The sequence below is a fragment of the Elephas maximus genome, chromosome 23, assembly GCF_024166365.1.
Source record: "Elephas maximus indicus isolate mEleMax1 chromosome 23, mEleMax1 primary haplotype, whole genome shotgun sequence".
In the NCBI taxonomy this organism is placed as follows: domain Eukaryota; kingdom Metazoa; phylum Chordata; class Mammalia; order Proboscidea; family Elephantidae; genus Elephas; species Elephas maximus.
In genome coordinates, this window is record NC_064841.1 from 17,849,340 (window position 1) to 17,968,441 (window position 119,102).

The following is a 119,102-nucleotide window of genomic DNA, read 5'->3' on the forward strand; positions in this document are numbered from 1 at the left end:
AATTGTTATGTTTTTAAACTCTGTTTTAAGCCAGAACAGTCCCTTTTCTTAAGATACTGATGGGTTGAAGAGCCCAGGCCAGTTGTCCTAAAGATTTGTTTGCTTCCCCCTGTTGCTGTTCAGCTTATCCCTATGTCCCCATGTCAACAAATTAGGTATAAACATTTGGCTAGATTCAAGTTAAACATTTTTTTTGGCGAGAATACAATATAGGAGCCCTGGTAGTGCAGTAGTTACAGCACTTGGCTGCTAACTGAAAGGTTAGAGGTTCAAACTCACCCATCTCAGGAGAAAGATGTGGCGGTCTGCTTCTGTAAAGATTTACAGCCTTGGAAACTTTTGGGGCAATTCTGCTCTGTCCTATAGTGTCCTTGTGAGTCAGAATCAACTCGATGGCTACAGGATTTGTTTTTTGGTTTGTGTATTTAATATTATAGCACATCAGGACACATGTCATAGTTGGTTGTCTTAGCCATTAGTGATGCTAATGGCTTCAGTGACCAATAAGTTAAGGTGGGAATGGCCAGATTCCTCCATTGTGTTTGTTTGTTTGTTTGAGGGAGAACGAAAGGCAACTTTATTGGTTGGCCAAGTAAGCAGAGAGTTGGGACTAAGCGCCTTCCAAGGCTGCTTGCAGGCAGCTTGTTAAGGCTGGTTCATTTTTTAATTTTTTAAAACTATTTCTTTTATTCATTCATTCATTCATTTACTGTGCTTTAGGTGAAAGTTTACAAATCAAGTCAGTCTCTCATACAAAAACTTATACACACCTTGCTGTGTACTCCTAGCTGCTCCCCTCCTAATGAGACAGCGCATTCCTCCTCTCCACCCTGTATTCCCTGTGTCCATTCAACCAGCTCCTCCTGCCCCCTTCTCCCTTCTCATCTCACCACCAGACAGGAGTTGCCCACATGGTTTCAAGTGTCCACCTGAGCCAAGAAGCTCACTCCTCACCAGTATCGTTGTCTATCTTATAGTCCGATCTCTGTTTTTAGAGTTGGCTTCGGGAATGCTTTCAGTCTTGGGCTAACAAAGGGTATGGGGACCATGACCGTCAGGGTCTGTTCAGTCCTTCTAGTCTCAGTCAGACCATTAAGTCTGGTCTTTATATGAGAATTTGAGGTCTGCACCCCACTGCTCTCCTGCTCCTTCAGGGGTTCTCTGTTGTGTTCCCTGTCAGGGCAGTCATCGGCTGTAGCTGGGCACCATCTAGTTCTTCCATTCTCAGGCTGGTGGAGTCTCCGGTTTATGTGGCCCTTTCTGTCTCTTGGGCTCATCTTTATCATATACCTTTGGTGTTTTTCATTCTCCTTTGCTCCAAGTAGGTTGAGACCAATTGATGCATCTTAGATGGCCACTTGCTAACGTTTAAGACCCCAGACACCTCTCACCAAAGTGGGATGCAGAACGTTTTCTTAATACATTTTGTCATGCCAATTGACCTAGACGTCCTCTAAAACCATGGTCCCGAGAACCCCTTCACTGCTACTCTGGCCTTCAAAGCATTTGGTTGTATCCAGGAAACTTCTTTGCTTTTGGTTTAGTCCAGGTTTACTGCCTATCCCTGTGTTGTGTGTTGTCTTCCCCTTCACCTACTATCTAGTTAGTGAATATCCCCCTCTCTCCCTCCCCACCTCGTAACTGTCAACGAATATTTTATTCTGTGTTTAAACTTTATCTAGAGTTCTTTTAAGAATGGTCTCATATAATATTTGTCCTTTTGCAACTGACTAATTTCACTCAGCGTAATGCCTTCCAGATTCCTCCAGGTTATGAAATGTTTCACGGAGTCATCATTGTTCTTAATCATTGTGTAGTATTCCATTGTATGAATATATCATAATTTATTTGTCCATTCATCTGTTGATGGGCACCTTGGTTGCTTCCATCTTTTTGCTATTGTAAACAGTGCTGCAATGAACATGAGTGTGCATGTATCTGTTCATGTGAAGGCTCTAATTTCTTTAGGGTATATTCCAAGGAGTTTATGGTAGTTCTATTTCTAGCTTTTTAAGGAAGCACCAAATTGATTTCCAAAGTGGTTGTACCATTTTACATTCCCACCAGCACTGTATAAGTGTTCCAGTCTCTCCACAACCTCTCCAACATGTATTATTTTGTGTTTTTTGGATTAATGCCAGCCTTGTTGGGGTGAGATGGAATCTCATTGTAGTTTTGATTTGCATTTCTCTAATGGCTAATGATTATGAGCATTTCCTCATGTATCTGTTAGCTACCCGAATGCCTTCTTTAGTGAAGTGCCTGTTCATATCCTTTGCCCATTTTTTAAGTGAGTTATTTGTCTTTTTGTTATTGAGTTTTTGCAGTATCATGTAGAATTTAGAGATCAAATGCTCATCGGAAATGTCATAGCTAAAAACTTTTTCCTAGTCTGTAGGTAATCTGTTTACTCTTTTGGTGAAGTCTTTGGATGAGCACAGGTGTTTGACTTTTAGGAGCTCCCAATTATCTTTCTCTTCTGGTGTTTGTACATTATTAGTAATGTTTTGTGTACTGTTCATGCCATGTATTAGGAAAGGATGGTTTATATAGGCAAGATCAGTTACAAAATACAAGACGGCATGCGTGCAGGTGCAGAACATTCCAGAATGAGTAAACATTTTCTAGGGTCTAGATTCAATTCCCCCGGCAGGAAGAAGTTAGATATTTTTGTTCAACTCTCTACCCAGGGGTGGAGAATTTACCACGCATGAGGCAGTTAAAGAGCTAAAGGTTATCTGGAGTGCCAAGATGGAGGGCAGGACTCGTTTCAGCTGGTTCCAGCTAGCCAGTGGCTATTTCTTTTCAAAGAAGTTCTGGGGAGAAATGGGCTGGGTGAAGGGCTGTCCTATGGAGACAATGATTTTAAGAAAATGACTCTAACCCTGTCTTACTCCCTTCTTTTCTTTTGACACTAACAGTAGTTAGTGGCAAGACTGGGAAAACGGAGACAGGGTGATGACTCTTTGAACTGCTTCCTGATGAGAAGGAGCAGTGAGCTGGGATGGCACAGCTCTAAAAGTTTAGGCTTCTCCTTCTTGGAACTGTTGGATAGCTTCCAGCCTAAGATCATAAAGTGAGGGTGGTGGTGTGGTTTGATAACCTGGCTGTTGTGTCAGGGCCATATTGAGCTTGATAGAGCTTAGTCTTTCAGTAAGGAATTTGGCTAGAAGGTTTAGGAGGCAGAGTCCCAACATGCAGACAAGAAAGAGTACAGTTAGTTCTACTACAAGAAGAAAAGAAAATGAGACTAAAAAAGGTTTTTGAGCCATCTAAAGTTGGGAAACCATGATGTTAGCCAGTCAAATAGTCCTTTGGAGTCATCTGTAGCAATGTGTAGACAACTTATATAGTTAAGTTTTTAATCTCTTATGATCAGAATGAAACCTGAGTGGTATAATTTTGACTCCGTATGAATAACCAGTGGGATATCCACAGTAATTTTAACTAATTGGAAATTCTTGCCTGAATCAATAATTTGTTTGTTGTTGTGCACTGTCGAGTCAATTCTGACTCATAGCGACCCTATAGGACAGGGTAGAACTGCCCCATAGGACTCTCTAGGCTGTAATCTTTGTAGGAGCAGGTTGCCAGGTTTTTTTTCTCCAATGGAGTAGCTGGTGGTTTCAAACCACCAACCTTTTGCTTAGCAGCCAAGTGCTTAATCAATTGCACCACCAGGGCCCCTTATAAGTTCATTAATCCCTCCAGAAAAACTTGCCGTTGAGTCAATTCTGACCCATAGCAACCCTTTAGGAGAGAGTAGAATTGCCCTGTAGGATTTCCAAGGCTGTAATCTTTACGGAAGCTGACTGCCACATCTTTTTCCCACACAGTAAGTAGCCGGTGGATTCGAGGCCCCAACCTTTTAGATAGCAGCTGAGCACTTAACCACTGTGCCACCAGGACTCCTCCAACATTTCACTAGGGGTTGTTCAATGATTCTTCTGTAAAGTGGAACTTTCCTTTCTCTGCTGGGGCCATTTGGTTTCTCTGCAATAGAGTTGCTACCGGAAAAGGCAGGGTTAATGCTTTATTCTCTCCTTTCAGTTATTCGCTTTCAAAGTAAAGAGTTGGTTCAAATAGTGACAAACGAGTTTTTTTCTGGCTTTCTCTTTTTTTTGAGTATCATTACAGACTTCTGGATTCTCAGAGATTTGTTGCATTTCAATCAAACACAATAATTTTTCTTTTTTGATGTTCAAATTGTTTTGTCAAAAGAAACTGAGTCAATAGTAAAATTAATCTGTTAAACCAAATCTATTGCTATCAAGTCCATTCTGACTCATAGCAACTGTATAGGACAGAGTAGAACTGCTTCCTAGGGTTTCCAAGCTATAATCTTTACAGATAAAACATAGGGAAACATCTTTCCGGCATTCTCTGCTTTCAGCCAAGATCTATGACCTCCTCTGAATCTGGCTTAATTTTGGCAGTTCCCTGTCGATGTACTGCTTCAACCATTTTTAAATTACCTTTAGCAAAATTTTACTTGAGTGTGATATTAATGATTAAATAAACAAACACCACATCCGTTGTCATCAAGTCGATTCCAACTCTTAGTCACCCTATAAGACAGAGAATATAGGACATAGGGTTTCCAAGGAGCAGCTGGTGAATTCGAACTGCCGACCTTTTGGTTAGCAGCTGAGTTCTTAACCACTGCACCATCATGAGGGGCTAGTCCCTGGAGAAGGGCGTTGTCCTTGGTAAAGTAGGGGGTCATCAGAAAAGAGGCAGACCCTCAACTAGATGGATTGACACAGTGGCTGCAACAATGGCCTAAAGCATAACAACAATCATGAGGATGGCATAGGACTGGGCACTGTTCCGTTCTGTTGTACATAGGGTTGCTGTGTGCATAGGGAACTGACTTGACAGCACCTAACAACAATAACAACATCAAACCAAATTATTCAAACACAGATGAGTACAACTGGGATGAGTAGGAGGGAGGAACTCTTTCTAGCTGTTGAGGTCAGGGAGTTGAAGGTGAAATGTAGCCCTGAAAACTAGGTGACAGTTTATTGTATGAAGATACTCTAAGCAGAGGGCACTGGCAGGAGAGGGCAGACAGCTTTATAAAGGATTGATGTTGTGTGCTGAGCCTATTCCAACTGATAGCAACTCACAAGACAGAGTAGAACTGCCCCATCAGGTTTCCAAGGCTGTAATCTTTACAGAGGAGCCTTGGTAGCGCAGTGGTTAAGTGCTTGGCTGCAGACAGCCACATCTTTCTTCCGTAGAGTGGCTGATGGATTTGAACCACTAACATTTTGACTAGCAGCCGAGCCCTTAACCACCGCACCAACAGAGCTCTCCTTTATAAAGGATTACCCGTACCCATTGCCATAGTCGATTCCAACTGATAGCTACCCTATAGGACAGGGTAGAATTGCCCCATAGAGTTTCCATGGAGCAGCTGGGAGATTTGAACTACCGGCCTTTTGGTTAGCCGCTGAGCTCTCAACCACTGCGCCTCCAGGGCTCCATAAAGGATTACAGGGAAATAAACTTTGAATGGTGGGTTAGGGCAATGTTATGCAGGCCCTTGAATTCCTGGCTAAAAATTTAGATGTAATTTTATAAGTAACAGGGAACTTCTGTGGCACTTCTGGAGACCATGGTCTCGGAGGACATCTAGCTCAACTGGTGTAACACAGTCTATAAAGAAAATATTCTATATCAGACTGTGGTGAGTAGCAACTGGGATCTTAAAGGCTTGTGAGCAGCCATCTAAGGTACATTTACTGGATCCTGGCTGGAGCAAAAGAGAATGAAGAAGACCAAAGACACAAGGGAAAGATTAGTCCAAAGGACTAATGGTCCACAACTACCACAACCTCCACCAGGCTGAGCCCAGAACAAGTAGATGGTACCCGGCTACCACCACCGACTGCCCTGGCAAGGATCACAATAGAGGGTCCTGTATAGATCGGGAGAAAAACATAGAAAAAAATTCAAATTCACATGCACACATACACACACACACAGAAGATCAGCCTTGCTGGTCTGACAGAGATTGGAGAAACCCTGAAAATATGGCCCCACTGGACACCTTTTTTTTTTTTTTAAATAATTTTTATTGTGCTTTAAGTGAAAGTTTACAAATCAAGTCAGTCTCTCACATATAAACTTATATACACCTTACTACATACTCCCACTTACTCTCCCCTTAATGAGTCAGCCTGCTCCCTCCTTCCAGTCTCTCCTTTTGTGACCATTTTGCCAGTTTCTAACCCCCTCTACCCTCCCATCTCCCCTCCAGGCAGGAGATGCCAACATAGTCTCAAGTGTCCACCTGATGCAAGTAGCTCACTCCTCATCAGCATCTCTCTCCAACCCATTGTCCAGTCCCTTCCATGTCTGATGAGTTGACTTCGGGAATGGTTCCTGTCCTGGGCCAACAGAAGGTCTGGGGACGATGACCACCGGGATTCTTCTAGTCTCAGTCCCAGACCATTAAGTCTGGTCTTTTTATGAGAATTGGGGGTCTGCGTCCCACTGTTCTCCTCTTCCCTCAGGGGTTCTTTGTAGTGTTCCCTGTCAAGGCAGTCATCGGTTGTGGCCAGGCACCATCTAGTTCTTCTGGTCTCAGGGTAATGTAGTCTCTAGTTCATGTAGCCCTTCCTGTCTCTTGGGCTTATTATTACCTTGTGACCTTGGTGTTCTTCATTCTCGTTTGATCCAGGTGGGTTGAGACCAACTGATGCATCTTAGATGGCCGCTTGTTAGCATTTAAGACCCAAGACGCCACACTTCAAAGTGGGATGCAGAATGTTTTCTTAATAGAGTTTATTTTGCCAATTGACTTACATGTCCCCAAACCCCCGCCCTTGCTCTGCTGACCTTCGAAGCATTCAGTTTATTCAGGAAACTTCTTTGCTTTTGGTCCAGTCCAGTTGTGCTGACCTCCCCCGTATTGAGTGTTGCCCTGGACACCCTTTTAACTCAGTACTGAAGTCACTCCTGAGGTTCACCCTTCAGCCAAAGATTAGGCCGGTCTATAGTGCCAACAATAACACACTTGAAGAATGTGCTTCATAGTTCAATCATGTATACAAGACTAATGAGCACACCAGCCCCAAAGCAAAGACTAGAAGGCAGGAAGGGACAGGAAAACTGGAGGAATGGAAACAGGGACCCTGAGGTGGAGAAGGGGAGAGTGTTGACACGTCACAAAACAATGTGTGTATTAACTGTTTAATGAAAGACTAAATTGCTCTGCAAACTAAAAAAAAAAAAAAAGTTGGGTGCAGAGCGGTGTGTGTGGTTCGTGTCCATTCCATTTGTGTTAGATATGCACCTGGAAGACTTTACACACTGAGAATACAGAAGCCACTGGTGGCTGTGCGTGCCCCTAAGTAGAGAAACTGGGGACCATATACCCTTTTGTACTTTCAGAATTTTTTTATTGTTGTAAAATGATGTAGAGCACGATACTTGCCAATTCAACATTTTTCAAGTGAACTATTCAGTGACGTTGCATAATCATCACCCTTAATTGTTGCCCAATTTTCCATCACTATAAACAAGCTCACTGCTTCCTGAACAATGGCTCTCTCTTCCCCTCTCCAACCCCCCAAAAAACCAAACCTATTGCTGTCTAGTTGATTCCTACTCATAGTGACCTTACACGGTTAGAACTTCCCCACAGGGTTTCCAAGGAGCAGCTAGTGGATTTGAACTGCCAAACTTTTGGTTAGCAGCTGTAACTCTTAACCACCTTGCCACCAAGGCTCCTGCCCCTGGTAACTGCTAATAAACTTTGGTCTCCATACATTTGCCTATTCTTATTATTTCATAAAAGTGAGATCATACAATATGTGTCCTTTTGTGATTGACTTATTTCACTCAAATAATTTTTCAAGGCTCATCCTTGTTGTAGCAGATAGTAGATTATGTTGAGAATGAACCGCTATTCACGGCAATTTTGTGACAAAATTAGCTAGAAGAGGAAGCATGATTTAATCCTGTTTTGGTTTTGTTTAGTTTTTAATTGCAAGAGAGTGTGAAGTTTTGAAAGAACATAGGGCCTGGGACTGGAAGACCAGTTTGATCCAGCCTCTACTGCCTTCTTGTCACTGTGTGACCTGGGAAAAGACACAATCACTCCAAGACTCAACTATTTCCTTTGTGAAATAAGGACAGGAACACTTTCCTTACAGGAGAGGAGTTTGGTAAGAATTTTCATGAAGATGTTGTAAAGCACCACATAAATGAAACCTTTAAAAAATTAATAAGTTAAAAATGTTTTATGTTTTGGAAATGCCTTGAACTCTTTTGATTCAGTTCGAATTTTTAAAATCCAGAATTGCCTGTGCCTTCCTGATGTGGAGCTGGTGAGGTGGGCCAGGTAGGCCCAGCAGGGCCCATTTACTACTCAGCAGTGTTCCTGGGTAGACTTGGTGAATGGAAACTCACAAAACTATAACAAAGGGTCAAATCCCCCTCTCCAAGACCAGGTGATGGAAAAGAGATTTGAAAAAATTGTGCACAAGATAAAGCTTTTTAACTGATAGGCTGGGTGTTGAGGTTCTTATCTATCCATGGGGAATGAATGGAAGAATCGCCTACTGCTTATCCAGCCTGACCCTTTCATCATCAGCTGTCCCCCAAGCATAGCAACATTTCAGAAGAGGGCCTGATGGGCTCTGTAGTTCCTGGCATAAGATGTAAAGAGTGATTTGTAGGGTGTTCCCCATGGACAGCAAACGAAGATGCAGAGCGCTTACTTCATTGTTACGGGAGTTTCTGTCTGGATGTCCTACAGTAGGTTAATGGAGCTAATGGCTTCTTGTGCGGTTGACTTTCTGGGCACTGCTTTAGCAATGGTAAGAAGAGAATGGAACATTGGAAGTATTGCCCAACATCGCTCCTCACTTTGCCATCCATGTCCAAGTCCATATTAGGCAATAGGAAAAAAGTCTCTGTGCAATTTCACTAACTGTAATCTGGAAAGCAGCCACATCCTCCTCCCAGGACTTCCTTCTTCACACACAAAGCTTTTTCCTTTTGAAAATAAGATCCCTCTCCCCCTCCCCCATTTAGAAAGGAATTGTATGCTCCTGTCTCAAGCTATAGTCTTAAGATGGAAAAAATTTCACACTGAAGCTCTTTATTCTGAATGGCAATATCAGTTTACGTGGGACTGGTGAATTTTGTCAATGAATCATGCTTTTGAGTAAGTTTGCTTTTTTGTTTATCTGAGGCAAGACCCGATGAAGACACACACAAAGGGAAGTAAATCCACAGAGAAAGAAGATATAAATGAAGGAAAAAAACAGTCTACTTTAGTAGAGTGCTGGGAAGTTATTTTATACTGCCATTTCTATATGCTAAATACTTTACAGGTATTTCAGTATTTAATACAACAACCTTATGAGAAAAATATGAGATAAGTATTATCCCTATTTTAAGATGAAGAAACTTCAGCATGGAGTGGTTAAATAAATTGCTTAAGGTCACGCACTGAAACTATTTCTCTGACGAAGGCATTACTTCCCCAAAATCCCTTTCAAAGTGGGTCTTTTCTCTCTCCCACACACCTTCGACCACTGAGCCTGGAGGTGAGGTCCAAACTAAGCCAGTTTCAGCTTATGGCAACCCCACATGTGTCAGAGTAGAAATGTGCTTCGTAGGATTTTCAGTGGCTGATTTTTGAGGAAGTAGATCACCAGGCCTCTCTACCGACATGCCTCTGGATGGACTCAAACCTCCAACATTTCAGGTAGCAGCTGAGAGCCTTAACCACCTAGCAATAAAAAACCAGTGCCGTCGAGTTGATACCGACTCAATAGGTGTCCTCATTTCTCTTCATTGCTGCTTCAAATTCATCATCCCTCTCGCCTCCAAAACTCTCAGCTTTGAAGCACATAACCCTAGACTCTATTTACAAATATTCCCCTTTGCTGAATCAACTGTAGACCCTGGGGTACTTCCCCTTATTCATTGAAGAACTTTGCTGTAAAATTGGTGTGGAGGCAGCATTGTCGGAACATCTCCAACTTTATAAGGGGGAAAGAGAATCAAGACCAACAGCCCAAAGCTGATTCCTACAAGGTGGAGGTCAGACATGCCTCCTCTCTCCACCGTCTTTACCAAGCCTGACACCAACTGTTCCTCACACGGCACTCTCTACTTCTCTGCTGAGTTGGATCATTCATTGCAATGGCCACACAGAACTCACAGACAATACTCACAATTATGGGGTTTATTACAGAAGCAACAGGTTGCAATTCAGGTTGAGGGATGCTCAGGATACAGTTCTTTCATCAGGACAGCCTCTTCTTGGCTGTACCCACACGCCTCTCTAGCCCTCGGCCTCTGCCCTGCTCGGGCAAGTGTTACAAAGCTCTTTTAGCACTGCCAGTTAGTATCCTCAGGCACTCACTCTGCCAGTGAGCCTCAGCCCGAAGGGGCTCAGCTCTAGCTCTTTGGGTTAGCAAACCTATCTCCAAGTGCCCAGAGGCACCCTACTCTGCCAGCAAGTTTCCTGCCCAAAGGCACTCAGCTTTCCTGCTCCTTTTCACTTGAATCCACTCCAGTCAAGGTTTTATCCTGTCTATTCCCTAGAAAAGGAATCCTGGTGGTACAACGGTCAAGGAGGCTTCCTAGGAAGGCAGGGAGCACCCTGTCACTGGGCATGTGCCAGCAGTGGCTGGAGGGCCATCTCCCAGAATGGAGCAGAGGGGAACTCCTGCACCATGAGTGGGTTCAAGGCATTACCTCTGACACCTCTTCCAAATGTAACTCCCAACAGCCCAAGAACCAGCACTTACAGATACTACAAAGTGGTTTAGGACCAGCCAAGGACATGACTCTTTAGGCTGATACCCATTCCATAAACCAGAAAATAGTGATAATGTCCAGCTTGATTTAGAAAATAATATTGGAATCATGGTTGTCGGTTTTCCACTTTTGCCTTTTTGAATATATGCTGAATAAAACTTTCTTTTTGCTTTACTAAACTTTGTGATTTTTTTCCTTACCATGAGCTTTAACCTTTTTAGGCCTGTTTCTTCAGCTATAAAATCAGGAAAAATGAAATTACTATCCCCCATGTGGATTATTGTGAGAATTAGGTAATACTTGTTTCCTAAATTGTAAAGTGCTTGAAATATAAATACCAAGCTATTGGCAATGGTTTGACTAAAGAAGTGAGAGTAGTGTGCATGCATTACTTTTGCAATTAAAAAAAGGTTTTAAAATATTATATTTATAGTATACAGATCTTGTAACTAATTAAGAATCTATAAATATATTTCTATGGCTATATGTATCGTTTCAGTCTTTCCCCCTCATGGGATCATATTTTTAAATATCATCTTGTAAAAGGTTTTTTTTTCCCCCTTCTTATTGTAGAGCAAACATCATTGCATACCATAGACATTGTTTGATAAGTTTCCTATAAGGATGTAGAGTGATTTCTTTAACTGCTGGCTTATTGTGGCTGACTGCATTATCTCCAGTTCTTCCGCATTATAAACAATACTGTGATGAATATTCTCATAACTCTTATTATTTCCTTAGGTTGACTTCCTAGCAGTGGAATTGCTGGGTCAAAGGGAGAACACCTTTCTCAAGTGTCTGATTCTTATTACCGAATTGCCCTCCAGAAAGATGGTACCAATTATCTTCTTGCCAGCAGTGTGTTGTTGAAAAGATGTAAGTTCAACACACGGAAACAACGGAGATCCAAGGAGTAAACCATTGCAGCTGATGGCTTCTCTGTCAGAGAGCCCAGGAAGAGAGACTCGGATTGGTTCAGGCCCCATAATCTCTTTCTGCTCAAGGCTTCCATGAACCACTTCATCCAAATACTATTGCAAGCCCTCCACATTTTAGCTCCCCAGTGAGAAGCCCATTGAGCAAAAACAAACTACTGTCAGATACACCCTGTCTTCTTTACTGAGGCAAAGTTCACTTAGCACCTTTGGGCATAAGCAGTAGAAGAGACACACCCGCCAGCTCACCCAAGCCCATTTTCTCTGGGCAGGTTGATGGAGTTGGCCATGGCCCAGCCGGCATGCCAGCCTGCATGTGGAAGGAGGCCCTTTGCTGCTGGCTCCATTGTCCTCCTCCCCATATTATCTGAAAACTGTGGTGGAGCAGGCCTGCATGGGAACAGAAGCCCAGACAATGGGGGGTGCTGCCAGCCTCTTCTCTTTACCCCTCTCCTTGTGCGGAAGTGGAACATCTCCCCACTTGAGGTTTTCAAGAGCCTGGGTGCTGACCTGCAAGCTCTACCAACAAACTCAGTACTTTCTCTCCTACTTCCCCATTTCCCCACAGACAGGAAGGAAATGGATAAGAATTCTTTCCATGCTTTTAAGTATTTGTTGTTGTTGTTGCTGTTGTTATCAGAAGTCACATCTGAAGCAGAAAGGAAGACAGGCCTCCAGTCTTTGACCTTCTATTTCTTCAATAGCTTTTGGTTCCTAGCTCATACTGTAATGTTTTGACATTTGCAACCTAAAGCAGACAAGGGGGTAGAGGTGGGATGGCTATCTGCATGTGTGTGTGTGTGTGTGTGTGTGTGTGTGTGTGTGTGTGTGTGGTGTCGTGGGGTGGGGGGGACAGGGAGAGTAGGGTTTCTGGACACTAGAGAAATAGAAAACATCTATGAATTAGTAGGAGCCCTGGTGGTACAGTGGTTAAGAGCTTAGCAGCTAACCAAAGGGTCAGCAGTTTGAATTCATCAGCCGCTCCTTGGAAACCCTACAGGGTAGTTCTACTCTGTTCTATAGTGTTGCTATGAGCAGAATTGACTTGACAGCAATGGGTTTGGTTTTGGTTTTATGGATTAATGAAAATGACCACTGGATTCAATGTATGAGGGCTCTTCAAAACACTTATTTTTTATTTTATGTCATAAAGTAGGCAATGGACTTGAATTGACATTTCACCAAAGAAGACAGTCAAATGGCCACCAAACACATGAAAAGATGTTCCTGTCATTAGCCATTAGAGAGATGTAAATCAAAACAATAGTGACTTACCATTTCGTTCCCACCAGGATGGCTAAGATTAAAAAAAAAAAAAGGAAATAACAAATGTTGGCAAGGATGTGGTAAAATTGGAACTCTTATCCAGTGCCGGCAGGAATGCAAAATGGTAGAGCCATTGTGGAAAACAGTGTGCCAGTTCCTCAAAAAACTAACAATAGAACTACTGTCCAAACCCACAAAACCCACTGCCTTCGAGGGTTTCCAGAACTACTGTAGGACCCAGCAATTCCACTCTTAGGAATACACCCAAAAGACTTGAAAGAGGAGACTAGTATACCAATTCAACAATTCAACAGATTCTACATGTACAATTCAGTGACGTTGATTACATTCTTAGAGTTGTCCAACCATTCTCACTTTCCTTTTCTGAATTGTTCCTCCCCCATTAACGTAAATTCACTGTCCCCTAAGGTTCCTGTCTAATCTTCCAAGTTTCTATTGTCAATTTGATCCCATATAGATAGAACTTAAAAGAGCATAATGCTCAAGGCAGATCTTTTTTACTAGTTAAGCTAAACTATTGTTTTGTTTTAAGAAGACTTCAGCACATATTTTTGGTTTAAGCTTTAAAGAGCTCCATAGGGTTTTCAACCTGCTTTAGGAAGCAGATTCACAGTCCTGTTTTCCAAGGTGCTCTGAGTGGGTTCAAACCCTCAACCTTTTGGCTAGTAGGCAAATATTTAACCTTTTGCCCCACCCAGAGACAACCAGGAGATCCTGTGACAGGGTAGAGAAAGGAGAGATAAACCCAACGAGTGAGTCACTAAGCTATTTAGGTACTTACCTATTTAACTATCACAAGACTCAGAGCTGTAGGAATTACCAAAGAGAAGAATCATTATAGTTTAAAAGGTGGGCAGAGGATAACCTATTAGACAGAAACTATACTTATTCATAACTACGATTATATGTATTTATAACAACGATTGTGAGGATGGCTCAGGACCAGGCAGTGTTTTGTTCCGTTGTGCATAGGGTTGCTATAAGTCAGAACCGACTCGACGGCACCTAACAACAACAACAACGTACTTATTCAACTTCTATGCTGAGCAAATTGTCCAAGAAGCTGGACTACATGAAGAAGAACGTGGCATCAGGATTGGTGGAAGACTCATTAACAACCTGCAATATGTGAATACCACAACCTTGCCTGCTGAAATCGAAGAGGACTTGAAGCACTCCCTGATGAAAATGAAAGACTACAGCCTTCAGTATGAATTACACCTCAACATAAAGAAAACAAAAACCTTCATAACTGGACCAATAAGCAACATCATGATAAATGGAGAAAGCATTAAAGTTGTCAAGGATTCCATCTTACTTGGATCCATGATCACTGCCCATGGAAGCAGCAATCAAGAAATCAAACGACGTATTGCATTGAGCGAATCTGCTACAAAAGAACTTTCAAGCGTTAAAACGCAAATATGTGTCCTTGAGGACTAAGATTCATCTGACTCAAGCCATGGTGTTTTTAATCGCCTCATACACATGTGAAAACTGGACAATAAATAAGGAAGATGGAAGAAATGATGCATTTGAATTATGATGTTGGCAAAGAATATTGAATATACCAAGGATTGCCAGAAGAATGAACTTGTCTTGGAACAAGTACAGCCAGAATGCTCCTTAGAAGGTAGGATGGCAAAACTTCATCTCCTGTACTTTGGACATGTTATCAGGAGGAAGGAGTCCCTGGAGATTGACATCATGCTTGGTCAGTGAAAAAGAGGAAAACCCTCAGTAAGATGGATTGGCTCAGTGGTTGCAACAATGCAGCCAAACATAGCAATGATTGTGAGGATGGAGCAGGACTGGGCAGAGTTTTTTTAAATTCTATTGTACATAGGATTGCTATGAGTTGGAACTGAACCTAACAAGAACAACAACATGAGTCAGAAGAGACTCCCGGGCACCTAATAACAATAGGTTAGATTCGGATACCCTGGGGTCAAAATTTATCCAAGCCTGAGAGATCTAAAAAAATAAGATATCTCTTTCCAGGGCTGTGTTGTTGTTATGGTATGCCATGGAGTCCATTGGACTCATAGGGACCCCATGTGACAGAATAGAGCTGCTCCATAGGGTTTTCTAGGCTGTAATCTTTAGGGAACCCGATTACCAGATCTTGCTCCCACGAAGCTGCTGGGTGGGTTAAAAGTACCAACCCTTTGATTAGCAGCCAAGCACTTATATGTTAATCAACCAGGGCTCCTTTCTAGGGCTTTAAAAAAAAAAAAAAAGGGAGGAATAAATGTCCTAACTTGTAAAGTGCCTGACATGTGTCGACAAAGGGTAGAAATTCTTCCTGTTTTACCCATGAATACACAGAGCCCTGGTGGGGTTTCATTTGTCCAATTTTTTAGCAAGGGGAACGCCTTAGTTATCTAGTGCTGCTATAACGGAGATACCACAAGTGGATGGCTGCAAGAAACAGGAGTTTATTCACTCGCTGTCTAGTAGGATAGACGTCCAAATTCAGGGTGTCAGCTCCAGGGGAAAGCTTTCTGTCTCTCTGTCGGCTATCGAGGAAGGTCCTTGTCATCAACCTTACCCTGAACTATGGCGCTTCTCTGTACAGGAAACCCAGGTCCAAAGGACTTGCTCTGCTCCCAGCACTGCTTTCTTGTATGAGCTTCCCCAGCTCTCTGCTTGCTTCCCTTTCCGTTTATCTCTTGTAAGATAAAAAGTGGTGCTGGCCACACTCCAGGGAAACTCCCTTTACATTGGATCACGGATGTGGCCTTAGTAAGGGTGTTACAATCCCACCCTAATCCTCTTTAACATAAAATTACAGTCACAAAATGGAGGACAACCACATGATACTGGGAATCATGGCCTAACCAAGTAGACACATATTTTGGGGGGACACAATTCAATCCATAACAGGGAGTGCTTCAGATTCAAACTTGGGTATTCCTATTTCTAAAGCCCCTGCCGTCCCAACCCCCAGCTGTGTTATAATAGAAGTCTACTGTGGGCTTTCAGAGGAGGGAGCAATTGCATGCACTGGGTGGGAGGGCAGTTCGCAGAGGATATAGCATTTGAGCTGACACTGGAGGAAGAGGAAAGCCATGCTAGGCACAAGAGTGAGGTTAGAGATGTGAAAATTCACAGCATCATTGAGAATGGAGGGTGAAGGATAGGATTAAGGCACTTAATTTTCTAAGCACCAGTTTCCATACCCATAGAATGAAAGTAATAACAAGTGCCTCATTTATTTCAAAGTGTTATTCCAAGGACCAAATGATGATGTATTTATGAAATTATACATAAAATTTTATTTATATATATATATATATATAAAAATTCTGACTCATAGCAACCCTATAGGACATATATATGTAAATGTAATTTATACATATATATGTAAATTTTTAAGCATTTCAGAAATATAAGATAAAATGTGTAAAACTTGGCACCTGTTGGTGGGGAAATGAAGTCACGACATTACCTTTTGATCTTGGACCACGCCCAAGCCTGAGGCACAAGAGAATAAAGGAAAATTCCTGCAAATGCTGACTTGGAAGATGCTTAGCACATCCAATCAATCCTATAGTGTATATTATTAGAAAAAAAAAATTATTAGGGGGCAGTAAAGGTTCAGATGCTGAATAGGTTTCAGCAGAGCTTCCAGACTAGGATGGACTAGGAAGAAAGGCCTGGAGATCTACTGCCAAAAATCGGCCAATGAAAAGCCTGAGGATCCCATCCTATCTGATCTGTTTGTGCGGGGGGTCACCATGAGTGGTAGTGGTGGGGGCCTTGGCAGCAGCTCTACTCTGTCCTGTAGGGTCACTGTGAGTCGGAATCAACTTGTTAGGCCAAATTCCAGTATTGAGAGTTTACTGTTAATAAGTATGAAGTTGTTAACACAAACTCTAGGATGTCCTGGATTTTTTGGCAGCAAATATAAATTTAAGGGGGCAGCGATGGGCTCACCTTCTGAGAAAACCACAGATCTAATTAGCCAATCATTCGCACCCTCCTGACACATCTTGTGATCCTCTGAAAATATTTATAGCTAACACTTCCTGCATGCTTATTATGTGCCAGGCTTTTTGTACACACTTCATATACTTTCTTCCTGTTCAATTAATAATTCGTGTTCATCGTCACAACGATCCGTGAGACGGGCTACTTTGCTCACCTCCATGTTACAGATGGGGATACTGAGAAGTCAAGGTCACAGAGCTGGTAAGAAGTGGGATTCGAACCCAGGCGAGCCTGATCCCGGAGTCCACACCCTTATGCATTTCACCCTACTGCCTTTTAACGTGCTTAATTTACCAATGACGGCCGCCATTTGCAAGAAGAGTCTCTGAACATTTACTTTAGCTTTTTTAAAACTAAGTTAGAATTTCTTCATTTTCTAACATCAAACTTCTGTCACAGGCTTTGAATTCAATGCCATGTATGGAATGTTTATGAGAGTTTACACAAAAAATATGTATTTTTTAGAAAATAGTTAACCACTTTATAATAGCATGGTCTTGATGGACACAGTGCATGGAGGAAGTGCTTTTGAATGCTTATTTCTTGCTCAAAGTTTCAAAAGTCTAAAAATGGCTGAACCACAAGCAAGAACTTTGAGAAATCATTAGAGAAATTCTAATGAAATAATGGAGGAGGGAGAAAATGAGCAGGAGCTGAAATAAAGTTCCATGATAATGGTGAAGACATAGAAAACCAAAATTAAACCCATTGCTGTCCAGTTGATTCTGACTCCTAGCGACCCTATAGGACAGAGTGGAACTGCTCTATGGGACTTCCAAGGCTGTAATCTTTATAAAAGCAGACTGCCACGTCTTTCTCCCGCCGAGTGGCTCGTGGGTTCAAACCACCAATCTTTCAGTTAACAGCCGAGCACTTAACCACTGTGCCACCAAGGCTCCTTCATTAACAGGCATAATTCCCTGAAATGCAGGATGCTTTAGACTTCGACTAGCATTGTGTATGCTGATAGAAATAATAATGTTTAATTAATAAGCATACAACCAGAATGCTCCTCAAAAGCAAGGATGGCGAGACTGCGTCTTACATACTTTGGACATGTTGTCAGAAGAGATCAGTCCCTGGAGAAGAACATCATGCTTGGTAAAGTAGAGGGTCAGCCGGAAAGAGGGAGACCCTCAATGAGATGGACTGACACAGTGGCTGCAACAATGGGCTCAAGCATAACAATGACTGTGAACATGGCGCAGGACCAGGCAGTGTTTCGTTCTGTTGTATGTAAGGCCGCTATGAGTCAGAACCAACCCGACAGCATGTAACAACAACAAAAGATCTGCCAGAACAACCCACGAGAACACAGAGATAAGGGAAGAAAAATGTAGGTGGCTTATCCAGGAAGGCTCTTCCCTGCTTTCTTAATGTCCCTTCTTAATTATCTTCTCAGCTTCAACCAGAAATGGATGACTTGACCACCTGTCCCATGGCAAGTGAGCCCTGTGGCTCCACTGCTGCCTTGGAGGAAGTCAAGGGTGTCTGGAACCCCAACCCGCCAACCTGAAAAGGCACAGAACACGTTGACTGCCACTTTCCTGCTACTGACGACTAACATGACCTCCAACTCAAGTGGATGATGTTGGAGGAGACTCTGGAGTCAGAGACAAGGGAGGGATTAACTGGAAGTGAGGTTTTTCCTTAAGCAGAAGAAAAAAAAAAAAAAGGTAATTTTGATAGAACTAAGGAAACAAGCTGAGAAAAAGCCAAAGAACAGTGGTTGAATGACTCATAAGGTGGGGTGCTCCTTCCTGGCAAGCAAAAAAAAAAAAAAAAAAAAATGTATGTATATGTAATTGTAAGATTGTAATCCGCTGGGGATTGTCTCGTTTTTTAATGACCATGTTCTCTTTCAGAATTCTAAGTGGAGGTTAGGCCTTGGAAGGGGAAAAGGTCAAAATGAAGGACTTTTATTGTAAGCCAGTCTACTGGCTCTGCCTTCGCTTCTTGTGAGGGCTGTGGACATGACCTTGTACAGTTCTGCTGCTAAATCATGTTTGATCTTGTCAGGCAATGCCGTTCATTATGTTTTGCTACCTTTGAGGATACAAGGAGGAAAGAGCTTTTCAAAATTTTTCTTGGTTTCCTTCAAAGAGCCCTGGGGGATATTTGCATGTTCCATTATTCCCGGGCTCAGTAACTTTTTCCTCATTGTTATTGTGAGCACTTTCATTGTTTTAACCAAATAATAGCTCAGGTGCAGCCAGGAGTCTTTTCTTCTGACAGGAAGACCCCAGGAAGAGCCATCAATTACCATTCACAATACACAGTTGGTAGGTGGCTGTCATTTCCAGTGCTGCCAAAGATTTACAAATTTGAACATCCAACTCTGACCAAATTCAGGGAAGGGAAATTGCAAACATTTTTCCTTGCAGACAGAAGAGGATTTGTTTCATTCAACAATAGTGGGTTTCTATCATTAATCAGAAAAGAAACTAAAAAAAAATCCCATGAAGTTAGATAAAGATCTTTCCATTAGGAAGGTAAGCGGAGTGGTGGGCACTGTGGTACAGGATAACAGGGATAAAATTCCATTCACACCCGTGCTTCTGGGAAAATGGGTGAGGATCAGCCTGGCTCGAAAGGAATTACAGATTAAATTTACTGTTCACAATTAAAAAAAGTGGGGAGTGGGTGCTGCTGATAACCTATGGCTAAATCTGGGTTTTGAAAATTGTTTGCCTGGGTTTGAATTTGGGCTCCATAAAGTACCCTTTGGGTGCTGCTATGGATAGGACTGTGTTCTCCAAAATATGTGTTACAAATCCTAACTTCTATGCCTATGGTTTATAATTCTATCTGGGAATGGCTTGTCTTTGTTATGTTAATGAGAAGGATTTGTGTAGCGTATATTTTGAGTCAATCTCTTTTGAGATATAAAAGAGATTAAAAGCAAGCTAACAAGCCGAGATGCGGGGAGATGCCAAGCCACATGAAGATCACCCAAGAGCAGAAGCTCAAAGAGACAAGGACCATCCTTCAGGGCCAATGGAGAAAGAAAACCTTTCCCTGAGCTAGCGCCCTCAATTTGGACTTCTATCTGTTTGTTAAAGTCGCCCACTTGTGGTATTTCTGTTACAGGGTACTAGATGACTAAGGCAGGTGCCTTCGGGCCAGTTAGTTACTTCATCTGTTTGTGTACCCCCCCAACCTTAACTTAAATGTGGGAGTCTCTGTGTGGTGAATGGTTAATGTACTTGGCTGCTAACTGAATGGTTGAAGGTTCAAGTTCGCCCAGAGGTGCCTCAGAAGAAAGGCCTGGTAATATACTTCAGAAAAATCAGCCACAGAAAACACTGTGGAGCACAGTTCTCTTACACACATGGGATCGCCATGAGTCTGAGTCCAACTAACAGCAATATGTTTGTTTTTACTTAAATGTAAAATAAGGATATACCCAATTTGAAGTGTGGCATCTGGGGTCTTAAATGCTAACAAGCGGCCATCTAAGATGCATCAACTGGTCAACCCACCTGGAGCAAAGGAGAATGAAGAACACCAAGGTCACATGACAACTAGGAGCCCAAGAGACAGAAAGGGCCACATGAACCAGAGACCTACATCGTCCTGAGACCAGAAGAACTAGTTAGTGCCCGGCCACAACCGATGACTGCCCTGACAGGGAGCACAACAGAGAACCCCTGAGGGAGCAGGGGATCAGTGGGATACAGACCCCAAATTCTCATAAAAAGACCAGACTTAATAGTCTGACTGAGACTGGAGGAATCCCGGCCATCATGGTCCCCAAACCTTCTGCTGGCACAGGACAGGAACCATCCCCGAAGACAACTCATCAGACATGAAAGGGACTGGTCAGCGGCGGGGAGAGAGACGCTGATGAAGAGTGAGCTACTTGTATCAGGTGGACACTTGAGACTGTGTTGGCATCTCCTGTCTGGAGGGGGGATGGGAGGATAGAGAGAGAGGGAAGCTGGCAAAATTGTCACGAAAGGAGAGACTGGAAGGGCTGACTCATTAGGGGGAGAGCAAGTGGGAGTACGGAGTAAGATGTATATAAACTTATATGTGACAGACTGACTTGATTTGTAAACGTTCACTTGAAGCTCAATAAAAGTTAATAGAAAAAAAAAAATAAGGATATAATAGTGCCAGCACCATGGGGTTATTGGGGGGAGATCAGATGATTAATTCACAGAGAGTATGGGGTAAGTGCTCAACAGATATTAGCTATTACTGTCATTAAAGCTATGATATCACAAGACCACATTTGCAGCACTAATTAGCCAGAAGTTCCAGAAAGTTTTAGTTAGCTGTGTGACTTTGAGGCTGAATTTTCTCATCTGTAAAATAAGAGTTCGATCAGATAAGGTCTCAACTAATCTTAAAAGTCTAGAATTCTACTCTTTGCATTTTCCTAAGGTAATATTGAGCCATGGCGGTAGTAAAACTGTCCTTGATTCTTGGCAGGGATAATTGGGCCAAGGGAGTAGCTGGTCAAAGCCCTACAGTCATGGCCTTCTGTTATCTTATCAGAAGATCAGAAGCCATGGCTCTTGGGATTGCCACAACCACGTCAATCTGGGAATATTTTCAAAAGCCTTAAAAGTATGTACCAAACCAAACCCACTGCTGTCAAATTGATTCTGACTCATAATGAGCCTATAGGACAGAGAAGAACTGCCCCCCTCCCTTCAGGATTTCCAAGCGGCTGGTGGATTCGAACTGCTGACCTTTTTGTTAGCAGCCTTAATGCTTAACCAGTGTGCCACCAGGGCCCCTTAAAAGTATGTACAGCCCCAAATCCCACTTCTAGGAGTTTATCCTAGGGCAATGATAAATAACAATTAAGGATTTGCAAGATGGCTACAAGGATGTTCATTACAAGATTACTTATAACAGGGAAAACTTGAAAAACTTTGATAATCAAAACAGAGGATTGGTTAAATAACTTACGGTGGAATGGAAGGCAGTTGTAAAAAAAAAAAAGATAGCAAGGAATTATTTTTTGACATAATAAGATGCTTGTGGAAACCCTGGTCGCATAGTGGTTAAGAGCTATGGCTGCTAACCAAAAGGTTGGCAGTTCAAATCTACCAGGTGTTCCTTAGAAACCCTGTGGGGCAGTTCTACTCTGTCCTGTAGGGTCACTATAAGTCAGAATTGACTCAATGGCAATGGGTTTTTGGTTTTGGCTTAAGATGTTCATACTATACTGTTAAATTAAAAAGCAAACAATATATACACTATAGCCCCAGAGTGTGTGTAGTGAAAAAATATGTTACGTGTAGGTATATGTAAATATACACAATCCACCAAAACTTAAACAATGCTTATCTCAGGACGGTGATTGGTGTTTTCTTTTTTATATTTAGGTTGGTTTTTTTTTTCCCCCTCTAGTAATTTTATAAAATGACCATGTTTTGCTTTTTTCTGAATTTTCTGTCCTGGAAAATTTTTAACATAAAAACAGAAAGAATCATGATACCCACAATGTAGCCATCACTGAATTTCAACAATTATTAACTCAGGATCAGTCTTGCTTCTAACTACTTTTCAAAAAATTTAGAAGACTAGCCCTGAGAGAAAAAGGAGCCCTGGTGGTGCAGTGGTTAAAGTGCTCGGCCACTAACCAAAAGGTCAGTGGTTCGAATCTACCAGTTGCTCCGTGAGAGAAAGATGTGGCAGTTGGCTTCCTTAAAGATTTACAGCCTTGGAAATCCTATGGCACAGTTCTGCTCTGTCCTGCAGTGTTGCTATGAGTCGGAATCAACTCGGTGGCAACAAATTTGGCTTTTGGTTTTTAACTCTAAGAGTGTCATTGCTCATTTCATTCCAATTCAAGGATGAATAATAAATTAGTTCAAGATTCATAGGGGCCCAGAGCATTGCATTTTTAATTATTTCAGGAGCAAATAAGAGCAATTCTGCACAGACCCAGGCTAGGTCTTCATCAGCCAAACATCCCAGTCAAGACTGTCTCTGGTCCACGTGACAGAAACCCACCTCTCTCAAGCAAAAGCTGGGAATGTTTGGTTCTCGTGATTCCGCTGAGGAGAGAGAGGCAGAGGTGGCTGATGGGTTGCCAAGGGTTCCTGGGGTCTTGGGCTACTCCCTCTCTCAGACCTCTGACCTGAGTCCCAGCCCAGGTACCTCCAGGCTCATAGCCTCATGACAGAAGAGAGAGGGAGCCACACTGTTCCCAGTCATAAATCCTGGGGAGGGCTTTCTCTGGCCCGCCTTGGGTCAAGTAACTTCCCTATGGCTGGGGAGCAGAGTCTTACCCTGAAGGGGACAGAGCCAGAACCACACTGAAATCTTTAGAGGTTCTAACAAAAGTAACAGTAGCCCCAATAGTTTACAAATAGATGGCACCCATGACATTATGTATGCGTACACTCATTTACGTCTCGAAACAACTCTAAGAGGTAGGTGCTTTTCTTAGCACCATCTCCTGTGGCGTGATGGATCACTTTTGTGTGGCCTTTCTTGCTGTGGTCTTGTAATCCCACCCCCAGATGATTGGGCAGGGCTCTGCAGATAGGGTAGTTATGGCCCCCCAAAGGGATTGGTCAGTTTTGCCATCCTGCTGGGCTTGAGGTGAACCATCCCAGAGATGGGAGTGAGAGGATGCCACCCACCAAGAAAGAAGAGCCAAGAGCCGAGTGCATCCTTTGGACCTGAGATCTCTGCACTAAGAAGCTCCTGGAAGCAGAAGACTGAGAGAAAGCGAGAGAGAGAGAGAGAGAGAGAGCACTGTAACACTGAAGACCGTGAGAAATGATGACAACGAAATGGCAGCAGGAGAGGCTGTCAGGAGATGGTGTAACGGGCTTCCCGGTGCACTGAGTGAGAAAGCTGAGTCTTTGGGCAGGAGTCTTGCTGGTAGAGTAGGGTGCCTCGAGGCACTTAGTGGAGCTAGGTTTGCTGACCCATGGAGTTAGAGCTGAGCACCTTTGAGCCAAGGCTTACTAGCAAAGTGCGGTGCCTCTGGTCACTTATCTTCAGAGCTAAAAGAGCTTTTCGAGCAGGTGGATTTGAACCTCCAACCTTTGGTTAGTATCTAAGTGCTTAACCATTGCGCCAGTAGGCCAGGGCCAGTGAGAAGGCCTTGTTGGGAAGAGGCTGTCCTGATGGAAGAACTGTATCCTAAGGGTTCCTCCACCTGAATTGTAACCTGCCGCTTCCCTAATAAACCCTATAATTGTGAGTATCGTCTGTGAGTTCCGTGTGGCTATTGCAATGAATTATTGAACCCAGCAGAGAAGTAGAGACTGCCGTGGGAGGGACACTTGGTATCAGAATTGGTAAAGATGGTGGAGAAAGGAGATATGTCTGACCCCCGCCTCATAGGATTCAGCCTTGGCCTGCTGACCTTGATTCTCCTCAACCCTTGTAAAGTTAGAGGAGGTTAGATGCTGATTCCACGCCATTTTTATATCACCCGATTTTAGAGATAGGAAAACTGAGGCCAAAAAGTCAAGCAACTTTCCCGTGGTCATGCAACTAGTAAGTGACAGAACCCAGATAGGCCCCCTGGCTCCAGGGTCTGTCCAATCAACCACTGTGGGATTCCATTGAGTAGGATTTTGAGCACCAAAAATATTGTGTCCTGCTGGCGCAATGGTTAAGCACTTAGATACTAACCAAAGGTTGGAGGTTCAAATCCACCAGCTGCTCAGCAGGAGAAAAGACTATAAAGATTTCAGCCTAGGAACCCTATGGGGCAGTTCTACTGTAATATTGGGTTGCTTTATGAGTTGGAATTGACTTGACGGCACACAACAAAAACAAGAGAACATTATGTTAAGTAGGAGTCACCGGGTGATGAAAATGGTTAACACACTCAGCTGCTAACCAAAAAGTTAGAGGTTTGGTGCCTTGGAAGAAAGACCTGGCAATCTACTTCCAAAAAATCAACTATTGGAAATCCTCTGGAGCACAGTTCTACTCTGACACACATGGAATCACTGTGAGTCAGAATTGACTTGATAGCAACTGGTACTTGTATTACATAGTTGTTGTTAGGTGCCCTTGAGTCGGTTCCAACTCATAGTGATCCCATGCACAGCAGAACAAAACAGTGCCCGGTCCTGCACCACCCTCACAATCATTGCTATGTCTGAGTCCATTGTTGCAGTCACTGTGTCAGTCTATCTCGTTGAGGGCCTTCCTCTTTTTCGCTGACCCTCTACTTTACTAAGCATGATGTCCTTCTCCAGGGCCATATCCCTCATGATAACATGTCCAAAGTATGTGAGACAAGTCTCACCATCCGTGCTTCTAAGGAGCATTCTGGCTGTACTTCTTCTAAGACAAATGTGTTCATTCTTTTGGCAGTCCATGGTATATTCAATATTCTTGGCCAACACAATTCAAAGGTGTCAATCCTTCTTTGGTTTTCCTTATTCATTGCCCAGCTTTCACATGCGTATGATGCGGTTGAAAATACCAGGGCTTGGATCAGGTGCACCTTAGTCTTCAAGGTGACTTCTTTGCTTTTTCACAGCAACCTTTGGGCTATCAGTTGGTTGTGCCACCCAGGGACATCACTTCTAATTATACCCCCATGAGAATGACTAATTAGAGGAAGAATGTGAGTGTGTAGAAACTTTTTTTATGGAAAAAATTTCAGAGAGAGTGTGTTTAATTGGTTCTTTTCTATTGTGGAAGAGGTAGGCTATTTAAATATTGTGTCCTGAGGGTGTGCCTTTACTTGGCCCCGTGGTGTACTGGAGCTGATTGGGCATGCCTCTTCCCAACTCCTCTTCCCTACTCCACGTTCAGAGTGACTTCACACTGGTAGCTTGAAATTGGCCAGGTAGGTGTACTTACATTACAAACATATTGGCAAGTCCTACCAGTCAGGGTTTGTTTTTTTCTGGAGAGCCATTTGTTAAGCATTTACCAGCACACCACTGACTGGTCCTTGAAATACCCTGGTTGGCCAGTTGTGACTGCCTAGGACCTGCCCCTAAACTTTAGTTCCTTTTACTGAGGGTGGGGAAGGCTGGAGGGTACAACCGATCAAGGAGTCACAAGCCATTGCCTATAAGAGACACTCACCAGACAGACAAGTCAAAAAATGCCAGGGAAAGCTGGATGTGAGGCTACCAGTATCTGAAAGATGGGAGACCGTGAACTCCAGAGGCAAGCACCAGGACTAGGACAACAGGGAAGGAACGCAGACAGAGGACAATGGGCCTGAGAGGTCTATAATCTCACCACAGAGTCTTTACATACTATTCTGAGAGCTTGAATCATCGCTCCACAGAGTGGGTTCGTTTAAAACGTAGCTGATGTTGGCAGGTGGTTTGATGAAAGTCACTTCACGTTCCTGCGATCTGCCTCCTTCTTCCATATGCACTGAATTAGTCCAGCTAAATTAAAGCAAATGTGATTCATTTATGGCAAAGACACAAAACACACAGAGATGGTTAAGAGTGTCCCCCGCACATATGATCTCACTTATATGAAATAAGCACAAATATAGAAACCAGAAATTATTAGTGATTACCAGAGGAGGGACGGAGGGGAAAAGGCAGAGTTTTTGCTTAGGGGGCAATGAGTTTATGTTAGTGGTTCTGGAATGATTGCACGACTTGAAAAATGTAATCAATGTCACTGCATTGTACATGTAGAAAATGTTGAATCAGTGTATGTTTTGTTATGTATATTTTTTACCACATTAAAAAAAAAAAAAATGTCCTCTGCAGGCTCCTGAAGAAGATGTCCTTCGAATGGGAGTTCTGTCCTTCAGGCGCAAACACCACCCAAGCACCTGCTGTAAATGAAAGCCACAGTCAGGAGCTGCTGGGCTGCAGAACATCACCGAGAAGACACCAGAACCCACACTGCCCCCTGCAGTCTGTTTTCCCTCCTGTCCTCTAAGTTCCCCCTTTCACAGCATTTGTGATTGGAGGATCAGATAATATGGTGTTTGGTAGACTGAATAATGGCCCCCAAAGATATCTACATCCTAATCCCCAGAACTTGTGAATGTCACCTTATATAGGAATTCTTTTTTTTTTTTTAATTTTTAACTTTTTTTTACCCTAATTCAACGTTTAGTGTGATTTTCATTTGAATTGCATATGGTGAGTTGTTGTTGTGTGTTGTGTGCCATCGAGTTGATTCCAACTCATAGTGACCCTATAGGACAGAGTAGAGCTGACCCACAGGGTTTCCTAGGCTGCAATGTTTATGGGAGCAGATCACCAGGTTTTTTCTCCCCTGGAGCAGCTGGTAGATTCGAACCTCCAACATTTGGGTTAGCAGGCAGCGTTTAACCATTGTGCCACCAGAGCACATAACTTTTGGTGTTCAGAATCTCACACAATGGAATCCCATAGCGGTTAATTGGACAGACCCTGGAGTCAGGCAGCCTAGGTTTAAATCCTGGTTCTGACACCGACTAGTTGTATGATCACCAACATTTTGGTTAGTAGCCAAGCACTTAACCACTGCATAATAAAAACCAAAAACCTATTGCCACCGAGTCGATTTTGACTCATAATGACCCCATAGGACAGAGGAGAACTGCCCATAGGGTTTCCAAGGAGCAGCTGGTGGGTTCGAACTGCTGACCTTCTGGTTAGCAGTCAAGCTCTTAGCCACTGTGCCACCAGGGCTCCCACTGCATAGTAAAATGAAGCTAATTAGCTGAGTTATCTATGGCTATGAAAGATATAAAGAGGGTGGGAGGAAGGTGAGCAGATAGAATACAGCATCTAAATTCCCAGAAAACCAGATTTCAATGAATAGTTCTAACCTTCTTCTTAAATTCCCTTTTCAAAATCAAATGGATGGATTTATTTCTCTTCCTTTCTTCATCCCTACACACAATGGGATAGGGCAATACTGAGTAATAAAATGACCAAAGCTGGTCCGTGGGAGAGCAAGACAGGAAACAGAGGGGCCATCAATTGCCCACCGGTGAGTGACTGTGACCTGAATTGATCAAACGTGGGAACCAGGACTAGCAATGTTGCTGAGGAAGGCGTGGAAAGCCCTAACGATACTGAAAAATCCACATGCCCGGACAGGGCTCTGTATCTTAGAATCTGCTGGGCTGTTTTATGAGCCTAGCCCTAAAATACAGCCAGGCAGAGGCTGAGGCTGGAGGGCACCCCACTCCCCCAGAAGTGGGCACAGACAAAGGTATTGGAATGTTTGGCTGAGCTGCTGTTGCACCATTGTCTGGTTCCTTACCGGTTATGACATGTGCCAGACCAGCCTTTGCCCCTTCATTCCCCTGGCATTTGCTAAAACAACACTTACCAAGCTCCAACCTGGATGTGTCTCTTAGCCTGGCTGTAACTTTCCACGTTGAGAAGAGGTTTACAAGTCCTAACTTCACAGCTTAATAAAAACAAGGATTCTGAAGAGTAAACCAGAGAGGAAAGGGAGGGGTAATTGGATTTTTGTTCCTGAATGCTCCCTGGGGCATTGTGCTGTTTAGTCCTGGGCATCAACTAAAAAGTGAAAAGAGAAACAGGAAAAATGGTTTTTAAAAATTTTTATTGTGCTTTAAGTGAAAGTTTATAAATCAAGTCAGTCTCTCATACAAAAATTTATATACACCTTGCTATATACTCCTAATTGCTCTCCCCCTAATGAGACCGCACAGTCCTTCTCTCCGCCCTGTATTCCCCATGTCCATTCAACCAGCTTCTGTCCCCCTCTGCCTTCTCATCTCCCCTCCAGACAGGAGCTGCCCACATAGTTTCATGTGTCTATTTGAGCCAAGAAGCTCACTCCTCACCAGTATCATTTTGTATCTTATAGTCTAGTCCAATCCCTGTCTGAAGAGTTGGCTTTGGGAATGGTTCCTGTCCTGGACTAACAGAAGGTCTGGGGACCATGACCTCCGGGGTCCTTCTAGTCAGACTGTTAAGCCTGGTCTTTTTACGAGAATTTGAGGTTTGCATCCCACTGCTCTCCTGCTCCTTCAGGAGTTCTCTGTTTTGTTTCCTCTCAAGGCAGTCATTGTTGTAGCCAGATACCGTCTAGAGAAACAGGAAAAATTCTTGATCCATGTTGGCTACTGTGGATATCCAGCCTAAGGGTGAAACGCAAACTAGCCATCAACCCCAATGGGGAAATACTCAAGGTGGGCATGATCTGTCTCAGGCTGTGTCCCATCATGCACAACAGGGCCTGGTACATGGTAAACCCTGAGTTAATATCTGTTGAATGAATGAATATAGATGATTTTTTTGAGGGTGCAAAGAAATATAATTTCAAAAGGATTTTTCTCAAGTAGGTACACCCAAGGAGCCTGGTCCACAGGGCCAGAATTAGGGTAAGGTGAATGAGACACAAAAATAAAATAAAATTAATGTGTTTAGTGCTTTTGTTCTACCTCTTAGTTCATTGTGTAGTTCTGAGGGTCTTAAAAGCTTGCAAATAGCCATCTGAGGCACAATAACTGGTCTGTATTTGCCTGGAGCAACAGAGGAAGAAGGAGAGTCAGGAACAGGAGGAGGATATGGAATGTGTGGCTAACTGCCTCCATGAACAGCTGTCTCCTTTACCAAGAGACTAGAAGAACTAGAGGTGCCTGGCTACCATTACTTAACATTTTGATCAAAGATTCCATAGAAGAATTCTGATCAAAAGGGGGAAAATGCAGAACAGAACTTTAAATTATCATAGGCTCTAGACTTTCTGGAGCCATGGAGGGTGGATGAACCCCTGAAACTATTATCCTGAAATAATCTTTAAACCTTAAATCAAAAATATCCCCTAAAGTCATCTTAAAACGGAACAATAGTTTAGCTTAACTAGTAATAAATTTCTGCCTTGAGCATTGAGCTTTTTAAAGAACTATCTGTATGGAATCAAACTGACAACATCAACTAGGGAGATTAGATAGGAACCTTAGGGGCAGTGAGTGTGTGTTAATGAGGAAGGAGAAACCCAGAGAAGGAGAGCGAGAATGATTGCACAACTCAAAAAGTAATCAATGTCACTGAATTGTACATGCAGAAACTGTTGAACTGGTGTCTGTTTTGCTGTGTATATTTTCAAAAACAACAACAAAATAAATAAAATTTAACGGGAAAAAAATTGCCTTGGAGTCGATTCAAACTCACAGCTACCTTGTAAGACAGAGTAGAACTGCTCCTTAGGGTTGCCAAGACTGTAATCTTTATGGAAGCAGACGGCCACATCTTTCTCCCACAGAGCAGCTGGTGGGTTCAAACTACTGACCTTTAGGTTAGCAGCTGTCTTGGTTATCTAGTGTTCTAACAGAAATACCACAAGTGGATGGCTTTAACAAAGAGAAATTTCATCTCTCACAGTCTAGGAGGCTAGAAGTCCGAATTGAAGGTGCGAGCTCCAGGGGAAGGGTTTCTAGAGCTGAGGTCCTTGTTATCAATCTTCCCCAGTTGAGGTGTTGCTGGGAACTCTGGGTTCTACTCTGCACAACTCCATCCAGGGCCAAAATGACAGAGACCAAGTAGGGAAGAACGAAAGGCAACTTTATTGGTTGACCAAGCAAGGAGACAGTCAGGGCTGAGGGCCATCCAAGACTGCCACTCTGAGGGGCTTCTGGAGAGGGGTTTTATGCGGTTAATGGCAGGAAGTGGGCGTACTTTTCTATTTCTTGGTCTGGGGCTCTATAAATTTTGATTTAAAGGGCCAGGTCAATTATTATTCTCTGTGTAGGGGCACTGGATGGGGAAGGTGGTTTAGTGCTGGTAGGACTTCTGGCTTTCTAATTAGGCCCATGCTGTTTTTTTTTTTTTTTTTTTTAAGAGTTTCCGTCTTCTTCCAGGTCAGGTGGAAGGTCACCTTAGGTATTAAGAAGGCATCAGGAGCTAGTTCTGGTTGGTTTCTTTTGTCACCTAGTCAAGGAAGTCTTTGCAAAGAAAACAACTTCAGGAAACACAGCAGAGACAGAGTAAGAACTATCTTGTGAGCCCCGTCTTACAGGGACCCGGGGTCCAAAGGATATGTTCTTCTCCTGCCTTTTGTTTCTTGGTGGTATGAGGTCCTGATGACTCTCTGTTTGCTTCTCTCAAAAGAGATCAAAAGACACAACCTAATCTTATAGATTGAGTCCTGCTGCATTAACATCATAGAGGTAAGATTTCTATCATATAGGAAAATCACATCAGATCACAAAATGGTGGACAACCACACAATACTGAGGATCATGGTCTAGTCAGGTAGACACATTTTTGGGGGACACAATTCAATCCATGACATTCCACTCTTTGGCCCCTCCAAATTCATATCCTCCCCACACATAAAACACATTCACTCCATCATATCACAGCAAAAGTTTTAAATTAACTCCAAGTCCAAAATCCAAAACTTCCTCTTCTATGAAATCTGGAATACCCATTATCTGCTTCCAAAGTACCATGGTGCAACAGGCAGGCAGAAGCTAGTCATTTCCATTACAAATGGAGAAATTCAAGGAAAAGAAGGGATAATAGGTACCAAGCAAGTCAGCTGAACACATTAGCTCTCAAGCCTTTTAAAATAATCCTTTGTTCTCTGAGACCATTTAGGCAATGGTCCCACCCTCCAGACTCTGGGTGTTGACCACATTCTTGGGATTCTGGGTGGAGGTCCCTGGGCCCTGGGCTTCAGCTCCGCCTTCCAGCCTCACTGGAATGGCAACTCTGCTCCCTTGAATTTGGGCAGGTCCCATTCTCCTAGTCCATCTGAGTGGCAACTCCACCCTTTGAGACTCCAGAGGTCATGGCCCTACCCTTTGAGACGGAGGTAGCTCTGCTTTCTGTGTTCCTTGACTCTTCATCTTCTGCTTCCTATTTCCTTGGCCTCTCATCGCCCCCGGCTGCCCTACTGGGGCAAGTGTCCCTTGGCTCTTTAGCTCCACCTATAAGTGCTCCGAGGCACCCAGCTCCGCCAGGAAGCCTCCTGCTAAAGGCTCTCAGCTCTCTCACTCTGTGGATCGGCTCCGGTGCCATCTCACACTGGTCTCCTGGTTCTGCCACTGCTTCTCACCATCTGTGCCCTCCAGTGTAATAGCTCTCCTCACTCCCTTCTGAGTCCTTACCAAAATTGTCTTTGATGTCCATAATTCCACCAACAGTCTCTTCAAGGCAATCTAAGGTTTTACTATTAGGCACTTTAAAACTCCTCCAGCCTCTATCCATTCAGTTTCAAAACAGCTTCCACATTTTATGTTATCTGTCAGAGCAGCACACCATTCTTGGTACCAAATTCTTAGTTATCTAGTGCTGCTATAACAGAAATACCAGAAGTGGGTGGCTTTAACACAGAGAAATTTATTCTCTCACAGTCTAGGAGGCTAGAAGTCTGAATTCAGGGTTCCAGCTCCAGGAGAAGGGTTTTTCTCTCTGTTGGCTCTGGGGGGAGGTCCTTGTCATCAATCTTCCCTGGTTAAGAAACTTCTTAGGGTGGGGACTCCTGGTCCACTGCTCTCCTGCACTACTCTCCTGCCTCTTGTTTCTTGGTGGTATGAGGTTCCTATGTCTCTCTGCTTGCTTCTCTCATTTATATCTCAAAAGAGATTGATTTAAGATATAACCTAATCTTGTAGATTGAGTCCTACTTCATTAACATCATAGAGGTAGGATTTACAACACATAGAAAAATCCCATCAGATCACAAAATGGTGGACAACCACACAATACTGGTAATCATGGCCTAGCAATGTTGACACACATTTTGGGGGACGCAATTCAACCCACGACAGCAGCCAAGTGCTTTTAACCATTATATCACCAAGGGTTCCTGCTAGTCCATATGTTGTTGTTGCTGTTAGTGCCTTTGAATTGGTTCTGATTCATAGTGCATTTTATCTGGCAACCCCAGAAGGGAAGAAGTTACCAAGAGGCTCTAAAATAGTGCCTACTTCCAGGTGTTCTTCTGAAATGCACATGTGCACCGGTGGCCCCAGAGGCTTAGCGCACTCTGCACTACTAGCAGGTGAACTTCTTGATGCCTTTCTTGGTTCTTTTGTTCTTGGTTCCTGCCTCTCCCTGCTTCCTTCTGCCCTACAGCTTCTCCCTCTGCAGACGCGGACTGTGGGCATGGCAGGAATGTTCACAACAGCTGGCAATGCAGATGGGAGAGGCAGGCCTAGGTGATTTGATTTAAAAATGTATGTAATAGCCAACTGGCCCCATGCACATCAACCAAAACCAGTTGTGTCAAGCTGATTCTGACCCATGGCTTCCCATGTGTTTCAGAGGGTTTTCAGTAGCTGATTTTTTGGAAGTGGATTGCCAGGCCTTTCTTCCAAGGTGCCTCTGGGTAGAACTGAACCTCAACATTTTGGTTAGCTGCTGAGTGCATTAACCATTTGCAGGACCCAGGGACTCCATCTCTATGAAAGTCCTGGGAAAATGCTAGCTGCAAACTCCCCCACCAACCCTCTGTTTAGGGGTTCTTCTCTCTGCAGGGTGTTTCATAAGAGAACAGAAGGAGAAGGTTCTCGCTGAGAATTTTTGCTTAGGGAATCAGAATTTCAAAAAATACACTTCAGGTTCCTTGATCACATGGTGACTTTCTGGGTTGTGAAAAATGAGGTAAAATCATTACTGTCATATGGAAATAAAAATGAACGCATAATGATTTTATTTAACCCATTAATGAGGACACTGGTAAAATGCTACAATCTGTTTAAAGAAGTCTAAAAAGCACAAATTTACACGGTGTCTTCTTCATCTAGTGCTGCTATATTAGAAATACCACAAGTGGATGGCTTTAACAAAGAGAAGTTTATTCTCTCACAGTCCACTAGGCTGAAAGTTCAAATTCAGGGCATCAGCTACAGGGGAAGGCTTTCTCTTTCTGTCGGCTCTGGAGGAAGGTCCTTGTCACCAGTCTTCCCTTCATCTGGGAGCATCTCAGTGCAGGAACCTCAGGTCCAAAGGACACGCTCTGCTTCCAGTGTTGCCTACTTGGTGGTATGAGGTCCCGATGTCTCTCTGCTGGCTTCTCTCTTTTATATCTCAAAAGAGATCGGCTTAAGACACTACCCAATCTTGTAGACCTCATCAATATGACTGCCGCTAATCCATCTTATTACATCATAGTGATAGGATTTACAACACACAGGGAAATCATATCAGAAGATAAAATGGTAGACAATCATACAAGGGAATCATGACCTAGGCACGTTGACAGATAATTTGGGGGACACTATTCAGAACAGGACATATGGAGTAAAGAAATATTGAAATAAAGGAGCAAAGGGGCACAAAATTGGCTGGGGAAGTGTGGGAGGGTGGTTATTTGCATGTCTATGGACAAGAATTATTTTGTATTCCCCTCAGTTGTCTATAATTTACAGGGGTGTAAAAAATTCCAGTAGACTCAGAATCATTTAATGAAGTCAGGTCAATAATAACACTTAATTGTGACTTGTTATTGCTGTTAGCTCCTGTTGAGTTAGTCCCCAACTGATGGCGAATCCAGGCACAACGGAAAGAAATACTGCCCAGTCTTGCTCCATTCCGGTGATTCGTTGTGGATTGGATGATTGCGAGCCATAGGGTTTTCAGTGGCTGATTTTTGGAAGTAGTTCACAAGGCCTTTCTACCTAGTCATAGTCTAGAAACTCCACTGAAACCTCTTCAACATCTTAGCAACACACAACCCTCCAATGACAGACAGGTGGGAGTTGCGCATGAGGTACGTTGGCAGGGAATCGAATCTAGGTCTCCCCCACGGCAGGAAAGAATTCTACCACTGAGCCACCAACGCTCCCATAATTTATGACTAGGGTCAGTAAACTATTGACTAAATCTGTGGGCCATATCCAGTCCCACTACCAGTTTCATAAGTTTTATTAGAACAGAGCAAATCTCATTTGTTTACACATTGTCTATGGCTGCTTGCATACTACACAGGCAAAATTTAGTTGATGCAACCCCTCCAATGTAAAAGAGTGAACATCCTTGTCTTGTTTCTGATCTTAGTGGGAAAGTATCCAGTCTTTCACCACTAATTACAATGTTAGTTGTGGGTTTTTTGAAGGTGCCGTTTATCAGGTTGAGGAATTTCCCTTTTATTTCTAATGTTGAGTGTTTTTATCATGAAATAGTGTTGGATTTTATCAAATGCTTTTTCTGCATTATTGAGATGATCATGTAACATTCTTTTTTTGTTTTTATTCTATTGATATAATGTATTACATTAATTAATTTTTGGATGTTGAACCACCTTACATTCCTGGAATAAATCCCACTTGGTCATGGTGTATAATTCTTTTTATATATTGCTGGATTTGGTTTACTAGTATTTTGTACAGGGTTTTTATGTCCATATGCATAATAGATATTGGTCTATAGTTTTCTTTTCTTTTGATGTCTTTTCCTTGTTTGGGTATCAAGGCAATACTGGCCTCATAAAATAAGTTGGTAAATGTTCCCTCTTCTATTTTTTGGAAGCATTTGTGAAGAATTGATATTAATTCTTCTTTAAATGTTTGGTAGAATTCACTGGTGAAACCACCTGGGTCTGGGCTTTTCTTTGTGGGTAGTTTTTTGATAACAATTCAGTCTCTTTATTGTTATAGGTCTATTCAGATTGTCTATTTCCTCTCGAGTCAGTTTTGGTAGTTTGTCTTTCTAAGAATTTGTCTATTTCAAATAAGTTATTAATTTGTTGGCCTACAATTATCCTTAGTATTCTTTTTTTTCTTTTATAATTCTTTTTATTTTGTAAGGTTGGTACTGGTGTCCCCTCTTACAAGACAGTATTTTCAAATGTCTAACATTATAAAGCTAAGCCCAGAAATCTCTACTATCAGAATGCTCTAGTTAATTTGATTTCTGTTAACTGTTAATTTGTTTTTCATTAAAATACACTTGGTAGAAATTTTGCTAAGATTTTTATCACACTTTACTTTTTACCTTAAGAGTAAGAATATGCTGAACACACCTGTATCCTGATTTGGTGACTCCGGCCTCTGCAGTGTCTCCAGGTTATCATTTAGAACATCAAGGAACATGCTGAGGATGGAAGATGAGCAGGAGTGTAAGCAATAGGTGCACTAACCCAGAACTCACCTCTGAGAGGGTTTCTTCTTACTCTTTCCAGATATAGTTAATGTCTTGTAGTTGAGGATTACTGTTAAGTGGATTCCAGTTAACCAAAGTTTTTTGGTCAACGTTTTTGAAACTCTTGGATCCCTTACTCAAGGGACAAAAAAAAATTTTTTTTTTTTAATAAATTGTGCTTTGGATGAAGGTTTACAGAGCATGTTTCTCATCAAACAATACACGTATTGTTTTGTGACATTGGTTGCCAACCTCATGATGTGTCAACACTCTCCCCTTCTCTACCTTGGTTTCCCCATTACCAGCTGTCCTGTCCCTTCCAGCCTTCTTGTCCTTGCCCCAGGTTGGTGTGCCCATTTAGTTTCATTTTGTTTTATGGGCCTGTCTAATCTTTGGCCAAATGGCGAACCTCAGGAGTGACTTCAGTACTGAGTTAAAGGGTGTCTGGGAGCCATACTCTCAGGGTTTCTCCAGTCTCTGTCAAACCAGTAAGTCTGGTCTTTTTTGTGAGTTAGAATTTTGCTCTACATTTTTCTTCAGCTCTGTCTGGGGCCCTCTATTGTGATCCTGTCAGAGCAGTCATTGATGAAAGCCGGGCGCCATCTAGTTGTGCGGGACTCAGCCTGGTTGAGGCTGTGGTAGTCGTGGCCTATTACTCCTTGAGATTAATCTTTCCCTTTTTTCTTCAGTTTTCTTCATTCTAAGGGACAAAACTTTAAAAAAAAATGACTTCAACCAGGCCTCTCACCATTGGGAAAAGAAAGATTTCCTTCTGTACACATACATCTTTTAAAAACTATATCACCCAGATTTACATTTGTGTTCAAAATATTTTTTGCAGTCTTAGAATTCTCACTTCAGTTGTGCTTTTGAGATGGGATAATTATATAGTATGGTACTGGCTGGCCAGTCACTTGACATGAAGGACATCATTTGGTCAATTCAATTTCTAAGCCCCACATTTCTCTTTTAGGCTTTGAAATATCCAAGAGATTTACCTTTCGAAATCTGTGTGAGGAACTAAGGTGTACAAGAACAAGACAATCTACAAGATCAATAAAGATTATTTTCAGTTTTATTTATACTGCAATTGCCAAAAACACATGCTTTTCAAATATTTGAAAAGCTACTGTCTAAGTTTATGAGAGCTTATATATAATAACGTATAAATACATATGGCAGTATCTCCCAAACTTTGCTGCATATTAGAATCAACTGAGGAGACTTTAAAAATCTAAATGCCCAGGCCATGTTCCATGTCAACTGAATCAGAATGTCTGGGGATGGGAACCAGGCATTAGTATTTTTTAAAGCTCCATAGGCGTCATGGATTGAATTGTGTCCCCAAAAAGTATATGTTAAAGCCCAAATCCCTGTACCTGTGAATTCCATCTGTTCAGAAATAGGGATTTTCTTTTATTATGTTAATGAGCTCCTCCCTGAGTAGGGCGGGTCCTAAACCTACTCCCTTCTGAGTGGCATTTTATAAAAAGAGCAGAACAGACACAGAAACACACGGAAGGGGAACACAGATGCCATGTGAAGATATATTTATAAGCAGCCAAGGAACTGGGGCTATAGAGGCTGAAAGAGACTAGGATCTTCCCCTAGAGCTGAGAGAGAGAGAGAGCCTAGCCTTGTTGATGCTCTGAATTCAGACTTCTAGGCTCCAGAACAATGAGAAAATAAATTCTAGTTCTTTAAAGCCACCCACTTGTGGTATTTTTTGTTACAGCAGCACTAGATAACTAATACACTACATGATTCCAAAGTACAGCAACATCTGGGGACTACTAGCATCTGAAATTTCATGTGCAGGTAATTTGTAACTTAAAGGACTCAACCTGTAGAACACTTTAATTCACCCCAAGAATATTTACGTTTAAAATACCTCAACATTACAATAGTAAATGATTAAAAAAAGAAAAATTAGGTAAAGACCTGTCAGTGAAATTAAAAATTATTCTGTGATCTGAAACGCCAAAATATTGCAGTTCACTTCTTTTTAGGGTGAGAACATCAACAACATTTATTCACAGCTTCAAAATCCTTTTTATAAGTACAGAGCCAGAAAAATACTGAAAGATGAAAGGAAGAAAGGATATAAACAAAGAAAAACTAAAATGATTATTTACTAAGAATTGTAAATGCTCATTTTCTGAGTACACCACAAAGTTCCATTCTCTGTTCCTAGGACTTTACGTAACTCACAGGGACGCGATGGTGGAGGGCTCATGTTTTTAGCTTATCAAAATAAACCTGAGTGTTCCTTTTACCAGTCCTCAGTGAAAACTCAGGCTCTATCATTTATTTAAAATTAAAAAAAAAAAAAGGAAAGAAGGAAAAAAAGAAAACGGATCCTAGCGGCGAGCTCTCCTGCTCTTTGAACTGTTCTGTGATTGAAATACCTCTCCTGATGGATCTGTCTTCATTTATCAGATTTCTCAACTGTTTGGGACATTTGAGGATTATGTCAGCTGAGACTCCTGCCTCCTGTCTGGTAGACAGTACAATTTACAATAACAAACACACCCCAGACTTGGCTGAATTACCCTCTCCACAACTTGCAGGCCTGTTGGGGTCATTGAGTTCTTCAAATAGTCCCGTTTCTATAATCTCTTCCTGCCATGCTACAGGCACAGCACCTGTCGCAAATCTTTGGAAGAACTTCTTGTCTTTGTCATCAAATTCAACCCCCCGAACCTCAGAGAAATCTTCAATGTCAGCGATGTCTTTGGCATAAACTACTGATGGGTCTGGAACAAATGGAGGTTCAACAAGTCCGGCTTCTAGGCGAGGAAAGTTGATGGTTTTGAAGAAAGGGTGTTTCCTGGGATCATCAGACTTTTCTCTGTGAAGAAAGGAGATGGTCAGCCTGAGACACGGTTAATGAATCCAAATAGGACATGTTCTAAGGATATAAAGCGTTTAGCATGCTTTTCCTAGGTGTTTAGTTTCAACTTAAAAGACAATATAATAACACAAAGAATAATTTTGAAAAATAATAACCTAACATCATCCACAGTTCCACCATCTGCAGACTGTAGCATTTTCACTGTTTGCAGACCACCTTCACATGTAGATGTAACTTTTAAAGAGTCAAGCAGTTGACATGTCTTTTGTTCTTGGTGTTTCATGGCTGCTTTCAGAGATGAAGCCTTGCCAGGATAGTTCAATGGGACCAGAACCTGCTTGCCTCCAAATTCCAGTCATTACTTCTTGCTCTGCCCTTCAGGACCACATAGAACGAGTCAAGTCATGGCCACTGTTCACATTTTAAAAAACAGCACTTATCTGTTCTTACTCTTCATTGACATGATTTCTAGGAGCCCTCCTCCCCCTATGCCTCTTCCCACTGGCACAATCATCTTGGAGGTATTTCTTTAAAGACACACACACAAAAATTAGTAATTGTTTTAGTTGTCTAGTGCTGCTATAGCAGAAATACCATAAGTGGATAGCTTTAACAAACAGAAATTTATTCTTTCACAGTCTAGGAGGCTAAAAGTCCAAATTCAAGGTGCCAGCTCGAGGGGAGGCTTTCTCTCTCTGTTGGCTCCGGGGGACGGTCCTTGTCATCATTATTCCCCCAGTCTAGCAGGTTCTCAGCACAGGGACCCCGGATTCAAAGAATGCTCCCATCTCCTGGATCTTCTTTCTTGGTGGTATGAAGTCTCTCTCCTCTCTGCTTGATTCTTTCTTTTATATCTCAAGAGATTGAGTCAAGATACAACATAATCCTGTAGATTGAATCCTGCCTCATTGACATAACTGCCTCTAATCCTGCCTCATGAACACCATCCCATAACCCATAGAGGTTAGGATTTACAACACATAGGATAATCACATCAGATCACAAAATGGTAGACAACCACAACTGAGGATCATGGCCTAGCCAAGGTGATACATATTTTGAGGGGACACAATTCAATCCGTGACAGTAATATACAGCAGCATGAATGAGTATACATTTAGTGTTCAAGACTAGATATTATTATGAAGCCCTCTTTCCCTACTATAAATTATTCCAGTATCTGCCTTGGAATAAGGAGAAAAATATGTTCCAAACTCTAAAAGCTCTTATATTAGTTATCTACTGATGTAGAAAAATTTACCCCAAAACTTAGTGGCTTAAAACAATAAATAGTTATTATCTCACAGTTTCTGTGGGTTAGGAATTTGAGTGTGGTTTAACTGGTGTCTCTGGCTCAAGGTCTCCCATGAGGTTGCAGTCAAGCTGTTGGCCAGGGCTATAGTCTCATCTGAAGCTTAGACTAGGGTTGGAGGCATCTGCTTTGAAGCTCACTCACATTGTTATTGGCAGGCCTCCATCCCTTGCCATAGGACTGTCTTACAACGTGACAGCTGACTTTTCACAGGGCAAACGATCCAAGACTAAGAGACAGAGAGCAAGAGGGGGCCCAAGACAGAAGCCACAGTCTTTCTATAACCTAATCTTGGAAGTGACGTTTCCTCACTTCTGCCATATCTTGTTTGTTAAAAAAAAAAGCAGGTTGTAAATCTAATCCACACTTAAGGCAATGCGATTATACAACTGCATGAATGCCAGAAGGTGGGGATAATTTGGGACCATTTTAGGGGCTGCCTACCACACTTCTCTTGGTTGCTCTTAAGTCTAGGCTTTAAGGAAATAAAAAGGGGGTTGTTTTGTGGCATCGGATTGAAAAGGAATTTTTTCTTTTTCTTTTATACGAGTGGATTTTTGGTGAGCAAGAAATGTCTTCCTTTTGGAAGACGTCAGTTTCTATCATGAATCAACCTGAACAGAAATTAATCACGTGCATGGTGTTTCCTTTTATATCTTCCATTCCAGATCTCAAATAGTGTTCAGGAAAAGGACTGGGGCTTCATTCATATATTCACTTCAGAGACTCCCCCGCCATGTCAGATTATAACCACAGCAGACTCTGCCCTGTAGGATGGCTAGAGTGTAAACACTACAACGACACTGCTGACAACAAAAACAAGAATAGTCACCATTTATCCATTTAACCATCACAACAATCATATGAACTGTTTACCATTGTAAACTCCATTTTAAAGATTAAAAAAAAAAACCTGAAGTTTAAGTGCCTCCAATGCTTGTATTTTTAACCTTTTTACTTCCTTATGTATTCATAAATAGCTGTACACCTAAAGAACCCAGAGAAAATGAGTGAAATTTTCAAAGGAAAAAATGTGATCAAATTTTATTACAGGAAAGAGAAGCTAAACTAAGTTGGAAGCATCTGATATCCAGCCATTCCTCAGGTTGCTGTTCAGGCCTTGTCCCTTCAAGAAAGGTCCATCCTGGACTTCTTGGGCTTCTCCCACTGTAACCCCACTGAGCAGAAAAGACGGGCTTAGAGAGCTGCCTGATGAGGTGCTCAAAGTGTCTCTTTTCTTCCAAAATCCACCAAGTCTCCATCAACTGAAAGAAGAGAAAATGCAGGTGTGCCATTGATTGGAACCTACCGACTAGTCTGTGTGGTTTACACCTTGTAGAGTAAGAGCCTTGAGGGAGAGTTACTGAGATGAAGTGAAGCTTCTAAGATGGATTGTTTTTTAAATCAAGTTTTTTGAGGCATAATTCACACAGTATAATTCACCTTTTATAGATATCAGATGGATTTTAAAGGTGGTAGATCAAGGATAGAGCCAGAATTCCATCCAAGTAGATCAGAAATGGAACTCTGGTGGCACAGTAGTTAAGCTTTTCAGCTGCTAACTGGAAAGGTTGGCAGTTCAAAGGAACACAGTGGCTCCTCAGGAGAAAAGACCTGGTGATCGGCTTCCATAAAGATTATAACCAGGAAAACCCTATGGGGAAGTTCTACACTGTCATATGGGGTTGCTAGGAGTCGAAATCGACTCAACAGCATCTAGCAGCAACAATAACAGATCAGGAATGAACCTCAGGCTTATATGTTTCACAGAGAATGAGGACATTAGAAGGGGACCAGGTGCCATGTGGTGCTGCCTGCAGGCATGAACACATTCCTCCCGAGGTCAAGTTGTTCCAAACTGACGTCTAGTCAGCCCCCGACTTATGATGACTGCGTGTACAACAGAATGAAATGCTGTCCAGTCCTGTGCCATCCCTATGATTGGTTGGGGATGGCACTATTGGGTTCCATAATGTTTTCAATGGCTTGTTTTTGGAAGTAGATTGCCAGGCCTTTCTTCTTAGTTCATCTTAGTTTGGAAGCTCCATTGAAACCTGTTCAGCATCATAGCAACACGTAAGCCTCCACTGACGGACAGGTGGTGTGGCTGCACATGAGGTACATTGGCTGGGAATCGAACCTGGGTCTCCCACATAAAAGGCAAGAATTCTCCCACTGAACCACCACTGTTCCTATTCAGGGAGCCTATCAAAAGGGCTCCTTAAAACTCACTCTGAGCAGTTCTAACTTGGATAAATGGAGACCACCCATGGGCTTGGCAACCTCAGGAGAATTGACAGGCTAATCTTTACATCAGGATGAGCAGTTCTCAAGTAGTATCTCAAGCAAACCAGGCACAGACGACCTTGGCTTGTCCATCAGGGATGGCTGACTGCAGTCTTTTTTGAGTTGGTTACAAAAAAGAAGGGAACTACAAGACACTACCAGGTTCCTTTATGTTCCTCACATCCCCAAATAGTTGCGCCTCGAGGACAGGGCCCATGTCTTATGTCCGTTTTCAATACATGCCTGTGGTTGCTGATGGTAGCAAGGAAAGACCAGCCTTTCCAACCTGTATTCCTTACTCTTGCATCCTGGCTACTGCAAAACTGATCACTGGGATCTTTCGCACTAGTAAGTCTCACCACAGCTCTATGTTAGAAATAGCATGTCTTACACGTGGACCTTCCCTGTAAGCTTTGTGAGGGGCTCCTTTGGCCCATCATCATGCAGTGACCTTGGGACAAATAGGAGAAGCTATTGATGGAGGCAGCTTCTTCTATAATAACCCAACCAACAGCTACAGGAAGACCTCTGCTTTCTGGAGGGGGATACATTTCAGAGTATTAGCAGAGGCTCTGCTGTTACACTGGATTTTCTCCTATCAGCCAATGTTATGAATCAAATTGTGTCCCCTAAAAATATGTGCTATAATTCCTAACTCCTATACCTGTGGCTGGAGCCCTGGTGGAGCAGTGGTTAAAAGTGCCACTGCTAATCGAAAGGTCAGCATTTCAAATCCACCAGCTGCTCCTTGGAAACCCTGTGGGGCAGTTCTACTCTGTCCTATAGGGTTGCTATAAGTTGGAATCAACTTAACGGCAACGGGTTAGGGTTTTTTTTTTTTTTTTTTGGTTTTATCAGAACAAAACCTGCAAAAACCTTGAGAGGTTGTCACTTTTTAGTCTACTGGAAAACATCATAGTTGACCCTGTCTGGAACCCCTTTGGGCTGTTCAGGAAAGCTTTTGGCTTCTTTGCAAAACTAATTCACAGACTCATAAATGCAAAGAAGGAAACCCTTTCCAGTGATGTCTAAAGAAGAGAGGTTTTTAATTCACCACAAATGCTGATGAATGTGCCAGGGAGGGGCCGCTTGAGCCCTTGGCTGTGTCATGCACTCTCTAATCATTTACATAGGTTTTGGAGGACACACACTACATTTACCAAACATTATCTCTCTTGAATGAAGTTTTTTTAAAGATACAAAGAGTTGGAATGAAAACGTTGGAAGGTTTTCTCTTTCATTGAACAGCTGTTTTTTATATGCCTCTTCTCTGATGTTGTAAACAGTTTTATTCAAACCAGTCACAACAACAGATGCTTTATAAAAAGGTTTTACTTGATGACACTGCTTCAGGCAATGACCCACCACTTGAAGGCAGCATTTTTCGTGAAGAAGCTTGTCAATATTTCATTTTCTAAACCCAAAGTATGTTTATCAAGTATGGAACTAAAAGGTGAAGGGAAGGTTTGGGAACGAATGTTGGATCACGTGATGAGCATGACTAATGCCACTGAGCTGTTCATGTGAAGACTGTTGAAATGCCAACTGCTTTGTTACCATATATCTACCGTAATAACAACAGTAATAATAACTATTGAGAGAGGTTCAAAATCAAACATAGGTGAACTGAGGCATCTAAGTGGGTGGCGTTCCTTTCAGGGAAGTCATCTAAAGAGACAGTCCACTTCCCCCACTGACTCTGGCGCTGTTCATGTGCTCTCTGATAATCCTGTAACTTGAGAACCAGAACATAGAGACTGTCAGTGGTCACCACATCTTGTTCTCCTCTCTGGGCGCACAGAAGATGACACTAGCCAGCCCCCTCAGAGTTAGGCAGGATTCCAGACGAATTCTGGGCAACACACTGTGAGCAGAAGTGATGTGTGAAGTGTGTCTTTTCCCAACTGAGGCAGTAAAATGCCCCATACCAGTTGCCATCGAGTCGATTCTGACTCATGGCAACCCCAGGTGTGTCAGAGTAGAACTATGCTCTATAGGGTTTTCGATGGCTGGTTTTTAGGAAATAGATCACCAGGGCTTTCTTCCAGAGAACCTCTGGGTAGACTCGAACCGTCAACCTTTTGGTTAGCAGCTGAACACTTAACCATCTGCACCGCCCAGGGACTTCAAAATGCTCCATAGTTCTCTTTTCTTGACACAGCAACTAGAAGTCACAGTTCCAAGGGAGCTGTGAGATGGAAACCGCCTGGATCCCTGAGTCACTGCCTGGAAGGGAGCTACCTTGGAGAACTACTGACCCCATAACTGATTTTGTGTGAATGAGAAACATTTTTGTTTTCACTGGGACTTTGGGGTGTGATTGTTACCGTAACAGCCTATCCTAACCTTATCAACATAACAAGATTGGGATTCTACATAGGAATATCAGTTTTTGTATTTTCCTTCCACATAAATGTAGAAAGAGTTCCATCTAATTCCAAAATGCTCTGTTTGATTTTCTGTCATGCTTTGAGAGTTACTAAAAATGAATTTAAAAAAGCTTTTTTTGTTATTCCAAAATATCAAGTAAAAAAATTGAAAGCTTGACTCTCTTGAAACTACTCAAACGTTTTAAGCTAAGGCAACCTTTATCCTTGAGTCTCCACTGACAACTGCTTTAGAAGATTTAAGAGTTATTTGTTCCTCAAAAGGTTAAACATAGAGTTACCATATGATCCAGCAATTCCAATCCTAGGTATACACCCAAGAGAAATGAAAACATATGTCCACACAAAAACTTGTACACAAATGTTCATAGTAGGATTATTTGTAATCGTCAAAAAGTGGAAACAACCCAAATGTCCACTAACTGATAAATGGATAAAGAAAATGCAATACATCATACAATGGAATACTACTTGGCAAAAAAAGGGAATCAAAGCACTGATGCATGATGTCTTGATCTTGTTATTTCATTTTAATAATAAAACTTGGCTTTCCTCAAAATTAACTTCACCTGTATATAACACAGTTGGCAACATATCTGCTGACAGATAGATGATATTTTATGGAGAAGTTAGAAAGAGGCATAATTTTCTGGAGCTATGACTATCCGTTTTAATTTTATTTTTTTAGTAGATAATTTTTGTACATGGCTCAAAATTCAAAAGACAAAAAAGGGTATATAGTGACAGGCTCATTTGCATTCCTGACCCCAAGCCCCTATTTTCCTTCCTCAAAGGCAACCAACCCTATGAATTCCTCGTATACTCTCCTCAAAATATTCTATGCAAAACTGAATTATGACTATGAATTCATTACTATGAGTGACTATAACTATGAATTAGAACTATGCATCTAATAAGAATTCTATATTCTTGTCTTCCTCTTTACACACATGCTGTTTTACACCTCATTTTTTTCACATTAAAATATATCTTTTGAGATTGTTCCATAGCAAGTGCTCATAACATTTGACAGTATTGGAAATGCTTAACCACGTGATATGCAAACAATAATAGGAAAACGGCAATACTATGTAATTCCAAGGTTTGGCCACTAATCTAAAGCAGTCCCCAGATCATTGTGGATAATGCTGACATTAGCAATCATCTCTGCTATGTTGTAGCCTACCTGCTTCCTAAGCGTTGCTCTGGTTTCTTAGCCAAGAAGAGTCTGCAAATATCTTTTGCTTCCTCTGTGAAGTTATCATGCTCGAATATGACCTCCTCTTTCAGGGTTCTTTGCTTTAGATCCTCTTTGCTGACCTTTTCCTTGTAATCTTTGAATGGCGTTCGTCCAGCAATCATTTCATAAATACTGCACCCCATTGCAAACCAGTCCACAGGATAGGAATAACTCACTTCTTCCATTAGGATTTCAGGAGCCATATAACCATTGGTTCCAGCCTGTAATACCCCAAACAAAAACAAAACAAAACAAAAACACAAAAATGAGTATAGCACACATTGTTACCCAATATCCGTTCTGCTGTTCCTCCCTGTTGTCTTTGTCTTCTAGTGCTGCTGTGTCAGAAATACCACAGGTGAATGGCTTTAACAAACAGATATTTATTCTCTCACAGTTTAGGAGGCTAAAAGTCTGAATTCAGGGCACCAGCTCCAGGGAAATCCCTTCTCTGTCTATCAGCTCTGGGGGAAAGTCCTTGTCATCAATCTTCCCCTGGTTCTAGGAGTTTCTCGGCACAGGGACCCTGGGTCCAAAGGACAGGCTCAGGTCCTGGCTCTTCTTTCTTGGTGGTAAGAAGTCCCTCTTCTCTTTGCTTGCTTTTCTCTTCATATCTCAAAAGAGATTGACTCAAAATACAACTTAATCCTGTAGATTGTGTCCTGCCTCATTAACACAACTGCCTCTAATCCTACCTCATTAATATCATGTTTGTTGTTAGGTTTCGCTGCGATTCATAAGGTTTTCATTGCCTAATTCTTTTCAGAAGTAGACTGCCAGGTCCTTCTTCCTAGTCTGTCTTAGTCTGGAAGCTCAGCTGAAACCTGTCCGCCATGGGTGACCCTGCTGGTATCTGAATACCGGTGGCATAGCTTCCAGCATCACAGCAACATGCAAGCCCCCACAGTACAACAAGGTTAGGATTTATAACACACAGGATAATAACATCAGATCACAAAATAGAGGACAACCAGGCAATACTGGGAATCACGGCCTAGGCAAGTTGACACACATTTTGGGGGGACACAATTCAATTCATCACGCCTATTAAAATTACACCCTAATTTATTTAGGGTTGCAACCTATATTCTATTCTCTACTTCCCCGGAAGTCTCTGGTGCAGCCAGGGGAAACCACATGATCCGTTCTGGCCAATGAGACATAAAGGGGAGTTGGCTGGGGATGCAATTATAAAAGGGATAGATGTCTCTGGCCTTGAAATAGGAAAATCTTTAAGCCTCTTGACACCTCATCTTTAAGAAGAAAAGTTCAAATGGATGCTTCTAAGATGCCTTAAAGGTCTGCCTCTGTTTTCTATTCATAGGTAATAGAGAACTAAATGCACATGTTTTTAATACATTCATTGATTTAACAAATATTTAATGGATTCTTCCTACATATCTTGTAATTATAAAGTATATACTTACATTATAATATCTTTTCAAAAAACTATAATTACTTCTGGTAAAAGTACAATGTACAGCCTCTTTAGCAATTAAAAGTGCAAGCACATAAATAAATAAATAACTTCCTAAAATGATTTTAAAAAATCAGTTGCCGTTGAATTGATTCCAACTCATGGTAATCCATGTGTTGTATCAGAGTAACCACACCTTTTCGCAGGGTTTTAAAAAAATAATAATTAATTTTGTTGTTGTTGAGAATATACACAGCAAAATATACACCAATTCAACAGCTTCTACATGTACAATTCGGTGACATTGATTACATTCTTTGAGTTGTGCAACCATTCTCACCCTCTTTTTCTGACTTGTTCCTCCCCCATTAACATAAACTCACTGTCCCCTAAGGTTCCTATCCAATCTTTCGAGTTGCTCTTGTCAATTTGATCCCATAGAGATAGATCTTAAAAAAGCAAAATGCTCAAGGCACACATTCTTTACAGTTAAGCTAAACTATTGTTTGGTTTTAAGGAGACTTCAGGGAATATTTTTGGTTTTAGGTTATCTCAGGATTAACAATTGGAGACAGATCTGATTGCTGTAACTTGTTGTTAGTTTCCATCTACTGGATTCTAATTGCCGGTGGCCCCAGAAGCATATCGGGAAAGAGGGAGCGCAGAGGGGGCACTTGCCCCCGGGTGTAAATCCAAGCAGGCACCAGACGAGGCATGAAATGGCATTCCCAAGCACCACAAATATGAATACAGCTGACCGAGGCAGCTGAACAAGGGGGGGAGGCGTTTCTGCTGACATGTGACTGCTACTGTCTATTCTTGAAATTGGCGGGGCGGGGCACAACTTAGGGATTGACCCTGGGTACTCACTACATTTTTTTTTTACTCACTACGCTCGCTACTCCCCTGGGTGTCCGCACGTGTGCAGAACAGAACTTCCCTTAGGGTTTTCAAGGCCGTGACTTTTCAGGAGCAGATCATCAAGCCTGTCTTCCCAGGCACCTCTGGGTGGGTTCAAACCACCAAACTTGATGTTAGAGGTTGAGAACTTAACTATTTGTTCCACCTAAGAACTGTGCTGTGACTAAGTTCCAGTTACTGTAGACATTATCATCACTATTTTTCAAGTATAAAATCAGAGGGCCGTGAGTATTTAGAAATGTTGAAGGAACAAAGTATGTTTGGCTTCTTGTGTGGCTATTTGTCAATTGTTATGATAAAAAGTCTAATTTTTTCCCAAAAAACATTATCTCAGGGTAATAGTTTTAGGGGTTTCTGTAGGGTTTTCATGACTGTAACCTTTTGGAAGGAGATCCTCAGGCCCTTTTTCCAAGGTGCCTCTGGGTGGGTTTAAACAGCCAGGCTTTCAGTTAGTAGCCCAGCCCTTAATCGTTTGTGCCAAACAGAGACTTTGTAAAATGATAATAAGCTTTCATTAATTCATAAAAATGATAATATAAATATTGACTGGGCTATGGGAAACAGATGAACGGGCTCTGTAAATTAATCCAGACTTTTAAGACAGCGGTGTGGCATAAACCCAAACCCATAGAGCAATGAAAAGTAAGAGGTATCCAACTGGTTGTGTCTTTCAATCAGGCTATTTAACTCTGGAGTGTGTATGTCAAAGAAATAACTCGAAAGAAAGAAAGCAGAAATTATACCAAGACTTTTGTAGCCTCATTATTCATACTGGCCTCAAGCAAGAAACACCCAAATGCCAGTTGGTAAAGACAATCAACTAGAGCCTATTGTTAATACCCAGGAATTATATGCATATAATGGTCTTTACAAAGTAATTACAACTATGCACTTCAGTACATCAAAAAAGGTTGGAAAACATTATCTAGAAAGTGAAAAGATAACCTACAGAATGGGAGAAAATATTTGAAAACCATATATTTGAAAGAGTCCAGTATCTGGTTGGAGTCCTGTGGCGCAGTGGTTAAGAGCTCAGCTGCTAACCAAAATGTCATCAGTTCGAATCCACCAGCCACTCCCTGGAAAGCCATGGGGCAGTTCTACTCTGCCCCATAGGGTCGCTGTGAGTCAGAATTGTCTATGAGTCAGAATCAACTCGACGGCAACGGGTTTGGTTTCAGTTTTAGTATCTGAAATATAAACCCACCCCAGTGTCATCGAGTCGATTCCAACTCATAGCGACCCTATAGGACAGGGTATAACTGCCCCATAGAGTTTCCAAGGAGCGCCTGGCGGATTTGAACTACTGACCCTTTGGTTAGCAGCTGTAGCACTTAATCACTACACCACCTATATATATATTTAAAAAAACTCTTAAAAATCAACAACGAAAAGACAAACAACCCACTTCAAAAATGGGCAAAAGACTTGAACAGACGTTTCTCCAAAGGAGATATAAAAAGGACTAGAAAGCACATGAAAAGATGGTCTGCATCATTAGTCACTAAACTTGTTGTCGCTGAGTCTATTCTGACTCATGGTGACCCTGTGTGTTTCAGAGCAGAACTGTACGTACAGTTTTCAGTGTCTGTGACCTTTCAGAAGTAGATTGCCAGGACTTTTTTCTTCTGAGCACTGGTCATTAGGGAAATGCAAATAAAAACCACAATTAGATACCACTTTACAACCATTAGGATGGCTATAATTTAAAAAATAAAGAAAGAAAAATAACAAATATTGTTGAGGATGTAGAGAAATTGGATCCTCATACACTGTACAGGTTGTTTTGTGTTACGTTGCTGGTGGGAATGTAAAATGGTGCAGCCACTGTGGAAAACAGTTTGGCAGTCACTCGACAAGTTAAATACGGAAGTACCATATGACACAGCAGTCCTACTTACTCCTAGGTACATAGCCAAAAGAATTGAAAGACAAGTATTCAAATAAATACTTGTACATGAAAGTTCATAGCAACATTATTCTCTCTAGCCAACAGGTGGAAACAACTTAAATGCCAGTCGTCTGACGAACGGATAAACAAAATGTGGCATAGCCATACAATGGAATATTATTCAGCCGTAAGAAGGAATGAAGTACTTATACTTACTGCGATGTGGATGAACCTCAAAAATATTATGCTAAGTGAAAATGTCACCTTGAAGACTAAAGTGCATCTGACCCAAACCCTGGTGTTTTTAATTGCCTCATATGCATGCAAAAGCTGGATGGTAAATAAGGAAAACCGAAGAAGAATTGACATCTTTGAATCATGGTGTTGGTGAAGAACATTGAATATACCACGGACGGCCAAAAGAATGAACAGATCCATCTTGGAAGAAGTACAGCCAGAATGCTCCTTAGAAGCAAGGATGGGAGACTATCTCTCAAATACTTTCAACATGTTACCAGGAGGAATCAGTCCCTGGAGAAGGACATCATGCTTGGTAGAGGGTCAGTGAAAAAGAGGAAGACCCTCAATGAGATGGACTGACACAGTGACTGCAACAATGGGCTCAAGCATAACGATTGTGAGGATGGTGCAGGACCAGGCAGTGTTTCATTCTGTTGTACATAAGGTCGCGATGAGTCAGCGCCAACTCGATGGCACCTAACAAGTGAAAGAACAGACACAAAAGGCCACATATTGTGTGATTCCATTTGTATAAACTACCCACAATAGGTAAATCCATAGAGACAGAAAGCAGATTGTTGGTTGCTGGGCACTGCGAGAGGGGTGGGGGTAGGGTATAACTGCTTAATGGGTATGGGGGATCCCTCGGGAGTGATGAAATGTTTTGGACCTAGATAGAGGTGACGGTTGCACAATATTTTCAATGTACTTAATGCCACTGAACTGTACACTCTGAAATGGTTAATTTTCCACTATGTGAATTAAAAAAAAAAAGGTTAGAAAGTGTTTTGGCTGTTCATTAAGTGATTTTTTTGTTCTGTTTAATTGCTTTAGTATATTTTTTTATGTACACAGTGCCTGTTTCGTTCTTTTGTGCACAGGGTCACTGTGAGTCGGAACCGACTCAATGGCACCTAACAACAACAACAGCGTCTGTAATGTCTCATAAACATTAAATTCCATGGATAATTTCTACATGGATAACAACAGTGAAGAAACACAAGTGACCCAAGCACTAATGAGGAGTAATTGACCTGTACAAGAAAATTCTGGAAGTGACCGGAGTCTGACTGATGGGGCATGAGTCAGCACAGCACTGCTGTTTTCACAGAAGCTGGTATATAATTTGTGTGACCATATGTTCCGGTTTGCCCAGGACAGTCCTAGTTTACATCTGTTGTCCTGGCGTCTTGTCTAGTTTTGTATTTGCCCAAACAAAAGCGTCCTGTAGATTCCTTTGAGGTTCAGGATATAGGCTTACTCATCTTTTTTTTTTTTCCAATAATTTTTTATTTTGCTGTTGTTGTTAAGAATATACACAGCAAAAAATACACCAATCTAAGTTTCTACATGTACAATTCTGTGACATTGATTGCATTCTTCGAGTTGTGCAACCATTCTCACCCTCCATTTCTGAGTTGTTCCTCCCCCATGAATATAAACGCACTGCCCCCTGAGGTTCCTATCTAATCTTTTGAGTTGCTACTGTCAATTTAATCCCATACAGATAGAACTTAAAAAAGCGTAATGCTCAAGGGAGACATTCCTTACTAGTTAAGCCAAACTATTGTTTAGTTTTAAGAAGTCTTACTCATCTTATACCCAAACTCAGACACTGACCACAGGGCCTCAGACTAGGTGGACACCAGACCAAAGCTTTGCTAAATAAACAACCATAAAGATAGGGGCTAGATGTTTTCCATTCACTAGCCAGTAAACATTTGGAGGTGTCGTGACCTGCAGTGAGTTCTAGGGATAGGAAGACAGGGAAGGTCTGGTCTCTGCCCATGAGGATTTAGAGACTTGTGGAGACAGACAGGTCAAAGGTTAATCCAATACAGTAGGGTAAATGCCACAATGAGTGTGAAACAAGTGCAGGGAGGTCAGAGGGGTGTCTCTGTGTGTGTATGTCTGTGTGTGTTGAGGATACTTCACTGAAGGGCAATAAAAAAATAGCTGAGCTAAATCATGAGAGGAGAACCTGTCACACCACAAAGGGCTATCCAGGTAATGAGCAGGTGCAAGAAATGGAGTAAGGAAAATTGAAAAATGTAGGGCGTTCAGGGAACTTAAAGGAATTTGTCATCACTGGAATATAGGATCTGTGGGATGCAGTTGCAGGTAAGATGTGGATGAGATTAAGAAACTCTGTATGGCAAAGAGGCAAAATCCATTTTCAGTCCCTCTTTTCCCTTGCTTCCCTCTACTATAGAGGCCAGAAAGCTAAAATACTCCACCTGCCAGCCCCCTTCGCACCTGGAGGATCTATGTAATATAAGCTTTGTTTGAGAGGTTCGCAAGTATGGGATGTGAGAGTCAGGGGAAAAGGGAAGTGAGTTTACCTGGAAATACATAAAAGTAATAAAATGGAATAATGGTTGGACAGAGGAGTGGATAGATGGATACCTATGTGAGAGATGTATGTGCCTAGTAAAATGTTCATGGTATACAGCGCGATATTGTTCAGTGTGGTATGATGGGTTGATTTTATATGGCCTTTTTCACCATGGTCTTGTAACTCCCACCAAATGATTGGGTGGGACAATGCGAATAAGGTACTTGTGGCCCACCAACAGGATCGGACAGCCTGCTAATAGTACAAATAAGGTGCATGATGCCCTTGTGGGGGTGGAACCATGCAAATAAGGTGTATGAAACCCTACCAAGGGGATTGGTCAGTTTTGCCATCCCAATAAGCTTAAAAGAGAGCCAATCTCAGAGCAGATTGGGGCCTGACTAGCACCAAGAATAAGAGAAGCAAGCTGAGTGCATCCATTGGACCCAGGATCCCTGAACAGAGACCCTCCTAGACCCAAGAGACAGAGAGAGAGCTGAGATGGCAAGATGGGGAGAAGCACTGGCAGAGAAATTGTGGCAGCAGAGGCAGCAGAATCAGAAGACAGGCAGAAGTCATAGTGAGCTTCTCAGCCCACAGAGTGAGAAAGTTGAATGCCTTTGGGCAGGAGGCTTGCTGGCAGAGTGGGGTGCTTCTGGGCACTTGATGGAACTAGGCTTGCCAACTCAAGGACTAAGAGAGCTGAGTACCTTCAGGCAGCAGGCTTCCTGGCCGAGTGGGGTGCCTTACTGACAAAGCTAAAGAGCTTTGTAACACTTGCCCAAGTAGGCCAGAGGCCAGGCTGAGAGGCCAGGCTGAGGGGCCAAGGGGCCAGAGAAAGCCCTGCCTGAAGGCAAGGCTGAGAAGAGGCTGTCCTGACCAAAGGACTGTATCCTGAGTCCTTCCTGATCCTGAATTGTAAGCTGTTGCTTCCCTAATAAACCATATAACTGTAATTTGGTCTGTGAATTCTATGTGGCCATCGCAATAAATTATCAAGCCCAGCAGAGAAGTAGAGAGTGCTGTGGAAGGGATAGATGGTATCAGAACTGGCAAAAAGGTTGGAAGGTGGAGGCATGTCTGACCTCTGCCTCATATGTAAGCTTCGGGCTGATGCTGATGGTGATTCTCTTTCCCCCTCGTGAAGTTAGAGGAAGTCAGATGCCACCTTCACATTATTTTTACGTTCGGTAACATGAAAGAATGAAGTACTGATACACACTATAACATGGATGAACCTGGAAAACATTATGTTAAGTGAAACCAGCCACAAAAGACCAAATATTGTATGATTCTGTTCGTATGAAATTCCGAGAAGAGGCAAATCTATAGGGACAGAAAGTAGATTAGTGGTTGGTTAGGGTTTTGAAAGGGGGAATGCGAGTGATTGCTAAGGGATACAGGGTTTCTTTTGGGGTCATGAAATATTCTCAAATTAGGTTGTGGTGATGTTTGCACAACACTGAATATACTAAAATCTATGGTATACTTCAAATGGTACATTTTATGGTATTTAATCATTTCTCAATAGAGTTGTTAAAAATTAACGGTAAACTTTAGGTAGTGGGTATACAGATGCTTGCTGTGAAATTCTTTCAATTTTGCTGTAAGTTTGAAAATTTTTGTAGTAGGAAGTTAAGGAAAAAGTGGGGCAAGAGGGGATGTAATGCCAGCTGTTACCAGGCTGGCTGCTGGTTCCTGGGGCATAAAGGACATTTTTGTAATTGTCACTAGGAGGAACCACAGGAGAAAGAACGGGAGTCTATCTGCCCAATTCCCTCCTATCTCCTTTTTCCATTGGTCAAGGAGCTAATTTGTCTGTATGTCTAGATGTGTCATCTGGACCCATGGCAGCTGCCCAGGAAATCAGGTCCCACAGCCCACAGCATGGTGTGTCATCTGTTCTGAAAGTGGAGGGGGCAATCAGGCTAAATGGGGTGCCCACGAGACACCACTGAAGAGAGAGAAAGGAGTCAGTCAAGGGAACGTAGGAAGGTGCATATAAGGTTTGTGGCTTAATACATCAACATTATGAAATTTCTCAATATTGTACTTTGACATGGCCCTTTTTTCATCATGGGGCTAACTACTGGCTAGCCCCTCAATTCAGAAGCCAATGGCTGTCAGTCTTGGGAAATTTTCTTATGTTATTTATTTCAATCATTGTTTCCTTTCCATTTTTTTATCTTTGGGAATCCTGAACTTTTATCCTTTATGTTTCTTACCTTTTCTTCCTGTTTGTTTTTCTTTCTTTTTCCTGGGAGACTTCCTCTATTTTTTTTCTTCCAACTCTTGTACTTAAAAAAAAAGTTTATTTTGGAAAATTGCAAGCATATACAACAGAAGAATGACTGGAATATAAATCCAATGTACCCCCTACCCAGCTCCAACAATGATCGATACATGGCCGATCTTGTTTTATCAATAATTCCATCAACTCCCTGTAGCCCAGATATCCTAGACATCATATCGTTTGTATTTCATTATGTATTTCTAAATGATATGTCACTTAAAAAACAAACAAAGCAACCACAATGCCATTACCTCACTTCTTCTTTTCATGACAGAGCCCTAGTGGCGCAGGGGTTAAGAGCGCATCTGCTAACCAAAAAGTCAGCAGTTTGAATCCACCAGCTGCTCCTTGGAAACCCTATGGGGCAGTTTTACTCTGTTCTGCGAGGTCGCTCTGAGTCAGAACCAACTCAACAGCAACGGGTTTAGTTTTGGTTTTGGGGAATATTTGCATTTTTCCAATTGCCCTATAAAGCTTTTAAACAGCACTTTGGTTTAACTTGGGACCCAAATAGGGTCTATACCAAGTGATTGATACGTCTCTTAAACCTCTTTTAACAGATAGGTTCTGTCTCTGTCTTCCTTCACCTTACCTTGGTAAGTTTTTGTTGGAAAAAACTAGCCAAACCATACAGTTTCCCAGAGTCTGGAGTTTGCTGACTGCCTCCTCATTGTTGTTGTTAGGTGCCATTGAGTCAGCTCCCGCTCATAGCAACCCTACGTACAACTGAATGAAATAGTGCCCAGTCCTGCGCCATCCTCACAATTGTTATGTTTAAGCCCATTGTTGCAGCCACTGTGTCAATTCATTTCATACAGGGTCTTCCTCTTTTTTGCTGACCCTCCAGGGACTGGAGAATGACATCACGCTTGGTAACATGTCCTAATACATGAAATGAAGTCTGGTCACCCCCACTTCTAAGGAACATTCTGGCTGTAATTCTTCCAAGACAGATTTATTCTTCTGGCAGTCCATGGTGTATTCAATGTTCTTCTCTAACACTATAATTCAAAGGCATCAGTTCTTCTTTGGTCTTTTTTATTCATTGTCCAGCTTTTGCATGCATATGAGGTGACTGAAAACACCATGGCTTGAATCAGGAGCGCCTTAATCCTTAAAGTGACATCTTTGCTTTTTAACACTTTAAAAATATCTTTTGTAGCAGATTTGCCCAATGCAACGTGTCATTTGATATCTTGACTGCTGCTTCCACGGCTGTTGGTTGTGGATCCAAGTAAAATGAAATCCATAACAACTTCAATGCTTTCTCCATTTATCATGATGTTGCTCATTGGTCCAATTGTAAGGGTTTTTGTTTTCTTTATGTTAAGGTGTAATCCACACTGAAGACTGTGGTCTTTGATCTTCATCAGTAAGTGCTTCAAAATTTTCTTTGATTTCAGCAAGCAAAGTGATGTCATCTGCATATTGCAGGTTGTTAATGAGTCTTCCTCCAATCCTGATGCCCCGTTCCTCTTCATATAGTCCAGCTTCTCTGATTATTTGCTCAGCAGATTGAATAAGTATGGTGAAAGGATACGGCCCTGATACACACCTTTCCTGACTTTAAACTATGCGGTATCCCCTTGTGCTATTTGAATGACGGCCTCCTGGTCTATATACAGGTTCCTCATGAGCACAATTTTGTGTTCTGAAATTCCCATTCTTCACAATGTTATCCATAATTTGTTATGATCAACACAGTCGAATGCCTTTGCATAGTCAATAAACCCAGGTAAACATCTTTCTGGTATTCTCTGCTCTCAGTCAAGATCCATCTGACATCAGCAATGATATCCGTCATTCCACGTCCTCTTCTGAATCTGGCGTGAATCTCTGACAGTTCCCTGTCAATGTACCGTTTTTGAATGATCTTCAGCAAAATTTGACTTGTGTGTGATATTAATGATGTTGTTTGATAATTTCCGCATTCGGTGGGATCACCTTTCTCTGGAATGGGAAAAAATATGGATCTTTTCCAGTCAGTTGGTCAGGTAACTGTCTTTCAAATTTCTTCACACAGACGACTGTGCACTTCCAGTGCTACATCCATTTGTTAAAACATTTCAACTGGTATTCCGTCAATTCCTGGAGTCTTGTTTTTCACCAATGCCTTCAGGGCAGCTTGAACTTCTCCCTTTAGTACCATCGGTTCTTGATCAGATGTTACCTCCTGAAATGGTTGAATATCAACCAATTCTTTTTGGTACAGTGACTCTGTGTGTTCCTTCCATCTTCTTTTGATGCTTCCTGCACCGTTATTTTCCCTGTAGAATCCTTCAATATTGCAACTTGAGGCTTGAATTTTCTCTTCAGTTCTTTCAGCTTGAGAAATGCCAAGCGTGTCCTTCCCTTTTGGTTTTCTAACACCAGGTTTTTGCACATTTCATTACAATACTTTACTTTGTCTTCTTGAGCAGCCCTTTGAAATCTTCTCTTCAGCTCTTTTACTTCATTTCTTCCATTTGCTTTAGCTACTCTACATTCAAGAGCAAATTTCAGAGTTTCTTCTGACGTCCATTTTGGTCTCTTTTTCCTTTCCTGTCTTTTTAATGACCTCTTGCTATCTTCATGTATGATGTCCTTGATGTCATTCCACAACTCATCTGGTCTTAGAACATTAGTGTTCAGTGTGTCAAATCTATTCTTAAGATGGTCTCTAAATTCCAGTGGACTATATTCAAGGCTGTACTTTGGCTCTCGTGGCCTTGTTCTAATTTTCTTCATCTTCAACTTGAACCTGCATATGAGCAATTGATGGTCTGTTCCTCAGTCACCCCATGGCTTGTTCTGTCTGATGATACTGAGCTTTTCCATCATCTCTTTCCACAGATGTAGTCAATTTGATTCCTGTGTATTCCATATGGTGAGGTCCACGTGTATAGTCGCCGTTCATGTTGTTGAAAAAGGTATTTACAATGAAGAAAATTCTATCATGTCATCTCCGGTGCTGTTTCTATCGTCAAAGCCATATTTTCCAACTACTGTTCCTTCTTCTTTGTGTCCAACTTTCACATTCCAATCACCAGTAATTATCAATGCATCTTGATTGCATGTTTGACCAATTTCTGACTACAGAAGTTGGCAAAAAAAATCTTCAATTTTCCTGGGGAAGCCCAGCACAACCTGTACAAGGCAAGACCATGGTAGCTGCACAGACACATCCAAACTCCTTGAGGGACCAAATTGCTGGGCCGAGGGCTGTGGGGACCATGGTCTCTGGGAACATCAGAGTTTATAATGAATATGTTCTATATTCTACTTTGGTGAGTAGCATCTGGAGTCTTAAAAGACTGTGAGCGGCCATCTAAGGTACTCCACTGGTCTCACTCCTTCGGGAGTGAGAAGGAATGAAGAAAACTAAAGACATAAGGGAAAGATTAGTCCAAAGGACTAATGGACCACACCTGCCACGCCCTCCACCAGACCGAGTCCAGTACAACTAGATGGTGCCCAGCTACCACCACTGACTGCTCTGACAGGATCACAATAGAGTGTCCCAGACAGAGCTGGAGGAAAATGTAAAACAAAAATTTAACTCAAAAAGAAAGACCAGGCTTCCTGGCCTGACAAAGACTAGAGAAACCCTGAGAGTATGGCCCCCAGACACCCTTTCAGCTCAGTAATGAGGCCACTCCTGAGGTTCACCCTTCAGCCAAAGATTGAACAGTCCCATGGGGCAAAACAAGACTAAAGGGGCGCACCATCCCTGGGGCAGGTATTGAAAAGTAGAAGGAAACAGGAAAGCTGGTAATAGGGAACCAGGGTTGAGAAGGGACAGTGTTGACATGTCATGGGTTTGTTAACCAAGGTCATACAACAATGTGTGTACTGTTTGTTGAGAAACTAGTTTGTTCTGTAAACCTTTATCTAAAATTCAATTTAAAAAAATCTTCAATTTCCTCATCTTTGGCATTTAGTGGTTGGTGTGGAAATTTGAATAATAATCTCATTAATTGGTCTTCCTTGTAGATATATGGATATTATCCTATCGTTGACAGTATTGTACTTCAAGATAGATCTTGAAAAGTTCTTTTGATGATGAATATGACATCATTCCTCTTCAATTTGTCATTCCCGGCGTAGTAGATCCCATGATTTTCCAAACCAAAATGGTCTATACCAGCCCGTTTCAGCTCACTAATGCCTAGGATGTTTGCAACTGTTTTTCCTCATTTTGAGTTGTGCCACATCAGCAAATGAAGGTCCTGGAAATTTGACTCCATCCACATCATTAAGGTCAACTCTACTTTGAGGAGGCAGCTCTTCCCCAGTTGTATTTTGAGTATCTTCCAGCCTGAGGGATCCATCTTTCGGCACTACATTAGACAATGTTCTGCTGCTATTCATAAGGTTTTCACTTGCTAATTTTTTCGGAAGTAGACAGGTAAGTCCCTTTTCCTGGTCTGTCTTAGTCTGGAAGCTCAGCTGAAACCTGTCTACCTTTGGTGACCCTGCTGGTATTTAAATACTGGTGGCATAGCTTCCAGCATCGTAGCAATACAGAAGGCATCACAGCGCAACAAACTGACAGAGTGTGGGGGACTGCCTCACTGGGTGTCATTTAAAATGTTCTTCTATTCTTAGTGTTTCCTGTTAATTGATAGCTAGTTCTAGAGATTGACTCTACAGAGCTTTTCATTTCTGCAAATATGATTTTTACTGATACATAATTAACATACAATAATGTGCACAGATCTTAGGTATTTAATTAAATAAATTTTGACAATTGAATACACACACATGTAAAATCCACCCAAACAAGGTATAGAACGTTTTTATCCACCCAGAAAGTTTCGTGGTTCCCTTTCTGGTCAATTCTCCTTCCTGGCTCCCAGGCAACTATTTTCTGATTTCTAACAGCATAGATTAGTTTTGGTGTAGTGGTTAAGTGCTATGGCTGCTAACCAAGAGGTTGGCAGTTCAAATCTGCCAGGCGCTCCTTGGAAACTCTATGGGGCGGTTCTACTTTGTCCTATAGGGTCGCTCTGAGTCAGAATCGACTTAACGGCAGTGGGTTTGGTTTTTTTGGTTTGGCTTCTCAGGCAACTACTTTCTGATTTCTAACAGCGTAGATTAGTTTTGTCTGTCATAGATTTCATCTAAATGGAATTATACGTATGTATTCTTTTGTATCTGGTTTATTTTGTTTAACATAATGTTTTTGAAATTTATCCATGTTGTTCTGCATACATATGTAGAGTACTTTTTTTTATTTCCAAATATTCTCCATGTTCTCTGAATGTTCTTTTTTTTTTTAAAAAAAAAATAGCATCTCTTCTTGTTTCATGGACGTGATATCATCTCTTAAGTCTCAAAAGATATTAATTATAAAACCAAACGAGTTGCTTTGGCATTAATTGTGACTCCTGGCAACCCCACCTGTGCTCCGTAGAGTTTTCAATAGTTGTGATCTTTTGGAAGTAGATTGTCAAGCCTTCCTTCTGAGACACTTCTGGATGGATTTGAACTGCCAACCTTTCAGTTAGTAGTCAAGCACTTAACTGTACCACCCAGGAACAGGTTCTCTTCATGTCTGTCTTGAGCATTATGCTCTTTTAAGATCTATCTATATGGGATCAAATTGACAACTACAACCCAAAAGACCAGATGGGAATCTTAGGGGGCAGTGAGTGTATGTTAATGGAAGAGGAACAATTCAGAAAAAGAGGGTAAGAATTGAAGCACAACTCGAAGACTGTAATCAGTGTCGTTGAAATATACAAACAGAGACTTGAATTGGTGTATGTTTTTGCTGTATATATTCTCCACAACAACAACAACAGGACAAGATAAATTATTTAAAAAAACATTCTTTTCACTTCCTGCATTGCTCCCGTTTTCTCCAAGTTTCTTTCTTCTGTTTGTTTTGGTACTGTCTTCAATTTTGGAGAGTTTTCTCAAATAACACATGACCTTTGACTGTTTATAATTCAGAGTGAAGCACCAAAAAGCTTACTAGAAGCTATGTGGGTGTCCGTCTTGTCAACTGATGGACTTCACTCTGGGGAACCCCACCTAGGGGCATTCGGAGGCCTTTTCTCTTAGACTGGCCACTTTCCCCACAGAGGAACCCTGTGATATCCTACCTGAGCAGTGTCAGCCTGCCTGCCCTCCTTCTGGGAGCTGAGGTGGGGAAAGGGTGGAGGGCCTCCCTATTCAGTGTGTAATCTTTCATTAAGTCTCCCTCCCCTTCCCACAGCTCTCTGTTGGGCTTCATGTTTCTGCACCCGGATTCTCTATGGTTCAACCTCTTATGCTGGGAGGGAGAAAAAAAAAAAAGGAGGGAGAGGAGTGAAGAAAGAACATAAACAACATCCGACTGAAGTTAAGACGGTGGTGATTGGTAAGTTCTACTCATCAACATTTATTGTAAGCTGGCTTCCAGTGAGCAAATTTCACAAGATAAGATCACTAATCAGTACGCTGGATAAACATCAGTTGCTCAGGAGAAGGTGTAGCGTGAAAATGGACAACATGCCTTGACAAACAAAGCATGAACAAAGGATTGTGCAACACACGCTAGGAGAAGAAAATTGGAAATAATAATGGGCAATACTTATCAGTTGCCTATTACATGCTAGCTATTTTCACAAGCGCTTTATGTGAATTTCCTGTTTAATCTTCATAATAACCCTCTGAGATAGCTACAATTTTTTATTATAATATTTATTTTATTGTACTTTAGATGAAGGTTTACAGAACAAACTAGTTTCTCATTAAACAGTACACATATTGTTTTATAACACTGGTTCACAACGCTCTCCCTTCTCAGCCTTGGGTTCCTTATTACCAGCTTTCCTGTTCCCTCCTGCCTTCTAGTCCTTGCCCCTGGGCTGGTGTGCCCCTTTAGTCTCACTTTGTTTTATAGGCTTTTCCAATGTTTGGCTGAAGGGTGAACCTCAGGAGTGACTTCATTACTGAGCTAAAAGGGTGTCTGGGGCCATACTCTCAAGGTGTCTTCAGTCTCTCTCAGGCCAGTAAGTATGGTCTTTTTTTGTGGGTTAGAATTTTGTTCTATGTTTTTCTCCAGCTCTGCCCAGGACCCTCTATTGTGATCCCTGTCAGCACAGTCAGTGGTTATACCTGGGCATCATCTAGTTGGACTGGACTCAGTCTGGTGAAGGTCATGGTAAATATGGTCCATTAGTCCCTTGGACTAATCTTTCAGTTGTATCTTTAGTTTTCTTCTTTCTCTCTTGCTCCCGAAGGCATAAGACCAGTGACATATCTTAGATGGCTGCTTACAGTCTTTTAAGATCCCAGATGCTACTCACCAAAGTAGGATGTAGAACATTTTCTTTATAAACTATACTATGCCAATTAAGCTAGATGTTCCCTGAGACCATGGTTCCCACAGCCCTCAGCCCAGCTATTCGGTCCCTCAAGGAGTTTGGATGTGTCTGTGGAGCTTCCACGACCTTGCCTTGCACAAGTGTTGGGTACTGTCTTACCCTTCACCAAAGTTACCACTTATCTACTTTCTATTTAATGTCTTTCCCTCCCACCCCTCCCTTGTTTTGTAACCATCAAAGATTGTTTCTTTTTGTGTGTGAACCTTTCATGAGTTTTTATAGAATTGGTCTCATACAATATTTGTCCTTTTCTGATTGACTTATTTGACTCAGCATAATGCCCTCCAGATTCATGATATAGCTGCTATTTTATCCCCATTTTAGATTAGGAAACTGAGCCACAGAGAGGTTAAATCTTGCCCAAGTTCATCCACCCAGGATTTATACACAGACCTGCACTTTTAAGTACTACATCTTACGTCATCTATGGAAGTAGGTGAAGGGGCTTTTTCTTACCTCTTCAAGTTCCTTGCAGGATTTCTTTTCTCCCTTTGGAGTCCCCTCCTTCCCTTTCCCCACCTGCCAAGTACTGGCTCCTTGGTCCTGGCCCTTTCTTGCTCAGGATGCTTCTCTCCTCCCTTTCCCTATAGGTCCCCCTTTCTTTGCCTGAATCTCTGCTCATCAGGCTGGCTGGGCCACTCCACACCACAGAAGCTTCTGGGAGGTGGGAAGCCAACCCTGTGCTCTGGGACCGCCCTTCTCCCTCCTCAAGGAAATAAATGAACAATTGGCACACCATCTTTACAGCACCTCAGGCCCCTGGTGTACTGGAAAGAGCAGGAGGCAGCATGCAGAGTAGCCTTAGAACCATTCCAAATAATTTTCACGACTAAATTTACCTCTTGGCCCCACAAACAGAAAATGCCAGTGGTGGAATTTTGAAGGGCACCACCTCCTTGAAGAGAGTGGAGGTATTTCACTGAGAAGAATGGAACTAGAGGCTCGGGCAGCCTAAGCACCCACATTCCATCGCAGCCTCCAGCTGAAAAAATTAATTGCCTGCCCTTTATGCCATTTGTCTTCTGCATGTGAACTGCCTCCTCAGAGCGGGGTGGGAGGAGAGAAGGCCAAGCAGCATGGGGCAGGGTCCAACCACACTGACCTCTTGCAGCTCCAGCTCTGTTTAACTCCTGCAGTTACAAAGGCTCCGGACTTCATTCTCTGAGGCATCTGTCTCTTTCAGTCTATGTGACTAGAACTGCCATGGCCAGGGCAGTACCATCACCCAAGTGCCAGCTGGTGGAGTTGTGTGGTTGTGTGATTTCCCCTTTTTTTCCCCCCTTCCTTGTTTTGTTTTGCTTTTGGTTTTATAGTGCCCTTCGGCGGTTCCACACAGTCAGCATCTATCAGGCAAAGCAAAGAAGGCCAGCATTGCACTCATCACGCAGCACACCCCATAGTTTAGGAAGCCGGTGCAGCGACCACACCCTTCCCCTCCCTCTGCCGCCCAAAGGAAAGCAAATGGTCCATCTACCACAGTCATGGCACGAGGATTGCTTAGTCCCATCAAGGTCACCGGTCACCTACAGGTGTCCAGGCTTTGAGGAAGATGGACACCCTGAGGTGGGATTAAGATCAGAGGCAGCCTGCGGGACCAGCGTAGACACCCCTGTATTTACTGCTGTCGCTATCGGACGCTGCTAGCTTCCAGTGAGCCTGTGGTTATCACCGGTCCCAGGCCCGGGGGACCTTAGTGGCAGGGCCCAGGCTGGATGGGTCCTGCGCTTTGGGTAGTCCCAATGGGGCTCTGGACAACAGTGGGCTGTGACCTTGGCAGTGAAGAGGACTGGGGGCGACCTTTCAGTGGGGGCTGCGCAGGCGCACAATTCACAGCTTATTAGTTTTACTCTCGATGAAAAAGTGTGTGCGCGCTTCAAGGTCAAACCAGCAGACGCCGGTAAACCTCTAAAAAAAAAAAAGACCCGTTGCCGTCGGAAAAGTTGGCAATCTTCAATTGCATCATTAAATGGAATGCCCGTTTGGCGCCCCACAAGGGGCCAGGTAGGGTTTGGTGACCGGGCGGGGAGAAAGCAGCAGAAGGGAAGCTCTCGGCGTTTCCCGGCGGCCAGGGCCGGCCGAGCACACAGGCAAGCGGAGCCAGAAACCGCCCGCGGATGCCTCTTTCCCCCCAGCTCATCACAAACCAGATCCAGTCGACAGCACAATCCAAACAGAAGAGGGAATCAGAATGTACATCTTTTGTTTGCCGTGGCAGGAGAACTGTTGAGCAGAGGAAAAAAACAAGCTGAGCTTAGCGCTATCAGCTGTTTCCTGGGGCTCGCTCCTTCCTTCCTCCGAGGGGGGCCTGGCCGCTTTGTTCTCGTTCCCAGCTGCTCCTCTGCGCCTTTAAGCGGTGGCCTTTGCAGACCTCGGAGGAATGCAGCCCTCGGACCCCAGGGGACTTAGCTTCTTCGAGACTCCGCCCTTGCTCTGTCCCCCTGCAGTCGGGCCTGCTTTTTGCTCCTTGCTGGAGGAAACCCTGGTGGTGTAGTGGTTACAACCTATGGCTTCTAACCAAAAGTTTGGCAGTTCGAATCCACCAGGCGCTCCTTGGAAACCCTATAGGACAGTTCTACTCTGTGCTTTAGGGTCCCTGTAAGCCGGAATCGACTCATGGCAATGGGTTAATGGGTTCTCCCCAAAAGATAATGAAACCCTGGTGGCATAGTGGTTAAGTGCTACAGCTACTAACCAAAAGGTCAGAGGTTGGAATCCACGAGGTGCTCCTTGGAAGCTCTGTGGGGCAGTTCTACTCTGTCCTAGAGAGTTGGTATGAGTCAGAATGGACTCGACAGCACTGGGTTTGGTTTTTTTGGTTGGCACCGTTCCTGCCAGCCACTTCCTGGGCGGGGAGGCAAGTCTTACCGGAGACCAGCCTCCTGCTCTTCCTGACACCCCTGGGAGGAGACCCTCATCAGAGAGCCCCCATAAAAATTAAAACAGAAACAAAACACACACTCACCGCCATGGAGTCCATTCTGACTCATAGTGACCCTATAGGACAGAGCAGAACTGTCTCACAGGGTTTTCCAGGCTGTTAATCTTTAAGGGAACAGACTGCTGTATCTTTCTCCTGCCCAGAGGCCGGTGGGTTAGGACTGCTGACCTTCTGGTTAGCAGCCGAGTGCTTTAACCACAGCACCACCAGGGCTTGAGAGCCCCATAGGGGGTTCAAAATGCCAGTGGCATCACTAAAGGGGTGAGGGGGATGAGGACCACACCAGGTGACACTGTCTGAGGGGGTGACAGCAAAATGTCTATAATAATATTCCTATAGTTTTAACAACAAAAACATTTTTCATAAGCCCAGCTTACATGTGTCAATATACCTACAAGGCTGAAACTCTATGCTAATTTACTTTTTGAACTTTCTAACCCACTCTTTTGGAAACCCTGGCCGTGTGGCGGTTAGGAGTTGGAATCCACCAGGTGCTTCTTGGAAACCCTAAGCAGCAGGTCTAACTTGGTCCTTTAGGTTCGCTATGAGCCAGAATCGACTAGATGGCAATGGGTAATGCGCTCTTGGAGCCCTGGTGGTGCAGGGATTAAGAGCTATGACTACTAATCAGAAGGTTGGAAGTTCAAATCCACCAGCCACTCAGTGGAAACCCTATAGGACAGTTCTCTTCTGTCCTATAGGGTCGCTATGAGTCGGAATGGACTTGATGGCAATGGGTAATGCACTCTTGGAGCCCTGGTGGTGCAGTGGTTAAGAGCTATGACCACTAATCAAAAGGTCGGCAGTTCAAATCCACCAGCCACTCCTTGGAAACCCTATGGGACAGTTCTCCTCTGTCCTATAGGGTCGCTATGAGTCGGACTTGACAGCACAGGTAATGCGGTCTAGTCAGATCTGTGGTCGTTATCAAATGACAATGATGATGTTTCGAATCCTGTCTGTCTGCCCAGCTATGAGCACCCGCTGCTGCTGGTGCTTTATAGTCACTGATCTTGCCAAATCTTCTGGTGTTTTAGCTACAACATTGTGATAATTAGTACGTGTGAACCTACAGCAGTAACTTTCTTGGGAATGAAGCAGTAATTAAAGGAAAAGAAGGATGATCTATAGGAATTACAATTTCAGAGTAACCTCAGTGCAAAAAATACTATGACTGATTCTGTAGGGTCTGGTACAGCAACGGGCCCATGGGGGGCTGACACCATGAGTTCTCGCACTGGGTGACACCAACCCTAGTGATGCCACTGATTCCTGCAATAATTCCGTCTATACAGCTGTACAGTCTGGGGTGAAACGCTCTAGCACTGGCGCCAGTTGGCTGTGGTTCAGATCCCAGCTCTCCCACGCATGAACTGGTGACCCCGGCCAGTTATTCAACCTTTCTGAGACTCATATCTCTTACGTCATAGAACTGTAATGAGGATGGAAGCAATAAGACAATTGAATGCCTCCCAAAATCCTGGCACATAGCAGGCCCACATGAGGCGTTAGTGGCTATTGTTAGCCTGCCTGGGTCCTGGCTGTTTCAGGCAGGACAGCTACACGACAAGAAAAACCCAGAAGCCTTTAAGACTCCATTAGGTTGAAGCAATCCAGGCCATTGTCAGAGATCAATAAGTGTTTTTTGGTTTAAAAAAAAAAAATTTTTTTTTCATTGTGCTTTAGATGAAGATTGACAGAGCAAACTAGTTTCACATTAAACCATTGTTACACTTATTGTTTTGTGACATTGGTTGCCAACCCCACGACACGTCAACACTCTCGCCTCCTCGACCTTGGGTTTCCCATAACCAGCTTTCCTGTCCCCGCCTGCCTTCATGTCCTTGCCCCTGGGCTGGTGTGCCCATTTAGTCTGCTTTTGTTTTACGGGCCTGTCTAATCTTTGGCTGAAGGGTGAACCTCAGGAGTGACTTCATTACTGAGTTATAAGGGTGTCTGGGGGCCATACTCTTGGGGTCTCTCCAGTCTCTGTCAGACCAATAAGTCTGGTCTGTTTTTGTATGTGTGTTTGTGAGTTAGAATTTATTCTACACTTTTCTCCATTGGGTTGCTATGAGTCAGAATCAACTCAACGGCAATGGGTTTTTTTTTTTTTCCTCCAGCTCTGTCTGGGACCCTCTATTGTGATCCCTGTCAGAGCAGTCAGTGGTGGTAGCCAGGTATCATCTAGGTATGCTAGACTCAGTCTGGTGGAGGCTGTGGTACTTGTGGTCCATTAGTCCTTTGGACTAATCTTTCCCTTGTGTCTTTGGTTTTCTTCATTCTCCCTTGCTCAAGATGGGGTGGGACCAATGGAGTATCTTAGATGGCTGCTCACAAGCTTTTAAGACCTCAGACATTACTCATGAAAGTAGAATGTAGAACATTTTCTTTATAAACTATGTCATGCCAATTGAGCTAGATGTAGAGATCAATAGTTAGGTTCTTTCAGGCAGGTGTGTTCTTTGGCGGTTTCATGTTCTGTGACTCTGCCCTGCAGCAGGCTGAGGCATATTTTCTGCTTCGTCTCTAAGCTGCTCAGAAAAAAACCACAAATGAAACTCTATGGGGCTTCAAGGAAGCAAGGCAACTGAGTGAGCCTGCCCGGCTCTGCCCTGAAAGAGCCGCTCCCACTGCCTACTGGGCTGCAATGCTGGGCTCCTGCCGGTTTCCTGCATCCCCCAGAGAACAAAGCATAGCCACAAAGGTCACCCTGACGAGCAATGGGAGCTTGTGACTGAGGGTCTGGCGCTAGACTTCCTGTAGAATAATCAGAGCAGTTAGCAATCATTTCTTGAGTGCCTGCCAAGTGGCTGGCCCTCTGCTAGGCATTTATCTACCTTCTTTCTTAATCCTCTCATCACCCCTAGGAGGCAGTGGTATTAACCAGGCTCAGGGGAGAAGCCTAACTTTCCCGGGGTCATGCGCAGGGCTGTGGCCAGCCTAAGCATAGTCTCTGCCGATTACAAGAAGACGCTCCAAATGGCGTAGTGCGTATGTGGCAGCCCAGGGCAGGCCCGCTTGCACATCTGCCCACAGTAGCCATAGTGAGTGGCAGAACCTTCCATCTTGCTATCCTGAGTATCATATTTCATTAGCTGCAAATGATCTGAATGGATGCCCTGAGCTTCTAACATGTAACTATGCCAAATTAGATGATGCAACAATCTTTTGGTCCCCGGACCTCACCATCTCCCACAATAGCGCCCTCCTGCCTCACCCTGCGGGCCTCCTGGCTCTCTCTCTGCTTGTTCCCACAACTCCACCGGACTATGTACTGGCCTCCCCCGGTTCCCAGGCTCTCTGCTTCACTCCCCTTTCACCCTTATCCCAACTCCTCTTCCTGATTGTCCTTCCAAGTCCGATTTTGTCACTTCCCTGCCTGAAAGACTTCAGTGGCCCCCCAACACCCTTGGCATACAGTTCGAATGCCTTCGTCTGACTCCTCCGGCCCCCCGGGGCCAGGTTCATCTTTTGTCATCCTCCCACCCTGTGACTCCACCCTCCAGGTGGCTGCAGAGCCACTTGGTTCTATGACTGCGCACTGCCCTCCCTTCCCAGGACTTTACCTAGACCAGGGTTTCTCAGCCCCGGCACGGTGGACATTGGGGGCCAGATCTTTGTAGGGACGACTGTGCTGTGCGTTGTAGGATGTTTAGCAGCATCCCTGGCCTCTCTGCCCACTGGATGCCAGTAGCACTTCCCCAGTCGTGACAACCACAGATGTCTTCAGACACCACCAAATGTCACCTGGGAGACAAAAATCATCATTTTTGCCTAGCCCACTCTCTCCTTTCTCTTCACCTGGCCTGGTTTCTATTTGCCTTTTAGGTCCCAACTTGGTTGTCGTTTCCTCCTGGAAGCCCATCCTGACTCTTAGGTTGGCTGGATGCCCTTCGTATGTACCCAGCTCAGATAAGCCTGATTCCATTGTTGTCAGTGCCCATTGACTTGGTCTCTTCCATCTCCTGGGGCTTATAAAGGCAGGGATTTGTTTGCCTCGTTCCCTTTTTTGTACCTGGGGCCCTGCTCTGTGCCTTTGATGCGACATCACCCCATAAATCATCCTTGACATGTCTGTTTCCCTCCCCTCCCCCCATATCCAAACCATCACTGAGGCCTCTTCCTTCTGAAATCTCTCCCAGGTCCATCTACTGTGCTCTGTCTCCACCACTCCTATGGTGCCAACCGCCATCATCCCTCAGCTGGATTACAAATGACCAAGATCCTTCTGGATCCCCTCTAATCTGTTCTCCTCCCTGCAGCTGGAGTAACCTTTTCAAAACAAAATTCTAAGCATGTCACCTGCTTGGCTAAATCCTTTCAAAGGCTTTCCAGGGCTCTTAGGCAAAAACTCAAAGTCCCTAACATGGCCTGTCATGCCAGGTTTGGTCTGGCCCCTGTCCGCCTCTCCAGCTTCATTTGAGCCACATGTCCCCCTTGCTTTGTGCTTTTCATTTCCTGGCTTCCTTTCATTTCCCCAAAAGCAACAGGTACTTTGCATTGGCTGTTCCCATTGCCTGAAATGCTCTTGGTCACCTATGGTGGGTGCTGTGGTCCTCCGCCCAGATCCCCTCTTAGGTTCTAGGTGTCCTCCCTACACTGGGACCGGGGCTGGTTTCATGCACATGTGACCAGTACAGCTGCCCAGGGCCCACCTCTCAGAAGGGGCCCTGCGCTGAGGATTTAATACTCTGTGGTGACTGTCTGGACATTCTCAATAGTTTATCTTTGAATTTGTGTTTTGTTAAGTGAAGACCAGTGAGACAATGGACAGCGGGTGGGGCTGGTAGGGTGGACGTGCTCAGAGCCTCAGCTCCCGCACCGGCCCCACCTCTCGCCACCTCCCTGCCTCCCAGGGACAAGATGGGTCCTGTCTGCTTCTCTGCACCCGGCCAGCTGCTGCTGCGCTCTCCACCACTGGTGGGGGGATGGACACCAGTTCAGGGAGGGCTGGGAGTCAGGCACAGGCTTCCTGCATGTCCAGTCATGGGGCAGCCATACACCCCTGCCCCTCAGTATCCCTGTGCCTGAGGGAAGTGCAGCATTAAAGAGCAATAATGAAACACCATGACGAGCCTAGGAACCTAGGGAGAGACCATGGAAAAAAGGAGAGAAAGCTTTTTTTCCTGCTATTTGATCAAGGAGTCCACAAACTATGTAGCCAGCCCAGGTGAAGACCATTGACTGCTGTTGGTCACTGCTGCACCTTGCCTGGGAATGGCGTACTGAGGCAGAGAACTGCCTTGCCCAAGCTTACGCCCCCTTCTGGCAGCTGCCTGAGGTCAAGGAGTGGCTCATATGGCAATACAAAAGCCTGGACCTCGCCTCGATTTGTGACAATCCTGAAGGGCATTCCAACTCCGGAGCTCCCTCAAGAAACGACTGAGGGCTTAGTTCCCACCTCATTTCAGCCAGTTTCTCCCTTTGCCCAGTTCTGCCTTCCTCAAGGTTTATCTCAGGAGGCCTCTCCCTAATGAATCGTCCATAAGCAGCTCTCTATCTCAGTCTGTTTCCGGGGAATACAATTTAAGATATCACCCCAATCACTTTGCTGATTAAATTCCTAGCTGTCTTTCTGATACCAAGTACATTGTAGTTAACCGCGTGGTTAACTTTCTGATCCTCGCATATTAAGCCAAATACTCCTCTGACAGTCCCATGTCTGACTTTTCACAGCATTTATCATAATTGAAATTTTATATTCATTTGAATGATTATTTATGAAGTGCAATCTCCCCCACTAGCCTCCGTGAGGGCAGGAATTGGGTCTGGGTTTTGCTTATCCTTTTATCCCTCATGGTTAGCACAGACCTGGTCGGTGGGAAATGTTCAATGAACACATGGTGGATGAATGAATGTATGAAAGCCTTTTCGATAGTCAGGTTCAAGATAATTCCAAGACTGTAGTGAATATTTTTTGAATGCTCTTAATAGTGGAAAATACTTTGAGAATGCATTTAACATTTTTGAAGCGGTCAAAAATTACTAGGACCAAAATTCAGTCACGGAATTGATAGTAACAATTTTGGTTGAAACCAAGGTGTGACCATGAAGGAACCGGAATGCTTCTTCTGTGTGGCACTCAAACCGGTTCTCAGGAGTAAATTCTCAAAGAGAAAACATTTTGGAGCAAGGTCGTGATGGCTGTGATGAAGGCACAGGTCTTTTAAAAGCCACATACTCGGTATGTCTCCAGCACTGAATTCGGTGCAACAGAGGCTTCAAAATAAATATAATGCTGAACCCCTCTCTTCCCATTATCTCTTCAAAGGTGAAGATTTGGTCAGGGGCTCCAAGGCAGGACAAAGTAACCAAACACGCACCATGCTGTAGAATCACTGTTCCAAGTTCCAAGTTCCTTCCAATTCCTGACAAAAGCCCCAGCTTGGGCCTCACTGCTCAATTTCCTTATTATATTTGCCTGGAGTCTCTGAAACATGACATGAGTGAGTTTTATGCTTATCACATTTATTAAAAGTGGATGTAGCCAGGGGCTGGGATCACATTTAATTATATTGTGTCTATGTGTGGGAAGCCGGCTCTGAGACATTAGTCATCAAGCCAGAAATGCCCATCATTCTCTGTGTAGGTAGGGGTACTCCACTTCTGGAGGCTTCCCCACAAGCTTCTGTCAGAGGCTCAGCTAGGCTCGTGGTTGGTGTCCATACCAGACCAGACGCAGACACATCTGCTAATCTCATCCCATGCACCAATTCTGTCTGAGTTTTAAAGGGTGGAGAGCCTTTCGTAGCATGGAAAACTGTAGGCCACGTTCTGCCCTGGGCATGAACTGAATGAGGTGGAGTGCAAACCATGGGTGCTTTTGAACCTGAAATGTTGTTTTCACCGATGTTGAGTCACCCCATATTCAGTGAAATGAAATGTTGCCCGGTCCTGCATCGTCCCAATGATTGGTTGTGGATCTGACCATTGTGTTCCATAGAGTTTTCACTGGCTGATTTTCAGAAGCAGATCGCCAGACCTTTCTTCCTAGTCTATCTTAGTCTGGAAGCACTGCTGAAACCTGTTCAGCATCATAGCAATGAGCAACCCTCCACTGACAGATGGCTGGTGCCTGTGAACGAGGTACATTGCTCAGGAATCAAACCTGGGTCTCCTGTGTGGAAGGCAAGAATTCTACCACTGAACCGCCACTGGCCCCCTGAATCTGACATACCTGGGTTTCTGTTACATAATAGTGTTGTGACTTTGAGTGGGTAACAACCTCTCTGAGTTGCAGTCTCTCCATCTGTAAAATGGAGCTAATAATAGTACCCACCTCATAAAACTTTCTTTGTAAAGGATGTAGACCCCATCATCTCTGATAAAGAGGGTGGAAATCTTGTGAATCCTTTTCAGGAATACCTCCTGTTTTCACCTATGTGGCAACCACTCCCCACTTTTGCATCCTGGTTTTCCTTTGGAGAACACACATCCTCTGCTCTCAAGCCATGAAATTTGGATGGGACAGGCCCTACCCCTGGATCCTCGGACAAGCCATGATCTAGTCCTGGCCAACGGAATTGGTTGTGGTTGGATACACGGCCTGGGTTGTCCATTGAGAGCCTTCCCTTTGTGGTGTGAAGGAATACTTACGAAGAAGCACTTTCTTTCTATGGAGTTGCCCAGCTGGTAGGAGGTGTTAGAGCTGCTGGTGCCTCCATGTGGGGAGCATCTGTCTGAAGGTGAGACAAATGCAGAGGAGGGCAGAGCAGAGAGTCAGAGATTTCTGGTGACATTGCTCAGACACCTGCAGCAGACCAAGCCTCTGGGCTTCTCACTTACTTAAGCCATGAATTTATTATTTTGTTGTTGTTGAGGATATACCCAGCAAAACATACACCAATTCCCATCAGTTTCTACATGTACCATTTAGTGACATCAATTACATCCTTTGAATTGTGCAACCACTCTCATCCTCATTTTCTGAGTAGTTCCTCTCCCATTAACATAAATTCGCTGCCCCCCACCCCCAAGTTTCCTATCTAATCTTTCAAGTTGCTGCTACCAATCTGATCCATATAAATAGTTCTCAAAAGAGCATAACGCTGAACTGTTGTTTGGTTTCAAGAAGATCTGAAGGGATATTTTTGGTTCAAGATTTTAAGGTTATCTCAGAGCAATAGTTTCTGGGGTTCATTCAACAACCTTCAAGGCTCCAGGAAGTCTGGAGTCCATGAGAATTTGAAATTCTGTTCTGCATTTGCCCCCTTTTAATCATGATTCTTCTCTAGAATCTTTGATCAAAATGTTCAGTAATGGTAGCCGGGCACCATCCAGTTCTTCTGGTCTCACGGCAAAGGAGGCAATTGTTCATGGAGGCAATCAGCCATTCCATACCCTCCTCCTGTTCCTGACTCTCCTTCTTCCTCTGTTGTTCCAGGCAAATATAGACCACTTGCTGTGCCTTGGATGGCCACTTGCAAGTTTCTAAGACCGCAGGCACTATGTGAGGAACTAGGGGGTAGAACAGACACACTAAACACGTTATTAGGCCAATTAACTGGGATGTTCCATGAAACCATGACCTTAAACCTCCAAACAAAGGAACCAAATCCTATGAGGTGTTTGGCTGTACCTAAACAGCCTCAGCAGCTCCTCTTTTTTTTTTCTTCCTTTTTCTGGTCATTGTTGTAAATATATCTATCACACAGCTTTGGCCAGTTCAACTTTTTAAGGGTGTATAACTTATCAACAACAATTACAATAATCTGCTGTGCAAACCAAATCTGCTGCCATTGAGTCAATTCTGATTCATAGAGACCCTATATGACAGAGTAGAACTGCCCTGTAGGGTTTCCAAGGAGCGGCTGGTGGATTCGAACTGCTGACCTTTTGGTTAGCCAGTCAAGTGCTTTAACCATTGCACCACCAGGGCTCCCATCGACTGTGCAACCCTCCTTAATCAACGTGATATTTCCATCACTGTTGACCTCCCATTCCCCTTCCCTCATGCTCCTAGTAACCACTAATCAATTTTGTTCTTCATACATTTGCCTTTTCTTGTATTTTTTATATAAGTGAAGTTATACAATATTTATCCTTTTGTGATCGACTTATTTCACTTAGCAGAATGTCTTCAAACTCCATCCATACTGTAGCACGTACCAAGACTTCATTTCTCCTATCAGCTGAGTAGTAGTCCATTGTATGCGTGTATCACATTCGTTTATCCGTTCATCTGTTGACGGGCATTTAGATTGTTTCCACCTTTTGGCTATTGTGAATAGTTTTGCAGTAAACATTGGTGTACAATTCTGTGTGTGAGTCTAATTTTATTTTCTTAAGTAATGCACTTTTGTCCCATAAGGACCCTGATTGTAATTCAAGTCCAGTAAATCATGGTAACTTATTCCATATGTTAATCTTTTGAGTTTATAATAAGTTTTTTCTTACAAATAATTCAAAGAACTATCTTGTAGACTCCAATTTTTAGAGATTAAAGATGCCCTGAGGCCTGCCAATATGACAGATATGCCTAATATGAGTCAGTGGTAAACCTGGAACAGGAACCAGGGTTTCTAGCCCCCAGGACAGGGCTCATAAACATCCCCGACCCTCCTCCAGTGTCTGCCTCCGTATCTCTCAAGCCTGGATAGAGCCTTCTTTCTCCTCTCCTCTCTGAGGGCCTCCCTGCCCAACGACCAGCAGCCAGGGGACCCCCAAATTCATCACATTCTAGGAGTGGTTCTGTAGGACAGCCACGTTCAAGAGCAGCAAAGATCTGGGTCTTGATGGAGCCCAGATGAGAGACCAAAGGGACTGAGCTCTGGATATAAGACTGTTCAGAGGCCAGGACCTAGCCCAGATCCTAATTACCTTGTTTCTGGATCATTACAGCAGCTTGTCGCTGGTACTCCTTTCTCCCCGATTCCAGTCTCTTCCTTCTCCTGTTCATCTTATAGTGTCAGAGTCATTTTCCTAAAGAATCACTCTGATCATGCCACTTCCCTGTTGAAAAACCTTCAATGGCTCCCTATTGCCTATAGGGAAATATCCAAAGTACTTTACCCAGTATCCCTCTAATAGGTTGAAAAGGCCTGTGTCTCTCTAGGGAGGCCCCGCTCATACCCAGGGAAGAGTTATGCACTTGGAAGAATCAAGTACAGGGTTACAAATTCAATTACATCTACTATAATAGATGCTAGGCGTTCCAATCTCGGTAGGAGAGGAAAACATTGTCCCTCTAACAATGTCCGGCACCTTTATACCCCTCCATTAATTTGGATTATACTATACACAAAGAGTTTTCCTTTGTCACCTTCCTTTGCTAACAGTTTGTATTAGTTTTCTATTAATTGATGATAGATTACCACAAATTTAGTGGCTTAAAAAAAACCACCCATTTATTGGCTCACAGTTCTGTAGGTCAGAAGTCTGGGTACTGCATGACTGACTTCTCGGCTCAGGGCCTCATAAGACTGAAATCAAGATGCCAGGTGACCTGCATTCTCATCTGGAACTTGCAGGCCTCTTCCAGGCTCACATGGCTGTGGCAAAATTCAGTTCACTGTGGTTGTATGACGGAGGTCTCTATTCCCTGGCTGGCTCTAAGCTGGGTTCTGCTGTCAAGTCCTAGAGCCACCTCTATTCCTTGCCATGGGACCCCATCCAAGCCTTCTCATGCCTTGAATCTCTGACTTCCCTGTCTCTGGCCTCTATACTGGGAATCAAAGGGTGTATGTGATTAGGTCAGGCCCACCTGGATAATCTCACTTTTGATTAACTCAGTCAATTTATTAGTAACCTTAATTATATTTGCAAAATCCCTTTTGTCCTATTACACAGTATAATCACGGAAATCATAGCTCCTCATATTCACAGGTTTTGCTTACACTCAAGGGAAGGAGAGTATACAAAGGTGAGGATCATTGGGGGTCATTTTAGAATCCTGTCTATTATAACACTGTAACAATTATTCTCTAGTTTTAATGTCTGTGTGAGTTAAGAAAGTGAATTGCATTTCCTAATTCTTATCAATATATTTTCCTAGGGGTTGGTGTGACAGGCAGTGTCAGATCATCCAACACCCATTCTCACTCCCTTTTTCTCCCTTATCTTTCCCTAAAAACAAGGCTGGAAAATTAAATACTCCAGTTTTCAGCCTTCCTTGTGGCTAAAGATAAACATGTGACAGGATCCTGGCCAGTGGACTGTAAACAGAAGGGGGCTGACATTCCTCTTTTTTCCCCATTTCTTCCATTCTGGAATGAGGACTTAATGTTTGGAGTTGCAATAGCCATCTTGTGACAAAGAGCAGAAGATCAGAGATTTACAGAGATCTTGGCCCTGAAATCGTTGAGCTGCTGAATCCATACCAGACATCTGGTATTCTGTTACACGAAGCAGAAAGCAATCTGAAATTTTACAGATCGAATGAGTCACTGAATGAGAAGATGGTAGCCAACTTTCCCAACCCAAGCGTGCCTTCACTTTTCTAGGGGGACTGCAGAGTCAATGCAGATACCAACCTTCGTAATCAGGGTGATGCTTCCTTCTCATCTTCTCCCTGACCTTCAGTATTTCTTTTATGTAGTACCTTGATATCCAAACTGAACGTTAGTGGTGAAGTCCTGAAAATACGTCCTTTTTCTTTTCTTCTGTAAAATGTTGTGAATGTAATGGCCTTAAAATCCATTGGGGGCTCAATTACACATGTGGGAGCTGCAGTAAATAGGAAACTACAGGAAGAGAGGGCAGGAGATTTCACCTGTGGTAAGGGGTAAACAGTGAAGAAGGGAGGGTTTCCTTTCTCTGTCTTTCTTTTCATGGCTTCTGATATGCTCTCTCTCTCTTTCCCCACCTCTTCTCATGGTGCCCTGGGCTTTAGAGGCAGGCCTAGGAGCTGCGGCATAAAACTTCTTGGATGGCACAAGTTGTCTAAACTCTGAAGTTTTTGCCTCACAGGACAGAGAGGGACTCAGGAAAGGCAGTAATCTCCATCAAGTACATTCATTATAGTGGACAATACCTAGAGGCACAGAAAGTTTTCTGAAGGTTCCAATCAAGAGCTGGGAAGCTGGATACGGGAGCCACTGAATGAACTGCCCTCAAACATTTTTTCGGTCCATGAGCAGAGCAGGAGGAAGACTGAGGGGGATTTATGAGAGAGAAGAAGATATGTGTATCTTCTAAGCCTCCAGCAATGTGGAGATATATCAACAATCATCAGGATACATGTATATGGGACACTCAGAAGGAATTTTTTTACTCTGCATAATTGATGATACAAATTTAAACCATGAAGTAATACACTTGAATATTTTAGTGCATAGAAAGACATGGATTCAAGACATTCTCGTTTCTGCAGCAAGATCCAAAAGAAGGCGAACACTTCTTTTTTTTTAAACTGCGCTTTAGGTAAAGGTTTACAGAGCAAAATAGTTTCCCACTGAACAATTTGTACACAGAACGTTCCAAGACATCGGTCGCTGTCCTCTCAATGTGTTAGCACTCTGCCCATCTCTGCCCTGCGATCCCCACAACATTTTGTCTGGTTTTCCTACTCTTTCCTGCCTTGTCTTTGTTTTTGGTTAGATTTTGCCCTTTTGGTCTTACATAAGTAACTGTTCTAAGGAGCTCTTTCCTCTCGGGTGTTATTGTTTATTTTGTAGGGCTGTCTATTGGAAACCTTGGTGGCATAGTGGTTAAGAGTTTGGCTGCTCAGCCTGAGACTGGAAGAACTAGATGGTGCCCAGCTACCACCGATCACTGCCCTGACAGGGAACACAACAGAGAATTCCTGATGGAGCAGGAGAACATTGGGATGCAGATCCCAGATTCTCGTAAAAAGACCAGGCTTAATGGCCTGAGACTAGAGGGACCCTGGAGGTCACGGTCCCTGGACCCTTTGTTAGCCCAAGACTGGAACCATTCTTGAAGCCATCTCTCCAGACAGAGATTGGACTGGACTATAGGATAGATAATGATACCCGTGAGGAGTGGGCTTCTTGGCTCAAGCAGACATATAAGACTATGTGGGCAGCTCCTGTCTGGAGGCAAGATGAGAAGGAAGAGGGGGACAGGAGCTGGTTGAATGGACATGGAGAATACAGGGTGGAGAGAGGGAGTGTGCTGTCTCATTATGTGGAGAGCAGCTAGGAGTACACAACAAGGTATGTATAACTTTTTGTACGAGAGACTGACTTGATTTGTAAACTTTCACTTAAAACATAATTAATAAATTAATTAAAAAAAAAGCGTTTGGCTGCTAACCAAAAGTTTGGCAGTTTGAATCTACCAGGCACTCCTTAGAAACCCTATGGGGGCAGTTCTACTCTGTGCTATAGGGTTGCTATGACTGCAGTGGGTTTGGGTTTTTTTGTCTATTGTTTGGCTGAAAGGTGGTCTCCTGGAATGGCAACGGTTCCATGCTAGAAGGGTGCCTTAGGGCCATAGTCTTGGGGGTTCCTCCAGTCTCTACAAGACCAGTAAATCTGGTCTTTTTTATGAATTTAATTTTTGTTCTACATTTTTCTCTACCTCTGCCAGGGACCCTCTATTGTGATCCTGATCAGAGTGCTCAGTAGTGGTAGCCGGGTACCATCTAGTTCTTCTGGTCTTGGGGTCATGTGGGCTGAGGTTCATGTGGCCCCTTAGTCCTTTAGACTAATTGCTCCCTGAAGTCTTTGGTTTTCTTCACTCTCCTTTGCTTCAGCTGGGATGAGACCAATAGTTGTATTTTAGATGGCCACTTGCAAGCTTTTAAGACCCCAGATGCTACTCACTAGCCAATTGGCATAGGTGTCTCCTGAGTCTATGGTCCTCAGAGAAGGCAAACATTTGTCTCTTCCCCTGTGTGTCCCTCTTCCCCTCCAATTTAGGAGATACCAAACCAAACCCATTGCTGTCAACTTTGACTCATAGCAACCCTATAGGGCAGAGCAGAACTGCTCCATACGGTTTCCAAGAAGCAGCTGGTGGAATCAAACTGCCAACCTTTTGGTTAGCAGCTGAGTTCTTAACCACTATGCCATCAGGGCTCCTAATTTAGGAGACAGCATTACTTAAATGCGCCACCTCCTCCACTGCCCCTTCCTGGAGTTCTCCTCCATCATCCATCCTCTTCCCTTCTTATAGCATCCACTCCTTCTCTCCTGGCTCTTGCCTTAGCGTCTAAATGTGCTTGTCTCTCCTCACCTCAGACTCCTGTATTCTCCTCCTTGTGCCCCCTTCTAGCTACTAACCTCCCTCCTTCTCTAGTCTCACTCTGCTTCCAGCTCAATCCAACCCTGACAGTCTGCATTTAGATCTCACCAGTCCTTGCAAACTGCCCTTACTGAGGATACCACGATTTCCTATTTGCCAGATTCCACAGATTGTGTGACCTCTCTGTAGCATTCCACACTGCTGACCACTCTCTCCTCCCTGATACCCTCTTCTCTTCTGGCTGCTAGTTACCTGCTCAATATCCAGCCTTTCTTCTTCCTTACTAACTACAACTTTCACATTCAGTGTGGGGAGTAGGGGGTGGGGGTTGGGGTAAGACATTCCTCAGCTTCCTTTGCAGAGAGGAAGTGAGCTATATGTGGAAGATATTAGATGGGGCTTGAGGAAAGCTCCTTAAAAGAGAGTCCACCTCAACTGCTGTGTTGCATGCCCATTTAATCTTGACCCTTCCTTCCTCCTGCTTGGAACAGGGACGTGATGGCTGGGACTGGAACAGCCACCTTGCAACATACGGAAAAGGCTAAAATCACAGAGACATCCCATCATCCTGCAGCCAATGAACTAATGACAGGAACTGCCTACCTCTATACTACTTATTAAAAAAATTTATTACATAAGAAAAATAAAGCCCTATCTTGTTTAATCTACTGTTTTGGGGTTTTCTATGATATGCTGCTGAAATTAACACTTAACTGATAAAGCTCTCATGACTACACCACTTCCACCTCTCCTCCTACTTATTAAGTCTCTTCAGGGGCCTCTCTTCTTCCACACCTCCTATATGTTGCTATTCCTCAATTTCTGTTCCTGGACTTCTTTTCCCACTCTTCCCCAAGCGATGCACTGGTGCCTGCTGATTCCCAAACCATGAGGACTCCAAAATTCCAGTGTCTAGCTGTTGTAGATTGAATTATGTCTCCCAACAATTATGTGTTGTAAATCCTAACGCTGTGGTTATAATCCCATTTGGGAATGGGTTTTCTTTGTCAAGCTAATGAGGCAGCATTATTGTAGGATGTACCTTAAAGTCAATCTCTTTTAAGATATAAAAAGAGTTGATTGGGCAAGTAAGCAGAGATAGGGGAAGATAGACGCCACACCACATGAGATCTCCAAGGAGCCAGGAAACAGAAGTTGAAAAGAGACAAGGACCTTCCCCCAGAACCAACAGAGAGAGAAAGTCTTCCCCTAGAGCCAGCACCCTGAATTCAGACTTCTAGCCTATTAAACTATGAGAAAATAAATTTGTTTGTTAAAGCCACCCACTTGTGGTACTTCTGTTATAGCAGCACTAGATAACTAAGACACTAGCCCAGACCTTTCTTCACAGTGCCAGACATGTAGACCTAAATGCCCAACTTGGCTGGTCTGTTCCACAGGAGCTTCATATACAATATCGATCACAAGTGGTCTCACCATCTTCCCCACAACTCTGCTCCTCCTTCTGGTCGCTGGAGCTAGAGACTCTCACCCCCTTCACCCTCATACCCAACTGATCCTGAAGTCCTATCAGGTCTCTCTCCAACCGCTTCCACTTCTTCAGTCCACCTGCCTTACACAAGCCCCCATTATCTCTTGCCTGGGCCAGATGGATACCCATGCCTCTGCAGGCTCTCAGTCCCATATATCTTGCCAACACCCCTACATTTCAGCCACATACTATCACCTGCAATTTCCCAAACTTGCCAGGATTTTCCTCATCCTCACCTGATTGTTCCTTCCCTCTAATTTTTAAGCTGAAAAGCCATGCAAAGACAAAGTTTTAATTGAAGAGTTAAGAACCTGACTGGGGCATTTACCTTCATGTGCAGAAACAGCTCAGTGAAAAAGGCCTGTCAGAATCTTAGAGATTTTCTGTTGTTCACTTAACATAATTGCTTAATTATAATTCCCTTTTTAATCAAAAAAATTCTCTACAAGTCACTCTGAACAAGATGGGCCAACATAAACATCAGTTGCCTTTGTTCAACATCTTCTGTATATTCTCATTTAAAATTTTACCTTCACCCAAGATCTCCTCATTCTGCACTCAACAAGAAAGGGCCTAGTTTACTTTTAATGTACCAAGTGTTACGGGAGAAGGTGCTAGGGGTTTCTTTTTTTCCAATTAAAGTTTATTTCTGAAGATGCTGGAACTTTAGGGTTCAGTCCCTTCATTTTCCAGGAGAGGAAACCACGACTCTATTGACCAAGGAACATGGTCCCATGGAGGTGGTTAATGGTAGAAACACATCAACACCCTGATGATGAATTCAGTGTTCTTTCCACCTCACCAGGCATGCACAGAGGATCTCCAACTCACAGAGAAGATTCCACCTCCCAACCCCGAGAGAGGAGAGCAAAGTAGCTCCCAAATAGCCAATTAAGCTAATCCTTTCACAACATTCCACTTAAGGCAAGATGACAACATAAAGGCTTCAGGACAAAGGAAATTAGAAGAATTAAGTCCAGGGCCCCATTTGCCCTGGAATAGCACAGCCCTCTCCCCTTCCTCTCTGACTCTGACCCCTACCCCGGGCCAGGTAGAGAGCCACTCACCTTCTGGGTGACGGACTTGCCATCCTGCATCTGCACGGCCAGCCCCAAGTCGGACAGCCTGCAGTTGCCGAGGTCGTCCAGAAGCACATTCTCAGGCTTCAGGTCCCGGTAGAGGATGCCAAGGGAGTGGAGGTGCAGCACTCCGCAGGTCATCTGGGCCGAGTAGAAGATGACTCGGCTCATGGCCAGGCCCCGATCGCCCACCCTGTAGATGTGGAATTTGAGGTCTCCCCCATTCATCAGGCTCATGACCAGGCAGAGATGTGACTTGCTCTCAAAGGCATAGGCCAGAGAGACGATGAAAGGGCTGCTGACCTTTTCCAAGACTTCCTTTTCCGAGAGAGCCATCTTCTCGCCATTTTTCTTCTTCAGCCGCTTCTTGTCCAGTTTCTTACAGGCATACATTTTCCCAGTGTTTTTCACCTGAACGGCACATACCTTAATGGAGACAGAGGAATAGGTAGAAGTGGATGGTAGTGGAGAGATGGGAAGGAGGATGGAAAAAGGGTTGGGAGGAGAGTGAGTGAATCAGCCAAGGGGAAAGGGTGACAGGCGTCTGGGAAAAGAGAAGTTGTAGGTAAGAACGTTCCTCAAGAAGAGCTGGGGACAGCAGGGGTGCAAAATGGATTCTCAGCTTTACTCCAAGATGTATGCTTTCTTAGATATCTGAAGTTTTTCTCAAACCATCTCAATTCCCATAATTAGGTCAAAGGGATAGCTTCCATCATATGTTACTGTCATTCCACAAAGTGTCCAGGGCATTCCAGCATGTTCCAGGGATGGTCCCTATGATAAGGCTTCCTGGCCAATTCCACATCTTTTCTGTCTTTCCTATGCCATTCTCATTTATTTTACGTGGAGACCAGAAAGAAAGGCTAAGAGCGAGCTAGTGATTTTCCATGTGTGGAACTGCAATCAGCTCTAAGGAAGTTCCTTTGAGGTTAAAAAAAAAAAAACAACTTTTATACTCTATACTTCTTCTTCCAGCTTCGCTATCCTTGACAGACTTACCTCCCCAAAACCACCTTTCCCCAGCACTCGGAACTCAGTGAAGTACTTTTCTGACACCGGCTGCATCTCAAAGAGTTTCCACTGCAGGAACTTGTCATAGAAGGGGCTGGCCAGGAAGTCCCGGAACGGCTGGTCCTGCAAGAAGGCCATGGCCTCGGTCTTGGCCAGAGCCACCGCAGCCACTCGCTCTTCCTCAGTGGTGGCTGCTTGGCACTTGGTGGCCAGAGCTTGGCTGAGGAAGGGGTATGGGTGTCCTGAGGCAGGGCCACCTGCACAAGTAGACACCAGCCCCTGCAGGGTGCTGCCCTTGGTGGGGCCCTCCTCAGCCAGCTCCCAGCTCTGCACTTCCTCAAGGAAGGCCACGGCCTCTCGGTACATGGGCACTGTGGCTAGGAAGTCCCGGAAGAGGCGGCGGCCAATGGGCTGCTGCTCACACAGGCTGTCAAAGTTGGGGGTCAGGGCCTGGCGGAGCTCAGCACAGCACTGCAGGCCAGGCAGCGCCAGGCTTCGCCGGCGCCGCTGCAGCTCCCTGCTGTCTCCTTCCAATGTCTTCCGGGCCTGCAGGTAGGCTGTGTTGGCGATCAGGTTGTCCAAGCCCCCCATGTCAACCATGGCTCTCACAGAGAGGGAGGCTCTACAGGATAATGAAGGAAGAGTGAAAGGCTGGGGCTGGGACTCAGTCAGGTCTGGTAACCAGCTGGCTGCTTTCAGTTCTAAGACTAAATAACTTCCAGGGGATTTGCAGTGAGTCTTCTGGTCTGCAGGTGGGCCCTGGTGGAGGGTGTTGGAGGGATGGAAAGGAAGAGATTTCTCCTGTAAGAAGCTTTGGCTGGCTAAGTATAGCATGTTACAGGTCATGCTCCCATCCACCAAGGCAAAATCACACAGTCATGCCTACCTAGATCTACTCACTCCACTCCTGCCTCCCTGTTGGCCTATTCGTGATGAGGGCTGGTCTCCATACACATCTGTTCCCTGAATATACAAAGATCTACCAATTTTCAAAGGAATGGAGTACAGTAAGTCTCCGGGTTACGAACTTCGGAGTTAGGGACAACTTGCACTTGCCCTTTCATGTTATGTAAATTTGTCCTCACTTTGAAATGATTGAACCAACCCCTACCCCAAACAAATTCTTCATCACGATCACCTTCACTTGCTCCATGCCCAGCTTTTAAATCAATGCAAAGGTTTGGAGCCTTTTTTTGCACTAGAGTAAGGCTAAATAAGAGCTGTATGCTCCTGTTCTGACTCACCTACAAATTCCACTTAAAGAACACACTTGGGAACAGATCTCGTTCATAACCTGGGTACTGCCTGTACTAATAAGTTGGTATATTATTTGTTGCTGACAACTGTATTTTAAACAATTTCCAATTTTACAATGTTCCCTACAAGATGCAAGCTATGTAAACCCATAGAAATAACAACAGATTTGGGAGAAGAACTGTGAGAAGTAGGCCTGTGTCTAGCAGCCTGACAATAGTGGGTTACAGAAGGGGTGCTCTGAACTTTGAGAACTGAGGCATGCTCCCAGAGGCCCCTCAGGGTGGGCTGTGGCTCTCAAACAAAGCTGGCTGTTCTCTGAGGAGGCCTGTGATTTGAAGTATCTTGGGCTAAATATACAGTGGGGTCACCTTGACCCGAAACATACCATGAAGTGGCAAGGGCAGAAAAAGCCATATTCCTGAAATAGAGAGATGAAGGGAGTCAGCCTAGAGAGTGTGGGCTCCAAATAGCGCAAGAATTTTCCATGACAGTGAGGGAAGGCAGGCCACTCCCGGCTTGTGACTGTGACTTTTCCGAGGTTACCATCTAACAGGTGGGATATGGGAATCAGAATGCTCAGGAGACCTTCAAGTTTGGAGGAGAGCAGTGATGTTTCAGGCATGGTCCCTCAAGATCTTTGCCCCCTCTCCCTCACACAGGGAAGCTTCTCTCCACAGTGGACGCTGGGAGCTGTCACAGACCATGATTTCACAGAACACAGAAATTGGTTTAGACAGAGATCAGGCTAAGAATCTCTGCTCCAAAAATAACAACTAGCATCCTACAGGGAAATAATATTCAGGCTTTTTTTTTTTTTTTTTCACAACGATGAAGACAGCTTAAAAACAAAGCCATTCAGTATTATGCCAGAGTGTTTAAAAGAAAAAGGAGAAAAAAAAAAAAAAAGGCGATGGGGGAGGGAAACTGGTCAGTCTTTTTCCAAATAAACAATTTGGAGCACACACTCTGTCAAAACATGGTGATGACCGCCTCGGTCTGCCTGTCAGAGCCTGCCGGCCATTCCCCCAGAGCAGATCCACACTTGGCCTCACACTACCAAGAATTATGTAATGAACTCGTGGGTGCCCTTTGGCTTTGCATGCTGTGTGTAAACAATCACCCCTACTGCAGAGAGGGGGATCCACATGAGGGACCACTGGTCAGAATCATGCCATCTTCTGTGAAGCCACCCAAGGAGCGCTGGGGCTTTTTTGTTCTCAAGAGGGCATCTCCCAGCCCTCATTTCTGTGTAGTGAAAAAACAGTCAGAGAATCTCTCCTGGTGCCTTTTCCTATGGCTCTTAAGAATACAGCGGCAATATAACAGGGCAGAGCTTTGAGAAAATGACAGAACTGTCATCACATGGATATTCAATCTTATCACTGAAAAAAGAATGTTTTCTACCAATGAAATATAGTTGCTATGAATTGCTTAATTCCACTGGCACTAATACTTGGTTTTATCCCTTAGGAGTCACTTAACCCAACACTGTCTGATAGAAATATGCAAGCCACATATGTAATTTAAAACTCTCTAATAAAAACCCAGTGCCGTCGAGTCGATTCCGACTCATAGCGACCCTATAGGACAGAGTAGAAATGCCCCATAGAGTTTCCAAGGAGCGCCTGGCAGATTCAAACTTCCAACCTAGCCACATTAAAATCCGAAGAAACAGGTGAAATTAACTTTAGTAGTTTCTTATTTAACCACGCAGATCCAAATTATTATCATTTCAATATGTAATTGATATAAAAATTACTAATGGGATATTTTTACACTCTTTTATTATGTCCCAGGGCTTCAAAATCTGGTTTGTATTTTATACTTATGACGTATCTCAATTCAGACTAGCCACATTTCAAGTGCTCAGGAGCCACATGTGGCCATGGCTACCTTGTTGGACAGTGCAGACTTACCCCTTCTTTAGCTTTGTCACTCACACACACAAAAAAAAAAGGAAGTTTTTTTTTTGTTTCTTTTCCCATCAGTGATAAGTCATTTGGGTTAAAGAACTCACTCACTCTCTCATTAATTAAAAATTGTCTGATGATGAGAACAGACTTTAAATAATATTTGAACACGAAGTTTAGAAGTTATAAAACGACAATATGTTGCCTACTGGTAATTTTAGACAGATTATCATTATTTTTTAAGTTTTACACACCTGAAAAAATGGAGAGATCTATGTAAAATAGAATCCTGTATGTGATTGCTAACAGTATGGTCCAAGGCTTTCTCTAACTTAATGAAACAGTAATTTTATGTGCAATAAAGAACAGCACTGAATCCTCAGCTGAGAAGCAGAGTCAAGTCCTGCACACAGCTGGCTAATCTGTGCCATGTGGGAAAAGTACCAGAAAGCTTGGATTGGAGGTGTGTCCCTCCGGTTATCAGCACTAACTCCAGCACTGCTTGAGAGATCTGAACCGCAGATCTAGCAAGTGCTAGCTATGCGTCCCTGAGCAAGTTGCTTACCTTCTCTGAGCCTCTGTCTCCTTATTTGTAAAACAGATAATAAACGTGATTCATGAGTGAACTATTGACAGAATTAAACGCCAATTAGCACCTGGTCCAAAGAAATGATTACGAAGTGCTAGCTTGCACAATGATGATATCAATACAGGGGTAAAAATGAGGTCCAAAATTAAGCTTTTCTGTTCTGTTGGAGATGGGAGAGACCTAAGCCATGTGAAAGAAGGTGGGTTCCTGGGTCTTATGCCACCTCATATGGAAGCAGCCAACTCAGAGCTACTTGTGACCTTGGAAAGCCATGGTGCCCTGTGGTGCCGGAAGACTGTGAGATCAGATTCACTAACAGGCAAGATTTCTAACAACAGAAGCCAGTTGCACAAACTACTGCAGTGGAATGATTTGCTGTGTTCTGCCATAAAAAGAAGACTACTCTCTGTCATGGGAAAAGAGAAGTTGTCATTTTATTTTGAAAGGAAAATCATAGCTTTTGTTCATAGCAGGAAACAACTAAAATAATTTTTTTTATGACTAATTTTGCAACCCGGAGAAAAGAAAAAGTGCTCTTTGCCCAGGCCTTCTATTTTGTTTGCATCGGGTGGTTTAAAGCATTATTTATGGTGTGCATATTCTTAATTTTAAAATGCTCTGAGGTCATACATTTGAAACACAAAGAACATTTTTAAAAAAGCTTTAGGTTAACTATTAAACCCAGTGCTGTCAAGTCGAAAAAAAGGTTAACTATTAGTAATGGGATGTTGTTGATTCGCTTCTCTTTCTAAGGATTTTCAATTTGAAAATATATCCTACACTTAACTGTTCTAGGAAAATAGTAAATCTGGGTTTCTAATAAGAATGTGTTCTTCCCTGAAGAGCTGGATGCTGGTCAACTACTACCAATGACTGCACTGCCCTGACAGGTATCACAACAGGGAGTCCCGGACAGAGCAGGAGAAAAATGTAGAACAGAATTCAAATTCACGTAAAAAGACCAGACTTAATGGTCTGACAGAGACTGGAGGAATCCCCCGAAACTGTGGCCCCCAGACACTGTTAACCCAGAACTGAAACTGTTCCCAAAGCCCACTTTTCAGAAAAAGATCAGACAGGCCTGTAAAACAAAAAAAAATTATACATGTGAGGAACATGCTTCTTAGTTCAATCAAATATCTTGAGACCAAATGGGCAGCTCCTCTCCAAAAGCAGGATAAGGCAGGAAGGGACAGAAACTGGACGAATGGACATAAGGAACTCGGGGTGGAAAAGGGGAGCATGCTGTCACATTGTGGGCATTGCAACCAATGTCACAAAACAATCCGTGTACAAATCTTTGAATGAGAAACTAACTTGAGCTATAAACTTTCACCTAAAGCACACACACACACAAATGCGATCTTCCTAAAACGCACAACTCTCAGCCTGGTCCAACAGCACATCTATTTGAAGATGAATTAAGAATGGAACTTTACATTATACGGTCTCAGAAACAAAGAGAAGCTCTTTTGAGCGGTGTTAAGTTATGAAGCAGCCTAATATCTCACCATTAGCATACCCAAAAGACCTAGATTATTCTTTAACTTCTGATGTGACTCTTTCCACAGTAAAGATTTTACTTTTTCCTTTCAGTGGAAGCCCTCTACTGGAAGGAAAAGCAAAAGGGTCTTTAACCCTTCCAACAGCAGCTGGCCACGTTTTATACTTAATCACTGGAAGTAACCAAGGATATCTTGTTAGTTAAAGATTTGTCAAATATGAAATAGAGAAGAGGGGTAGTTAGACAAAGTTTAAACTATCATTTCAATATGCTCAGAGAATTTTCTCACAAAAATTTAATTCTCATAAGCACTTTGAGTTTCAATTGAAATATTGAATAGTAAGATCAATTGGCTCTAGAGAAAACTGAGGTTTTTGCAGCAAAATTAGAAATGACACAGAAGGTACTTTTCAGGGAACTAAGTATAAAAAAACACAGAGGATAAAAAAAGGAGACTATTATAATAAGAGGAGACCTGGTGGTGCAGTGGTTAAAGCGCTTGGCTGCTAACTAAAAGGTTGATAGTTCCGACGCACCAAGATGTGACAGTTTGCCACTGTAAAGATTTACAGCTTAGAAACCCTATGGGGCAGTTCTACTCTGTCCTACAGGGTCCCTATGAGTTCTGTTTGGTTTTGGTTATTATAATAAGATGCTATTATGATATCGTATTTTAGAGAACTTTTTATTATGGAAAATTTCAAACATACACAAAAGTAGGGAATGACAAAATGAACTTCCATGTATTCATCACCAACTTCTGCACTTAACGGCATTTGCCAATCCTCTTTCACCTTCGTCTAACACCTTTTTGTTGGAATATTTTAAAGAAAATCCCACATTATTGCACCCATCAATACTTCATTATTTTATTTTATATAGGCTTACATCTACATATCATATATTTATATATATATTATATAGCATATAAGTAAAATAAATATTAAGATAAAAATATTTAAAATACAACTGATAAAATACATAAATTTAAAATTCTAAAAGCTTATATTTTGTAAAATTTATATTTTAATTAATATTCTAAAATATATTTAATATATTAAAATATATGTCTATACATATATTTCAAAAATATATAGTAACTGTATCACTTAGGGAGCCCTGGCGCAGCGGTTAAGAGCTTGGCTGCTAACCAAAAGGTCGGCAGCTCAAATTCACCAGCCGCTCCTTGGAAATCCTACTGGGCTGTTCTACTCGGTCCTATAGGGTTGCTATGAGTCAGAATCGGCTCCACGGCAAGGAGTTTTTTGTTTGTTTGTTTTTTTAATATCACTTAAGGGCTTGAAGGAATACTAGGCAGTTGAGTGGGGGGCGGCGGAGGATTGAATATAGGGAACTAATTGCAAAACTGTTGTAATTACTGCAAAGCCAAAGAGGAGATGAGAAACAGCCTATAGATTAGCTCTAGCAGAAAGCTGCTTCCACTCCTAGGACCGGAGTGACAAAGGCAGGAGGAAGTGCATTACCAGAGCCCATTGGCCACGGCCATCCGGCCACATGGAGCCATGGTGGGGGCTGCCCGTAGGAGCTGGGACCACACCGGGAGCAGCTGTCCAGCGTGAGCTGAGATACTGGAGAAGACGTGACTACGGCCAGAGATACCACCGGAAGTAAAGAGAGATGGGGGCGGGACTTCCTGTCTTCTTTGGCCTAATCCTGCAAGTAGCTAAAGGACAGTAAAACAAAAACCAAAGGCATTGCTGTTGAGTTGATTCCTACTCATAGCGACCCTACAGGACAGAGTAGAACTGCCCCATAGAGTTTCCATGTAGTGCTTGGTAGATTTGAACTGCTGACCTTCTGGTTAGCAGCCATAGCTCTTAACCACTACACCGCGGGGTTTCCCAGAGGATAATAGGGTCTGGAAATGTAGCTGGCAGGGGTGAGCTCCTGTGACACAGATCAGAGAAGGGCAAAGTCATAGAAGGTATCTGAGAACAAACAGGCCGATGACTAGCACAACTACCATGTCTTTGTCACCCCTAACTCAATTACCGTTAATTCCTTATTATCTAATATCCAGAAATAAACTTTTATGTTTAAGCTTTGAGATTTTGGGGTTTCTAAAAAATTTTTATTATTCTTTTTTGTTACCCAGCCTAATTTAGCTACGCTACAATTATTTATTTGCATATGTCACTACTGGCTCCCCTCACATGTACTTATTGGGGTGATGACTAAGGTGTGCCTGACCCAAGCCATGGTATTTTCTATTGTGTCATGTGCATATGAATGCTGGACAATGAAAAAGAAAGACCAAAGAAGAATTGACCCATTTGAATTGTGGTGTTTGAAAAGAATGTTGAATATAACATGGCGTGCCAGGAGAATGAACAAATCTGCCTTGGAGGAAGTACAGCCAGAATGCTCCTTATAAGCGAGGATAGCAAGACTTCATCTTACATACTTTGGACATGTTTTCAGGAGGGACCAGTCCCCAGAGAAGGACATCATGCTTGGTAGAGGGTCAGCGAAAACGAGGAAGACCCTCAATGAGATGGATTGACACAGTAGCTGCAACAATGGGCTCAAATATACCAATGATTGTGAGGATGGCAATGTTTTGTTCTGTTATACATGGGGTTGCTATGAGTTGGAGCTGAAACCTGACAACAACTGGCCATGTGCTGTGGCTGTGGCCATAGTGGAGTGCCAAAGCAGACATGGTCTCTGCCTGTATGGACCTTACTGCCTAGTGAGAAAGACAAAATTCACCAAATGATGTTACATTTGTTAGACATGGCCCAGCAGGCGGTTATGTGATACCATGACAGGGCATGGCAGAGAGACTTGGCCTGGAAGGTCAGGGGAGGCTGAGCTTTGTCCTGAAGGGACAGTAGAGTTTAGCTGGCCAAGTGAAGGGGAAGAGCATTTCTCGAAGAGGAAGTAGCCTGTGAAAAGGCTGGGAGTTGGATAGCATGTCCAAGAAACCTAAAGACCAGTGAAGCTGGAGTGCCGTGAAGGAAGGAGGTGGAAGGTGGTAAAAAATGAGGCTGCAGCAAACCATCCTCATAAGGATGTTGTCTTTCTGCTAAGAGCAATGGGAGGCCCTAGAGTGTTGAACCACATAACATGGTTATGTTCGTGTTTCAAAAAATCCTACTGGCTGCTGTATGATGAATAGATTGGAAGCAGGGAGTCTAGTTGAGAAGCTACTGCAGTGGCCTAGGTAATCAAAGCTGGCGGCCATAGACATGGGGCAAAGCAGAATGATTCTTGAGCTATTTAGAAGGTAACATGGACAGGTCTTGGTGATATGTAGTGAGGAAAAGGAAGATGTAAGGGGTACCACTGGGCTGCAACAGTGGACTCAAAAATAGCAATGATTGTGAGGATGGTACAGAACCAGGTAGTGTTTTGCTCTATTGTACATAGAGTCGCTATGAGCCAGAACCAACTTGATGGGACCTAACAACAACAAGGGATAACTCCAAGGTTCTGGGTTGGAGAACTGAACAGATGGTTATATTATTCACCAAGATAGGGAATCCTGGAAGAAGTCCTGGTGTAAGTTCATTTTGGGACATGCGGAGTTTGGAGTTGCCTGTGAGACATCCAAGTAGAAATGTTAGACAGGCAGCAGTTGGATATAAAAGTTTTGAGTTCAGAGGAGAGGTCTGTGGGGAGATACTCACTTGCAAGTCATAGTGGTGACCCCACGTGTGCAGAGAAGAACTGCTCCATAGAGTTTTCAAGGGTGTGATCCTTCAGAAGCAGATTGCCCAGGCCTGTCTTCCGAGGCACTTCTGGGTGGGTTTGAGTTGCCGACCTTATGGCTAGTAGTCCAGTGCTTAACTGTTTGTGCTACCCAGGAACTCTTCAGAGTAGTGTAGGTGATAATTAATGTAGTTATTGAAAAACCTGTCCAGTTAAAGGGTACAAAATGAGATAAGAAGAAGGACGAGGGCTAAGCCTTGAGATCTTCAACATTTAACTGGCAGGGAGAGGAGGGTGAGACTGCAAAGGAGACAGAGAAGGAAGGGCCAGAGAAGTAGAGGAAAAGCCACGGCAGTGTGGTGCCATAGAAACCGAGGAGAGAGTGGCCAACTGTATCAAAGGCTGCTGAGAGGTGAAGATGAAGACAAAGGAATGCCAATCAAATCCAGCATAATGGAAATCATGGAGTCCTGGGGTAGAACTGTTTCAGTGGAGTTATGGGGGTGATAAGCCTGACTGGAGTGGGTTGAGGAGGGAAAGAAGATAAAAAAGTGGAGATTGCAACCAAAGAACTTTGGCTGTAAAGGGGAGGAAAGATACACAATGGGGAGCTGAGGAGTGTGGGGAGAGGAAAAGAATCAACTCGACAACAAGGAGAGTTTTTTTGCATCTTAAAAGGAACCCTAGTGGTACAGTGGTTAAGCACTTGGCTTTAACCAAAAGGTTGGTGGTTTGAACCCACCCAGCAGCTCTGCAGAAGAGAAGACCTGGTGATTTGCTCCCATAAAGATTAAAAAAAAAAAAAAACAGCCTAGAAAATCCTATAGGAAAGTTCTATTCTGTCACATTGGGTGACTATGAATCAGAATTGACTCGATGGCACCTAGCAACAACAATATGCACATTAAAAGCTGACAGGAAGGATCCAGTATAGAGGGCAAGGTTAAAATATATGAGAATAAACACATGAGTTTCCTGAGAAGGCAGGAGGAGGAGGATTCAAAGAACAGGTTAAAGACTGGCCTTAGGATGAAGAGAAGCTCTTCAGTTATAATAAGAGAGAAGGAAGATGGGTCTGGTTGCAAGTATTATGTTTGGCAGCTCAGTCTAACATAATAACCATGGTAGAGTGTAATTAAAGGCCATTTAGAGGTAGGCACCAAGTTCAATGGAAACACAGAGGAAGGAGCAGTTAATCTAGCTTTTAGGAAATAGTTTAAAAATAAACATTTTCTTGTTAACCGCAAACATTATCCAATAGTCATGGACTTAGATTTAAATATAACTCACTTAACCTTCCTGTTGACCTGGTCTAGGCTCTTAGTGTGCATGAAAAAACAGACCAGAAAAAAGTAAGTGCTACACTTGGGACTCAGGGTCCTACTTTCCAATCAAGTGATTTTTCCATTCTGTACTGTTCCTACAGCACAGAGAAGCTATGGGCTCTGTGATGGTTAAGGTTGTGTGTCAACTTGGCTGGGCCATGATCCTCAGTGGTTTGGTAGTTACGACGCAGTTTGGCAGTTGTATAATGATATAATCGCTTCCATGATGAGATCTGATATAATGTGATCACCTCCATGGAGGGATCTGCTGTGAGTAGCCAATCAGTTGAAAAGGAGTTTCCTTGGGGGTGTGGCCTGCATCCAATGTGGGAAGACTTTCTGGCAAGGCTTGCTGGCTTTTGCTCCCTCTGGATCCTGCAGCTGGCACCTGTTCATCTGACCTCTTATTCTTGTGACTTGAGCTAGCAGCTTGCGTGCCAGTCTTGGGATTCGTCAGCCTCTGAGGTCTGGACCTTGGGTTCGCCAGCCCCTACAGCTATGTGAGTTTGGGAGAAGCCTCCAGCCTGACCCACAGATTTGGAATTTTCCATCTGCTATGACTGTGTGAGTCATTTCCTTGATATCTCTTTCTTTCTTTCCATAAATATATATATATATGTATATGTATCTATCTACACACACACACAGACGTTTCACTCATTTTGCTTCTCTAGAGAACACAGCTTAAGACAGGGTCAAACAGTCAAGTCTAAAACACAAAGAAGAAAGCTGGGGTTCTATTTAGAAATGATTCTTGAACTTTGTTCACCATTACGATGGTGTATTTTCTAGTTATATGCCTTGTATGTGTCATGGTATAACACTAAGCATCTAGTTCAGCTCTATTCCAGTTAATAACAAAACAATTTCCTGAATAAAAAAAAATTTTATCAATAAAAAACCCAACCTTTCTCAAAAGCCATATGAAGAATAGATGATGAGAAATTTTTTCTGGATAAGGTAGAAGAAGTTCTAAATGTGTTAATAGGGGGAAAGAATCTGTAGACCTGTTTAAAGCTTCTCATTTTTATCATAAATTCATAAGCATTGAATCTTATGATCCATAATCCAACATAACATAAACATCTTCCTCTCTAAATAAAACTCTAATTGTTCTAGTAACGGATACACACCCATAACGGTGGATATTCTTCTTAAAGAAGGAGCCACAGCAGCTGAAAGACAACCTTAAGTAATTGGTGTATTTGAAGGAAATAGAAAATGCTTCCTGGTAGAGAGGAAACCGTGGTGGCTTAGTGGTTAAGTGCTACAGCTGCTAGCCAAAGGGTTGGCAGTTCAAATCCGCCAGGTGCTTCTTGGAAACTCTATGGGGCAGTTCTTCTCTGTCCTGTATGGTCACTATGAGTTTTTTTTTTTTTGGTCCTGATAGAGATTCAATTTGGAAATAAAGTATGGCAAATAGACAAAAGAAATGAACTCTTTGTGTTCACACAATGATTTTTAAAATCTATTCACAACCCTCCAGAAATGAAGAGATTTTATTAAAGAAGACTAAGAAATCATTAGAGAAGACCAAATGACCCAATGTTCACAAACAAAAAGCAAAATAAGCTTCACAGAACATATATTTGATACGTGGAAGAAGCTCTTGTGGTTTTTACAAAGAACAGAATAAGGGGAAGAAAGCCCAAGTGGTTTTTAGTAGAACATAAAAGACTTTGTATTCTGAAACGGGGAAGAATTAAGTATTTGCTACAAATTTTGCTAACTCTGCTTAAAAAAAAAACTTTTTTCACATTAACTGAAGAATAAAAATAATTGAGAGTTGCGAGAATAAAGAAGTATAAGGAAGAATGAACAAGTTAAGCATGCAGGCCCCAGCTAAATGTCTGCTGGTGGGGTAGGATCAATTGCATTAAAAAATGTATATTTTAAAGTATATAAGGAGTTCCTGGGTGGAGCGAATTGCTAAGGGCTTGACTATTAGCTGAAAGGTTGGTGGTTCAAATCCACCCAGAGACACCTCGGAAGATGGGCCTGGCAATCTACTTCTGAAAGGTCAAATCCTTGAAAACCCTATGGAACAATTCTGCTCTGCACACATGGGGTTGCCACAAGTCAGAATCAATTTGGTGGCACTGGATGACAACAACAAAGTATATTAATATCACCTAGTTTAATAAAAAGTAGTAACATTAGGGTCATTTGATAATAGCAGATGGGATGCCTTAGTTCCATGTATGGCAAGAGCCGTAATGGAAGGCTGGACTCTGACACGTTATCCTAAACAAATGCAATAGAAAATTCAGATGGTGATCCTTTAACACCTCACACCTGCTCTTACATTGCAAGTAATGACCTTGATGAATAAAAGGACCTGGGAATTAGTAAAGGTAGAACTGAATACTAAGTCATATCAACTAAAATCCAAACATACCTCTCCTGACATGTCTTTGATTTGTCCATTCATTCACCCCACAAAGACATGTGTATATATATATATATATATATATATATATATATATATATATATATATATATATATATATATATATATATATGTATTGGAAACCCTGGGTGGCGTCATTGTTAAGAGCTACGGCTGCTAACCAAAAGGTCGGCAGTTTGAATCCACCAGGAGCTCCTTGGAAACCCTATGGGGCAGTTCTACTCTGTCCTATAGGGTCACTGTGAGTCGGAATCGACTCAATGGCAACAGGTTTGGTTTGAATGATTGATATACATATATATAGTACCCATTTTGCCAGACACTGTTCTAGGCACAGCCTAGAATAAAAATCCCTGTCTTTATGGAGATTACATTTTAGTGCGACGGACAATAAAGAAAACGTGTAAAATATGTACTACGTCAGACTGCTGCATTACAAACCACTCAGAAACTTAGTAGTCTAAGATAGTGATTTATTATTTCTCATGATTCTGTGCCTTGACTGGGCAGTTCTTTGCTCGTCTCACCTGGCTCACTCATGTGACTGCGTTCAGTTGGCAAGCGGGCAGGCAGCTGAGCTCAGCTGGGAGGCTGGGGATGATTGAGTCTCTTTCCACGGTCTTTCCTCCTAGGCTTCCTCAGGACATGCTGGTCTCAGGACAGTTTTCCAAAAGGGTGAAGACAGAAGCTGCAAGGTCTCTTGAGATCTAGGCTTTGGAGATAACAACGTCGCTTCTGCCACATTCTACTGGCCATAACAAGTCACAAAGCCAGTCCAGGTTGACAGGAACAGCTACAAGATGGTGGTGGTGTTTGTTGTTGCTTAGCTGCCATTGAGTTGGCTCCCCACTCGTGGTGGCTCCATGCACAATGGAATGAAAAAGCTGCCTGGTACAGCACCATCACCATGATGGGTTGTGGATGGAGTCCCGTACGCAACAGAACAAAACGCTGCCCAGTCCAGTGATGCCATCCCCATGATCAGTTTCAGATTGGACCATTGTGATCCACAGGGTTTTCATTGGCTGATTTTTGGAAGCAGATTGTCAGACCTTTCTTCTTGGTCCATCTTAGTGTGGAAGCTCCGCTGAAACTTGTTCGGCATCGTAGCAACACATGAGCCTCCACTGACAGATGTTGGCGGCTGAGCAGGAGGAGCGCTGGCTGGGAACTGGGTCTCCCACATGGAGGGGAAGAATTCTACCACTGAACCACTGCTGCCCCTCATTAAGGGTACTCCGAAAGCTGTTAATTCCCATCCAAATTTGCTGGTGTGAGTATCAGAGGGCACAGAAGAGTTTCAGAATTTGGTGAGGAGTGGGAAATGGGGGAAGAAAAGGAGGAAATAGGGGAGTAAAATGTAAAAAGAACTACATGGGATTAGGTTTAAGAGAATTCGAGGTGAGCTGGAAACCTGGGATTCTTGTGTTGACTGACCACAATAGGGATGAAGGGCAGGATGAGACTGATGGTCCAAGGGCCTATGGTGGTGGCCAGCATCTCAGTGTTAGGGGCAGGGAGGGTGCTGGTCTTGCCATCCGTGCACATGGAAGATTCTGGATCTCCAACTGTACTACTGCTGAAGTTGTTAAGCAGGCTGCAGAGGGAGGCCTTATGATGAGCACTTAGGGGACTCCCCTCTGCTCTGGTAGATGTAGGCAGAGCTGGCAGAGTGCTGGTCTGACTCTGAGCTGGGAGGAATTGGGGCATTTGCTTGGTTAGATGATGGGTTTCCAAGCTGATGGTGGAGACTGCAGCAAGGGCTTCAAGAGTAGCTCCTTTTCCTTTGTATTCCCTTTAATGACAAAACAATAGGCTGCGGTGGTGATGGTAGAACTGCAGCACTCCTAAGCTTTATTAGAGAATCTGCATGCACGCACAGGACCTCAGTTCTGGGCCTGCCATCAGAGAGAAGCTCAGCACTGCAGTCTTCAGGGGAGTCAAGGGCTATCTTAAGCATAAACTACAGGAAGTTTATATTTGTCATCCATAAGATGATTTAACCTGTTAGAAAAGTGAGAGTTCAGTGAGAAATTTCAGGGTACTCTGCAATCTCCATCATGTAGGTGTGGGAACTTCCAAGATTGTGCATATTGAAAACCCTGCAAAATGTTCTAGAAGTGGGATGGAATGAATAAAAACATTTTTACCTTGAAAAAAAAAAATCGCTTCTTCCATCACCTATTTCTTCTACATCTTGGTGAACTTCTTGAAAACATAGCACTTCTAATGAACTCCAAGGAGCCTTTCTCAGGTTACCTCCACAGAGGACCAGAACAAGACGAGAAACACAATTATTTTGATTTGAGTGCTTTCTTGATGAGTTGAACAATAAGACAAATGGAACAACCACTAACGCATTTTCTTTGTGGTTGGCGCTCTATTTTCCATTTAGCAGCAAGTGTGTTGATTATGGTCTTAAACAATCATAGCCATCTCTGTCTTTAAAAAAAAAAATTTACATAGAGTCAAATGTACGGCTCTTAAGGGCACCATTTGACAAGTTTTAACAAATGTATATACTCATCAAGATATAGAACATTTCCATCATTCCTGAAAGCTTTCTTGTGCCCTTGTCCGGTTAATATCTCCCTTCCCCTCACTGAGAGGCAACCGTTCTTCTGATTTCTATCACTATAGATTAGTTTTGCCTGTTCTTGAACTTCATATAAATGGTATCACACAGTTAAGTACTCTTTTTTGCCTGGATTCTTTTGCTTAACATAATGTTTTGAGATTCATCCATGTTGTAGCCTGTATCAGTAGTTCACTCCTTTTTACTGCTGAGAAACGTTCCATTGTTCTGTTGATGGACATTTGGGTTGTTTCCAGTTTTGGGCTGGATTTGAACTGCTGACCTTTTGGTTAGCTGCTGAGCTCTTGACCACCATGCCACCAGGGCTCCAACTAAAGAGTTAGATAAGAATTATATTAACCGGCCATGAAAAATGTATTCTATAAGTATAAACTATAAACAGTCACGCCTGGGTGGTCTGGTAAGAATTCCAATAATTCTATTATACTAAAGTTTTGGTAAAAATAACTTCACTGCATTTTCTATATAAATTCCAATAAATTTAAACAGTTGGTAGGTAGGTATCTTCTTAGAGACTAGGATAAAATGCAAATGGTGTAGAACATTTTGTCTGTGCTGGGATAGTTTCTGAAATTAACTGAGATTTTCATCTGGGCAGCATTTTTGAACTCTTCTCCCTGCCCTGTTTGCTACACACACACACACACACACACACACACACACACACACACACACACACACTCACTTCTTTGGGAATCACTGTGAAAGAGCCCATTGTTGCTGATGGGAATGTGTTTTTCCGATGTGTTGGGGAGGTAAACAAACAAAAACTCTCCTAAAAACTTAGGTTGGAAATTCTTTACGGGTTGCGGCTGCTCAGAAACATCATGATTCTTACAAAAAGCATCACTGCAAACAATCTACCTTTCCCTTTCTTAAGGGCCATTTCTATAATTAAGGCAAAGAGAGAAGCACAGGCAATAGTGATGTACAATAATGGCTAGCGTTTACTGAGTGCTCATGTTTCAGGTACTGTTGTTGGCAGCGAACACGTATTGATCTTCATCACAGCTCTATGGGGTCAAGAATACTGCTTCTTTTAGTTGAGGAAATAGACACAGAGAAATGAAGGATTTTGTGCTAGATCACGTAGCTAGTAAATGATGGAGCCAAGATTCTAACCTAAGCTGATTGAATCCAGAATTTCCATCTTCCTATCATGCTCCACGGCAGCTAAACTCACCCAGAGAAAATGTTTACTTGCCACCCACCTAGGACAAGGAGGCTTTTGTTCTTTATTGACCCAGGTTTATCAAGTATATAGACAACAGAAAGAAGCAGGTTGATTGTGTAGCTTACTCCTAGCCTGAAAGTCTGTGAAAAAGGCAAATGAGGGATGTTACGAAAGATTGGCTTTCTAAACCACGGAACCCACTGCTATCGAATCGATTCCAACGCATAGCAACCCTATAGGACAGAGCAGAACCACCCCGTAGGGTTTCTTACCAGAAGCAGGCTGACACTTTCTCCCCTGGAGCAGCCGATGGGTTCAAACCATTGACCTTTCAGTTAGCAGCCAAGTGCTTAACTAACGCACCACCAGGGCACCAAAAACATTTTCCCATTTCTATGTGCAAGATTTCCATGAAACATGTCTATCAAAACGGAAAATCTAAAACGAGTGCTCAACATTCACAAAAACTTTTCTTAATATAAAATTTGGAAACTGTGCTGACGGACTGATTAGAAAAATCTAACAGGCAGAAAAAACACAGCAGGCAGATCACGAAAGCCCCATTACCATCCTTCACAAAAACTCACAGTGCTACAAGTAATCTAAACGTGTTCACAATTAGTTTTCTAGTATTTTTTACTGGGAATATTTAGGGGTGTGCTATCCCATAACTGAAAACACATTTTGAAAGCGACACTTCTATTAAAGGAGCTTCCAAAAACGACTAAAATGAAATACTAACAGTAGCACTTCCCATGAACTGCGTACTGTTCCCAGAGTTCTACATGTTCATTAATCCATTTAGTCCTCAATCCTCAAAACAATGTAATGAGGTAGGTGTCATTATCTGCATTTTACATATGTGGAAACTGAGGTATGGAAAGGCTAAGTAACCTGCCCAATGTCACTCAAAGTAAGTGGTAGGGCTGGGATTCATACCCAGGCATCCTGGCTCTGGAGTTTTGGCTCTTATCCATTAGGCTCAGTAAGAATATCAAAATGCAGAGGAGATACTTTCCCCGTAAGACATATTTTGTTGGACAAAATCTACTCATGGCAGAAATGGAATAACGACGTAAAGATGGTAAAAGGGGAACTTTCATGTAAACACTTTTCACGTATTTTGCTCTGCCTTTCAAATGCTCAATACAAAATGGATTAAAATTTAAAATATATTGGTTTGTACTTTGATTCCAATTTCCTTTGTACACAAATCAGTAATATTTTTCTTTAAATATTCTTTTAAACAAGGGTTTACAAAAGTAAAAACTGCTATTTCCTAACTTTCATTGCAGAGTTGTCATGGATTGAATTGTGTCCTCCCCAAAATATCTGTCAACTTGGCTACGTTATGATTCCCAGTATTATATGATCATCTACCATTTTGTCATCTGATGTGACTTCCCTGTGTATTGTAAATCCTAACTATGATGTAATGAGATCGATTAGAGGCAGTTACATTGGTGAGATCTACAAGATTAAATAGTGTCTTCAGGCAATCTCTTTTGAGATATAAAAGAGAGAAGCCAGCAGAGAGACACGGGGACCTCATACCACCAACAAAGCAATGCCAGGAGCAAAGTGTGTCCTTTGGACCTGAGGTTCCTGTACAGAGAAGCTTCTAGGCCAAGGGAAGATCGACGACACGAACCTTCCTCCAGAGCTCACAAAGAAAGCCTTTCCCTGGAGCTGCCGCCCTGAATTTGGACTTATAGCCTACTAGACCGTGAGAGAATAAACTTCTCTTTGTTAAAGCCATCCACTTGTGGTATTTCTGTTATAGCAGCACTAGATAACTAAGACAAGAATATATAATGTCCATTACCTAAACTGAATCTTTGGAATAACTTAAAAAACAACAAAGTACTTTTTTTCTTACTCATTTTCTTATCAGATATCTACTCAACTTCTAAAGGAACACTTAAATTCTTTTTAAATTTTTTTCTGATGATTTTTTTTTTTTTTAAAGCCTTCTACAGTAGCTTCAGGAAAGTAATTTTGAACCTAGAAGCCTTTGCCAAGTGAATATTCAACTCCGCATGTGCACCAGGTATTAAACACCAAAGAGTTGCTCACACCTCTCCAGAAGAGTACGCCGGTAGCAAGATTTGGTTCTATGGACTCTTCTTTTTAGCATAAAAACCAAGCTCATTGATTCCAAGTCATAATGAACGTATTGGACAGAGTAGAACTACCCCATAGGGTTTCCAAGGCATGGCTAGTGGATTTGAACTACCAACATTTTCCCATTTAAAAACCTGAACCCTTTAAAAATTCTGAAGAAGTTATTTTGTGTCATTTTAGGACGTTTCTGGGAGACTCAGCCAGTAAAGTGTATATGGTAATTGCCTGGACAACCTCTTAGACAAATGCTCCCAAAGAAGCCGGTGCTACTCCTAAAGGGATGCTTTGGAAATGTGAAACTTTTTTTGGATGTCACAAAGATTGATGGTGCCGCTGGAGCTGAGTGGACAGAGCCAGGGAGGTTAGTCGGCTTGCAGTGTATAGGACAGTCCCACACATTGTTCAGCATCCTGCATGACTTTCAAGTTCATGTAGTGGAAAATGTTTGATTACCTGAGCCTAGAACCTATCTTCTGTATACACGTAAACACCAGGTATTCTTTAACCAACCATGAAGTTTGTTCTATACTATGCACTGGTTTTCAAATCCATTGAATTTTCCAAATATGCAACTAACAGAGCTTTACTAAGTGATTTGCGATGGGGGAGGTGGAAGTCTTATCCGTGGGAATGCTGTTTCTAATTGTCGCTGTTCACCTATAGTGATGGTACATAAATACACAAGCATCAGCCTACTTCACTGTCTTCTCGTGTAATTACGTCCATTTACACACTGAAATACAACTCAATTCTAAATTTCTTTTATAGTACAGTTCCATAATTATGTATATTACGTGTGTAGGAGAGGTACCTATGAATTCCCTAGTAAAGGGTACACATTTTTAATAAAAAGGAAGCAGTGGGTCTGATAGGGTAAGATTTACTGATTTTGATGTTAGCTGTAATACAAGAATGCAACTTGTATAAATGGAAAAGTCGCTAAATATGACTGATTGTTCCCAATACACTTCCCACTGCTGTCACATCTGACTCATAGCAACCCTAAAAGGCGGAGTGGTAGGGTTTCCAAGGCTATAATCTTTTTACGGAAGCAGACTGCCACATCTTTCTCCCAGTGTCTGGTGGGTTCGAACTGCTGACCTTTGGGTTAGCAACCATGCGCTTAACCACTGCACCACCAGGGCACCTTCTGAATACACTCCCACCACTGCCGGCGAGTCGATTCCAACTCATAGCAACGCTATAAGACAGAGTAGAACTGTTCAGAGGCTGTAAACCTTTACGGGGGCAGACTGCCACATCTTTCTCCCACGGAGCTGCTGGTGGGTTCAAACCACCACCTTTTCGTTAGCAGTGGAGCTCTAACCACTGCTCCTTCTCAATACGCTTGTTGGGTGCCATCGAGTTAGTTCTGACTCATAGTAACCCAACAGGACAGGGCAGAACTGCTCCATAGGTTTCCAACGAATGGCTGGTGGATTTGGACTGCCAGCCTTTTTGGTTAGCAGCCGAGCTCTTAACCACTGTGCCACCAGGGCTCCTTCCCAATACACTAGTGAACTAAACTAAAATTCAACATATTTAATCAAATGGAATGAAAATCTTATTCAACCCTTAACTTTTGCATTGGAACACACAATTAAACGTCACAGCATGTCCTTTCTAAGATGGTATGTACTATCAAATGACCATGCAGAAGAGCTGATGTCATCCCAGGACGGGTAGGATCAGTGTTGCTTTGTCCCAGCCTTTCCTCTTCTACCCTCAGCTGCTGATGTATAATATAAACAGGGCTTTGTTAGGTGGTGGGGCTGTTGCTTTGTTGTGTGGAAAATCAGCTTATCGCAACCATCCTTCACATTTCATTTACATACTGTCACACTGACTGAAGTAACTCAACACTGGGTATTTTCCTCTTCCCTGCAAAGCCAAATATTTGGTTCACATTTTATGGACATAACCTTTTAAAAATGTCAAACAAAAAGCTGCTAAAATAGTTCATTGCACAGTAATAAACATTCAAATAGTCAAACACATTTGCATATTGCAATTAATTTTTTTAGTAGATAGGACAATCATGAAAAAAAGTACAATGAAGCAAAAACTCCCAGAGAAACCTGGTTAATAAAGTCACTGTGAAGGCACACATAATTCTAATTATTACATTTTTACCATTCTTCCTTGTGTCCACATTTCTTGGGTTAAAAAGGACTCTGAATGGCAAACTCCGAATCTGCAGAAGTGAATAGTAAAGACTTTCTTTTTTAAATTCAGAACAGTAGCCTCTATTGTGAGCTTTCTTTGGAGAGTTAAAAATGAACTTGTGGTCCATAATTTGTTACGAAATAACCTACCTAAATGTGAATGAGTCTGACAAAATTGAAGCATTTTCCTGTGCTTATATGTTTCCAGGTAATAAACTTTTAAATTCTATTAAATGAAAACATTCACTTGACAAATCAGTTTCTTCAACTTAAGGCTGCACATCAGATGGCAATAATGACAATTCAAATAAAGTAACCAGAATAAACCATTTATTAAAACATCACGTGATACAATAAACTTTTTGAGCCAGTGGGACAGTGGTAAACATTTCCCCTCAATGACATCCCACCTAAAACTGTTACAATTACCACATAATCTGACCAGAACTTGAAAACACGTGTGCTATTTACCACTCAATGATTTAACAGTGGGATGAGTAGAGATCTAGGCTGTCTTGATGAGTCAAAGACAGAAGATAATAACCTGAAAGGCACTCAAAATCCCATATGCCTGAAGGTTAAATACCCTGTTCACTGGTATGTGTCCAAACGTAAAGTTATCTTTATATCAAAGATGTCATGAATTATGTCCTCCCCTCTCCACAAAAAATAAATATCAGGAACTAATTAAGGATAAGAATTGGGTTTCAAACTGCACTTTATTTGTTCACATAACATCCTCTCTCTCTTTTTTTAATTGATCAACCATGAGCATGCAAAACGTTCTCCTCCAAACCTAACTGCTTCCACAGTCCCTTGGGTATCAATAGGTCAATCATCAAGGTCATTGAATTTGTAGTTCTCTCCTCTCTTCTAGCACTTTTAAGCAGTGTGTGTGATGCACACCACAGAGGTAGGAAAGACTATCTTTAATAAGTTATCTTCTTAATTGTAGAGAGTTTCTGAAAATAAAACTGACAAAATGCTGAACCAAGCCTTTGATGAGTACCAAAGGGCCACAGATCCTTCTCCTATTTACAGAATGAATCCCCGGAGTGCTGAAGCCTTCGTAGGGCACTTCCTAACAAGATCCACCAGGGCTCCGACCAATCGCACTGAGGAAGCCTTTCTCCAGTCTCATTTGCCGATTCTCTGCACCACCCAGTCCTGCTGGCAGAGGGGGCAGCGGTTGTTCTGTTTCACCCACAGGGACATGCAGCAGTTGTGGAAGGAGTGATTACATTCTCCCCAGACCACTGGAAGAAACAAAGAGTACTGAACATCACATAACTCATTCAAATTCAATACTGAGCTCAACATTATAGCTATGTGATTTTCTATTGTGAATTCCATGAATCATATTACCAGCTTACTATTGATTTAACTACGAAGATGGTTAGCTGGCCAAAAGAATGTCTTCTGTTTACAAAGTAATAAATAGAAACTTACATGTAGAAGTTACACTATGTCATAAGGTAAGTCACTGTGTTTGGGGGACTTCCCACTACTGTTCAAGAATCTGTGGGTGATGTGGTGGCCCTCGGTTCCTACATCCTATATAGCTCCACACGCTGTCTCTTCCTAAAGTTAGGGGCTCAAAGGACTTGAGTCTTCCTTAGATCCCAGGTCTTCTCAGTCATGCACTCGTCTTGGGGTCTTGCTGGGCTTTATTTCATTAGAAAATGTCCTCCCAACTTGCATCTACCAAGATACAATGAGTTTTAAACGTTTCCCTCTCACAGGAGGCTATCACAGCTAGGTGATGTGCTCCTGCACGGTATCAGCTGTGCATCTACTGAGCTGTTTTCTAGAAGTGCTGATACACTGTGTTAAGTCACCCATGAACAGCACAATTCCTCACGGGACAAGTGGCTGGCTGGAGATAGAGGTCTCTGATCAAAGAAAGCTACTCTACCCCTCATAATTACCAAATTAATAAGTTTTAAACAAACAGCATAAAAGAGAAATTTAAAACAAAGAGAAGTCATCTATCGTCTGAAATATCATCTCAGCCATGGGCTTTGTCCCTTGCTTGACCAGCTGAGGTATATGACAAGGACCAAGGGTAAATGGGGTAGGAAGCAAGGGGAAACATTCTAAGCGTTTAAGGGGGAAGAAACAAAATTTGTTCAAAACTGCATAAATCATTTTTAAGAAGCTGTGTGTAAACCATGCAAACACAAAGTACAATATTAACCTTTCATTCTAGGGAAACCTTTGAACTCTTGTAACAACTTAGAAGTGACCACCTCAGGGACTAGGACACTTACAAGCTGGGCTAAGACAACTTTTGTAGTTGCAGCTACAAGGAACATTTAATAGATTTCTATACTCAAACCATGTTCCAAATAAAATACTTGAGACTTAAAATTTTTTTCTACCTTAGTTGAAAAATTAAATACTATATCCATAAAAGGACATAGAAAACTGAAATGTTTTTTAAGAATAAAAGCCTACTCAAACTGACCTATAACATAGCCAAAATTCGAATGGTGTTTTGGCAAATTCCTTATTTTATAATTTTTGTAATAGAATTTTCTTTTTTGATTATCAAAATGTTTACTATGACCATGCCTGGAAGATATAGTCAACTCTTCTTAATTACAGGCAATAAAATGGCTTACAGATTTGTTCCATTAAAGCCTTTTGAGAACCAACACATTTCATATTAATAATGGATCACTGCTTTACAGTTTATTTTTGTGTATTGATAAAGTCAATCTTAACTGCAAATTCAAACATCCCCACTGAGAGAAAACCTTCAGTTGAAAAAGCAAGAGAATGAAATTACAACATACCAACACAATCCTCTTGTTTGTTTTCAGCTTGACATCTAAGACAGGCATCTAAAAGTAAACAAACAGCAATTCTCATTCTGATGCTCAGAAGGCAATTTTTAAAACTCAGATGCTTCAAAGTCAAATAAAAGCCCTAAGGGTTAGAGATGAAGATAAAAGACTCATATATTAATTTCTCATCTGAATGTAACTACTTAAAGATGAATGAAGTACAAGGCACTTTACTAATTACTTACGACTAGAAGCAATTTCAAGAGGGTTACTGGAGCCTCTGTTTTTACAAGCTCTGATGAAAAGATGCCCTGACAGCAGATGCAACCACTAGAAGAAAATACGCTACACTCCACCCTAGTAATTCCGAGCTCATGGGGCATGCCCACATAGAGCAATCTTAGGTGTGGTTTACTTTCAAGATTTCCTCTTAACTATACCATATCTATGTATATATAAATATATATATAAACCCATTGCCATCTATATACCTGTATATACATACCTATCTACCTACGTATTTATGTGTATTTGCTTACACACCCATAAGGAAACTTCCAGGAGGATACTCAAGAAGCAAACAATTAAGTTTATCTGGGAGAGGACTAGATGACTTTTTCACTGAGTACCTTTTTATATTTTTAAACTATGTGGTTGTATTAACCTATGTAATAATTATACTTAAAATTTTTGAATTCAATTTTTTTTCCTGCTTTTTCCATAAGCAAATTTTCTTGAGTCATTCATACTCAGGTACAGAAGCTTCCCTTCAGCTACTCATGAAAAGTAACTTCTTTTCTTTCCAAACACACTTGCTAGTTCCTTTAAAAGAAACTTCGTGGCTTGTATGCTTCCACCTGGTTAATACTCGTGGTCATCTAAATGAGACTGGTGAGAAAGCTGTGAGGTGTAGAAGGGAAAGTAAGGGCTCTGCAGCCAGGCCACTCTGAAGTCAAATCCCATCTCATCGCCATTTTTCGACTGCGTGGCCCCGGACCAGTTATGAAGCTCAGTGAACCTCAGTTTGCTCACCTGTAAAATGGGGATAATACCATGAAGTATTTATATACTAAGCAGAGATGATACAAATCTGTGAGAATTTTATTAGCTAAAACAAGAGATAATAAATGTTCTCTTCATTGTCTTTTAAAGAAAATGCTCTCTTTACAGTTAAGCCTGAACTCAAAGCATCCACCTGACAACAGCAAAGTAAATATCAGAAATGGGAACCTATGGGGTAAACCTGAAGTTTTCAAAATTCAATACAGGAATGTGTGGCTAATTGCCTCCATGAACAACTAGCTGCCTCCTTTGCCACAAGACTGGAAGAACTCGGAGGTGCCTGGATACCTTTACTGATCATTTTGGTCAAAGATTCTATAGAAGAATCCTGATCAAGAGGGGGCAAATGCAGAACAGAATGTCAAATTCTAATGGAATCTAGACTTTCTGGAGCCAAGGGGGCTAGGTGAACCCCTCAAACTATGCCCTGAGATAATCTTTAAACCTTAAACCAAAAATAACCCCTGTTAAGCCTTCTTAAAACCAAACCACAGTTTAGCTTAACTAGTAAAGAATGTCTGTTCTTTTAGGGACTATCTTTATGGGATCGAAGTGACAACAGCAACTAGAAAGATTACACAGGAAGCTTGAGGGCAGTGGGTTTATGTTAATGAGGGAGGAACAACTCAGAAAAGGATGAAAATGGTTGCACAACTTGAAGAATGTAGTCAATGTCACTGAATTGTACATATAGAAACTGTTGAACTGGTGTGTGTTTTGCTGTGTATATTCTCAACAACAAAGACAAAATAAAAAATTTTAAAAATTCAATCTGGGGTACAATTTGCTGACAAAGGAGGTAATATAGTATATTTTAGGGAGCAATGAAATGGATCGCCACTGGCTGGAAGAGAAATCAAAGGGTTGTAAAAGGAAGTTGAAAGCAACAGAAACAAGTAGTTTTTAACATAAATAGGAGAAAAATAATTCTGAAAAAACAGACACACGATGGAGTTGAAACCTGCTTCTCCCACTGGATTATGCTCAGGGAAACAATTTGTTCGCTCCTCTCCACACATTCTTACCCTTAAAAAAAGACCACCACGCTGGCCTCTTCAGTGTGGATTCCAAACCACCACTGCCTCCTGAGGCTCTCTTCAATCCCATAATTACTGACCATCTATGCTGTGACACCAAAATGACCATGGCTTGGTCCCTTGTCTCAAGCAGCTCACCAGTAGACGGGGAGGCAGACAAGCATATAAGGATGCAGAGCAAAGAAATGCTTCCTCCATTCGCCTCTGATTCTGCGCTATCACAGAACCAGAGAATTTTACAACTGTAAAGGGAGGCTTTGGTGATCCCAACTGCCTCATTTACAGTTAGGAAAATAAGACTCCAAAAGGTAAAGCCAAACGTCTAAATTAACATATTGCCACGAAGGGGTTGCTTCAGCTCTTTATCACGTAGCTCTTCCAGCAAACTTCCTCCTCTCCCTCACCAGCATCTGCTGACTGTGCCATCTGCTCCTTTCAGGATGAAGGGAGGGGAGTGGAACCCAGGAAGAGAGTGTTACCCAAGTCACAAAGGACTGACGGGAAACCTTGGAGCAAGAGATCAAAACTACATCATTTATGTGTCTGAGATAAATTCCAAATATTAAAGAAATGGGATTAAGTGGGCGCTTGTTGCACAAAGTAAAAATCTTTGGATTATGCTTACAGCTTTGGTTTAGATTCATTATCAAAAATTAATCAAAATCAACAAAAATTCCTAAAGTTTCAGATAAAAGAAAAAAAGTCCTTTAATATTTCTAGTATCTAAAGCAGCAAATTTCTAAGGAGTACAATAATAGCAACACCTTTTAGGACTCTGGGGTAAGGACTGGGAAGTCTTTAAAACTTTTTCTGGGGTCACCAGTCCACTAAGTGGATATTAACACCTCATAAACAAAACACAGCTCTAGTCTAGAATACGTCCCTGAACCCGAAGTAGAGCTGTTACAAACCTTCAGCATCACTCCTGCAGTAGCGGAATACTTGCTGTAATTGGAAAGTTAACGATGAATTTGAGCCATTTATAACCCATACTTTGACCTACTATAAAAAGACCAGTAAAATTTATTTGTTGCACTTTGATTATTTTAGGTTTCTCCATTTCCATTTGCTATTTTTAAAAATTTCTTCTGGGAAAAAACAGCTTTTTTAGAGATAAATTCTTTTTACCCTAGTGGAAACCTATGGGATAAAATTTTTAGCAAAGCTTGTTCTGTAAAAGATGAGATGTGTAAGTTGCTTGGATCAGTTAAAAATGTCACCTCAACGGGAAGCTGTGATTCTAGTACGTAAGGTGTGTATCTGCGGGGAGGGGTGGGGGTGAAGGGGTGTTCCAGGCAAACAAGCTAGATGCTTTTAAATCCAACATCCAAGTAAGCAGATCATGTCTAAAATCAAGTTTTTTCAAAAGTAAAAAGTAACATTTTGATTCCCAGTGTTGTAAATTCTTTTCGAAACAAGCCCTTATGAATAAAAAACGCATACTAAAAAAAAAAGAGGACATAAATTGAGGTTTTTGTTACTTGTTTCTGAGAGCTCATTTATGATTAAGTACGTTTTTTTTTATGTTTACCTTTTCATAGTCATGCACTGCACATGAAATATGTTTTTCCCCCTTTATTTCACCGTGATGTTTTGGTCGGATAGAGGTTATGTATTAAACATAACCATGTTCTACTCTTTTTTGTTTTTGAAGGAAAAGAAATTTTAAGTTATTTTCTCCAATTCTCTCATTTTCAGGACAAGCCAGTTTTCAAACCATAGAAACCTCAGATTTTTTCACCTACCCCGAAGAAACATTTAAGGTGCTATGACAGTAATTTTAAATGCCCTATTTACAAACGTAACTTGCATTTAAATTTAAACAGCACCTCTGCTGCAAGGTAGTCGAAGACCTTAAAACCGAAACCATATAAAATAAAACCGGATTAAGTTGTTGCAGGTTTCCCTTGGTCCAATATTTTTATTGAACATGTCACAGAAAGAGGTTAAGACGTATTTCTGAAAGAGATTTTCCACAAAGGCATGAGTCAGAGGGGGGCACATCTCGGAAATGGCATTCTACGATGGGGCGGGGGAGGCGCGAAGGGAGGGCAGAGGTCACGTTTTCCCTCTCTAGCCCACATGCATTTATTATTGGAGTAGAAGCACTGTCCCTGAAGAGCGGACTTAGAGTCCTCAATTCCCATGAAACACGAACATTCTTGAACTACACTGTATTCCCTTCATGCCGAACGATTCCATCCGACTCGCCCTCATCCGGAAACGCAATGTCTGGGAAGACTTCTCTTTTCTGCGCTTCTCAGGAGCAGGACGGAGGGCGTTGCTCACGTGGAAGATGACTCTAGAGTATCACTTTGGTGTGTGACCAGAACCATCAAAGTTCTCCTGAATCAGGGCCTTTACCCTGACCCCTTTCCGGTTTTGCTTTTAGAGATGGGACTGGGGCTGGGCACACAAACCGAGGCGGTTCCTCCCAGCTCCCATTAAGTCACCCGATTTTATTCTCCTGGTCCTCGACTACAAGCCTAAAGTTTGGCGGTTCAAGCCCACGTAGAGGCGCCTCGGAAGAAAGGCCTGGCGATCTGCTTCCGAAAGCTCACAGCCTGGAAAACTCTATGGAGCAGTTCTACTCTGCAAACATGAAGTCGCCACGAGTCTGAATGGACTCCACTGCAACTAACAACAACCACTTGAAACGACTTTTGTTTGTTCTTCCACTCGCTGACTGCCGGCCTCCCTCGCTAGAATACTCCCCCCAACCCCGCACCCGGCGCTGGGCGCCTGCTGGACGACCCGGCAGCCCCAGAGAAGGCGACCACCGTCCTGGGACCAGCAGCCGCACCGGCGTGGCCCGGGTCCCACCGCCCCGGGGCAGGCCGACCCCCGCCCACGCCGGCAGGGGTCTTTCCGAGGCCTCGGGCCCGCCCGGCCGCCCGCGGAGGCCGCAGCGCGGCCCGCGTCTCGCGTGCAGCGCTTACCCATCACCTGGACCCTGCAGATGGCGCACGTATCGCACTCCACGTCCCAGCTCCACATGGCCACCGCGTTCCACTTCTTGAGGGAGAACATTTTGTCGCCCCCCGACTTGGAGCCTGCGCTCCCGGAGTGAGAGGAGAGGACGCCGGAATCCTCGCCGTCTTCCACGTCGGCCATGACCGCGGCGCGAAGCCGGCGGCGGAGACGTTGGGCCGCCGGAGGAGGACTGCTATGGCGGCTCCGTGGGGCCGCCCGACGGGCCACAGCGCCACCCGCAGGCCGTGGGCTACTCCGGGCCTCCGCTCGGGGCCGCCCACGATTGGCTGGCGAGGTCTGGTGACGTCACTCTTCGTCGGCGCGGGGGTGGGGCCTTAGTCCCCGCCTCCCCGCCCTGGGGCAGCGGGGGAGCCCGCCAGGTGACTGGGGGGGGGGTCGGGCAGTCCTATTGTTACCGTGTCACGTTAGGCGCACAGACTGCAGGAACCACGTGCCCTGTTTTAGGCCTTCACTAAACGGACCACTTTCCAAAGCTTGTCTCCCAAAATAAACATCAGAGCAGGGGCCATGTCTGGAGTCTTCATCACCAGCTTATATCCTCGGTGTCTAAAAAATGCCTGGCCATAGTAAAAAAAAAAAAAATTTTTTTTTATAGTAGGCGCTTGACAATTATTTGTTGAGTGAATAAATGACCTTGAAGATCTTCTAGAAATCCGGTTCGCTGCTTCTCAGAGTTTTTGGCGTCTGAATCCCTCTACACTCTTTAATTATTAGGACCTTAAAGACCCACCCCCCCCTTTTTTTTTTAATGTGAGTTATATCTATCTACTTTTAAGAAATTAAAACTAAGAAAAAAATTAAATATATTTATTCGTTTAAAAATAACAGTAATAAATCCACTACAAGATATTATTAGAGTGATGATCATATAGCCTTTTGAAAACTTAAGCGACCGGGCTGCTAACCGAAAGTTGTCGGTTCCAGTGGCTCCACGGTAGAAAAACCTGCTTTATAAAGATTATAGCCAAGGATACCCTGTGGGGCCGTTCTGCTTGTCACATCAGGTCAGTATGAGTTGGAAACCATTAGAGGACACCCAACAACAACGGTACACTCAGGAGAAAATAAGAGTGAAAGATGGAAATAGCTTCTGAATATTATTTTGCAAACAGGTTTGCACTTCGCATTCTGAAAGAATCTTAGGGACCCTCGACCACACTTTGAGAACCCTATAATGTAGCTTAACACCTTTTTTTTTTTTTTAATGTAGGGATAATGAGTCCAGAGAAGTGAAGTAAGTTAAAGGTCATGTTGCTATTATGTGATGGTGACAGTTTTGAAACCAGGGTCGCTCTGCTGCTAAAACCAAAAACCATCTGCTGTCTAATCAGTTCCAACTGATCAGTGACCCCATATGTGTCAGAGTAGAACTGTGCTCCATAGGGTTTTCAACGCCTGGTTTTTTAGACGTTGATTGCCAGGCCTTTCTTCTGAGGCACCGTTGGGTGGACTCAAACCACCAATCTTTTGGCTAGCAGCTAACCATGTTAACTGTTTCATATTTTTATGTTTTCCCAAGCAAAGCAGACAACATCTCCATTTTAAAGATAAAAAAAGCTGAGTTACAGAGAGCCTCAGGAATGGTCTGATTCCCCACCTATCCACCTATCCTAGTTATCTAAAAAAAAAAAAAAGTTATCTAGTTATCTAGTGCTGCTATAACAGAAATACCACACATGAGTGGCTTTAGTGAACATTTATTTTTTCACAGTTTAGGAGGCTAGAAGTCTGAATTCAGGGTGCTGGCTCTAGAACAAGACTTTGTCTGTTTGTCTGCTCTTTTGAGCTTCTGCTCCTGGGTGATCTTCATGTGGCTTGGCATCTCTCTTTCCCCATCTCTGCTTGCTTCCTTGTTTGTTTAATCTCTTTTATACAGGCAGTCTCCAATTTAGGATGTATATGAGTTGTGATGTACCACACTTAAAGGAAGTCTTTTTTTTTTTTTTATATCTTGGTACTACACACAAAGTTGAAGTACACAATTTGCTGATGTTCTTCTCAGATGTTCACAGGCAGATGTTTGAAGATCATATTTATAAAGATATTGATAATAAAGTACAACAATAATGAAAACTAAAAAAAGAAAAAGGTATTTGATTTACATCAGAACCAACTTACCACCTGGTTGTTTTAAGTCAGGGACTACCCTTAAGGTTATATCTCAAAAGAGACTGTCTTAAGACACACCCTACACTAATACTGCCTCATTGACATAACCAAGAAAACCTATTCCCAAATGGGATTATAACCTAAGGTATAGAGGTTAAGATTTACAACACATATTTTTCAGGGACACAATTCAATTCATAACACCACAGCTACCTAGTGGTGGACACCTACTGTGTCAGGTTTGGGATTCAGAGCCTCCTACCTCTTACTGGGTCTCTCAACATCTGCTCACTCCTTATCCCAAGCCTTGTGTTTGGGTGGGGAGTAACTAGACTCAAGGAGTCTGATGGGAGAAACAAGAATGCATAAATAAATAAACATAGACACAGGGTCACATGAGGCTAGATGCAAACCTGAGCTATTTGTTGGACAGTGCGTAACGTGCTATGAGGGTACAGAGACATGCCTGAGGACAGATAGAGTGAGGGAAAGCTTGATGGAAGAGATGAAGTTTGATCTGGCAGAGATGGAAGGCCCTCGAAGCCAGGAAAAGAGTGAAGAGAACAAAGCTCTTTGAGCCATCGACAGGAACAGAGCAGTAGTAGTGGTGGAAGTCGTGGATCTGACCATGCTAACTTCATGAGCCAGACTAAACGCCTCTAAGCAAACCCAGATGAACCATACAAAACACATGTTCTGTTTCTATTATGCGGCCACACATTTATTAGAGATGGCCATAAATCCTAGACAGCTAATAAAAAGGGAAGGCTGGAACTGGACGAGGATATGATGCACCCAGTTGGTTAGAATTGGGCAGTTGGAAAGAGGAAAGAAGGGAAACGCCGCTGAAAGGAGGAAAGGCTGAAGGATGGTCTGGACACGAGGAATGATATGTCCTATACTGAGGCATGAAATCCAGAGAGAGAGGTCTTTGCTACTGTGACTTTTGAGAGTAGAAGCCAGGAGGGATGATGGGGGTGGGAAGTGACCGTGCAGGACATTTTAGAGTGATGAAGACATTGTGGGTAAGGAGGTGAGTTCAATTGTGACACATTGTATGTTAGGACTTTTCAGATGACAAAGACAACAGGCATGAAGTGATGTACAAGAGTTCAGTGCAATAAATGAGGATCACTGGGGAGAGGAGAGAGGAGGAACAGAGCCCAAGGCTGGAGGGGGTGTCCAGGCGTGGACAGGGCCAGCTGGAGGGGACACCTGTGATTCACCTCCTTTGACTCATCCCGGTGAGGGTTCGTCTCAGATCATAAGCACCTGTCATGGATTGAATTGTGTCCCCCCAAAATATCTGTCGATTTAGCTAGGTCATGAGTCCCAGTATTGTATGACTGCCTACCATTTTGTCATCTGATGTGATTTCCCTACGTGTTATAAATCCTATCACTATGATGTTAATGAGATGGATTAGGGCAGTCATAGTGATGAGATCTACAAGATTAGAGAGTGTCTTAAGCCAATCTCTTTTAAGATCTAAAAGAGAGAAGTGAGCAGAGAGACATGGGGACCTCCTACCTCCAAGAAAGCAGAGCCAGGAGCAGAGCATGTCCTTTGGACCCAGGGTTTCTGCTCAGAGAAGCTGCTAGTCCAGGGGAAGATTGATGACTAAGGACCTACCTCCCTTCAGAGCTGACAGAGACCAAAGCCTTCCCCTGGAGCTGACTCCCTAGCCTACTAGACTGTGAGAGAATGAGCTTCTGTTTGTTAAAGCCATCACTTGTGATATTTCTGTCACAGCAGCACTAGATGACTAAGACAGCACCTCAAAGGCAGCCACTGTAGAGAAATTTAGAGTCCCTGGATGTATAAATGGTTTGTGTGCTCAGCTGCTCACCAAAAGGTTAGAGGTTCAAATCTACCCAAAGGTGCCTAGAAAGAAAGATCAGGTGATCTAGCTCTAAAAAAATCACCCATGAGAAACTGTAGGGATCACGGTTCTGCTCTGACACACTCGGGGTCAACATGAGTTGGAATCTACTTGACGGCAACTGGAATGGGGACACCTGGAGAAGAACCCAGGGAAACAGGGCTTCGCCTGCTGTCCTACTCAGCTCTCACTCTTCCACGTTACTCTCACCAGCTCCTGGGGCAGAGGCCAGACTCGGCTCTGCATTTCGGGACCCCTTCCCTAGCTGCAGGGTCTCCATAGCTCGTTCTCAGTGAGTTGAAGACATGGTCCACTTTGCTTGGAGGACATTCCTTTAAGCAAAGTATTCAAGTCCTTTGGTAAAAGCTTGTCTCCCAGTGCAAGTGGACAATCCTGTCATTTATTTCTTTGGTCATCACTCCAGCCATCATTTCCCACCTCCCCCATGCCCTTCAACTTTACTAAAATGGTTTTTCCTTTAATTACAAAACCAAACCAAACCTGATAATGTTTGCTTATTGAGCTGTCTTAATTTCCCCAAAGGGACCAGTGTTTGGAACCGTCAAGACAGAGCAAGAAAACTGTTCTGCGCAGCCAGAGATCAAAGTCCACCCCAACTGCGTGCACTGCCTCAGCCTGGGAACGTCCTTCCACGTCCACCAATGAGGTTCCCTCTGACCACAGAACACCCGCAAACACCCAGGGACCTATGAGTGCAGACGGAGTCATTTCCAAGAAAGAAGTGAAATGAGCCATGGCTCTTGTCTGACAGGAAGGAAGTCAGGACACAATAATCCACAGGCAGGATGATGAGGTTCAAGCTTGGCAATGAGAATGGAAAGTTGAGTTGATTCTAGAAACTTGCAAAGCAAGGATAAACAGATAATTGCATCTGGAGAGTGGGGAAGGGAGAAGGGTAGAAGGTGACTGCTACGGATTGAATTGTGTTCCCCAAAATATGTGTTGTAAATCCTAACCCCTCTACCTTTACCCTGGTGGTGCAGTGGTTAAAGCTGTCAGCTGTTAACCGAAAGGGCACCGGTTCAAACCCACCACCAGCTCCACAGGAGAAAGATGTAGCAGTCTGCTTCTGTAACACTTTACATCCCTGGAAATCCTATGGGGCAGTTCTACTCTGTCCTACAGGGTTGCTCTGAGTTGGAATTCTCCAAAAAGGCTAATTACTTTGAACAAATGTGGTGGTTGGAGGTGGGGGACCACAGCATCTTTGTTTCCAATATACAATACACGTTGCGACAGTAAACATCTTCACACACATGTTCTTGCACATGTATGAGTGTATAGCTGTAAAACAAATTACCAGTAGAATGACTGGGTCAAAAGCTACGTATTTTTCATGTTGCTAGGCATTGCCAAAAGACCCTTTAAAGAAGCATGCCGATTTTACATTCCAACCCAGTGACTCTAGGTGGCAAATTTCAAAACATGTTTTTTAGTTTTAGTTTTTTTTAAGCAGGAGAAATTTCTTAGGAGGCCTCACATATTGGAGATATACCAACCAGTTGTTGTCGAGTCGATTCCACCTCACGGCGACCCCATGTGTCAGAGCAGAACTTTGCTCCACAGGGTTTTCAATGACTGATTTTTCAGAAGTAGATCGCCAGGCCTTTCTTGCATCTCGATGGATTTGAACGGCCGACCTTTCAGCTAGTGGCCGACTTCGTTAATCATTTGCACCCCCCAGGGACACCACTGGATATACGTGTTCCGGTAAAATCGTCTCATTACTCTGCAGCCCTCCTTACCCTGACTATTGACTTACATCGTTTCAACTCTTACCCTTTATTGATATTCTCTTTCATGTATGAAGATCTTGTCTTCCTAGCTAGATTCTAAGATCCTTGAGGGTAAGATAATTTACTCTATCCATTCCCACCTCCACAGTTGGTGTGGTTCAGTGAACTTGCCAGCACTTGCTAAATGTGTACCTAGAATGGATGACCAGTTCTTTTACATGTTTACTTTTCCCACAGTTCCACGCTCATGGCAGGTGAGGTTTCAGCAAACAGATCTTTATTGATAGATACTGTTTTCCTTAGAAAAAGTAAAGTTGTGTTTTTTTAACTTAGAAATGAAGAGATCTTAAGTTTTCCTTTTTTTTTCCCCCCCTTTCCTTTTTTTTCTATTTCTAGTATAGCTTTCCTACTGGAAATAACAGGAATGACTCAATTCTAACATGAATAATAACAACAGCAACCATAGAAGCCACTCATATTAATTTTTGAGCACATACTGTCTTAGTCACCTAGTGCTGCCATAACTGAAATACCACAAGTGGATGGCCTTGACAAAGAGAGATTTATTTTCTCACAGTCTGGTCGGTTACAAGTCCAAATCCAGAGCGTCAGCTCCAGGGGAAGGCTTTCTCTCCCTGTCGGCTCTGGAGGAAGGTCCTTGTCCTCAATCTTCTTCTGGTCGAGGAGCTTCTCAGGTGCAGGAACCCTGTGTCCAAAGGATGGGCTCTGCTCTCGCTGCTGCTTTCTTGGTGGTACGAGATTCCCAACTCAATCTTCTTCTGGTCGAGGAGCTTCTCAGGTGCAGGAACCCTGTGTCCAAAGGATGGGCTCTGCTCTCGCTGCTGCTTTCTTGGTGGTACGAGATTCCCAACTCTCTGCTTGCTTCCCTTTGCTTTTAACTCTTGAGACATAAAAGGTGGTGCAGGCCACACCCCAGGGAAACTCCCTTTACCTTGGATCAGGGAGGTGACCTGGGTAAGGGTGGTGTTACAATCCCACCCTAATCCTTTTAACATAAAATTACAATCACAAAGTGGAGGACAATCACTCAATACTGGGAAGCATGGCCTAACCAAGCTGATACCCACATTTTTGGGGGGGACATAATTCAATCCATGACACACACTATGTACTAGACATTTTCCTAAAATGCTCAACATACGTCATCACATTTACTGCCCACCAAATGAAATGAGGCTCTTCTCATCTGTATTTGTAAAAGGCGAAACTGAGGCACAGTGAGGCTGACTGACTTGCCCAAGATCACACACCTGGAAAGCAGTGGGTTCTCCACAGAGAATTCTGGTTCATTTTCCTCTAATTCTACACCCCATGCTCTTCATCCCTCCAACATATTGTCATGACAAATAAAACTCAATTAATCCAATTTACCATCCATACATCATTGATCAACCACACCTGCTTCCATTTCCCACGGGACTGTCTGACAGCTTCATGGTGGGGTACAGTGATCAGAAGTTTCCTCATTTGGGGAAGATACTCATTTTTAGGGATGTTGTCTTTTAGGGGAGCCCTGGTGTGCAGTGGTTAAGAG

The 119,102-nt window shown here is 42.9% G+C and overlaps 2 protein-coding genes across 3 annotated transcripts; both read right to left on the reverse strand.

Moving 5' to 3' along the window:
* Positions 1 to 38,000: 38,000 nt before the first annotated feature.
* On the reverse strand, positions 38,001 to 83,788 carry GRK7 (G protein-coupled receptor kinase 7). Its single transcript, XM_049867650.1, has 4 exons — positions 83,177 to 83,788; positions 82,166 to 82,603; positions 46,012 to 46,286; positions 38,001 to 38,837 (listed from the first exon to the last, which is right to left on the reverse strand). Exons 1-4 carry the CDS (start codon positions 83,786 to 83,788, stop codon positions 38,501 to 38,503), a joined length of 1,662 nt encoding a protein of 553 aa, XP_049723607.1. The 3' UTR covers positions 38,001 to 38,500.
* A 20,437-nt stretch (positions 83,789 to 104,225) lies between these two features.
* Positions 104,226 to 112,032, reverse strand: RNF7 (ring finger protein 7). 2 transcript variants are annotated; one of them, XM_049867561.1, is made up of 3 exons: positions 111,752 to 112,032; positions 106,716 to 106,763; positions 104,226 to 105,173 (listed from the first exon to the last, which is right to left on the reverse strand). In XM_049867561.1, the coding sequence occupies exons 1-3, from the start codon at positions 111,917 to 111,919 to the stop codon at positions 105,117 to 105,119; spliced, it is 273 nt and encodes a 90-aa protein (XP_049723518.1). In that variant the 5' UTR covers positions 111,920 to 112,032; the 3' UTR covers positions 104,226 to 105,116. The 2 variants fall into 2 exon arrangements, with proteins under 2 accessions (XP_049723518.1, XP_049723517.1); XM_049867560.1 differs by having other exon boundaries at positions 111,745 to 112,026.
* Positions 112,033 to 119,102: the final 7,070 nt, after the last annotated feature.

What these genes read in the sequence shown, in the direction of transcription:
- GRK7 (XM_049867650.1), bottom strand. Translation starts at nt 83,788, where the DNA reads ATGGTTGACATGGGGGGCTTGGACAACCTGATCGCCAACACAGCCTAC. An exon ending in GCAAGTCCGTCACCCAGAAG is followed by an intron (nt 46,287 to 82,165) that starts GTGAGTGGCTCT and finishes GGGGTATTACAG; the next exon opens with GCTGGAACCAATGGTTATAT. An exon ending in GAGCAACGCTTAGGAAGCAG is followed by an intron (nt 38,838 to 46,011) that starts GTAGGCTACAAC and finishes CTTTCTTCACAG; the next exon opens with AGAAAAGTCTGATGATCCCA.
- RNF7 (XM_049867560.1), bottom strand. Translation starts at nt 111,919, where the DNA reads ATGGCCGACGTGGAAGACGGCGAGGATTCCGGCGTCCTCTCCTCTCAC. An exon ending in CTGCAGGGTCCAGGTGATGG is followed by an intron (nt 106,764 to 111,744) that starts GTAAGCGCTGCA and finishes GTTTACTTTTAG; the next exon opens with ATGCCTGTCTTAGATGTCAA. An exon ending in CAAACAAGAGGATTGTGTTG is followed by an intron (nt 105,174 to 106,715) that starts GTATGTTGTAAT and finishes TGTTTCTTCCAG; the next exon opens with TGGTCTGGGGAGAATGTAAT.